The sequence below is a fragment of the Rhinolophus ferrumequinum genome, chromosome 22 (assembly GCF_004115265.2).
Source record: "Rhinolophus ferrumequinum isolate MPI-CBG mRhiFer1 chromosome 22, mRhiFer1_v1.p, whole genome shotgun sequence".
Lineage (NCBI taxonomy): Eukaryota > Metazoa > Chordata > Mammalia > Chiroptera > Rhinolophidae > Rhinolophus > Rhinolophus ferrumequinum.
In genome coordinates, this window is record NC_046305.1 from 52,490,891 (window position 1) to 52,612,786 (window position 121,896).

The 121,896-nt window shown below is 51.9% G+C and overlaps 12 protein-coding genes and 1 non-coding gene across 32 annotated transcripts; 5 read left to right on the forward strand and 8 right to left on the reverse strand.

The window, feature by feature from the left end:
• Positions 1–10,144: 10,144 nt before the first annotated feature.
• Positions 10,145–14,775, reverse strand: S100A5 (S100 calcium binding protein A5). 4 transcript variants are annotated; one of them, XM_033093265.1, is made up of 3 exons: positions 14,557–14,775; positions 12,059–12,210; positions 10,145–10,407 (listed from the first exon to the last, which is right to left on the reverse strand). In XM_033093265.1, the coding sequence occupies exons 2-3, from the start codon at positions 12,194–12,196 to the stop codon at positions 10,264–10,266; spliced, it is 282 nt and encodes a 93-aa protein (XP_032949156.1). In that variant the 5' UTR covers positions 12,197–12,210; positions 14,557–14,775; the 3' UTR covers positions 10,145–10,263. The 4 variants fall into 4 exon arrangements, with proteins under 4 accessions (XP_032949156.1, XP_032949155.1, XP_032949157.1 ...); XM_033093264.1 differs by lacking the exon at positions 14,557–14,775 and adding an exon at positions 13,348–13,416; XM_033093266.1 differs by lacking the exon at positions 14,557–14,775 and adding an exon at positions 12,577–12,819 and having other exon boundaries at positions 10,145–10,404.
• A 397-nt stretch (positions 14,776–15,172) lies between these two features.
• Positions 15,173–17,316, reverse strand: S100A4 (S100 calcium binding protein A4). Its single transcript, XM_033093055.1, has 3 exons — positions 17,160–17,316; positions 16,179–16,334; positions 15,173–15,469 (listed from the first exon to the last, which is right to left on the reverse strand). Exons 2-3 carry the CDS (start codon positions 16,317–16,319, stop codon positions 15,305–15,307), a joined length of 306 nt encoding a protein of 101 aa, XP_032948946.1. The 5' UTR covers positions 16,320–16,334; positions 17,160–17,316; the 3' UTR covers positions 15,173–15,304.
• Positions 17,317–18,452: 1,136 nt separating this feature from the next.
• Positions 18,453–20,333, reverse strand: S100A3 (S100 calcium binding protein A3). Its single transcript, XM_033093683.1, has 3 exons — positions 20,227–20,333; positions 19,387–19,532; positions 18,453–18,947 (listed from the first exon to the last, which is right to left on the reverse strand). Exons 2-3 carry the CDS (start codon positions 19,525–19,527, stop codon positions 18,783–18,785), a joined length of 306 nt encoding a protein of 101 aa, XP_032949574.1. The 5' UTR covers positions 19,528–19,532; positions 20,227–20,333; the 3' UTR covers positions 18,453–18,782.
• A 7,206-nt stretch (positions 20,334–27,539) lies between these two features.
• On the reverse strand, positions 27,540–34,136 carry S100A2 (S100 calcium binding protein A2). Of its 3 annotated transcripts, none has more exons than XM_033092125.1 (3): positions 34,044–34,136; positions 28,691–28,838; positions 27,540–27,793 (listed from the first exon to the last, which is right to left on the reverse strand). In XM_033092125.1, exons 2-3 carry the CDS (start codon positions 28,829–28,831, stop codon positions 27,641–27,643), a joined length of 294 nt encoding a protein of 97 aa, XP_032948016.1. In that variant the 5' UTR covers positions 28,832–28,838; positions 34,044–34,136; the 3' UTR covers positions 27,540–27,640. The 3 variants fall into 3 exon arrangements, with proteins under 3 accessions (XP_032948016.1, XP_032948015.1, XP_032948014.1); XM_033092124.1 differs by lacking the exon at positions 34,044–34,136 and adding an exon at positions 30,242–31,145 and having other exon boundaries at positions 28,691–28,936; XM_033092123.1 differs by lacking the exon at positions 34,044–34,136 and adding an exon at positions 30,242–30,635.
• Positions 34,137–48,278: 14,142 nt separating this feature from the next.
• On the reverse strand, positions 48,279–54,061 carry S100A16 (S100 calcium binding protein A16). Of its 2 annotated transcripts, none has more exons than XM_033094174.1 (3): positions 53,894–54,061; positions 49,307–49,483; positions 48,279–49,015 (listed from the first exon to the last, which is right to left on the reverse strand). In XM_033094174.1, exons 2-3 carry the CDS (start codon positions 49,457–49,459, stop codon positions 48,857–48,859), a joined length of 312 nt encoding a protein of 103 aa, XP_032950065.1. In that variant the 5' UTR covers positions 49,460–49,483; positions 53,894–54,061; the 3' UTR covers positions 48,279–48,856. The 2 variants fall into 2 exon arrangements, with proteins under 2 accessions (XP_032950065.1, XP_032950066.1); XM_033094175.1 differs by lacking the exon at positions 53,894–54,061 and adding an exon at positions 50,117–50,260.
• Positions 54,062–54,917: 856 nt separating this feature from the next.
• S100A14 (S100 calcium binding protein A14) lies at positions 54,918–57,010 on the reverse strand. Its single transcript, XM_033093826.1, has 4 exons — positions 56,960–57,010; positions 56,485–56,594; positions 55,908–56,054; positions 54,918–55,692 (listed from the first exon to the last, which is right to left on the reverse strand). The coding sequence occupies exons 2-4, from the start codon at positions 56,512–56,514 to the stop codon at positions 55,555–55,557; spliced, it is 315 nt and encodes a 104-aa protein (XP_032949717.1). The 5' UTR covers positions 56,515–56,594; positions 56,960–57,010; the 3' UTR covers positions 54,918–55,554.
• Positions 57,011–59,291: 2,281 nt separating this feature from the next.
• S100A13 (S100 calcium binding protein A13) lies at positions 59,292–68,983 on the reverse strand. 3 transcript variants are annotated; one of them, XM_033093823.1, is made up of 3 exons: positions 68,858–68,983; positions 67,752–67,934; positions 59,292–60,335 (listed from the first exon to the last, which is right to left on the reverse strand). In XM_033093823.1, exons 2-3 carry the CDS (start codon positions 67,902–67,904, stop codon positions 60,192–60,194), a joined length of 297 nt encoding a protein of 98 aa, XP_032949714.1. In that variant the 5' UTR covers positions 67,905–67,934; positions 68,858–68,983; the 3' UTR covers positions 59,292–60,191. The 3 variants fall into 3 exon arrangements, with proteins under 3 accessions (XP_032949714.1, XP_032949715.1, XP_032949713.1); XM_033093824.1 differs by lacking the exon at positions 68,858–68,983 and adding an exon at positions 68,327–68,504; XM_033093822.1 differs by lacking the exon at positions 68,858–68,983 and adding an exon at positions 68,090–68,254.
• A 1,501-nt stretch (positions 68,984–70,484) lies between these two features.
• S100A1 (S100 calcium binding protein A1) lies at positions 70,485–74,081 on the forward strand. Of its 2 annotated transcripts, none has more exons than XM_033092063.1 (3): positions 70,485–70,634; positions 72,611–72,763; positions 73,757–74,081. In XM_033092063.1, exons 2-3 carry the CDS (start codon positions 72,623–72,625, stop codon positions 73,898–73,900), a joined length of 285 nt encoding a protein of 94 aa, XP_032947954.1. In that variant the 5' UTR covers positions 70,485–70,634; positions 72,611–72,622; the 3' UTR covers positions 73,901–74,081. The 2 variants fall into 2 exon arrangements, with proteins under 2 accessions (XP_032947954.1, XP_032947955.1); XM_033092064.1 differs by having other exon boundaries at positions 70,506–70,634; positions 72,600–72,763.
• Positions 74,082–74,956: 875 nt separating this feature from the next.
• On the forward strand, positions 74,957–84,348 carry CHTOP (chromatin target of PRMT1). Of its 9 annotated transcripts, none has more exons than XM_033094134.1 (6): positions 74,957–75,321; positions 76,263–76,344; positions 77,677–77,830; positions 80,402–80,588; positions 81,408–81,545; positions 83,168–84,348. In XM_033094134.1, the coding sequence occupies exons 2-6, from the start codon at positions 76,280–76,282 to the stop codon at positions 83,371–83,373; spliced, it is 750 nt and encodes a 249-aa protein (XP_032950025.1). In that variant the 5' UTR covers positions 74,957–75,321; positions 76,263–76,279; the 3' UTR covers positions 83,374–84,348. The 9 variants fall into 9 exon arrangements, with proteins under 9 accessions (XP_032950025.1, XP_032950027.1, XP_032950026.1 ...); XM_033094136.1 differs by having other exon boundaries at positions 80,405–80,588; XM_033094135.1 differs by having other exon boundaries at positions 75,016–75,334.
• Positions 84,349–92,006: 7,658 nt separating this feature from the next.
• SNAPIN (SNAP associated protein) lies at positions 92,007–93,951 on the forward strand. Its single transcript, XM_033093739.1, has 4 exons — positions 92,007–92,252; positions 92,529–92,575; positions 92,811–92,929; positions 93,253–93,951. Exons 1-4 carry the CDS (start codon positions 92,110–92,112, stop codon positions 93,352–93,354), a joined length of 411 nt encoding a protein of 136 aa, XP_032949630.1. The 5' UTR covers positions 92,007–92,109; the 3' UTR covers positions 93,355–93,951.
• Positions 93,952–94,334: 383 nt separating this feature from the next.
• On the reverse strand, positions 94,335–100,962 carry ILF2 (interleukin enhancer binding factor 2). Of its 2 annotated transcripts, none has more exons than XM_033093737.1 (14): positions 100,859–100,962; positions 100,083–100,142; positions 99,844–99,886; positions 99,281–99,385; positions 98,321–98,398; positions 97,875–97,977; positions 97,193–97,258; positions 96,768–96,884; positions 96,237–96,315; positions 95,901–95,988; positions 95,479–95,540; positions 95,292–95,406; positions 94,998–95,088; positions 94,335–94,849 (listed from the first exon to the last, which is right to left on the reverse strand). In XM_033093737.1, the coding sequence occupies exons 1-14, from the start codon at positions 100,861–100,863 to the stop codon at positions 94,689–94,691; spliced, it is 1,173 nt and encodes a 390-aa protein (XP_032949628.1). In that variant the 5' UTR covers positions 100,864–100,962; the 3' UTR covers positions 94,335–94,688. The 2 variants fall into 2 exon arrangements, with proteins under 2 accessions (XP_032949628.1, XP_032949629.1); XM_033093738.1 differs by having other exon boundaries at positions 95,254–95,406.
• Positions 100,963–101,193: 231 nt separating this feature from the next.
• On the forward strand, positions 101,194–101,265 carry TRNAM-CAU (transfer RNA methionine (anticodon CAU)). Its single transcript has one exon. It is a non-coding gene; the product is annotated as a tRNA-Met (tRNA).
• Positions 101,266–105,603: 4,338 nt separating this feature from the next.
• On the forward strand, positions 105,604–119,021 carry NPR1 (natriuretic peptide receptor 1). 2 transcript variants are annotated; one of them, XM_033094073.1, is made up of 22 exons: positions 105,604–107,165; positions 107,852–108,051; positions 108,452–108,565; positions 108,946–109,081; positions 109,449–109,540; positions 110,276–110,411; positions 110,626–110,710; positions 111,497–111,617; positions 112,017–112,091; positions 112,232–112,309; positions 112,711–112,815; positions 113,058–113,132; positions 113,234–113,390; positions 113,670–113,825; positions 114,062–114,230; positions 114,890–115,036; positions 115,116–115,239; positions 115,365–115,433; positions 115,705–115,879; positions 116,079–116,177; positions 117,823–117,914; positions 118,066–119,021. In XM_033094073.1, the coding sequence occupies exons 1-22, from the start codon at positions 106,451–106,453 to the stop codon at positions 118,120–118,122; spliced, it is 3,177 nt and encodes a 1,058-aa protein (XP_032949964.1). In that variant the 5' UTR covers positions 105,604–106,450; the 3' UTR covers positions 118,123–119,021. The 2 variants fall into 2 exon arrangements, with proteins under 2 accessions (XP_032949964.1, XP_032949963.1); XM_033094072.1 differs by having other exon boundaries at positions 105,814–107,165; positions 113,061–113,132.
• The last annotated feature ends 2,875 nt before the right edge of the window (positions 119,022–121,896 follow it).

Here is a 121,896-nt window from a genome sequence, read left to right on the forward strand (position 1 = left end):
AAAGAATTTTTTTAAAAAAGAGGATATTTTAAGAGGCCTCTGGGATAACATCAAGCGTAACAACATTCATATCATTGGGGTCCAAAAGGAAAAAAGAGAGAAAACAAGGGGTTGAGAATCTATTTGAAGAAATAATGACTGAAAACTTTCCTAACCTGATAAAGGAAACAGATATACAAGCCAAAGAAGCACAGAGTTAAAAAAAAAAAACAAAAAAAAAACACCAAACCAGTATTACAAGGAATGTTAGAGGGACTTCTTTAAAGCGGGGAGGAGGGGGGAGGAAGATAAAAAATATGAATAATAAAATGGCAACGCTACATATCTATCAACAATTGCTTTCCGTGTAAGTGGATTAAATGCTCCAATCAAAAACATAGAGTGGCTGAATGGATAAGAAAACTCTTACATATCCTGCCTACAAGAGACTCACTTCAGATTGAAAGACACACACAGATGAAAATAAAGGGATGGAAAAAGTTATTTCATGGAAATAGAAAAGAAAAACAAAAAACCTGAGTAGCAATACTTATACCAGACAAAGGCTATATAACAAGAGACGAGGAAAGACCCAGTAATCCCACTTCCTGGTATTTATTTGAAGAAACCCAAAAAGCTACTTCAAGGGGACATGTACATCCATATGTCCACTGCATCATTGTTTACAGTGGCCAAGATATGGAGGCAGCCTGGATGTTTGTCAACAGAAGAATGGATAAAGAGGAGGTGGTACATATATACCGTGGAATATTGCTCAGCCAGGGGAGGGAATAGATTCTTGCCATGTGCAGCAGTATGGATGGACCCACAGGGTATTGTGCTGAGTGGAGTACGTCAGACAGTGAAAGACAGGTGCAATGTGTTTTTGCTTATATGTGGACTCTAAAACACAAAATAAACAAAACAGACTCATAAATACACAGAACATTTTGAGGGTTGCCAGATGGGAGGGGGATTGAGGTGGTGGGTGAAAAAGGTGAAGGGATTAAGAAGTACAAACTGATAGTTACAGCATAGTCGTGGGGACGTAAAGTAAAGCATAGGGAATATAGTCAATGATATGGTAATAACTATGTATGGTGCCAAGTGGGTACTAGACTAGTCGAGGGGATCACTTATTATATTATATAAATGTGTACCTATATGCTGTACACCTGAAGTTAATGTAAAATCATATTGAATGTCAACTGTGACTGAAAAATTAAAAAGGGAGGAAAAGATGAAGAGGAATAAAAGGTCCAAATTTCCAGGTATAAGACAAATAAGTCATGGGGATGTACTGTACAGCATGAGCAATAATAATGTGAGAACATGGTACAGAGTCAGACGGTTGCTGGACTTGTGGTGATCACTTCTTTAGGTGTATAAATGTTGAATAACTATGGTATACCCCTGAAACTAATATAATATTGTATGCTAACTATATTTTTAATACAAATCTTAAAAAAAAAAAAACTATTCACGGTACAAATGATTTTTACTTTTTTTGTTATTGTGCTTTACTTTGTATGTGTCCATCAGACTAACACATGTACCTAGGCTCTTAAACGTCAGCCTACCTCCTCCCATTAATCCTGACCCTGCACGGTGGTCTCTGTAATTATCCCTATTTCAGAGATGAGGCCATTGTGAGCGAATACGTGGCTTTCCCAAAAAACACACAACCAGGAAACGACAGAGCCAGGGTTCACGTCCAGGTCTGTCCTGGGATCTGGAGCCGGCCCCGTGGCTGCTCTCCTGCCTGCCCCCAGCCATCCGCCCATGTAGGCTGGGGGTACCCACACTCAGTCCTTTATCCCACAGCCCTCCACAGGGTAGAAGTGAGTTGACCCAGTCACTTGAAGAGATTTATTGAGCACCTGTTATGTGGCAGGCCCTGTGCTAAATAAAGATGCGGATGACGTGGTCCCTCCCGCTGAGGAGCTCACAGCTGGGATCAGGAGAGGGGGTGGAAGAAAGGGGAGTGGGGAGGGGACAGGCTTATAAACAGCCGGTTACACTAAGGTGTAATAACGACTAGGATAGAGGACTGTGGGGGGGGGGGGACGACGGGAGATAAAAGCAGGAAGCTCTTACCTGTGCCTGGGACCTGAGACATCACAAAGGAGGTGACATTTGAACCTGGAGTGGGTTTGCCATGAGACAGAAGACATTGCATGAACAAACCATGGAATAGACCTGGCAAGATCACACCAGGACCGGTGGTGCAGGCGAGCAGCACTCCTTTCCACCAGCAGAGGGCGACCTTATAAGGGCTCCAATCCCAGAAGGAGGCTGCACACCCATGACCTCATCCGAACATGCTTACCTCCCAAAGGCCCCAACCTACAATAAATTGACGCGGGGGCAGGGGTGGGGGTGGAAGTGAAGGGCGGGAGTGAGCATTCAGTCCATAGAAGCCAATATAGGAAGCTGTGCAACCAGCTTTATTTACCAGAAAGACACATCTGACAGCAGTGTGGAAGACGAACTAGAGCCAAGTCTAACTTAACTTTTTCCCTACACTGTGGGGCCGCCCATCACGAGGGCAGTGTTATTTGATCCTAAAGAGGAAGGGTGGGGTCTGGCTTCTGCTCCAGCCAGCTGCTGTCCAAACATCTGGCCATCTGGTTCTCCCAGGCAACCCATTGTCAACCCCGGACCGCTCAGGCCACTCCCATAGGCAAGACCAAGCTGAATGGGGAGCGAATGGTCAGCAGGGGGTGCCAAAGGACCAGTGTTTGGACTAGCACAGGGTTAGTGGGACCCTGCCACGTGTAGAAAGGAAAGCCATCCGGTGAGCTCCATCAGCCCCAGCCCGGTGCCCTGATCTGCAATGGAAGACAAAAAAGAAAGAGGGCGAATTTTTCCCCCCGAAATTTGGGGCAAGGAATGGGGAAACACACACACACATTTTTTTTTAAGGCTCTTCCCACTTTCTTGGAGAAGTTTCCACTACCAAACTTACTAATTTTCTGATTGGGTCTTGGATCACATCTACCTATTCCTAGACTTCACACCTCAGCTCTGAGCTTTGAACAGGACCAAGGAATGCATTAAAAAGTTTTGACTGGTTCCTGGAGGCAGTTCCCCCACAGCAGACTGCGAACATTTACTCTGTCCCCTGAGAAAGAAGAGCAGGCACAGGGGCTTCTTGCTTGGTTGAGAATCTGACTGTTTGCTCATGTCTGTTAAAGAATAGGTGATCACAATGCCTGTTTTCTACATTTCAGTATTCTGGTATAGTGTGTAATTTTCAGGTACCAAAATATTCTTATTTTCGTTGGCATAGCAACATCACTTCAGTATTTTTTAAAATCTGAATTCTTAACCATTTAAATATTGAGCTGTGCCTAAAGATTAAAGGTGACATTACATTTTCAAATCAAACAAAGTTTCCCTGACCTAGAAAGCATTCTTCTACACCTCCATAATCCAAAAAGACAAAGAAAATGCCAATCAACTCTCTACTGCAGGAACCATTTTTATTATCTCTGAGCAAGTGATGTATGGACATCTCAGCACTAAAGCTGGTACAAGTTCCTCTGCATGGTACTCTCTATCCACAAATGAAGTAATTAAGGAAACAGGAGCTATAGCTTACAATTGCAACAAGGCCCTGAAAAAATTCCGAAAGCATCTCAAAGTTATCAGACAAGAAATGGGGTTATTTGAAGATGGAGTGGGCTGCCCCTACCCTTGTCAGTCTAGGTGGAGAATTAGAGTGTTTCCAGCAGCTGGGAAACTGCCCACAAAAATGCATTCACAACACAAGAGAGCATCATTGATAAAGACTGCACTTTTTGTTGTTGTTCCCAACCTTCACATTTTGTTGTATTTATTTATTTAAATTTATTTTTCAATTACTGTTGACTTACAATATTATATTACTTTCAGGTGTACAGCATAGTGGTTAGACATTTATCTACCTTACGAAGTGATCACCGAATGATAAGTCTAGTCCCCACCTGACACCACACGTAGTTATTACTATATCATTCACTGTATTCCTTGTGCTGTACTTTGCATCCATCCCTATGACTATTTTGAAACTTCCAATTGGCACTTCTTAATCCCTTCCCCTTTTATACCCAGCCCCTTCAACCCCTCTCCCATATGATGACCACCAATTTGTTCGCTGTATCTACGAGTTTGTGCCTGTTTTGTTTGTTCGTTCATTTTGTTTTTTACGTTCCACATATAAGTGAAATAAGATTACGCTTTCTTTAAGATGCGTTTTTCATCTTCATTTTTTTCAGCTACCACTAGACCGCTTTAGTTCAAAATCCACTGGACCCTGTCAAACAGGGTAAAAGTTTTTTAATGATGCTGCCTAAGGCTGTCCATGCTGGGAAAGGCTTCTCTCGTTTCCTTCTAATGGGAAGTGTGAACTCTTATCGCTGTTGTGGAAAGTAATATAGCAATAGCTATTTAAATTAAATATGCATGTGCCCTTCAACTCAGCAGTTTCACTTCTGGGATACTGTACTAAAGAAATAAAAGCATCGGTCCTTAAGAATGTGTTCACAAAGATGCTTATTCAGCAATATTATTATTATAGTTTGTAGTGAACAAAAATGGGGGTGGGAAATGCCACCATTAGGGAAATAGGAAATGGTCAGCTAGACTGTGGTGCTTACATGCCATGGCGTAATATACAGCTGTTAAAAAGATTTAGCTCTCTACCAGTTGACTTGAAGGAATTTTCATGATACATTGCTAAATAGAGAAAAAATAAAATGAGAGAAGTACGTATCATGATCTAAGTTTTAGGATGCAATTACATCATACAAAAACATTTCTTACGTTCCATCCTGTGTGGAACTGTATTTCTACATAGTGGCGTGAGTATAAAGAGAGCTATGGAAGGATGCATTTTAGTTTATTGACACTGGTTGTTTGAGTGTGGTAAATACAACTGTAATTGAGTGAAAGCTTGAATCACAACACCTGATAAGTCAGAGGACAAGGAGTTGGGGCAAGGAAAGCGACTTTATTCAGAAAGCCGGCAAGCAGAGAAGATGGCAGACTAGCGTCCTAAAGAACCATCTTGGAGAAAGTATAGAATTCAGGCTTCTTGTATGTCAGGGGAAGGGAAAAATGGGAGAGGTTTAAGGTCAGGAGGTGATTAATGACCACAGGTGCCTGGAGGTCAGCAAGGGTCCGAGGGGGATGATGAAACTTCTTTGCTTTTGGTCAAGAAACTACAGCTGCCATAGTCTCAGTCACAGGTCCCTATAAATCTTTTGATAAACAGTCATTATTTTTGTACATACCTTCCTTGTCTCCTTGGGGAGGTAGTTTTGAGCAGGAAGGTTGTTTCCGGAATTCCTAGGCTACAGGTTAGAATCTTTTAACAAGTAACATATCTACGTGCAGGGCTAAGCAGAAGTTTCAAACTAACATGGCAGGCTCAAGCAAGATGGAGTCCAGAAGACGAAGTATTTTTTTTATTACACCTATCCTGCCATTATTTATTCTTTCATTCAACAAGTATGTACTCAGAGAGTGCCTTCTGTGTGCCAGGAACTCTCTTCATTGCCTTGGCTGCCATGATGGGTGAGATCTATTCTCTGCCCTGTGGGAATTCCTTATCCATAGCAATTCAGAGGAAGTCATTTCAGTTTACTTAGATACTTGCTTTTAATGGACTTCATAGCTGCAATAAGATATCTCATAAAAACACATGGCCCAACTGCCTAGCCCAGGAGTAAGGCTGTGAGCTGAAGAACTATAGTACATTACCATATTTCCCCAAAAATAAGACCTAGCTGACAATCAGCTGTAATGCGTCTTTTGGAGCAAAAATTAATATAAGACCCAGTATTATATTATATTTTATTATATTATATTATATTATATTATATTATATTATATTATAGACCGAGTCTTGTATTATAGTAAAATAAGACCAGGTTTTATATTACTTTTTGCTCCAAAAGATACATTAGAGCTGATTGTCTTGAGTCGGTCTTATTTTCAGGGAAACACGGTAGTGTTAGATGGGATGTTAGAGATGGTCTAGTACAGGCATATCTCATTTTATTGCATTTTTCACAAATTGAAGGTAAGACCCTCCACCAGCAAAAAGCTTACAACTTTCTGAAGGCTCAGATGATGGTTACCATTTTTTAGCAGTCAAGTATTTTTTAATTAAGGTATGTATATTGGTTTTTTAGACATAATGCTATTGCACACTTAATACACTACAGTCTACTACAGTGTAAATGTAACTTTTATATTCACTGGGAAACCAACGTTTGTGCGACTCGCTTTATTACAATATTCACTTTACTGCGGCGGTCTGGAACCAAACCCATATCTCCAAGGCCTGCCTGTAAGGTGTGTTAAAAGCTGTGTCCCCTGGAGGTACCCTAGGCGGGGCTGCTGAGAACAGTCATTTAATTTGTGTCTTGCACAAAAAGGCCCCGGCAGGGGAGCCAGTGGGGGATGAAATTCAGCAGGTGCTGAGCTTTCCAAGCTGCCACTTTGGTGCCTGGCTAGACAGAACAAGAATGGAATCTTTCCTCATGCTTCAACCTTCATAATATTAATAATTTTAGCAGCTTGGTTAACATGACTCCATTTTATATTCCCAATCTTCACTCTTTCCTCAGAGATCATATAATAGATGCTTATTTCTTGGTAATACTTTTAAATTTGTGGTTTTTAAAAAAATTTTATTATTGGTAAAAAAAATACATAACATAAAATTTACCTGATCTTAACCATTTTTAAGTGTACAGTTCAGTAGTGGTAAGTACATTCGCAGTGTGATGCAACCAGTCTCCAAAACTCTTCATTTTGCAGAACAGAAATTCTGTCCCAGTGTAGGTGTCGGAGTGACGCGATCGTAGGATTAACGTCAGTGATGCACACGAGAGAACAAGGAGCCATTCCCACTGTCCCACCTGCGGGCGAATTGGACTTCCGGGACCAACCTCAGGTGTGACGCCCCAGCTCACACCTGACCTTCTCCCTCTCCTCTAAGCCCAGACCCTGCTCCACCGAGTGAGCTCAAAGGGTTCACTTCCAACTTTACACAAATGCAATAAAAATGAGCAGTCTGGAGGCAAACGCAATAAAAATGAGCCATCTGTGCCCCTCGCCACACCCAGTCCCACCCTTCGACGGCTGCACTCGTCAGATTCCATTGTCAATGCTGCTTTCTCCCACCTCACCCCAAAAAAGCCTTTAAAATCACACCCTCAAAGCCAACAAAAGATTTGCCATTTGTTCCGGGTTTTGTTTTATTGCTTAAATCCATGCTTCTGTTCCTTTTCACTACTGTGGACACGCCTGGTTACTTCGCGCGGGGGCGAGGGGGGGGGGGGTCGGGTGCTGTGTCATTTGTTGATTCTCTTCAACCTCTTGGCAGGCCCACCCACCAGATCCCTGCAAAATAAGGTTTGACAGCCTTCCCAGAGCAGCCTTCTCCGAGGCCGTGGGTCTCTGCCCACAGAAATCACACCTCCCTCGTTGTGGGAAGATTTTCTCAGCCCTGAAAGTAGGGGAGGGGATGGGCAGGATTCAGATTCTATTTGTCGTGTGTCTTAGATGAAGTTGAGTTGCTTTATTTGAGGGTTCGTTGTCGGGAGCCAAAAGATTCCCCTGCTGACTTTCCTTTGGAGTCCAAGTTCTGTCTACCTCTTCACAGAAAAGGCCCCCCTGATGGCCAATGCCACCACCGTTGGCCCCTCCCCAGGGATTCAAGAAAACCAACCCCGACTCTCCCCCCAGCGTCCTGGTTTCTCCCCACACGAGGGCGCTCCCTCTGGCGCCCCGAGTGGCCCGCCAGTGCCGGGACCGAAAGGTACTTTCCCCGATGGAGTTGAATAAAGCCGAGGCTTGGCCATGGTTCTGCAGCCCAGGAGCTCCGGCCCTGGGTCCCTGCCTGTCGTCCAACCGTGCAAGCTTCTAAAAGGCAAGAGGTGGGAAGAGGGGGCCTGGGGCACAGCGCCCCCTGAGCAGCCCCTTCAGCTCCCCCTTGCTCAGGGACGGCTTGTCGCCCTCCCTGCCAGAGTACTTGTGGAAAGCGGACACGACGAGGCCATCGGCCTGATCCAAGGGGGCTGCCATGTCTGAGGGCTGGACTCCGAGCTGGGCCATAGGGGCTGGTCAGGGCCATGAGCAGCAGGGCCTTCTCACCCCCACACCCCAAGACCTCAGCCTCCGCTACCCCCCACTTCCTGGGACTACTCGGCGTGAAGCACCTGGCCTCAGGCACACGCAGGTGATACCAGGAGACAGCCCAGGACGTGAAGGAGAGAGAGAGGATAGACTCTAGGGCCAAGAGATCAGCGACCTGAAGGGGATCAGAGCTAAGGAGGAAGATTGGTTCAAAGATTCTAAGGACCAAGTAGGGCCACCGCTGAGAACGGTCCTCCGGGGGATCCAGGAGACGCTGGGAAGTATGGGGGGCCGGGGGGGGGGGGTGGAAGCTGCACACCAGCCCGACACGCACAGCCTCACGGGGGCCACACACAGCGGGCTGACGTCCCCAGGACACGCCCTCCCGCCCCCCAGACGAGCTCACTCCCGGAGCCGCCCCGCCGCACCGGAAGCCACCGCCTCGGGCCTGCGGGCGCGCCAGCCTCTCCCGCCGCCCAGGAGCCGCAGACCCGCCCCGTCTGGAGCCCGCACGGCCGGCCCGGGCGGCGGCTGCACAAACCCCAGGGACCGAGGGACGGCTGCGGGGGCCAGAGCTCACGCCCAGCTTCAGCGGAGCCGAAGGGAGCGGGGAGGGGATGCGTTGAGTGACCGGCCCGCCCACTCGCCTTATAGCGACAGGTGTCCGGACGAGGCGACAGCCCACCCCATGTGCCACACCTGCCCGGCGCCCCCCCCCCCCATGGTTCGCACAACACCTACCCGGTCCACTCCACTTTTCACGCCTCCTGCCCAGGGGCTGTCCCGCGTGGAGGAGGGGGGTGCCTAGAAGGGAGATGGGAGGGACCCAGTGGAGATCCCTGCTCAGTTTGCTTGCTGCTGTGCCACGTGACCCGCAGGGGCAACGAGGTGGAGGGCCAGAGCAGTGTGTGTACTTGTGTAGGCGGGCGAGAAGGGTGCCCCCCAGAGGGGGTTAGACTGAACCCTACATGAAGGTCCAGCAGCCATGGTCTACAGGATGTGATGTAAAGGACTTCTAGAACATCTATCCCCCAGTAAAAACAGATTCCTCCACCACCCCACTCCCTCCCCGGTCACCTGGAATTCCACCTGGAGCTTTCAGGTTAATGTGTGCTGGCCTCTGAGCCCAGCCCTGCCAGCATCATTAGTTATTTACCCTCCACTGAAAGGTGATCAGTGGGGTAGAGCTTGCTGCCCAGGGGAAACAGAGGAGAGGGAAGGGGGCTGTCGTGCAGGGTCTCTGCTCCCGCTCCGCACAAGAACACAGGATATGGTGAGGCCGAAAAGGAACAACAACGGAGCCACAGACAGGGGACCCACACCACTACCTCTCCACTGCGGCGGGTGGAGACACAAAAGCAAACACCCGCCAGTACCCCAAGGAGGGGTTTTCCTGCACCCGTTTCTCGCTGGCGGCCAGGGGAGACACAGGAAGTAGGATCAACACGATCCACTTCTCTGCCGACCAACCAACCTCGCCAGCATAGCCACGGCAGTTATATTAGTGGCTAATGGCTAACTGGTCACAGCTGATGGCCACCCAGCCACGTCGGATGGCCATCTGATTACAGCTGACGGCCATCTAAGAACCGAGCCAGCACCTTTCCACGTGAGGCCGAGAGCCTGGAAACTGCTCTCTGGGACTCTGTCCCCACAGGGGCCCCTCTTAGTGTTGTCAGGGTGGCCTCCTGTGAGCTAGCGACAAGTCAGACTGGCTTGACCACCACTGCCCTCAGGAAGCACACCCCAGCGCCCCCAATATCCTCACTCTCAAAGCTCCTTCCCCCTTAGCATTCTCTGCAGCTTAGCATGCTTGGGAGGCAAGCGAAAGCCTGGCCCCACTTCCTCATTTTCCAGAAGGGCAAAACTAAGCCTGGGGAAGCTCAGTGCCGCCCACAGTGAAGACAGACAGGAAGTGGAATGGGAGCCCAGGACCCTAACACCCAGAAGCCCTCAAACCTCACAAGGAGAAGCCCTGCCTGCCATGCTCTGCCCCACCCCCCAGCCAAAGTGGACAAAACATCTTGGAGTGGAAAATCTTTATTTCCTCTGCTGGAAGGGAAGGCTGACACCCAGTCCACCTGGGAGGCAGAGGACGGTACAGGGCCCCAGAGGGTCTGCGAGGAGCTGCAGAGGCCAGGCCGGGCAGGCCGGTCACTTGTGGTCCTCCAGGAAAAAGTCGTTGTAGGTCATGCACAGCGTCGTGAGGAGTACCGAGTACTCCTTGAAGTCGATCTCCTGGTCGCTGTTTTTGTCCAGGCTCTTCATCAGGTTATCAATGCTGCCCTCCTGCATCTTCTTGGAGGAGCCAGGTCGAGGGACAGGTCAGCCACCACTGTCCCTCCACTGCACGGGGCCACCCGTCCCCCGGGAAGGCAGCCCTGGGGCCATCCCCCACTGAGTCAGTGACACTGAGCATCTGGACCCCCCAGCTGCCCCCAAGCCACACCCAGCACAGGACCTGGCAGCAAGCAGGGGCTCAGTGACCTGACACCTGGATCTAAATAAGTTACACTAGGAAGGCAAGGCCAGCAGCCCCCCTTCCCCTCACCACGTTCCACCATCCAAACCAAAAATCTAGAGTTTATACGACACCTAATAGTAACAGCTCGGTGACGTGTGGCACTGAGCAGGACCCAAGTCTCCGACTTATTCTGTCTCTATAGGGGACAGTGGAGGATTGGCCCAGACAACACGTCTCTCCATGACTGCCGCATGTTGGAGCTAAGCCACCGCATCCTTCCCCTGCTAGGAGAGCTTGCAGGACAGCTGCATGGAGACGAGTGCCGGGCGCCCTACTGTTACCTCTGTCTGATGGGCTGCCCTCCTCAGCTCCACCAAGAGGATGGAGACGGGCCCTCGAGTGGAACAAGAAGAAAATACAGACATCTGCCCTCCTCTTTTCACTCCCCTCAGCTCCAGCTTTCCCACAGGAGACAGGACATGGGACATACAGAGATGGAAACAGCCTCTCTGTGACGTGATCCTTTTCCCCAGTCTGGGCTCCTGTGATAGCCAAACCCTCCCCAGGGCCTCGGACCCCTTATAATTAACCTGTACTGGACCCAGGGCCCTCCCTCTGCCCTCATTAACTCCAGGATGCAGAGAACCTGGCACAAAGGCCAGAGAGCAGGCCTGGTGATACCCACCTGCTTCAGTCCCCTGCCCACAGAGGCACACTCGGGGGAGCTTCCCTCTGGGGAGGCCTGCCAGGGTTCAGGATGTGACAGGAAAGGCACCCAGGCTGAATTTTAAAGGAAAGAGGGCCTTGCCTGGAATTTTAGCCCAACCTTTCATTAGTTAAGTGTCCTTAGACAGGTCGTACAACGTGTCTGAGCCTCAGATGTTTTTTTAACTATATAAATAATAAGGACCTCATAGATCAGCTCTCTCCCTCCACCTCCATCTACTCAGAATCAGTTCTGCCTCCTTCCGGCCCTGTGTTCACAAACTAGCAGAAGGATCCTTTCGGTTCCCGTGTCAGCACCAGCTGGGAGCCCCGTGGGGGCCCTGCCCTCGGCCAGCGCACAGGTCGACCTGCACCCCAGATCGCCTCGCCCCCCACGATGCCGCTCACAGGCTCTGCCACACTGCACAGGCCTGACCTCCACATCAAAGCTTCCTGGATCTTGTTCTCTGAACCCTCACACGGATTTCCTGCTTCTCAGTGAACCCAACTCACCCCCCCCAGCACAGTCTAGAGTTGTGTTGGCCTAGAATGTCCACCCTCTTCGTTTGGTCTCTGTTCCCTTCGGCCGACGGCTCCTGGCTGAGAATAGGGTACCCTGAGGGCAGGTGTGTGTTCCCTTGTTCTGGCTCTCTATGGAGGCAGGCTGGGTCTCCCATCTCCCACTGGGAACCCCTAACAGGGGATATCGGTGCTGCCTCTATTTTCCCCTGCCCCCCAACCCCCGTGGTGCCCATAGCGGGAGGAGGGACAGTCACGCACCTCCCCAAGACACAGCTCCTTCTTGATCAGCTCCTTTAGTTCCTTCCTGCTCAGGGTCAGTTTGCTGCCCTCTCTCCCGGAGTATTTGTGGAAAGTGGTGACCATAGTGGTCAGGGCCTTCTCTAGAGGGGTCTCCATGATGACGTTCCACTCTGGAGGGGGAAAGGAGGGGGCGGGTCACGTTTCCTGGGAAGCCAGACCTTCTGCTGCCCCCTCACTAGCCCAGCTCCCAGGCCCCTCCCTCAAGGACCAGAGACTGGGACCGATCCACCAAGTGAACCCAAATATGTCAGCACGGGCTCTAGTGAGACCCAAGGCACACTTGGAACAGCCAGAGCAGTGAAACTGACCACCCCCCAAAGGAGACCACACACTGTCCTGCTTCGGGGGTGTTAAAAAAGGGCTCTAATGGCAAAGGGATGATGAGATGACCTCCCCAAAAGAAGAACTAGTGGCAGACGATGGAGCAGAAAAGGAGCCAGGATTTCTCCCTGCCCCACCCAGCTCATTTTCCTCACCCTAGTCACCTTCCTTTGCCCGGCTGCCTGAATCTCCTGATATCAGGGATCGTCCCATTATAGAAGCGGGGGACAGGGCAAGGAGAGAGTCCAGAGATTGGAGGGGGCTGGGGCTGGATCTGGGAGGTGAGGTCTCAACAGGAAACAGGACAGAGGTGTTTGGACTTGTCCAGCTGGTCTCAGTCTCCCATTCAGGGAACTACACACACTAGCAGGGAGGGTGGGGGCCTCTGAAAATCTCCAGGATCATTTGAGAGCTGGATCCAGAGGTGGTGTAGAACGGAGCACAGCCACACCCACCCACGGGAAGTGGCAGCTGGAGCTCCCGTGACTCAGATGTGGAAACCACTTCCCCCTGAGGGAGGAAGGAGGCAACACCCAGGGAACTTGAGGGCTGCAGGTAAATCTGTACAGAGTCCAGAGCAAGCAGGAAGAAGCCAGTTCTTGAACCAGACCTGTCATTCACCTCCCACCTCCCAAAAAACTCAGCTTCTCCCCACCTCCAGGAGACTCAGCCAAGACCGCAGTAGACGCAGGGGCGTCTGCAACAGCGTCTTGGCTGGTTCTGATTCCCACCTTTCCCCCAAAACCCCTTCTCAGGAAAGGCTGATAGCCACAGTTCCAAATTCCCTGCCCTCCTCCCTGAGCACGTGCCCCACTCATCGAGCTGGGTCTTCCTTGGTGGAGGTCACCACGGCTTTTCACACCCTGGCCTCATCCCAGCTTGCCCCACCATATAGACAGGTAGGGAGCTTAGACAGAAGGACTCACCGAGGAAGAAATAAGCCAGGGAACCCAGGCAGCAGAAGTAGGCTCACTCCCACTGCTCTCTGCCTTTATTCCCTCTCTCCAGTCTCTGGGAAACCAGGGCAGGGGCAGGGCCAATGAGAAGAGGCCAGGGACACGAGGAGACCCAGGTCAGAGCCTCCTGGGACAGGACTGGGGACGAATCCAGTGGGGGAATGAGTGGGGGACGATGTTTCCTGCCAAGGGCATGGTCAAGGTCAAGGTCATTAGCTGGTCGGGAGCCTGAGGGTTTTAAAGGGCTTTCAAATGGTTTCTCCTAAACCTCAATCATCTTCCTGGGAAAGAATCGTCAGAGACCGTTGGAATGGAGGGCTGAGAGACAGGGATTGGGGCGGGGGTTAGGGAAGGAGAGGGCCTAGGGATGGGGTAGAGCTTGTGGACTGGGGAGAGCGGGTTCCAACGCAATAAGGAACCGGGTAGGGGTCAGGGATAGCTGCCTGGGACCCAGGAGAGACTCAGACAGTGTTCTACCACCAAGCAGCCCAAGTCTAAGAACAGGACCGAGTGAGGGGTCTAGGACCTACGGCTGCTGCGGCCCCACCCTAGTCTGCCTGGATCCTCCGCACTGCACTAGAGAGGCAGCCAGGACTGGTCGCCTAGCAACAGGAGTTCCCAGGTAGAGAGTGATGCAGGAGGCTCAGGCGAGCGCACGCCCATGGATGAGGAAAGAGAAGAGGGAGGAGGAACACTTTTTCCTGGACTAAAATTCCACCCAAGTCTCTGTAGTCACACTCTGACGGAGTATCTGAGTCACCTACCCAACTCTTCTGAAACTTGAGAGAACAACACATGTGATGAGAAGAAAAGGGCAAAGCTCCAACGGTCACGGGGACCCAACCCTCCTGCCTCTGGACCTGCCCTCTCTACTCAGCTCTTCCCAAAGGTCCCCATCCCACCCAGGCATGGCCTGGAAACCTACCCTCAGCGGTCCCCACTGCACACTGGGCTACTGGCTTTTAACCTAAGGAGAAGCAATCCCGTGCCTGGTATTTTCTTGAGGGTGGGGAATCTCAACTTTATTTCTGTGTCTGGAGTTTTGTCTCCAAAATTACAGTCGCCTCCCACCATCTCCCTCTCTCCCACCCCAGCCACTGTCCTCCACTCATCCCTTCCAAGGTCCTTTGTCCTTCTCTGAAAGAACATGATTAATAATTAAGAACAGATGTCACTCACCGCAGGGCCTTTGGGGCAGACCCGGGGGTTGGAGAAGGACACATTCTCAGGCTGCTGCAATGGCCTGGCCACCCCCACAGCGCCTCCCTGATCTGTGGGGACATCCCCCTGGGGTTGGGAGCCAAGGCGCTGGAGGGCGGTGGCAGGGCAGGGCCTGGGCTGTGGACGGCGGGACTGAGCCCTTCTCCACATTCCACACGGGCCTCGCTGCTCCCCGTGACTCAGCCCTTTTCCCCACCTCACCCCCAGGGCACCCAAACTCCTTTCCAAACCCCAACCAGGAGCAGATGTGATCTTCAATCCCACCGAGCCTCAGTTAGAGGTCCTGCCAGAGGCGAGGTGAGGGAGGTGGGAGGGGCGGGTGCTTTGGATAAGGTCCCACAGCTCGGGCGGTCCAAGCCTCTGGGGGCCCCCTTCCTGCCCCCGGTCTCTTCAGAGTCAATGCTGTCACACACACACACACACACACACACACACACACACACAGTCAGCCCACATCCCTCCCCCACCTTCACTAGTCTCCACAAAACTGCAGCCTACACCCAGAGTCCCGCACCCCCCCAAATCCCTCAGCTTCCACCCCACACCCCCACAGAGTCTCAGACCATCAGCCTCGTAGCTTCTAAGAATCTTTATTGACTTGCTCAGCATCGTACACATGTCTGAAGAAGCCCGAGTGAGGTTCTGTGCCCACTACCCCCAGGGTGGACCCCAGCTGGCAGGCCCCCCACTCGCATCTGGGGAGCCCTCATTTCTTCCGGGGTTGCTTATCAGGGAAGCCCTCGAAGAACTCATTGCACATCATGGCGATGCAGGACAGGAAGACACAGTACTCCTGGAAGTCGACCTCGTTGTCCCTGTTACTGTCCAGGTTGCTCATGAGCTTCTGGAAAGCGGCCTCATCCGTCCGTTTCTGCAGGGGGAGAGGTTACAGGTAGAAACCGGGAGTCTGGGGACAGAGCCAAAACTAGAGCAGGCTTCTTCCTGCAGACGGAGCTCAGGCAGGTGCAGCCACTCCTGGGGGGCCCAGCTTTGGAACTCCAGTCTTCAGGGCCAAGCTAGGGAGGGAGAGTACCTGGATGCAACTGGAAAAGGGGACCACATCTCTCCCCCGGGGGGACAATCGTCATGAAAGCAATATATGTCTAAGTTGCATAAAGTTTGATACAGATGGAGCTAGGATTGCTCAGGGGAAATAGGCGTGTGAGTGTCTCCGTAACTGTGCCTTCTTCACAGGTAAAAACCAAATAGAAACTCAAAAAATGGTTCTTTGCTGCAGTGATGGCAAGAGGTGGACCGCCCTGGTTCGTGGACCTCAGCTTTGCACGCTGACTACCTTGGGAAGTTCCTTAGCCCCTCAGAGCGTGAGTTGCCCTTCTGGTCGGTCGTGCCAAGCCCCTGGCCGACTGCCTGGTCCCTAACAGCTTGTTCGTTCTCAGCCCCCTTTTCTGCTGGGCGCCAGGAAATGAGTGACAGGTGCTCACCACGTCTCCACCCGCCTCCGTGACAGATGCCCGCGGCAATGACTGCCCTGCAGAAAGACTGGTGCCTCCCAGGGCCCTGTCCAGCCTCTGACGGGGACACACCACTGGGGGACATACTTCCAGGCAGTAGCCACTCACCCCCAAGAAGCTGGGCATCTCCCGGGTCAACAGGTCCTTTAGCTCCGACTTGTTGAGCTTGAACTTGTCACCCTCCTTGCCTGAGTATTTGTGGAAGGTGGACACCATCACGTCCAGGGCTTTCTCCAGAGGTTGTGCCATGGTGGTTGTCAGGATCTGGGGGTCACAGAGGCATCCTTATCTTCCCCACCCCACCCCAGCTATGCCCCACCCACTCCCATGCCACAGGGGGAGCTGGGAAAGGTGGGTCTCAGCTCCTGGTGGGGAGGGCGTGCACCATGGGAAATGCATGCTTCAGGCAGCAAACACTTCCTGGATTTCAGGCATGCAGGCCCTGGATTTCAGCATGCAAGCTCCCAGGGCGCACTCAGTCCTTTTGGTCCCACAGCTCAGCCCACAGCAGCCCGCCCAGCCCATTCTCCCCGCCCCCCCCCCCCCCCCCAATGCTGGGCGAGGCTGCTGGAGGCCTGCCCAGCATGGAAAAAACCCGGGGTCTAGCGTAGGGAGGGCAGGGTGAGGTGGCAGAGGCAGGGATGCAGGCGAGGGCCGGGGAGGCCAAGTTTGGGCTGGGCTGCTGGAGCTGGCCAGAGGCTGATGGGACACTGCCAGACAAAAGCCCACGGTTGCCTTCTGACTTCACTTTGCTTCCCACACCCGAGTGTGCACACACAGGCTTGTGCAGCCCAGCAAACACAAGCCAATGTGCGCACCCACGAGTCAAACATGCACCAGGACAACACTACAGCCACACAACATACTATAGAGAGCTTGAATCCAGCCAACCGCACGCGTCTTTCTTTTTGTTTCCGTTCTCCCTTGCTCATGCACGGGCGCGCACACATGCATCCCACCCCAGAGCTTCCACATCGGAACCGCACATCTGGACCCACTTAGCACATCTGGCCCCCACCAGCCTCCCCTTCTCCTGTCCCAGCCTCAGCCTGACACCCGATGCGTGCCAGTCATGCGACCACAACTCACCAGGTCGAGAGAGAGGAAACGCTGAGAAGAGAGGGTTGGGGAGACAGGAAGAATGGGGAGAGCCCAGCGGTTGGACCTATTTATACCCTGGGCAGGCCCTGCCCATGGCAGAGGATGGGGGAGAACGGGAGACAACCCTCTGCCCGGCCTGTGTGATGCATGCCAGGCCCCCCTCCCCGCCCCCCGCCCACCAGCCCAGCCTAGAAATGCAGCTCCCTGCCCCTGGCAGCCACAGACAATGGGCGAGCCCCAGTGGGCGCAGGCAGGGGCCTCAGCCCCACCCCTCCTCCCCCCAGTGTACACAGCTCAGCCTGAGTTTTAGGGAACTGGAGGAAGGGACAGTCTGTGCCTGGAGCATAGAAGACAGGGAGCAAGTGGTCCCACCCAGCAGCTAGGAAAGGGGGTCCAGGGGTGGTGGGTGACAGGTGGGAAATTGCCCTGAGGGAGGGGACCCCAAGCTCAGCGCTTGGCACAGCTGACACTGCCTTTCTCCCTTCCCCAAAGTGTTCTCTGCCATGTTGAGTGAGGCCCAGGGCAGGAGCTGGGGGGCTGGGAGAAGCAGGTATCCCCCAAAGGAGGCCCTGGGACCAAGCTTGCCAGTGATGAGACAGAGGTGGAGTGGGAAGTGGGAGGCAGGTGTGGGCCTCAGGGACGGTGTGAAGGTACTAAGAGCAGGCGGGGAGGGGCAGAGGTCAGGAACGGGAGTTTAGAGTTGTGCTGGGCGTCAGGAATGACGAACAGGGTGGGAAGTGAGGGGTGAAACGGCCCAAAATGGGGGATTCACCCCTTGGGTGGGGTATAAACTCAGGGATTGAGAGCAGGTCAGAAGTGGGGGTTAAGCTCCTCAGGCGGGGGTGGTTTCGGGCGTGGAGTCTGCCTCAAGGGCTCCTCTTCCCGCTCCAAGGCCAGGCACCCCTCCCCGGTGTGGGACAGCACCCTAATCAGACCTCAGGCGCCCTAATCCTATTAGTGCCACTCTGGGCGCCCACAGCCCGGGGCAGGGAACAACCCCGCCCCAGACCCAGGGCCCCACCCTCCGTTCAGATCATCCTGTCATGAGGACTGAGTTCCATCCCCAGGGAAGCTCCGGCTGCCCTCTGGCTCCCAAAGAGAGAGACACAGAGAGAGAGACAGAGAGAGCCCAACACGGTCTGTGTGGATCCCACCCCTCCTGCTGGACCCGTGACATCCTCCAGTGGAAAAGTCCAGAGAGGAGCCATGACCTCCGCAGGACTGCCCCCCGGCTGGCCTGTAAGAAGAACCAAAGCACACCGAGTGACACCAGGTCTTTATTGGGAGTTCAGCAGGCCCTTTCCCACCAGGGCCTCCTTCGTGCACATGCTCTGGGGGGCCTGGGCAGTCTCAAAGCGCCCCTGCCTCTCCCATCACACACCACAGCCGGGAGGCAGCGGGTGGCCGCTCTGCATGTCACTAGCTGTGATCCTGGGGACAGGTCCCTTCACAGGTCCCTGCCCCAGGCAACAGGGGTTAGGATATCAGGGGCAGACCTGGGAGATTCCACATGAGAAGGATGCAGAAGAGAGGGCAGGGGGTATGGGTGCCATGCCCAGGACCCCACAGGGCAGAGCTGGAGCAGGTCCCGGGCAGACCCTGCGGCAGAGGCTACTGGGGGCAGGGGGGCTCCGGGGAGCAGTCCTTGAAGTAGTCATGGCAGTAGGTGCAGAGGCAGGCCAGTGAGCGCACGTACTCCACGAAATCCACCTCGCCGTCCTTGTTGGCGTCCAGAACACTCATGAATTTACTGTAGTCACACTCCCGGAACTCCGTCTGTGTGGGGGAGGGGGCCACGGGGGGCAGGATGCCTCACACACGCTGCTTCCCTCCCCCTACTCCTGGGCGATCCCACCCATCCCAACCCACAGCCCTTCTGGGCCCAACCTGGCCGACCTGCTCTGATAACTCACCGTGCCGACCCCCGCCCCCCCCCATTCTCCTTCCCAGATTATTTGTGGAGCAACCCACTATGGCTGCTGAGGGCCTCCTGTGTGTTTCTTTACTGTACTCTCACTGCATCCTCCAGCAGCCCTGCAAAGCGGCACGTGTGATGAGGAAACGATTCCTGCCCTGTCACTTTCCTGCCTGGTGTCCTCGCCCCACGGTCTGGCCTCCCCCACTTCCTGCTGTCCTCTGCTCAGAGCGTGTCCCAGGCCTCTCTGTGCAGAGTCCAAGCGGTATTCCCCAGAGGCTGGGCACCCCAGGGGCTCACCGGGGTCCAGGTGGGCAGCTCCTTCTGCACCAGCTCCTTGAGCTCCGCCTGGCACAGCTTATGCTTGTCCCCGCAGCGCCCCGCATATTCCCGGAAGGTGCAAACGATGGCAGCCACCGCCTGCTCCAGAGGCCTGGCCATTCTCACTGTCACAGAACAAAGATGTGGCCCATAGCAGAGGCCCCGGTCACCGCCCTGTACCTCTGCCCTCCATGTTCCGGGCCTGTCCCAGACCTGTCTTCATTTCCACACAAGCCCGCCTCCTCTGAGCAGCCCTCCCTGACCACACCAGCACCTGCTAATCTATTTCTGTGCTGTGCCCCCATTGTTATTTTCCTGGACAGAGGTCTCATTTCCCCAACATCACTGCAAACCCCTCAGGGAGAGTGCCCTCCCCCGACCCCCCCACAGAGGATTCCCTGATTCTCTCCACCTTTTCTCATCCCCAGCACCCAGGAAGGACTCAGTCCCACTCTGCACCACGCCATGACAAGCAGCTCCCGACCCTGGAAGGCTCCTTCCTCTCAGGACCCCAGATCTCCTTCTGTAGGAACTCGTTCAACCCTTGCCCGCTCTCCCTGTTCTCAGGCCCTTGGAGGAGCCGGGCATTGTCAGGGAGGGTCGGGTCTGAGAGGAGCTCCCACCACCTCACCACCCTTCACCATCCCTCCTCCCCCGAACTCAGGGACTCATCATCCAAAGGAAATGCCCCCTGCCTCTCACTAGGTGTGCAGTCCCAGGTGAGCCATTTACTCCGACCTGGGTCTCAGGTGCGTTATCTGTAAAGTGGGGTCAGTCCCACCTCACAGGCCTAGTCGGGGAGCAAGCTCAGGCATTTACCAATCTGTGATCTGCCCCAGCTGAGCCCACCCTCCGGACCCCTGGGGGTCTTGAGACAGGAGGCTCAGCATTAGGGTACCCTGTTCTGTTAGAGGGGAAGCCCTTCATGGCACTGCCCCCCTCACCCCACTCCACCCCATTCCACTGGACCCTTGCATCGCCTTCTGGGAAGAGCCTCCAGCCTGGTGAAACCCGAAGGCAGCCAGGAAGACAAGTGTTGTTTTCATGTGAGCCCGGTGACTCACTCGGTTCCCCCAGGGGACAGGAGTCTTGTAACAAGGCAGCCAGGGCCAAGCCTCTCCCTCTAATGAGTCCCCCTCTGCTGGGCCCTGTACAGCAAATGGCCAGCACGGTTGTGGCTATGGAAAGGGGGAGGCGGGGGTGATGGGACCAAGCACCCCCCGGGGTCTGACTCTTTGTGCCGGCCCAGGATTGGAGCAGGCTGTCCACCTTCCCAGGACAGGAAAGGGCCCTGATCCCAGGGACTAAGCCTCACGGGTGCTCAGCTGCCCCTCTGGGCTCCTGCCAGCCTGCCTGGCGCCACCACTGCTGCTTTTCCAGAAGCTAGGTGCCTAGAAACCCGAGGGAATCTGTTGTTCCCCATGCAGCCTGGCCTGTCTCAACCCGTTGGAAGAAAGAAGGACGGAGGCAAGGGGAGTTGCAGGGGGTTCACTGAGGGTCTCACCAGTGCTTTTAGCCCATTGGCCCCTCCCCAGGGCCAGACCTCAGCCCTGCACGCCCCTAACCCAACCTTCCCGACAGCCCCTCACCGTACAAGAGAAGCTGTGACTTCCCTCACCCCATCAATCCCAGCTTTGGTCATCCCTCTGCCCCCGTGCCCACACCCGGGACCAGGGGACCCTCCCTGAACTGCCCGACCCCCAGTCCAGAGCAGGACCCAAGCAGTTGGCACTCACCCCTGGTGGTTGGCGGTTCAGCTGTAGGAGCCTAGAGACAGGGCAGCCCTATTTGTAGTCTCCCAGGGAAGGAAGAGGGCAATTATGGGGGGCCCAAGTAGGTCAAGCTGAGGGTGCCCCCGGGGGCTTCCCTGCCTCCTTCCCTGGCAGTCCCTATTACAGGCCCGGCCGCCCACCTATCCACGCACACATCAAAGACCCAGTCTGGGCATCAGACACTGCACCCCTTCATTCCCCCTCCGCCCTCCCCTAGAGCTGGGAACTGGGGACAGCCTCCTGCCTGTCCCCTTCTGTCGCTGGAGGAGACAGGCTGGGCTAGTCCATCAGATCCATTCCCTATCTCCTCACTCTGAACAGACACCCCGTAATACAATGTGGGAACACACTCTAGCCTGGCGTACATCTATGCCCCCAGAGAACCCCTGCGCCAGGGGTTCCCCTCTTGGAGCATCTGGTTAAGCCCTTCATTTACAGGTGAGAAGACGGAGGCCATGGGACACACCTGCCTGATCCCCAGATGTGTGTTTGGTAGCTGTGGGCTGCCAACTGCTCGCCTCCCTGGGAAGGGCAGCTGCGGGATGTGCTGGGGAAGAAAGAGTCTCCTTCTACCCTTCCAGGGTCTTGGGCTGGTCTCATACTCAAATTGACATACGACACATTAACAGAGTAACACATTTCATTCCCTACGTGGGGGGTGCTCCATAAGAATACGGGGCCCACAGGCAGTCAGGTGACAGGGGCTTATGTGCTCTTCTGAACTAAGGAGAAGGGGCTAGGGATCTGGGACTTCAAAAAGGAGGAAGACAATTCACATGGAGATGGAAAAGCAAATGTGGAAGGGTCAGGGAGGGACTCAGAGAGGACTCTGGCTCCAATCACAGCTGAGCCCCCCTTCAACACACCTACCCCCATTCTTTGTAGATCTCTCTGGGGATAGAGCTCTTCCTGGACCAGGCCCTTTACCTAAATTATTTCAGACAGTTAAAGGGGAGGTAAAAGTACTTTCTTAGGCTTTGGGGCCTCCATTGTCTTCAGCTCAAAATGATGTCCTGCCAGGGATGGCACGTGCTGGGGATCCTTCCGAATGCCCACGGATGACTTTGAGGCACAGGAGGAAGGTGTGTTTTGCTCCTAGGGGCGTTTGCGTCCGTCTAGGCTGAGTTCTCTGGCTACACTCCCCCCCGACCCCCTCCCACAGTGCTGTGCGTGGAGGTGGGCTGCAGACTCCTGCATGGGCTGCCTGGGACTAGAGCTCAGCCCCACTGTTCCTTGTGATCCCATGGGGTGGGGTGGGTTTCCTCAGCTTTGAACTGAAGCAAGTAGCCCTTTAGGGTCCCAGTATGATGGGGAGTGTCCCCCTTGTTGCCCACCTCGAGTGAGCCCTGGGCTTCGGCTCTGTGTTCTTCACTCCACAAACCGTCAAAGCCAAAGGTCATTTTGGCTCGGTTTGGCCAATGTCTTCCAGGCGCTATTAGCCCTGGTGCACTCCTCGCCTCCCGGAGTCTGCTTTACTGAGAGCTTGATCTTCCCACTCCTTCCTGCCTTGTCAGCATTCAATACTTTGAAAAAGATTTTTTTTTTTTTTTCAAATTCTATCCCGCATTTCTTGTTGTTGTTTTTAGCTGGAGCAGGCACAGACCACCGTATTACCAAAAATGGAAATCCCTTCTGAAGAGGTTCAGAACAGGCCTCCCCAAGATGTGTCACTTGGGCTGGTGAATTATTTTGAGCTGAAAGCAACCGAGACCCTGTGGGCCCACGAGAAACGTTTACCCCTCCCTTAAGCAACGTAAATGAGTTATAATGAGTTATCGCCAGAAAGTTCTTCTATGTGGCAGTGTAAACATCTAATTACTGAACACCTGCTCTTTTTATCGTCGCGCCTATGACCCTCCCTACCTCTAACGCCCCCAAGGCACCTTACCTCATCCTCCGCTCAGAACGTCATATGTGCCTCAGTTTAACTTTCTGCCTCTGAACCTCTCGTGTCGCTGGGATTCCCACACATACGTATGTAATTAAACTCGATTATTTTTCTCTTGTTAATCTGTCTCGTGTTGCTTTAATTATTAGACCAGCGGGGAGAAGCGAGGCGGGGAGAGCAAAGTTTTTTCCTCCCCTCACTTCATGTCACTTCTCCATTCCCTCCCTCACCCCTGAACCTGAGAGACCCCTCCTCATTTCACAGAGAGAGAAGCCAGGACCCAGAAGAGTGTGGGAAGGGCCGGAGGCGGTGAGCTCCTCGTAGACGCAGCCAGAGCAATAACACCTTGAGGTCACCCCAGGCCCCCAGTGCCCAGACCTCGCCTGTGCCACTTTCTCCTTGAAGACCCAGCCCCTCTGGGTGAGGAGAGCAAGCAACTGGGAGGGAAGGGCAGGCTGTGATTAGCCCTGTTTTATAGGCAAGGAATTAGGGGGAGTTGGGCACGGAAGTGAGGGCCAGAGTGGCCCCGCAATTAACTCGGTTCCAGGTCAAGCATTTATTCTCGTCTGTGATATCCCCGCTCCACCACCAGCCACCTCCCGGAAGCCAGTCATCCCCCAGCTCTGGCCCTCATTTTCCTCACCTGTCAATCATCGAGGGCAATAATGGAAACCACTTCACAGCATGGCGGTGGGGCTTAAATGAGCTAATCCATACAAAGCTCATAAATAAGGAGAGCCTGGCACATGATAAGGGCATCAATGTAAACTGAGAGGTGGGTACCTTGCCCAAGGTCACGTGACTCGTCAGTGGCAGGGCGAAGGGCCATTCGTTCTTTATAGAAACATTTAGAGACAACTGTCCACAGCATTGAGGGGGCAGCCGTAAACTAAACAAAGTCCCTGCTCCGTGGAAATGACAATCTAACGAAGCAAACAGACAATAACAAATACGTGTGTGATAGACTGTAAATAGACGGGTTGAAATGCCAGGGAGAACACTAAAGCAGGGATGAGGGAAGGAAAATGGTGGTGGGCCCAGGGATCTTTATATACGTGGTCAGGGCAGAGCCAGGCGAAGGGGGCAGGAGGGGGCAGGCAGAGAGGGAGGTCTGGGTACAGGCGCTTTGGGGACCGTCATGGAAAGAACCCTTCCTCGGACCCTCCCCCCTAGTTCCACGTCCCTCTTGCCACCTGACTTCGAGCACGTCCTTTGTCTTGTTTGGGCCTTAAATTTCTTGCCCTCCTAAATGGATTGGGAAGATTCCTACCTGAGGCTCGGATGTCAAAGTGCTCTGCGTCCCTTGCTGTTACTGTGGACGATGTCAGGGCAGGGGTCTCTGAGTCACTCAACAGTCATTCGCTGTCCCTTTAACAAAGGCAGCAGGGAGAAGTGAGGTGGAGGAGAGAAGCAAAATGACCTCACCAGGTCATTTTGTCCAGCCTTCTGCCACCACGCTGGCCAGGGGCAGAGCTGCAGCCTCCCTTCCCTTGCTTTCTGAATTCTTCCTGCCCCGGCATCCACCCTGAGACCCCTTCTGCAGTGGTTCCAAACGCACATCACACTAACCGCCCCTCCGAGGCCCAGACAGGGACCATCCTCCTCCTTCTGCACCCCCCATTGTCCACACTGCCCACTTAATTCTCTGCCCTCAGGTAGACACTTCGGAACTTTTGGTTCCACTCTGCCCAGCCCCCAATAGGCCAGCAAACCAGGACTCTGCCCTTCTGTTTCCATAGGAAACACGTTGGATTGTCCGCGGTACCAAGCCCCACGGTCCTCTCCCATGCACACAGACATTTCCTAGCAGGACCTACGGGGTAGGTGGACATGCTTTGGCATTTTTTTGATGTTACCAGGTGACCATCAAGGCCACAGCATTTGTTGTTACTGGCACCCAGTGTTTGATTTTTATTCCTCTTTTTTCAAATGATCCCATGAGAATCAAGACCTGGGTGTGTTCTATTTCCCTCTACTTTTATACCTCCTTTGGGATTTTCTATACCTGCGTATGTCAAGCTGAGGACGCTCTGGACCTTCCCCTCCTGGTCCCGACCCGAGACCTCTGTCTGCAGGTTGGGTATACCACTGTCCGATAGGGGGTCTTTCCCAGTCGTTGGGCTTCATCGGGGCTTAACGCGAACTGAGCTTTTTACTTCCACAGAACGCAAGCCACTACCCTCTGACCTTTCTTTCCCCTTTATTTTATTATGCTGTGGGCCACAGAAGCCACACTTGGGGATGACCCACTGATATGTTCATGGTCTGGTCCCAGGGGTGCTACAGTAGCACCTCTTTCTGAGCAGAGAAATGATTTAAAATTGGACCCGGTTTCCTTTGACTCACAGGTCCTGTGGCTGAAGGCATCAAAGATAGGAACCCTGCCTCCTCACCCCTGCCACAAGAAAATGCCCCTTTATTTATCCAGGTCCTGATCCTACAACCCTTCCCTAAGCTCACTGTACAGAGTTTGTTGGAGAAGCCCTGTCTGCACGTTTCCAGCAACTCCGAATGCTCTACTCCTTTCTTGAAGAAAGGATAAGAACACACTTGTGCTGTGCCCCGCCCTCCCTCACAACTCCTGCCTGTGTTTCTGTGGGTCCCTAACCCCCAGAACCACGCCGATGAGATGGACACACTGTCTGTAAACCCCTGGCTAACTTGTCATGATGCAGACTTCAGGGGGTTCTGTATAAAAGGCAAAATAAATGTTTCTGTTAACAACAACAAAAAGCGAGATGGAGCCCAATTCTCCTCGTCTAGAATCTGGGCCAGCTGGCCTTAGCGACTTGCATCACCAACAGAACGGGAATTCTGACATAAATCTGAAGAAGGCTTGCAGTTCTTCTCTGGGCCTCTTGGGACACTCACTTTGGGGACAGTCTCACTCAGTACCATGTTCTGAGAGGCCCCAGCCACATCGAGAGGGCACGTGTAGTCACGCCAGATGACAGTCCTGGCTAAGCTCCGAGGTGACAACCACCACCAATTGCCAGGTATATAGAGTGAGTGACCTTGGAAGTTGAATTCCCTGGAACTTGCAGATAACTCCAGCCCCAACTTCCATCTGCAACTACATCAACTGACCCCAGTTTACTCTCAGGACCTTGAGAGACGAGTAATCCACCAAATGTTGGGGTGGTTTGTTGTGCCGCAGAAGTTGACCAAACACCATCTCTGAGTCACTGAACTAAAGCTTGCGTACCCCTGACTCCTTCTTGCGTGAGGCGTTTAAATGCCAACTTATGTCCGCCACTGTAAGTCAGGTTTCCTGTAACATACAACTGTAAACATTCCTACCTGGTAAAGAATTTGGTAATTAGAAGTGGGATCCATCAAAAAACAACAGCAGCAACAAAAAAACCCTAAACATGTGAAATCAGCCAAATGGAGGAAAGAATAAAATATGAGGACCTAACCTTTGCATATTGGAAAGTTGGTGACCTTGCTATGGGATGGCAAAGCATTTGGTCAAACTATCATCTGATTATGCATAATATATGGCTGCCCAGAATACAACTTTAGGGGAAATGGTAGGAAAAATCAGAATGTCCTAGTAGCTTTCTGCTGAGACCAACAGGAGAGGAATACACTCTAATGAGAGCCAGCCAATCTTAAAGCAGACCTAGAAAAGAAATCTAGATTTGTTGAAAACACGGATGTCATGCGGGGTCTCTGGTCCTGCTTCTCGCACAAGAACACAGGACATGGTGAGGCCAAAAAGGAACACCCACAGAACCATAGGTAGGGGAGTCACACCACTATACTCTCACTGGCGGCTGGGTTGGAGACACAGGAAGCAGGAGCCATAGGATCCACAATCCACCGTCTGCTTCTCTGCCAACCAACCCACCAACTAACAACCCCCTTACTAACGCAGCCATGGCAGTTATATTAGTGGCTAATGGCTAACTGGTAACAGCTGATGGCCAACTAGTTACAGCTGATGGCCATCTAGTACCCGAGCCAGCACCTTTCCATGTGAGGCCGAGAGCCTGGAAACTGCTCTCCTTGCTCTGTCCTCACAAAGGACACTGCCTTTGGCCGGCAATCTGACAAGAAGTCCTAATACGAAGCTTTGCCGGTGGATAAGACAAACTTATGTCTCTTGAGCAGATCCTAGAACGGCCAGCTCTTCAGTGTTGAATGTCAAGGTCTTTCCTTTGTGCTGAGATTAGATCTTTCCTTCTTTGTTGGAATTTTCTCGTCTGATGAAATGACAGTGATGGTAGGTGGGATTTGCCTTTTTAAATAGCTTTACTTGTCAAAAAAAATGTTACTATAGCAAACAATCTGAATTTCCAAATTTTTACCAGTATTTGAAATCCCACAGTGACCTAAGGCACAGCTCTGGCTTTGGGGAGACCTCCAGAAGGAGAGTCCGGGCCCAGAAGGGGACTAGATCCAGGAAGCCGTCCGTTTCCAGCTCCCCAGCTGAGCCAGCCAGCCAGGGCATCACTGAGCAACTAAAATATTATCGACAAACAAAATCGTTTATTGAGTACAAAACTGACAGAGAGAGAAAGTCCTCCTGAGCCCAAGGGACCAAGGGCAGGGAGCGGAGAGCTCTGGATCAAGGTCGGTCGGGGGCGCCCTGGAAGAAGTCATTGCACATGACGGTGACAAGGGCCAGAAACACCGCGTACTCCTGGAAGTCCACCTGCTGGTCGCTGTTCTCATCCAGGTTGCCCATCAGCTTCTTCAGACCCTCCTCATCCACCTTCTCCTGAAAGCAAGAGAGAGTGGGGTCACCGCCAGGCCGCCCGCCACCCTATCTCTGCCTCCAACACTCACTCACTCAACGGTCAGAGCCCAGCTCCCCCTCCACACTGGGCAGCCTGGGAGCTACTAAGACGCCGCCCCGTGAGTGAGGGCAGACGGACACTTATTGGTGAAAGCCTCCAGCTGTCCCTGGTGAGAGTGGGGAGCATACCAGGCACCCCCTAAGCACAGGATCAGCTCTACTCCCCACAGGATTCCCGCGAGGTGGGCATCATAACCCCCATTTTGCTGATGAGGAAAAAAACTTTCTGGAGCCACCGCTCTCCATCACCAGCGAGGTGAATTCAGAAAAGGCAAACTCTTGTTAATAGTATTCAAAATGAAACCAACTTAGGAACGTTTAACCAAAAAAGAAAAAATTCCTTTAACGGAAAGAAGGATCTGCCTCCTATGTGCAAACCCCGAGACCTGATTTTGGGGTTATCCCAGAGTCGGTATGGGGAAGGTGAGGGGCAAATTGAGGGTTGACTGCGTTTCCCTGCAAAAGTCTCAGGGTACGTGTCTTAGCTGGGCTCTTCTCTCCCAACACACCTTAGTTTGGCCTAGAAATATAAAAAATGAGAGGGCGAAAGAGAGCTGTGTGATGTTGGGCCAATCACTTCCCCTCTCTGGGCTCTGGTTTGCTCAGCGCTCCAATGAGGGGATTGGACACATGGAGTCTGAGGGCGCTGAAAACACATCCATTCTCTGGAAAGCTACCGGGAACAGACAGTAACAGGGCTCTCGCAAGGGGCCCGCCCCACCCAGGCGTCTGCATCAGCACCCCAGAGGAGCGATTTCACCTGCACCTCCACACTCACACACCAGGCCCCTCCCTCCCGTCACACCGGGCCCCACTCACCCCTACAAAGCTGGGCAGTTCCTTGTGCAGAAGTTCCTTCATTTCCCCCTTACTCAGCTTGAACTTGTCACCCTCTTGGCCAGAGTACTTGTGGAAGGTGGCAACCATCGCAACCAACGCCTGCTCCAGAGGAGTGGACATCTTGGATCTGGGGCCAAAGGGGTGGCAGGTGATGGAGACGCCTCAGCCCAGCCTGCAGGGTGCACTTCTGCCCTCGTGCCCCAGAATGCCTCTCCAAAGCCCTGTCTGAATGGGCAGGCAGAGGTCGCATCTCCCTCAGAATGTGGCTCCCTGGGCAGGGGCCACACCTCCACCTCACACTCACACAGATGCTAAACCTTTTCCTGTGTTTGGAAGTCACCAAGGGCAGGGCCTCATGTGTCCTCTGACCACACTTGGGGCACAGCCCTGAGGGCACAGCTCTCCCTTTGAGTGTCTGTGGGAAGGGAAATGACAGGGTGACCAGGGTTCCTTTGGCTCCTTCCCAAGCCAGTGGGCCCTGTGCCAGCACTGGGGCAACAGGCCTCTCCATGGGCTCCTTGGTGGGGGCTCCCTGGGCTTTGTCTGTAACCATGGCAATAGCCTAGGGGTACGAGGTTCCCAGAGTCCTTTCCCTCCTCACCCCTCCTCACACAGCTCCTAAGGCCGGAGGGTGTCACTCTCCCATCTCACTGGAAGCTCCCTCAGGCAGGGGTGTTTCCTCTGACTAGCGGCTCTCAGGGGGTGAGGAATCTGTGTCCCCTCACAGTGGAGGCCCCTGAGCCGGGGGTGCTGTGTCTCTGAAGACAGGGTTTGGGTAGGGTGGGGGCAACGGAACACCCTCCCCACCAGGAAGGTTCCTGTTGGGTTTGGAATTGAAGAAATTAAATGTCCTGGGATCAGAACCTGGTGACATAAGGACAGACCTCGAGGGTCACCTTTTCCAAGGCCCTACCTCTGAGAATGCCCAGGCCAGCCCAGAAGGGTTATGCAGGTGCCAGGATGAGGCCAGAGTTGCTGGGGACAGGGGCAGGACAATCCCTGGGCCCACCCTGCCAGCCCTGCCTCCGCGGGGCGGGGTGGGGGGTGAGCAGACAGGAAGTGGCAATGGACCCACTGCTCAGGGCAGAGACCCAGCGGCCGGCACACTCAGAGCCCTGGCTGTGGGCCTTTAGAATCCAGGACTTTGCAAAAAACAAAAACCAACACCAAACAAACTCAGAATTCTCGTTAAAGCAACCCCACCAGCACCCACCCCCCACACACACACACACACCCTTCCTATTCCTAGGTCCAGACCCCCAACAAGAGCCTCTAGACTGAGACACCCACACTAAGACCCAAGAGAGGGCCTCAGAGTAACCCCTAAACTGAGACCTCACAGAGGAAGTGGGAAAAAAGCTTCAAAATGACACTTCACAGAAGCTCCCCCCAAATGGGAGAGACCCAGAGAGCCCCAGGCTGATCCACCAAGGAAGAGAAAACTATGGAAAGAAAAATCAGGACAAAGGGACACAGGCAGAGACCCATGAGGGTGTGCCCCACCCAGCCCCCCACAAGACAGGTACTCACCAGACCAGCAGGCAGGGAGACTCAGGAAGGAAAGGAACCGACCAGGTGCTCAGAATGGGGATTTATATGCCAGCACTAAGGGCCCTCAACTTGGCATTTTAAGGAGATCGAACCTGTCCGAACCTGAATCTGCCAAAGCCTGGCCTCCTGCCACCTCCACCCACTCCCGCCGGGCCCCCTCCCTCCAGAGACTGTCAGCTCTGCCAACAGCCAGAGGAGAGCTTTAGGCCAAAAGGCAGCCCCTGGGCCCACCCAGGCCACTGGGGGAGGGGGCTGTCACAGGGAAGGGGCAGCCTGGCCCCAGGGTGAGGGGAGGTAGCTGTTGTTTGTGGGGCCTGGAGACTCATGCCAGGCTTTGTTCTCATAACATGCCTGTGAGTCACGGCTGCAGGCACACAGGCGCGCACACGTGCGTGTGTGCGTGTGTGTGTGTGTGTGTGTGTGTGTGTGTTGCAGTCTGGGACTCCCTCAGAAAGCTGAGGGCCAGAGAAGGTTGGTGGGGGACATCAGGAAGAGGACAGCTTCATAGAGTGGGCGAAACAAAGTTACTTTTAATAGCTGCCACCAGAATACCTGTTAAGAGGTAATGAGAAAGTGGATGTGCTTGAAAGGACCTCGAAAGACGCACTCTGGGTAGGAAAGGGTGTGGAAGGAGAGAGAGAAGCAGTGAGAGATGGCCACGGCTTTGCTTACAGTTGCCATTGGGTGAGAAACAGTCTGTGTGGAGTGCAAGGAAACCTGGAGCTGAAAGGCAGAACAGAAACCTTGGGCCTGCTCTTCTCCAGCCTGGGAGATGGGTGACTGAGGAGGGGCTGGACAGCTTTCTATGCCAGGGGGCCAGGCCTGGGACAGAGGGCCAAGTGGCCCTCCTCTTCTCTCCCCCCACAGGCCCTCCCTATACCCAGAGACAGGTGAACACTGCCCATTCAGGAGCCAGGACCCAGGGAACAGGGTCTCAGGGCAAAGCAGGCTTCAAGCTGCCCCCCTCAGACCCCCCTGCCTGTTGCTCTTGGTCTATCCCCAACGCCATTTGGGCACCGCCCTTCCTGTGGGCTCAGCTCTCCTCCCCCTTCCAGATGTCCAGCAGCTTCTTCCCCTCCTCCAGCTTCCTTGAGTCCTAGGTGACTCACTGGTGGTGCAGGCCCAGATGCCCAGGCAGTGACTCAGCGGCACCGCCCTCCTCCCCCAGGGCCAGGACATCCGGGAAACCCCAATCCAGCCTAGGAGGAGACTGCTGGCATGGAGACCCTTCACGGGCCCACCCTGGGGTCCTCTGGATTTCAACACCTCAGAGAAGCTCAGACTGAGAACTAACTAGGATCAGATATGAAGCCAGGCTGGTCTCCTCCTGCAGGTCAGCGTGGGACTTGGGGGCCAGTAGAGCACCCATGAAGTCAGGCCTTGGGGCCCCAATGTCCTCTCCTACACCTTCGCACACCACCCAGGGTCCCTCCTCCCCAAGTCACTTGAATCCCTCATGCCACTGTCCTTCCCCCATCAAAACCTATTTCACATAGAGCTTGGAATAAAAATCCTTCACCCTGAGTGTAAGGACCAATGGCGTGGAAGGAATGAGTGAAGAAAACAAGATGAAGTCCTTACAGCTAAGCTGATTTAAAATGGAGTCTCTATAGTCAGCTGACAAAACCGGTTCAGACCAAAGAGGCTGAAGCATGAGGAACAGATTTTATTTTACTTTAACCAGCCTGAGGACTTAAGTTGTGCATCAGTGCCTAGAAATACAGAAATTCCTGCAGAGTACCCTCTGAAGGACTGAGGAAAGAATGTCCACGTGTCCAGACGGCCTGACATCCATTATCCAGACCACAGGACATCTGGAGGTTACCATCACAGACCAATCCAGAGGCTAAGAAGGCAGGATTGATTCTTCTCAAGAATGTACTTTTTCCTGTAAGAACGCTCAGCGTTTCTTTCTTCTCCGGAACACCCTGGGCATTGCCTAGTTGTGTTTTCAATTTGTAAATCCTAAGACCCTTGAACAAGTCTTTGTCATTTATTTCTAACGCAAGCCTCCGGACTCTTTGTGTTTGTCAACCGGTGCAATGCATTTTTTTCACAGCACTTCCTCCATTTTAACCCAACACTTTTAGCAGCTATCTCTGCTCTCAGAAACTGCAGTGGTGTCCCCCTGGCTTTTCCACAAAGGCCAGCGGTGAGGTGCACAGGCTCTGCTCCCCATCTTCTTTCCCATCTCCCCTGCATATACCCTGACCACCTCGCTCACTGTACCTTGAACATACGGACACTGCACATGATGTGGCCGAAACCCTTTGCTTTTGCTGACCCCTCTGCCCAGAATGTGCAGAGGGATGTTGTTGAAATCCCACCTGTCCTTCCAAGGCCAGTTAAATGCCTCCTGCTTCATGGAGCCTTCCCCAGGCCCAACCAGATTCCGTCTCTATCTGCCCTGTCCCACACAAAGCACTCCTTTTGTCCCTGTGTCCTTAGACCATTCTGCCCTAGGCTGAATCACTTGTGTACATGTCTTCTCTTGCCTTCAGCCCCGTGTGGTGAGCTCACCAGATGGCGACTGGATCTCATTCGTTTCTGCATGAGTAAAGGGTATCTCCCACGCCAGGCGCCAACCAATGTTTATGGTTACTGAATGGCAACGAGGGAGGCGGCCTTAGGGGTAGTATTTAGGAGGCAGGGGGCCTTCTCACACCCCCAAGTTATGCTACCGAGTCCCAGGAGTGTTCCCAAGTTCCACTCCTCTGGATCCCAGGAGTGGAACTGAGACATCAGGTTGGAAAACAGAGCTTCACTGAGCCACAAATCCCTGAGGAGTGACGGCAGGAAACATGTCACTCCAGGGACCCAGTGAGGAAGGGAGCTGAGCAAACTCCCCCATTGGGCAAAGAAGGAGACCGGAGGGAGAGACACAGAGGCAATCAGATGGAAACCGGGGGGAAAGGTCAGAGAAAAATAGTCACAGAAACAAAGGAAACGTGGGGGGAAATGGAATAAGATGTGAGAGAGGGAGGGGCTGCTGGTTGCTAAGGGCAACGTGTAGAGACCTGCCGGTAACCTAGGAACTGAGGCCGGAGGGTGCACATCAAGTGGCCATATGCCTGAGACTGGGGAAAGCACATTAATCTGCCACTAATTTGCTGTGTGATCTTGAGCAACAACGGCCCCCTCGGCAGAATAGGAGGGTTGGATAGGATCACCCCCCTAGAGCCCAATTCCCCTCTTCATTCTCCACTTCCCCATGAAGGCAGAGGAGCGGCACGCAGACAGGCAATGGGCACATCCTGGCAGTGACTCTGCCCATGCCCAGCCTAAGAAGAGAGGTCCTCGCTTTCTGTACACACACTCACACACACACACACACACACGCATGCACGCACGCACGCACGCACGCTTGCCAAAGGGTTTTCAACAGAGGCTGGGTTTTGCCCGCCTGATTCGTGCCCCCTGGTGGTTGAGACGTGTCATTACAGGCTGGTCTCTCCCTACTCTCTTCCTTTTCTCCTGTCGGGATTGGCCCGAACCCCCATGCCCGGCTCCTGACACACACAGGAGGAGGCAGTGCAGATTCACCTCCAAGAAGCCTTCCCACACCCACACCCTTCACAGCTGCCTCACATATAAGGTATTTCCTGGACAGTCCCTGCTGAGCAGCCCAGGTGGACTTCTATATGGAAGCCAGATGCCTGGAAGCTACCTTAAAAGCCCTAAAATAGGGGAGGAGGGAACTGGGTGGCAGAAGTTAGGGTCTGAACACTGCCCACCCACTCCCTTCCCCGGGGCAGTTAGGTGCAAAGAGAAATGCCCTCACCGTTCCGGCCTCAGGTGTAAGTCCGGCGTTCCCTCTGACTCACCACGTGACCTCAGGTGGGTTGCACCACACCTGAGAGCTGAGACTGTTTCACCAGAAGCATCCCTTTCATTATCCCTCTGCCCTCAGAAATGGACTCTGAAACATTTACTCATCACAAATTGCACTGAATAATTTAACTATCCCCTGATACCATGATCAGCACGAGAGTGTTTTCACAGTGGTCCAGGTCATTCTGGATTTGCCATGTGTCACGGGTTTGTGCATGTGACATTATGGAACACCTACAGTGTAGTAGGTGATTGCCATACCGTGTCCCTTTAATTTACACCATCCTACCCCACTTTACAAAGGAGGCCACTGAGGCTCAGGGAAGCTTGCCCAAGTTCATCCAATTAAGGAGGCATGACTTAAACACACGTAAACCTCCTTTACAAGCCCCAATCATTGAGAGCCCCTGAGAGCCCCAGCTTTCCGATTTCTACTCAGACCAGCCTGGGTGTCCCTGAGCATCCTCTCCCCACCCAGTCACTCTGTCATTTCTCAACCTGCCCAGTGCCCAGAAGCTCATGCCCTCCACCTGCTCTGATCTGACATCTTCAAGGATCCCCTTCCCTCTTGCCTCCAAATGCACGATGGCCTGGATTTAAAATAAGCTTAAAAGAAACCTTCCTCGGATCTCCCACCTCCCTTAGCCCTCGTCGTTGCCACAAGTAACACCACCATCCACCCAATGACCCAAACCAGAAATTTGGCCGTCCTGCTAGCCCCCTGCTTCCCCCTCACTGCCCTGCAGGTGTCGGGTCAGCGACCTACAGACCCCGCCGTCTGCATACCACTCAGCTCTGTCCACACTGCCTGCGATCTCGCAGCAGCACCTTGCCCCTGGACTCCTGCAAACACATCTGGACTCCCCTCCCACCCTGACCCCTTCTCAGCTCTGCCACCACGATGATCTCCTTAAAATTCAACCTGAGCACGTCATTCCCCAGGTGAAAACACTGAGTGAACCCCCATAACTTTCCGGAGAAGGCTACCTACCGCTCATGGCCCACGTTCCTAGGCACACAACTCCACGGATGCCTCCGAGCCTTGGCCTACGCCTTTCATTCTCTTGGAAAGCCCTTCCTCGGTTTGTCCCCCTGCCAATTTCCTAATCACCTTTTAAAGTCAGCTCATAGATCACCTCCTCCGTGCAGCATCCCTGAATCTACTTCCCAGACTCCCACACACTAGAACGCATGAGTGTGCGCATGCGCGCTCACAGCGAGGCGCCCGGCCGGGCCTTTGCAGCCCCTTCGCCCTGTAACAGCACCTTTCACGTTTAATTGTCGCTATTTAGTTATGTATCTTCCCCCCTAGACTGGGCTGCTGGGAAACAGACACTGAGTATTAATTCCTGTTATCCCTGATGTCTGACACAGAGCAGGTGTTTGGAGTGACCAGATGGGGGCACCAGTGCTGTCCCGCGTTGCCACCATCCTCTCTCCTTCCTTCAAGACCATATTTCCTGACACAGGCCCTAAATCCTCTACCCCACCCCTGAACCTTCGGAAAGCTGACTTGCTATATCCTATGGACCCAGCTCTCTCCGGAGGCACCAGAAGCTTCCTTCTTGCCAAAGGCAGCATTTGGGGAAGGGGCAATGTAACACCAGCCTCTTCAGAGGGAGCAGCCATCCCAGTGCTCTTTCCATCACTCCCTCCCCCCCTGAAGGAAGAGGTGTGGGGTCCTGCCCCTTCTAGGGTGCAGCTCCCTCTTTCCCAACCAGCCGGCCCCTCCCCCTCCTCACCTTCCAGGTGTCTCCCCGACCCTGAGGGGCAGGGTGCAGTTGGGCAGCTGCTTTCTGTGATGAGGTGGGGAAGGTCAGTTCCGGAAGCAGCAAGATTGGAATAGAAAGATCTTTCCGGCTTCACTTCCAAATTACATTCTCTGGTCCCCAGCTGAGATCTGGAAGTTTTCTCGGAACTCAAAGGGAGGGAGTGTGAAAAATCAGCACCCTGAGAAACTCCAATACTCAGGCCTCCTCCTCCTTGGCCCTTCCGTGGTCATCTAGACGGTTAACCAGGGTCGTTCTGTAGGGGATTTGGTCAGGAACAAACCATTCCTTGTGCCCTCAACGTCCAGCCACCCCCACCACCATTTGCGTCCTCAGAAAAGCAGGCTCACAGGAGCACAACCACTTCCCTGGGCCACCCCCTACACGACTGGAGCTCAGGTTTGGGGACTCGCCTCCACAACCCACAACTCCTCACAGAGAGTCGGTGTACAGAGGCCTGGCCCCTCTGCGCACTCCCAGCACACTCACACCTGGGTGTCAGCAAGACTCGGGTCTGAGGCTGGGCTCTGCCATCTGCCAGAATGGAGGGCGGAGGATGGAAAATGTCACTTGGTGAAACTGGTGCTAACAGCAGTCAACATAAAACGGAGTGATTAACAATCTTCCCAGAAACACCCAACGTGAGAGAGATGTCCTGATGTGTTCTGACAAACCCGGGAAGCTTTGCAACTCTCAGAAAGGGACTGAAGGCAGCTTCAGAAAAAGAAAGGTGACTCAGGAGAGTGAGCAGTGATTTTAAAAATTATAGGGTGTTGCTCAAGAGGAAGTGGTTTAAAGAGAGACATTTTAAGAGATCGGTGTGTAATATTAGGAAATGGTTAGAGCAGAGAAGTTAAGATGATTGATTCTGAGTTTGAAACTCGAGTCTACCATGTTCTGGTTCTATTAATCAAGATTTTTAGCTATAAGAGACAGAAGTTGAACGCAAGATCCCTGAAGTAAAAAAGGGGATGTGTTGTGTTACATAACTGGTAAGGTCACTTTGATAACTTGGAAGATTAATAAACCGTAGTTCTGGGGGCTGGAACGGGGACTCAACACCATCCATCCTTCCATCTTCCCCTCCATCCATCCATCATCCATCCATCCATCATCCATCTATCCATCAGCCATCCTCCCATTCATCATCCATCTTCACATCCATCTAGCTATCCATCTATCCTCCCATCTATCCATCCAGCCATCCCTTTATCCATCCATCCATCCATCCATCCATCCATCCATCCATCCATCCTTCTCTCATCATTATTTGTCTCTCTTTCGTGTTGGCTTCACTCTTACTGCACCAGGATTTCTCTACATAATGGAGAACATGTTCCAGCTTTGTGAACCCTGTGTCCATATCTCCTGGGAAGAGCCTTGATTGGCCCTGCTTGGTTCATGTACTCAGCCGTGGACCAATCCCTGTTTCCAGGGCATCAGGGTGCTATGATTGGCTAGTGTGGGTCATGTAGCCCACCCTACGGTCAAGGGTCTCTTACCAAAATAAGGAAGCAAGAAACTGCAGTCACTACTCTAGCCAAGTGACCTTACAAATGATACTTAATCTCCCTGTAAGTATCAGTTTCCTCTTCTGTAGCACGAGGATTACTATCGCCCACCTCAAAGATCAAATGAGATAACGCATGTAAAACACAGTTATGTTAAGCACTCACTGAATGTTATTAGATACAGCAACAGAAGAGGAAACCATGACACAGTTAGAGCCAATGACCTTGTTGGGGCTGTCTGACATGTCAGCAACATAAAACCACCATCAACCCCCACAAATCCACTAAAACCACAGACTATTGTCTCCTCCTGGTTTCCCTGTCAATATTTACTTGTCTTTTGAGCCCTTGTGTTGTCATCTGCTAAAGTCAGATGTCAGCAGTTTAAGAAAAAAATAAAAATTAAAAAAAAACCCTTCAAATTGAGAACAGTCTCTTCTTCATTTGCTTCATTCTATCTCCTCGCTTGGAAATTATCCCATTTTCCCCATTGTAGTAATTGACGAAACACCTAGGCCCAGCTTCAAAAGTAGTGGAATTTGGTGACTATCTAGCCTGATCTGGTTGAAGGCCTCCCCTTAGCCCATTTGACAGATAAGGAAATTGATTCCCTACATGGGGTAGATGTGCACATGATCGTCCCAGCTTACTCGTGCAACCCTTTAAGAACTGGGGGTGCCCAGTTACCCAGGCTGTCTAGTCACCAGCCAGCCTCTGGTTTGCATTTGGATTCTCAAAGGGACTTTCCTTCTGGCAAGAAACTGAGCTGATTTCCGGAATGTTTGGGTTCACCATGCAGTCATAAGAATAAACAAGAATTAGTCTCTCAGAACAAGAGCACCCCCAAGTGAAGTAACCAAGCATGACCTTCTGAGCCTGCCCAGCTTTTGGCCAAATAAACATCTTCTAAGAAGGAAAGAGGGCAGGAAACGGGTGACAGAGAAGAGACTAAAGTTTACTGAGTGTTTACTCTGTGTAGGCATTGTTTTAAGGACGCACAAACACTACCTGATTTAATCCTCCCACTCGCCCTATAACATGTGATTGATAGATCAGGAAACAGAAGCTCAAGGAATTAGTGTAGAGGGAGATTTGAACTCAGGTTGGGCTGGCTACAGGCACCACTCCTCAGTCATCTGCCACCCCTTCACCCAAAGTTCCCTCTCTGGCCACTTCCCTGGTTCGTCCTCCTCTCCCTGCTCCTGCAGGTGGGCCTCTCGTGAGTCTTCTACCCTTTTCTCCATCTCCTTTCTCACCTTCTGCGTCACAGCCTCATCACCCACTCAGTTAAGAGAACTCCTAAAATCAAAGGGTTTGAATCCACTCCACCAGCTCCATTTTCCCAGCCCCAAGCTCTCACTGCCCCCCCAGTCGTCCAAGCACCAAGATGGGCATCATCTCTGCCTTGCTCTGTAGACCCCCAGACCCAGCCAGGCAGCCTTGCCAGCCACACGTCCTCACCAAGTGCTGCTGAGTTTTCCTTGGAACCTCACCTACCAGACCCTTCCTCTCTGTACCCGTAGCCACCGCCTCACCCCCAGCTGTCCTGGGACAGCAACCTCCTGACCAGTCTCTTCCTGGACACCAGTTCTCCCTTCCTCATGCATTCGCATCCATTCTGTCACTCACTTGTTCAAAAACCTCCTGGATCTCTCTCCCGAGCACCTCATCCTTTAAACTCTTCAGTGTGGCTCTCAAGGACACAATTCTCCAGTTCATTTTTCATTCAGGTGCCCTGTAAATGTTTATTAGACATTGATACTGCACTAGACCCTGGGGATACATCAGCAAATAAAACAGATCCACTCTCTGCCCTGGTGGAGCAGGTAATCAAGCGGGGAAGACAGGAAATAAAGGTAGACTCGCAAGTTGTCGTAAGTGCTTTGCCTGAAAACCTCTGGGTGCAATGATTGAGAATCCCCACCTGGGTAGGGTGCTCAGGAAAGGACTTGCTAAGGCGGACACCTTTCACCTGAGACCTGAAGGATGAGGAGTTACCCACACAAGGAGTAGAGGATGAGCTTTCTAGGCAGTGGCCCAAAGACGGGAAGGAGTTTGGGGAGTGAACGAAGCACAAGAACAGTCTGCAGGGGCATGGATGGTAAAGGGCAAAATGGCACAAGATGAAACTGAAGCGGTCAGGACCGTCACATCATGCAGAGGCTCGTAGGCCAGCGTAAGGAGTCTGGGTTTTATTCTAAGTACACCAGGAAGCCATTGGAGTATTTTAAGTAATGGAATAATCTAATCTAATCTTAAAGATGCCACTGGGGAACTCTCAATGAAAGATGGTGGAGTAGAGAGCGTGATTTTTGCTTTGTTTCTCCACTTTGGAACCTCCCTGAGAATAATCAAACAAAATAAAATGTAGAGACGGGAAAAGACCATGTTTAATGAAACTGGTATAAATCCAAGCCACGAATCATGAAAGGTACCTGCCAAACATAACTATGTGTGGATCTAAGCAAGGGCATTACGTGAAAGACGTGCTCTCCAAACCCTTGGGTAGAACCTCCCCAAAAGGGGTACCCAATGTCTCTTTGATTTGAAGCAATAATATTTGAGGTTGAGAACAAGCTGAGAAGAGACCTCCCCGTGGAGATCAAGCTTGACACTTCAGGATAGCAGGAAAGGGGTAGTGGGAAGAAACCATGCTGCCATGATATCCCTATTGCCTTGTGATGTGGCCTCCCAGTAAGGGATGCCACCACAGTGAACTGCGGTGAAAGCAGGAGAGGAAGCAGGAAATATCAGACTGCATGCCACCAAGTTTTTCTGTGATGCAGCCCTATCTCCCAAATGCCCCAAATTGAGAGGACATGTGCCACTCCACACCCGCCCAGGTCCACCACATTCCCACCCTACTTTACAGCATGCCATCTTTCAGTCCATCACCAGCTCCACCTGAAGTCAAAAATAATCAGAAAACCACAATCTGAAAAACGGAAAAAAAAAATTCATTAATGTGATCTTTTTCAAATACAATTTTTTAAAAAGAGATAAAAGAGGGGAGGAATAAACATAAATAAATAAAAGAGATAAAAGATTCAAAGAAAAGATTATATAGAAAAGAAGGAAAAGAAGAAAGAATTAGAAGACTTCAGAAAAGACATTTAAAAAAAATTAAAACATTACATAAACGAAGGCCATATTTTAAAATACAATAAACACAATGGAAAACAAAATCAGGAACAAAGTGAATAGATTCAAGAAAATCCTAACTATGAAACAGAAAGGCATAACAAATCATTGTAGAAAGAACAAAAAATGTGGAAAACAAAAATCCAACCAATATATAACTGGTATTCCTGAAGAAAAGAACAAAGCAAATAGGATAAAATAATCTGAAATAAATCAGATTTGCCTTTGGATCTCAAGGGCACAACAAATTCTAAAGAGAAAAAAAAATGACCCAGAATTATCAAATTCGAGACATAGTCTGATGAAGTTATTGTATTAAAGAAAAGAAATAAGATTTCCATTTCCATCTGATCAAAACACGACAGTCAACTCTTTTTCATTCATAGCTCAGCTCACAAGAAAATAAAAGGAATCTTCAGATTGCCTCAAAGCAAAGGAGGAACTAAAAACCTAATAAGCACAAGTTAATGCCACAGCTGTCCACAGCTGTCCCTGGGAAAGGGTGGTCTCTAGTCTCAGAAAACAAGGGGCTTCAGTTTTTAAAGATCGTTGAGAAGAGATAAGTCTTTATATCTACAACTAGCTGGGAATTGGAAAGCCCCTTACATGGAGCAAAAATGCTCAAAGGCCAATTTCCTTAGTGAAAGAATAGACTAAAAGAAAAATCTGTCGCCAGCAAAATGAGATTACAAAGAAGTTTGTATATCTTGACCTGGGCTCTGAATAGCAAAAAATTATTTTCCTAGAGAAATTTTAAGCATGGCCTGCCTTCCTATGGATTTGAGGTTTTAATTTACATGACTGGCATGGTTCAGAAAATCCTAAAATAAGAAATTAACATAAAAGCGGTACGAAATTGGGAATAGCCCTGGGGTATTGGGAAAAGTAAAATGACTTTGAAGGCCCGTACCCTTAAACCAGATTAACCATATTCCCCAGGTAAAACTAAGATTGAAATTTGAAAAATTCCATAAAATAAGCAGTTTTGCAGAAAAATATATAATTTACCAATATTGATGAAGACAGAGAAAATTGGACGACCTATACCATTAAAGAAATGGATCAGTAGTATCAATCTGCATACAAAAATATGAAAATTAAAAATAAAACAAGGGGTGGCCGGTTAGCTGAGTTGGTTAGAGCGTGATAACACCAAGCTTGCCTGCTGGTTTAATCCCTGCACGGGCCACTGTGAGCTGCACCCTCCTTAAAAATAATAATAAATAAATAAACAAACAAACAAATAGACCCAAATGGTTTTTATGGGCAAGTTTACCAAATCAAGGCGGGCAGGGGGAAGTCTTATATAAAGTCTTATATAAACTTATATTTCCAGAGTCTAGAAAAAGAGGAAATACTGCCCAATTTATTTTTTGTGGCAGGTATAAAATAACATTTGTAGTAAAGACTGCTAGGGGTCTATTACCTATTCTCTCCTTATCTTTCATAGGAAAAGAACGCTTACTTGTAAGTTCAAGTAAAGGCCACACTCCCCAGCCTTTCTTGCAGCTAGGTGTAGCCACCTGGCTAAGCTCTGGCCAAACGAAGTAGACAGCAGTGATATATGCAACTTCTGATTCATGCCTTTAATGGCAGAGAACGTGCCACTCCCTCATCTTGCTGCTTAGATAATGGATGAGACATTGGGAACATACAAACTCGGTAAGGTCGAGCAGAACCTCCCACCAAAACCATCCATAACCCACCTACATCCAGATAGTAGATGCCAAATAACAAGATGGCGTCAGACTTCTCAACAGAAACACTCGATGCAAGAAGACTAACACTCTTCCAAAAAGTACTCAAATAAGAAGATTAATAAATCAGGATGATGCCTGAGGCATGGGGAGTAAAATGGGTTAAATAAGATAATAAAACTGATTCTTTTTAAAGGCCAAAGAAGAAGGGATTGAGAGAGAGAGGGAGAGGATGGGAATGGAATGATTGTTGAGAGAACAGTCTCCAGCTGCTGCACATTGTGTTTGCAGCTGGACTCTGTCAGCAGATAAGCTGAAAGCAAAAAGCTCTTCGCACAGGGTTTTATTATCGGCCTAAGGAAAAGTACTTAAAGGACGTGAGAGCTAGCCTTGGGTTGGGGACTTGCACAAAAGAAGAATCAACCTGAATTTTAAGAATTGTAAAATGATGAAATACGGGAGAGAGGAAAGGACAAGAATGAAGGGATATGGGGCTGTGAAAAAGCACTTTTCCTGTTAAGGGAAATATAAAATGACTGATAAACTTAGAAATTATTCAACGGATAACATGCAGTTAAGTTAAAGTAATCACAACATTTAAAAAATACAGAATGTGTAACTTAAAATGTAAGAAGAAAGTTGGTTCTTTGCAATGGAAAGCAACAAAAATAAAAAACAATAAAAAAAGACAGAGTATATGGGAAATTAAAATAAAATGGCAGAATTAGTCCTGATACAATAGTATTTGTAATGAAGATGAACAAAGTAACTTCATTTCTTAAAAGGCAAATGTTCCCAAATTGGGTCTAAATTTTTTTTTTCCAGCAATATGTTTCATGCGAGAGAAACACTTCAAAGAAAAACTCTTTTTAAAATATTACAAATAAAAGAATAGGAGAAAGTACACCGGGCAAATCTGAAGCATAAGAAATATCATGGAGGTAATTTTGATATTTGACAAAAGAGAACTCAAGATGAAAAATATAAGAGACAAAGTGAAACATAATATAAAAAAATGCAAACATCGTGAACATAAAAATACCAATAACATAGCCTTAAAATATATACAGCAAGAATTAACAAAACTTCTGGAAAAAATAAATAAATAAATTATGGTTAGAAATTTTAGCACACTCTTCTCACAAACTGATTGATCAAGGAGACAAAAATAAGCAGAGATATAAAACAGCTGAATGACATTATTGGCAAGTTCCAGCTGTTGGTAGATATAGAATTCTATGCCCAACAAAGAAAAAAATACACATTCTTTTCTAGCACATGTGAATCATGTAATATTAAATATGCTCTAGGACACAAAAGAAATCTCAGTAAATTCCAAAGAATCATTATTACACAGAAATAGCGAAACAAAACAAAAACCCCTGAAAACAGCCCTAATGTCTTTCAACAGGAATACAGACAAATTAGAGCATAGTCAAGCACTAAAATATGTATGATACAGTCACTAAAATGCGATGAACTCCGTCAATATGGATAAATCTCTTATTTTAAACAGAGAGGAAGTTGCAGGAGAATCTATGCAATATGACACCATTCATGTAAAGTGCAATACTAAATAATACACTGCTTAGGAATATGAGCATATGTGAACAAAATTATTACGTTTTTAATCAAGGGAGCCATAAACACATAATTCAGGATGGTGGCGATGGCTTGGAGAGAGCCAGTATAATATAGGATTGCACATGGAGGCCTGTAACTAAATCTGAAAGTTCTATTTGTTTTAAGTAATCTAAAGCAAATATTTAAAGTGTTCAAATTCAACAAAGCTTATGGTTGAATATTGTGCTGTTTTCTATACTTTTCTATTCTCTACACTTGAAATATTTCATCATTAAAATAGTAGGAAAAGAAAAAGTAAAAAACGAAGAGAGAGCATCCACGAAGAGAAAACAAGGCCGGGAAATCCGGTCAGCCTGAGATTTTTCCCATGGATCCTTGCAATGGAAGCCAACAGTGGAGCCATGTCTACAGGGCTCAGAGAGAAAGAATGCATGACCAGAGAATTGTATGCCCTGCCAAAGAGCAACAGTCTGAAGTTGAAAGAGCTCCAGAAATGTCTAAGCCAACAGCCCTTTGAAATCCAACCAAGCAGATGATGAATCAAATAAAAGAGGCAGGTATGAAGAAACCAGGCCAAAGGATTTGCGAGTGAGAACTGAATTCATAGAACTAAGACTGATCTTGCACTGGAAACCACGCTTACAAAACAGAATGCAAACACTGTGTACATGGACCTTTGAAAGTGAATTAATGTAACTATCAACAATTGGTAGATTGGGACGGGGAATGGGAGTCAAGTGTAAATGTACTATGATTCTCAGCCTTTGGGCACAATCCAAAGATTCTACCACGAATCTAACATTTATCTCTAACATTTATTCTAACATCTATCTCTAAAATCTTTTATAAATGAATATTTCTCATGATGACAAAAATGTATCCACAGTTCAGTAACTTGTTCATTTCCTCCGTGATATTTTTCTCTTTTGTTATCTACCAGTAAAACTTAAATAGCACTTTTTATTATAAAGAACGTGTATTATTGTCCTATTTTTATAACTTTTTTTCTGTAAGTCTGTCCCTTAGAAGTTATCCACCTGTTTGTGTGATCACTTGCTGTGATCTTCTCTAAACTGTGATAGACCCATAAAATCAGAAACTATATCTGTTTCTACTGTTTTTATTGCAGCATCTACTGTGAATGGCACCTACAAGGTACTATATTCTGAATGAATGAATGAATGGATGGATGGATGGATGGATGGATGGATGGATGGATGGATGGGTCTGCAGCAGAGGCAACCACAGCCACCACACAGGGTCTGGAAGGGGCACTCTTGACCCTCCATAGTTATTGGGGCTAAGACTCGGACAAGAGCCTCTGCCCTCTGGGCAGTCCCCACAGTTAGATGAGGGCTGAGTCAAAGGTCACCAGCAGTACGACCCTGGCTAGTCACATCACCTCTCTGGCCTCCGTGTCTTCACCTGTAACGTGCTGTTTGTCATTCCTGTTTCACAGGATTGTCAGGAGGACTAAATGAGACTTAAATGAGAAAGCATTTTTTTTAAACTTTTAACCTTGAACAAGCAGAAAGGATCGTATAGATTTTTAAAAGGAAGTACTAGGGATCTAAATAGAAAGAAAATCCAAAAGTACAGGAAGTACAAAGGCTGACACAGGTGGTTTAGTCACCCTAATGTGACTAAATAAGCCAGGTTCTCACACTACAGAATGACAAATCTGGCTACAAATGGGTTTGACAGGTGCAAGGTATCGGGCACCCACCATTCAGTGCCATGTGGTTTAGATACTAAGCCAGGCCAGCGTGAGACCCCAGGCACAGGGACCCTTTTCAGACCTGTGTGAGATCTGCTGCCCGTCCCTTCGTTCTCCCCTGCTCTGCTCAGGCTGTCTGGTCCCTGGAATCCAGGGTAAGGGAGGAAGGCTGCCCTTCTCTGCCCCACCCCGACCCCCCCTCCGCCCCCTGGCTCCCCAGGGAGCCTCAGGCTGAGCTGCCTGACCCTGCAGTGGCAGCTTTCGTCCCTCTGGGGCCTCTTTGGCGCTAGGCCCTGAAGCCCAAGCCTTGTCTGCTGTTAAGTTTCTCTGACCTCTACCCAAGTGCAGTGTCCTCCCTAGCTCTCTGGGCTTGAGCTTAGACCGCCTAGAAACAGGCCTCTAATGGGGGTCACACAACCTTTCATTTCCCGCCAGCCGTGCTGACGTCTTGGCACGTGGAATGCTGGAAATGCGGGGCTCCGGACACAGACCAGAGCGGTGAAGGGAGCACAGCCCCTTCTCTCAAAGAGGCAGGGAGCAGGTCCTGAGGAATAGGGCTGGGGTTGGCCCACCGACTCCCCACTCTGCTCCCCCTCTACCCCCCACCCCTTCTAAGAGGGGCTCAGTGTGGAGGACTGGAAAATGAGGAGCCAGTCATTGGAAGGGATGAGGCAGGAAGGAATTGCCTCCGGGATATCACATGGGATCCCTCACACCTTCCCCATGGGATCCCTCACACCTCCTCCATGGGATCTCTCACAGCTCCCCCATGGGATCCTTCATACCTCCTCCACCACGCCAAGGTCTGGGCACCTGGCCGCCATCCCTGTCCTATTCTGCAGGAGGTACTTTGGCTCTTTTCCTCCCCCCTTTGTCTGTCTGTCTGCCCCTCTTCTGGTTCCATTACAGGTGATCTCTTCCCTACTCCAAAGCTTTCCCAGGTGGCCTCACCCTTCACTCTGGGCGACTCTGGGGCTCTCTAAGGCAATGGTCTGTCTTCTTGGGGGTTGTTTCTGTCCTCCCTAAAGGAATTTTGGAAAAATAAAACAAAACTATGTACTGCCTCGCACGTATTTCAAGTTGGCAGCTAAGATGTTTGTGGTAAGTTTAAGTCATGGCAGAGGGTGTACTTTCTGAATTGCTTTTGCTATTGTGACATTTTTAAATAAAATCATTAAGACTGTTTTAAATGTGTGTTTGATGAAATGTAAACATCACAATGGTTTGATGCCCTCCGTCATCCATTTAAATGTATATAACATAAATATGGTAAAGGGAGGAAGAAACTTTCCTCCAACCTCAAGGTTCTTTTGGCTGATCTGGTAACCAAATAGACACGAGACAGATTAGTAAGATACAATAACCAAACTTAATATGCACGTAGGTATGGGAACCCCACATTCCTGCGAGAGTCAGAGGTCCCACATGCACCAAAGGTTCAGAGACAGAAAAGGAACGTGGGTATTTAAGACAGTCTGAGCTAGAGATGGGGTAAGAGGCCTCGGGGGCTTCAAACGGTCATTGCAGGTTGGTAAGAAGAGCAGATGCTTAGTCAGTAGAAGTTTGCCCTGCCCTACAGACACGCCGGAAGAGGTTTTCTGTGATAATTTCTTGTTATGGGCAAGACCTCTAATTCAAGTTCTTCTACGTAATTAAGGGAGGGGCAGATGTTTCTCTTGAGCTCACAGGGTGCAGGGTCTCTAGCTCAAAACAATCTGTAAACTACAGAGGCACCTGCTGAGATTCTGCTGAAGTGAAATAAACTAAGATGGACACTGTGTGATCCCACTTACATGAGGTGTCTAAAACAGTCAAACTCATAGAAACAGAAGTAGAATGGTTGCCAGGGACTGGGGGAGGGTAGTCGTGCAAGACGAAAACGTTCTAGGGCTCGGCTGTACAACGAACATAGTTAACCACACTGTAACGTACACTTAAAATGTGTAAAGAGAGTAAACTTGTGATGGTTTTTTTTTTTTTTTACCCCAGTTATAACATGCATCCCCCCTCCCCTAAGGATGAACGAGATCTTCACCATTCAGTCACTTTTAACTGGAGAAGGGGTGCTGTGAAGGAGGTGGGGGAGACCGGCCTGCTGCCTTAACCACACGCCTGTGCTGAGGCAGAGCAGTTTCAGAAGATCCAAATGGATTCCGGTAACTCTCTGTGCATCTTTTGAACAGTCTGCAACCTTGGGGGACACACTGCCCTGGGTTGGAAAGCAGGGGTGCAGAGCCCTGCAGGCTGGGCTTGCTGCCGTTCCTCTCCTTCCCAAGGAGCCCGTGCCATGCAAGAGTAGGGGAGAAACAGAGGAGCTGGCATTGTTCCCTCCAGCTGCTACCAGCTGTGCTTTCCTTTCCCTGCCCGGTTCCAACTCTGGCCTCCTACACTCCCCTCCTTGTACCCACTTTCCCATCCCATCACCCTCCCTGTGTGTTAGAATAATCTGTTGGTGACGACGACTCAGGGCCTCAGCATAACTCATGGCCCAAGACTGACCATCTGGGCCCCTCTCTCACAGAATTACACTGAGGCCTAAACGAGACACACTGTGTGCCTGGAAGCTGACTGAGTCTGAGTCTGGGCTAGGAGGGCCCGGAGACTTTTGGACTTTTGGACCAGGAGGTGGGGAGCTGCTGGCCCAGGGCCGACAGCACCTGCTGAGATCCAGGAATTCTACTTCTTTCTTTCTCTGCCCTCCGGTGTCTCTGCGAGAGGCCCCCTTGCTTCAGGGGCCCAGGGAAAAGACCAGCAAGCTCGAGGAGGTCACAGGGAGTGGAAAGGTTTTAATGAGCGTCACACAGGGGCTGGGTGAGGGACACAAATTGTAAATCCAGCCTTTACTGCCATGCTTCAGTGACTGAGCAGGAGGGAGGGGGCTCAACCCTGCTTAGCTGTTCCCAGACCCAGAGGCAGCCGAAGGGCAGCTCCTGGAAGTCTCTGCCGAGCACGGGCGCTGGGGTGGGAGGGGAGAGGTCTCTGCTGCTGCCGCCAGGAGCAGGAAAACATAGGGCGGCGAGCTGACCTCTGGAGGTCGGAGAAACTCAGAATCGGGCAGGCACATCAGCTATTGGAAGGGGGGGTAGACTGAGGAAATTCTTGGGGTCCCCAAACAGCACTGAGATCTCACAGGGGGCCCCCAGGGCCTGCTGGCTCCAGGGACTGAGACCCTTAGGGAGGCACCCCCAGACTGAGATGTTCACCAAGGGGCCCTGACATCACCCCCGCCCCCTGTTCAGCAAGGGTCAGGAGAAGGTCTGGAAGGAGAAGTGAGGGTGGGGCCTGGGGAGAGCAAGAGGGGCTGGGCATCGGGACAGTGCCCTGAAGGGACGGTGGCGGGTCCTCTAGCTGCTGCTCTGCTGCTCCTGCTGGCGGATGAGGTTGGCGATGGGACTGGTGATGCCGCCTATCAAGGTCCAGTACTCGTCGAAGCTGATGCGGCCGTCGTGGTTGGCGTCCAGATTCTGGATGAGCTTGTCAGCAGCCTTTCGGTTCCCGGTGTCCTGGGAGGAAGCAGCATCAGCAATGTCGAGAGCGGCAGCCCCACGGAGTCCCAGGCAGGACCCGGGCGGAGACCCAGGATCTGGTCTGGCAGCTGACGGGAGCCGAGTCCTCACTGGCTCCGGGCTGGGCCCCCCTCCCCTAACCCCCCAGGACAGCTGCCTGGGCCGGGTCGAGGCCCTATAATGTGTGGGGGGGGTAACTCTGAGAGGACAGAGGCCGCCCTGAGAGCACGAGCGCTTCGGGGCCTGGGAGACACAAGCCTGCGTGTGGGGGCCGTGTGGGGGCCGTACCGTCAGCATGTGGTTGAGCTCTTTCTGAAGCATCTTTCGGAAGCTGCTCTTACTGATCTTGTTCTTGACCAGGCTGTGCTTAGACACGTATTTGTAGAAGTTTTCCACCAGGATCACGACCGCCCTCTCCAGCTCCGTGTAGCAATCCTCCATCTCACTGCCTCACGCCCACGGGGCCTGGCTCCCACGAGAAGCCCACATGAGAAGAGACCCCACAGGCCAAAACTGCTCCCAGCCCCGCACCCCCTGGAGCCCCCCAGGCTGGAGGGAGGAGGCAAGGAAAGGGAGGCTCAGGGTGGGTGTGGGGGTGGCCCTGGAATGAGAGCTATGTGGCTCCTCTAATGCAGGTGTCCCCCAGCTCAACCGCCTTAACAGGTTCTCCAGGTCCTTCCCCAGCCCCAGGCACTGGGCTTGTCAGAGTCCCAGAGAGAGCAAGAGGCTCCCGTGGGAAGAGGAGAGTGAGTGCCCAGCCCCCCGCCCTCTGCACATCTGGCCCACCCAGGTCCCCGGCCCTGGGGACAAACAGCCAGGAACTATTAGGATGAGCCAGGGGGCTAGAGGGGCAGGAGCCATTGCCCCCACCAGGATTGGCTGAGATCCCAGCGCCAGGCAACAAAGCAGGAGGCAGAGGCCGAAGTCCTCCCAGTCCCTTCAGGCAGGCACCAGGGCAGTGAGGCCAGCGTCTCAGGACAATGCCCTATCCATTGACTATGACGTTCTGCGGGCCCCCAGCCACACTCCACTAGCCTCGCCTCCCTCATGCCCACCCGGAAATATACAGCAGGACCCCAGAACTCCTCACCCCATTACCTAAGGAGGAGCCAGGCCCGGTCTGCCCCAGCTGGAGACAGCCAGCCAGCCGGCCAGCCCAAGGCCACCGTCACCCCCTGGCCCCAGGACAAAGACACTCACATCCCAGCGGATACAGCCTTCTGAACAACAGGATATGAGGGGAGCAGGCGGATCCACTGTGAGTCACCGCCCATGCCCAGAGCCCCCCCAAGTGAACCCGGGCAAATGAACCTCCCCTCCCGCCCCCAAGCCCAGGAATGAGCTGCAGCCACCCTGCCCATCCGGGCCTGGCAAGGGAAGGTAGGCACAGCCGCCGTCCAGGCCCGTGCGTCCACAGCTCGATTTGGAAGGGAGGTGTGCTTCGCCAGGCCCTACTGCAGCCTCTGCCCTGCCCCCTGCGCTCTAACCGCCTCGTGGCTGTCCTCATCCCATGCCCGCTGCCTTGCCCTCTCCGCCTACTAAAGCCTGCCCTGACCCCTGCCCTCGGTGCCCTCCTCCCCTGGTTCAGATTCTCAGCCAGCATTGGCCGAGGCCCACTAACTGGTCTTCTTGGGTCTTGTCTCCCCAGACTCCAGACAGTCCTGGAAGTAAGGAGAGGGTTTATGACACAGCCATTGTGTTCTCTGAACTAAACAAGCAGAAAGACTCTAGGCCTTGGGACCATTTTTTTTTTTAAATCCTGACTGTACCACCTCCCTGCTTTTAATCTCTGCATCTCCCCTACCTTGCATGGCCCAGCCCAAAGCTTTGCTCGAAGTCGGTTTCTATTAATGCTCCACTTCCTGCCAGCCCTGCTGCCATGTATCCAAAGCCCCTGACCAGCCTTCGAAGATTTTTCTTTTGCAAAGCATTTTCTGAAGGAAGCATGAGACTAGGCCAGGATGCAGGAAGCGGGAGAGGCGAGCGGGAGAGGAGTCAGGCTGGGGCATTTCTGACGAAGAATCCTCACCTTCTCTCCCCTGGTCCGTGGCCAGAAAGATCAAGTACGGAACCAGGACCACAGGAAACCATATTCTTTTCCCATACTCTTTATTTATCAAGTGTGTAGCCGTGTGGTTCACTGTTTGTACGTCTGCGAGACGTTCATACAAACACTCTAACATTCTCAAATGAGGAGGGATAATTTCTCTTCTCAACCCCTGAACTGTCTGCTCTGCCGCCGTTGGGCGGGGAGTAGCCCAGGCCCATGACAGCCGTTCCTGGGAATTTGAAAGCTGAACCCATTTCAGCAAAGATTGTGCCAGTCTACTCTCAACCAAGCTTTGCAAGTGGGGAGAGAGTTCAGGGAATGCCCCCACCCTTAACCCTCCCCGCCCTTTTTCCCTGAGTGAAGAATTTTGTGGGAAATAGGAAGAGAAAAGGGAAAGAGAACAGTTTTGGGGGTGGTGTGCCATGTATGCCCCCTCCCAGGCCCACCCAACTCTCCCACCACCTGCCTTCTTGAAGTCTTGTTTCTCTGACCAGGGGAGCCTCCCGCCCTTCCTTGATACAATGCCCAGCCCCTATTTGGCCTCTGGTGGTCAAGCAGGTGAGCACCGAGGAGACAATCAGCTACCTGCTGTCAGGTGCGTGATCACCCCAGAGAGGTAGCTTCTACAGCTCAGGGTTTCCATTCCCAGGCCCCCCAATAGTCCGTCCCCCACCTTCTAGTCAAATAGACACCGCTAGAAACACACCTGGACAGGAGGTCAGAGTGGGATGGTCAGGTGTCCCTACCCTCTCCATCTCATCCTCCCTCCCCTGGGGCCAGGAGACAAGCTTTGCCACTATACCCATGCCACAGCCAGTTGCCTGCTCCTCCCACCAACCAGGCCGGAGGGTCCCCAAGCATGGGGTTTGTGGGGGGACAACGTGTTGTCCTCTCAAGAGGTAGGCCCTGCATTGACTTAGCCGTAGGTGAATTCTGGCCCGAGAGCTGGGGAAAGGCGCCTGACATGTACATTGGAGCCTTGCCAAAAAGTGGGACTGGGGGGACCCCTTGTTCTCCTAGGGGCCCTCTCACGGAGCCCTCAACCCTCCCCCAAAGCTCTCATTGGCTTCTCGTTGCCTGATTCATCATTGAGCATCCAAGAGGCCCCCAGACCCAGCCCGCCCACGGTTCCCACCTCAGCCCAGCTTGCTGACTTCTCCAAAAGCCCAAATTGCCCTGGTAACATGCACTTGGGTCTCAGCCACGCCAGCCCTGTCCTCCCAGCCCCAGTTTCTGGGCCCCACCCCTCCAAGTGCTTCCCAACCACCCCCTATCTCAACTCTCTCATCCACTTCAACCTGGAGCCCTGACTATCCAGCACACCCTCCAAAAATCACCTTCTCTTCCCACCTCCACACGTGCTTCCTGAGTCTTAAACTGTTTCCAAGTGTCGGGGTATGTCCCTGGGCTTTCCTAGCCCTCCTAGTCGCCGTCCTGTCTAGCGCCTAGCCCTCTCTCAAGCCTCAGTTTGGCATGCACTGGGTCCCTTCCATCTACCACACATTTGTTCACTGGTTTATTCACCACTCATTTGCTTACTCACTCATTCATTACCGCATGTGTTCAGTCCCCATTCATTCACTCATGCATTTCCTTCTTAACTCGCTTGTCCCAGCGGCCTTCAATATGCAGGGAAGGTGCAACCCGAGGTGGGCTGGCGATGCCACACTCCATCTGCAAGGCTGTTTCAAATGCATCTGTCGGCCTCCATAGCCCCTGTCTCTGCTCCGTCTGTGTCTCGTGCTCTTTTCCCCGTTCCAGAGGCAACTGACTCTCTCACACAAGAGGCCCTGCCTCACCCTTCCTGACCCTCACAAGACTCCTTATGTACACAGAGAGCGAGGAATTCTGCCATTCCTGATCCCCTCTGCTTGGGTAACCCATTTACTACCTTCCACCCCTTCTGTTTTCTGAGGATGTAGCTGGAGGATAAAGCTTGCTCCCCTGAAATTTTTTCCAGACCAGTGAAGTTGTCTGGAATTTTTTTCCAGACAAGGAGTTTGGTGTAGACACACATACTGCAGCCCCTGGCCTCCCCAACACCTAGAGACCTGTTTACTCGTGGATGGGAAAGTCTGAGCCCCACTTACCAGCACCCCGGTCCTCACCCCCACCCTGTAGGGCTGACAGGGAAGGCTTCTGTAGGGCAAATGCTCCACCAAACAAAGCCAGTCAAGCCAGAACCTGCCTGGGTCCTGGGGTACAGAGGAAGCTGCCCAGTCTCCTGGCCCCTCTCCCGGAGCTCCCAGGCTCCCCCGGGGTGTCATCCAGGTTCCTCTGGGTCCCATCCGCCCTCCCAGGGAAACAGCTCTCAGAGCACATGGCCTGCGTCCAGGGACCTCCCTGTGTCCTGAGGTGGAGAGAAGCCACCTCAGTGCCTGTCTTCCGGCTCTCAGGCTCCCTGTGTCCTCCCTAGCTCTTCCTGGACCCCGTCACCTCTCTCAGGACACAGCTCCCAGAGCCCAGCAAGGCCTGCGCCCAGGGTCTGACCACCCCCACCCGCCACCAGCACACATTTACCCTTTTTCTGTTTGGGGATCGGAGCAGCTGCGGGCAAAGTCCCTGACGGCCCTGCCCAGAGGCCCAGCCCCTGGAGAGGAGCCCAGGCAGCTGCTGGGCTGGGAGGGGGTCCCACCACCCCGTCCACTCCTCTGCAGGCCTCTCCCTCCCCCAATCCCACCAGAACTCTCCATTGGCAAACCGATCTTTGGGGAAAGTTAACAATTAAGGAAACCTTTCTACCCGGCCTCCGGCAGCCCCCTCACTGCCCCTTCCCCTGGCCTCTCAAGCCTGCGGGGCCTCTCCAACCGGCCTGGGGTGCTCACCTGCCTCCTCGGTCCACCTCCTCTCCAGCACGGCTCTGGGGCCTGGGCTCTGGCACCACCAAGCTGCAACCCCAGCTCAGCCCAGACAGGACTCCTCCCTTCAGTCCCCGTGTCCCACTCCCTCCTTCCTTGCCTGGCTGAGCTGGCTCGGTGGGGAGGTAGTGACTGAGCTCCCTCTTGACTTGGCCCTGGGGTTGGGCCCTTGTTAAAGGGATACACACCTTTTTTAACACCCCTCCGCCCCCACCCCAGAGGGAGTGGTAGAAGCTGGCACTCCCCCAACCCCACCCTTCTAGCCCCACAGGGCCTGACAGAACCTACCGGGTGGAGAAAGGAAGGGAAAGACAGTCACCTGCCCTTCTCACCTGGGTCACTGGGAGCTCAGTTTCAGGGACCCCAAACAGACAAGTTCAGTTAGCGTTCCAGGCCAGCCTGGCTGGCCACAAAACTTCCTTGCCCTTGGGATTTCAGGAGTAATGCCCAATTTCTGCTGGCTCGAGTCAGAAGGCGGACACCAGGGACCAGACTGGCCCCTGGGCTTCCATGTCCAGGCCAGCCCAGCAGGGGCGCTCCTGACCCCCCATCGCTGGGACCTGCCATGTGCAGCAATGGATCCTGTAGGGGAAGTGCTATTAACATCCCCATTTCACAGATGAGGAGACTGATTGAAGCATGCCCACGGTTCCAAAGGCACGAAGTGGCAGAGCTGGGATTCACACCAGGCCATCATCCATTTCCCTTGGCCTTCTTGAGCCATGCTCCAGCACACCTGGGTTCCCATCCTTTTCCCCAGGTGTGCACTCATGCCGTCTCCTGTCGGAGGGCCAGCCCACCGGTGAAGAGAAGCTTGTCCCTCCCAGAGGACCAGATCTGCCACCTTTTGAGCCTGGTACCATCCTCAACCCAAAGCCATGGGAAAAAGTAGGTCCCTATTCACTTGCACGGTTCTCAGGCCACCTGATAACTCTGCCATTCACCCCAAACCACCCCTCACCATGGGCACAGAGGGGAGGGTGTCAAGACATCTTTCACTTTTTGCATTGTTTTATTAATCAAATGATACAAAACCACCATCATTCTGTAAATGCCCAAGCACCCAGCTGGTCCTCTCACTCCCAAGGTCACACCCTCCTTAGCCTGTCCCACGGCCCCCCTGCTGTCTCACGTCCCCTGCCCTAGCCCAAGGACAGTCCTGGGAGGTGGCAGGGGCAGAGCTGAAGGCAGGAAGACATAGCACTGGACAGACAGCTGGTTAGGGTTGGGGCAGAGAGTAGAAGGGGTAGGGTCTCCGAGACCTTTTTTAATACCAAATATCCAGCCCTATCAAATCATTTCCCATAGCCCAGCTCCTCTCTGCCCCGGCCCCACTACCAAATGACGTGACCTTTCCACCTTCCTCACCCCTCCAGCGTCCCGGGCCCCAACCCGCCCCCTGAGCCTCCCCCTGGTGGGGCTTCCTGAACCCATTGGGTTCACAGAGCTCCCGAGGATGAAGCGCAGGGACCCTGGAAGGGCCACTATGCACCTGAACCTTGCAGAGGTGAGGCAGGTGTGGGCTGGGGAATAGTGATGATGGTGGAGAGAAGAGTTTTATTTCCAGGCCCCCAGTCTCTAAGGTCCCCTTTTCCCAACATCCCCCCAACAATTCCAGGGGAAGATTTTCAGCTCCCCCGGGTGGGACACTCCAGCTTCACGCTCTTGGCTGCTTCTCCAATCAGCTCCCAGAAGCTCCCGAACTGCAGTGTCGAGTCGTTGCAGTTGCCCAGGTTGGCAAGTCTCTCTTCCAGCCCACAGTTGCTCTGCGAGGAGGGACGACACCACAGCTCAGCAAGACCTTCCAATCCTCCCACCCCGCCCTGCCCAGGGGCAGGGAGCAGGACCTGAGCCTGGCTGGCAGTGGGAGAGGAAGGGCCAGGAGTCGCTAGTGCCAGGGTCTGTGGCCCTGTGAGAGGGGTCTTGGAGCACTTGCTTGGGAAACCAGGTTGTGCCTAGGGCAGGGTCACCCCCTCAGTACCTGCATGAGGTGGGGCAGCTGCTGGGTGACCAGGTCCCGTAGCTCGGAGGGGGTCAGCGTCTCCTTCCCTCCCTCCACCGAGTACTGGTGGAAGTTCTTGATGAGGGTCTCAATGGCCCTCTCCACGTCACTGAATTCCTGGGCATCCTGAGGACAAGGGACATCACCCAAGTCAGGGAGGCTCCACCCCGCCCTGCGACAGCCTGCTTCCCCAGGGGCCTGGCCAGACCAACAGGGCGGAAGACAGCTGCAAGACACACGGGCTCCCGCCCACTCCAAAGCCCAGACTCCAGCCGCCTCAGCCCGCTGGCCTCTGCCCGGAGCCACAGGTTAGGCAAGGCTTTCTCCCTGCCAGCCCTGGCCTCCCCTCCCCAGGCAAGGCAGGTCTTAGCACGTGGCCCAGGCAGCTCTTCCTGGGAGGGCTCCATCGGCATCACCCTGCGTGGAAGGGGGTTCTGGTCTCATAGGCAGGGTCTGGAGGACAGGCCAAGGCCAAGGTAAGGAGGCTGAAGTCAATGGGGGAAGACGATGCTCAGGGTGGAGGAGAGGAGTGTGGGAAGGGAATGAATGGGCCCACCTCGGCATTGGCTGACCGACACTGTCCCATGATGCCCGGTGTGCTTGGTCCTTTGGTGACTTGTGGTGTCCTACAGCCTGCCCAGGAGGAGCCGATGGTTCATGATCTGCCTAGAGGAGCCGGAAGGCCAAGGTAAGGGGAAAGTTCAGCATTTCTTTCTCAACCCCCCATTTGGCTCCACCCCAGATATTCTGGCCTTATCCGGGGGATCAGGGCCGACTCCACACAAGGCCCCATCCCCACCCAGGCTCCAGGACCTGAAGTCACAACCCCCAGGCCAACCCACTCAGAGGGAGTCTCTTGGGCCTCACCTTAGCTTCACTCTTCGACCTCCTCCAACCACCCACTACATACACGCCAGCCTCCAGGGCCTGGCCCCCCAGCCCTTTCCCTGGCAGACTAGGCTAGGAAAGGCTAAGCGTGCCCCCTGAACAGGGGGCAGCCCACTTGGGTGAAAAGCCCTGGGTCTCCTTACCTGCTGGCAGCTGCTGAGACAAGACAGGAGGAGCCAGCTCACCTGAGCTCAGCTCTTATACCTGGGGGAAGGGAGGGGAGACAGCGGGCTGGGCCTCATCCCTAAGCCACCCCTGCTATTGCAGCCGCCTGGGCTGTGAGCCAGCTGTGTAGGCCCCACCCTCCATTGGCCAGAGCTCCGCAGCCCGCCCCCACCCCTACACGGGAGAAGGGAGCTGTGGAGGGCTGGGTCTGGGATGACCCTGGCTCCAGCCCAGCCTGCAGAGTTGAGAGGACAGAGAGGGAAGGCGAGGTGGGGAAGGGAGAAAGGGAGGGCTGTGGGGTCAAGCTAGAGGAATTGCAGGGCAGGGAAGTGGAGGGGCCCTGAGTCAGCAACCAGAAAGAAGCAGAAGCTGATCAAGGCAGGGTTTGTGGCACAGGGTATGAGGGACATGTGTGTCGGTCGAGAGAGGTCCCCAGGGATCTCTCTCTCTGTAGTTTGATGTGTCACACACACACTCCTTCCACCAAGGCCAACTGGGATAGTGACAATCAAGCCTGCCCAGATCTCACCGGGGGGGTGGGGGGGGTGGGGAGGGGAGGGGGGCCTGAGCAGGACGACCTGCTGCAGGGGCCAGGCTGGGCGCTGTCCTGGCTTCCCCTCGGCTCCCCTCAACCAGAGTACACATGTGCGAGCCCAGAGAGTTGTCTGGCAGCTAATGACCTCTCCAAACTGGTCGGGCTGCCTGCTCCTTCCTCCCTCAGAGCCCCATGGCTTCCCTAACCCAGCCAGTCCACAGGACGACATATCCCAGGGAGCAGGTCCAGCAGCCCCACCCCACCGGCCCTCCTCACTTGATGGGAACGAGGAAGGGAGAAGGACAGGGGGTCAGGGCAAGGCCGGGCGGGCGTGGGGCTCCTCGGCTCCTTTTCTAATCTCTGAGACCAGGGCATACCTCCTGTAAAAAATCACATAAATGGAGCCACTTCAAAACCGATTGGGAGCCGCCTTCCCAGAGGAACTGCCTTGTTTGTCTGACTCCTCGAACCCTCATAATGTTAAAACTGGGCAGAATAACCTTTGGACTGGGCCTAAAGCAGCACGTATTGTATCACAAACACTGTTTGCAAAGATAACAAGAAAGCAGCCTTGACTAGACTGAAAATTGAAGGCGTTCCTTAGAATTGGCATTCCTGTGTTAGCTTCTCCGCACCTATGGAAATCCCTTCTCGGCTTATAACACCCATCAAAATTCTTTCCTTCCAGTCATGTAATTATTCCCCTTTCCTTTCTCTTAAATACCCTTTGCCTTCACCCCCATCAGAACACTGGGTTTCTGCCTAAGTCGGTGCTTCCAGAAGAGCTATTCTTTGGATCTCCACTAAAGGCTTGTGGCCTCTCACTTTGTCCTTCTATTTCGAGGTGACACCTCCCAATGCCCCTCTCCGAGTCTCCTTCTCGGGCGCTCCTGCACTTGTGGTCTCAACGAGAGGCATCTGTGAGTGTCTCAAGAAAGGGTCCTTCCAAGAGTATCTCATTCAGAGAGTCCTCTGACAGATCTCAGTCTGAGGGCTTCTCCAAAAGCGCCTCAGCCTGGGGTCCCTGTGTGGCCTCTCAAACGAGGACCCTTTCAAGGGGTGAGGTGGGGAGCTTGTCTCAGCCTAAACGTTCCTGGGGAGTAACAGCTGCCCAAATGCACCCCTGCTGGTAGGCAGTGCCAGCCCCTGGAAGGCAGCACCCACTGGGCTGGGGCTGCCCTGCCCCTGCTCCCTCTGGTGGCGGGCAGTGCACACTACATGCCCCTCAGGCCGAGGCCAGGGACAGCTCCCCCAAGGCGCTCCAATGTTGTTTCCTGCAGCACTTCCACCACCCTCACCCCAGTCCTGGAACCTGTGTCCATCCTCCTCTTCACCCCTGCACCGCAGGGAGGGCGGGGAGGAGGGTTCCGTGTCACCAGCGCCCATCCAGAGAGGATGCCAGCTCATCAGAGGCTTTGGAATTTCAACCCAGTCCTACCTGTTCCTGTCTTTGTGACTTCACCTGCCTAAAATATGTTCCCTCCTCTTTAATACGGGACTTAAAAATAGAACCTACCTCGAAGGGCTGTGAGAATTAACTAAGATAATGCAAGAAAATGTTGAGCACCGTGCCTGGCACATAGCAAGCCCTCAACGTGGCTCGCCGCGACCATTATCATCCGACAACACAAACCCCAGGGGCCGGAGAAGTGGGAGCCAAGACCGTGCCCCGAGTCCCAGGAGGCACCTCACCTGCCCCAGAGATCTGTCTCTACCTTTCATATATTCATTCATCAACCATTTCATTTGTCGAAGAAAGGACATGCAGCCTAAGAAAAAGTCTTATAAGAGTTTATTTGAGCCAAACTGATGACAGTCACCAGGAAGCAAAAACCCAACAGATTAGGAAAATGCTCCCAAGATTAGCAGTTTTGCCACTTATTTCATACATTAGAATCAAAGGAGACGGAGGGGGTTACATGGAATCCATGGGTGGCAGATTAGGGAGACGGGAGAAAGCAAAGGGGGACCTCTGGGATTGGATAAAAAGTAAAAGGGAGAGACACACAGTTCTTTTACATTGTGGGCGCAGGACAGACGATAACATTTACAGCACATGCAGATGGCATGTAGGGCCACAAGATAACAACAAGGGCCTCTGGTCTGTGGTCTGGTGCCTGCGGTTTTGCCCTGAGCGGTCTGGAAAAGGGGATGACTCTGACATTTCAAAGGTATGTTATCTTAGATGCAAAAAGGCATTAGACAGGCTCACTTAAGGTAAAGACTGACCTTTGTCCAGGAAGCTACAGCCTCAGACGGGACTACCTGCCATGGCCCACTTTTAGTTAGGAGTTTTTACACTGAGACCGTCCTGTGTGGTTACTCTTGGTCTGTGTGTTTGTAGGGCCCGCCACGCAGGCCTCTCTCTCCTTGTCAGGTTTAGTCTGTGGCCCTTTTTTCATCCACAATTTATTGAGCACCTACCTTATACAAGACCAAGTGCTAGATGCTGCAGAATATTTGAAGATGAACAACACTTGTGGTCCTCGAAGAGCTCGTAATTTTTGGACCCACTCTCAGGTCAGGGCAGAGCTTTCCCACCCGCTAGTCTCAAGAGAAGAAATCGAGGTGGGGTGGGATTAAGAAACATGCGTGTTTCAAGGATGAGGCTGTATTTGGGGAGAGTGGCGCCCTGCCCTGCCCTGCCCCGCCCGCCCCATCCTGGCCTGCTGGCTTTACTTCTTCCGGATCTCCAGGGCCTTCTCTTTCCTGATCTCCTTGGCCAGCTCCCCAATCAGTCTCCAGTACTCGTTGAACTTGAGCTTTGAGTCCTGATTCACATCTAAGCTCTTCATCTTTTCATCTAAGGAGCCCACATCCTGAGGAGACACCAAAGGGAAGGGTAGGGTTAGACACAAGGCTTCTTGAGACAGGGAGACAGGGAAGAACTGCCAGTCTCCATTCCTTTCCCTCAGAGAACACGAGGACCTGTCCCACACCTTCAGGACGAGGCTGCAGCCCCAACACAGTGCGGCCGTGGTACCCAACTCCAAGGGACAACAAACAGCACAGGGAGGAGGGGAACCCGATTCGTAGTGTTTGCCATGTGTAAATACTCGTGGGTGTAAATACTCCCACCAAGGCGGATTATGAATCACAAACATGTCACTGAACGCAGAGCTGGAAGAGATGAAAATGATAGGCCCTCACCTGCACGTAAGCACAGGTGGGCTCCAGCACACCACTGCGCCAGCCCTGGGGTTTGCCCAACAACACTTGGAGGCACGGACCCACTCCGACCACGCTCAGCGCTTTTTCAGACCACCCTCCTCCTTCAAAAGCAGAAGTTCACAGCACTTGGCTATTCGTTTGCATAACCCTGATGTCTTCTCATTTTTCCGGCTGGATCACCAGCCTGGTAGATCCAGGGAATGGCAAAGACACGAGGTATTTAGTTTTCTAGGGGTCCCTTGATGAAGTCTCTCACACAGGCCTGTGAAATCAAAGGATACTGTAGGCTGGACCGTCATGATCAAAGGATTTGTTGCCAGATAAACAAGCACAACCAAAAAGTTGACTGTTGAACAATGCAGAGATGTCAAACCAGGGAAGGGAGCATCAGGCACAGCTTGATGCCAAAATTTGAATCAACATTTGGATGAAGGCAGAGAAGACTTGCCAAGTCTGTAATTCAGAAGAGCTAAAGAAGAACTTTTTTAAAGCTGCAATCATGCTTTATTGTAGAATCCTGTAAGCATTGCCAGTGGCGGCAAAGGTGCCCAGTGTAGCATAGTATTGGGAGAGAGAAAACTTACAATTAGTCAAAAGAAAGAAATAAAAGGTACAAGTATTAGGAAAGAAGAGGCACATTAATCTTCTATTAGCAAGTATATTGTTGTGTACCTAGAAAAAAAACAAAAAGAGGACAATGGCTAACATTTCGACAAGTGTAAGCACTTAGGGACGCTGACTGGTCCAAGCATTAAGCCTGGGACACAGTACACGCTGGGCTTCACTTAATGTTCAGAATCTGCTGGATTGAAAGGTTCCATGAGCGCAGGGACGGTGTCCATCTGGGTCGCCACTATAATGCCACTGCCGGGGAGAAGGTCCAGCACGGTCACCACTGTCACCCAAAGCCTAGGACAGCTTGTTCACCACTGTCCAGTTCACCACAAGCTTTGGGTCCAGCTTGTTCACCACTGTCACCCAAAGCCTAGGACAGCATCAGGACAGGAAGAGTAGGTGCTCAATAAATATGGATTGAATAAATGCAAGACCAGTTCAACAACAGAGGTATTGTTACGGGTCCATTTCACAGATGAGAAATTGAGACTCTCAAAGATTAAGTTACTAACTAGGGATGACAAGTTAGAGCCTGCACTTGAACCTATATTGTCTGACTCAGAGCTTATGCTCTTAATCACTATTCTGTATTTCTTCCCTCTCCAAAAAAAAAAAAAACCTAGTAGAAATGATACAGTGTCTGGTTACAATATCAATACACAAAAACCAATGCCTTTTAGGTATATGAGCACTAATCAATTAGAGACCATAAGAAGAAAGATCCCATTTAAAATAGTAAAAAAGAAAATAAAGCACTGAGGCATAAATGTAGAAATCTATTAAGCTTTTATGAAGAAAACTGAACTGAAGGATATATGCAATATTATGATTTATAAGAAATATATATTTGGTCATTCAGACGACCAACATATAATTCTTATATATATAGACAGAGGGTGCCAAAAAAATGTATATACATTTTAAGAAAGGAAAAATACTGTATTAAAATTGTAATACTCGATATATCTTGATAACAAAAGATGAATACAAGTCATGCGTATATATTTTTTTGGCACCCCTGGTATATGTGGTCTTTTGGAATTTCCTAAGTGTTGAGAGTGATGATGAAGATATCTTTTGTTATGCTATTGAGGCAAGCTCTCCATATTGGAAATTGGCTCCCAGACCACTTATTTAAAAAAAAAAAAAAAAAAAAAACCTTGAAGAAATAAGAAAACATACTTTGTTTTTTCAGAGAGAGAGAAAGGCTCAAGAGTGTAAAGATGTCAATTTTCCCTAAAATAAATTTGCATGATCCCAATTAACAATCTACAGGATTCTTTTTAACATGATTAAATGTTACTAACATTCTTTGTGAAAAATTAACATGTGAAATCCACCAGTGAAATTCTGAAAAGTAAGAATAATGAGAAAGAAACAACCCTACAAGTATTAAAGCATATTATGAAACAATGGTAAATGAGGTTGTTACTAAATAAACAATAAACAGATGAATGAAACAGAATAAAGAGACCCAAAATACACATGGGAATTGAATAAATACTCAAGGTGGTATTTCACATCAGTAGGAAAATTTTAACAATGAAATCAATTCTGGGTTTCTTTGGTTTTGTTTTTTTTAATATGTTAAATTGAGCAAGACCTTTCTAAGCATGGCATAAAACACAGAAGCCATTCAGGAAAAGTTTGGTAATTTGACTACATAAAATTTTTTTATATTCTGTGTGGTAAAAACTACCAAAAAACAAAGTCAAAGGACAAAGGCAAATTAGGGGAAAATATTTGCAACACACATAATAGACAAAAGCTAATTTCTTTATTCTATAAAGAGCTATAATAAATCAATATGAAAAAGAAAAACTCTTTGATAAAAGAAATAAACAAGCAGTTCACAGAGAAAGCAATATACATGTCCATCAAAAATATTTTTTAGGGCAGCCAGTTGGCTCAGTTGGTTAGACCACTGTGCTCATAACACCAAGGTCGCTGGTTCGATTCCCACATGGGCCACTGTGAGCTGCACCCTTCACAACTAGATTGAAAATAACTTGATTTGGAGCTGATGGGTCCTGGAAAAACACACTGTTCCCCAATATTCCCCAATAAATAAATAAATAAATATATATATATATATATATATATATATATATATATATGCTCTATTTCACTAAGAACTAGCATAACTCAGAAAAAGTATCATTTTAACATATTAGATTGGCAAGAATTAAAAGCTTGATAAGACCCAGTTTGGGCAAGGACGTGGGAAAACAGATATTCACATGCACTGTTGGTGGCCATAAAATGTGGTACAACCCTGTTGGGAGGCAAATTAGTAACATTTATAAAATTAAAAATATACACGCCTTTTGAGGCAGTATTTCATCTCTCAGGCATTTAACCTATGTAGATAGCTTCCCTCAAGTTTGTAAAGATATGTAAACAAGGATGTTTGCAAAAGGGGGAAAATGGGCATAAGAGAAAACTCCGTCAATAGAGGGTAGGCTACATAAATGTGTGTTAACCTATCTTGGAATACAGTGCTTCATTTTTTTTTTTTAATGGGAAAATATCCTATATGCTCTGTAAGGGGGAGCAGAGTCGGCCACCTCAAAATGTGCCTTTTTAGGGATATTGATTATTTTAAGCTGGTTATTTTTAAGAAACAAAAGACCGAGGAAAAACCTTTGACTATTCCCCTACATGCCTCAAAGATTTTAGATGGAGGTCCTGCTCCAGGAAGGGAGCTGTCATCATAGATAACTATAGTTTAATATGAATTAGTGTGTGGTAGACAGGGAGGAACCAAGCAAGGCCCATTGGGTAAAATTCCTCTGTGTCCCATGGTTAGAGATGGCCCAGCAAACATTTATTTACCAAACATTTACTTTTCTAGCTCCATGTTAACTGCTTTCCTTCCCACTGAAGTCCCAAACTGCAACCCCCACTTTCTCTTCAGCTCAAGATGGCACCTGAGCTTTACTGCCCGATTTGTCCTTGGGCCCCATAATCTTATGGAACCCCCCGTATGTACATACGTAACTAAATCTGGTCATTTTTCTCCTGTTAATCTGTCTCATGTCAATGTGATTATTAGAACAACCAAAAGAACTAAGAGAGGGAAATGGGAAATTTTCCCCTCCCAACAACTGTTACATTTTTAAAAAACTATTTATAGAACAGTAGGCAAAATGCATTTATTTATTCATTCTCTCACTCAACAATTTATGCTTTTCTTAAAACTTTTTTACTCTCTCACTCACTCTTCAATATTTTATTGAGCACCTATTAGGAGTCAGACACTGCTCTAAGTAGAGGTAAAAGAGTGATCAGACTCCTTTCCTCACAGGAGTTACATTCTTGGTAACATATACGTATATAGTGGAGGTCAAGTTGTGATTGAGGTGTTCTGAAAGAAAATAAAGTAAGGTAAAGGAATAGAGCACAGGGAGGTGATATTTGTATTCAGTAGTGAAGGCCATGCAAAGGATTTGCCATTTGAGCAAAAAGTTGAGTTACATGAGGAATAAGCCTAGCAAATACCTAGACGAGGGGCAGGGGTGAGCATTCTGGACCCGGAGAGGAAAAGTGGAGACAGTCAGTATAAATAACTCCTATGCTTTTGAGAAGTTTTGCTACAAAAGGGAAGCAGAGATATAAGGCATAGCTGGAGGGAGTTACAGGGTCAAGGGAGTTTTTCTTTTTTTTTCTTTTCTTTTTCTCCTTGTTTTTTTTTTTAAAGATGGGAGATATTACAGCATATTTGGAAACTGACCAGAACAATCCAGTACAAAGGGAAATTTTGATGATGCAAGAGAGGGGGGAAGAACTAAAAGGGTTAAAGTCTTTAAGTAGGTGAGAAGGGATGAGATCCAGGGCACCAGTGAAGGGTATGGCCTTGGGAGCAGACAGGGATGAAAGGCAGGGTATGTGTTGGTGGATCTGGGTGAAGGAGCACATAGAAGCTTCCTGATTACTCTTACTTCCTTCTCAGTGAGAGGGATGTGGAAAGAGGTACTAGAGTTTGAGGAGAAAGGAAAAGTTGTGAAATAATCATCTGAAAGAGCTGGTAAATGAATCGACCAGGGAAATGTAGAATTGGCAGACATCGCTGAGGGGTTTGTGATTATAGATTTAAAGTGCGACAAATGAACACGGCGGTGCCTTATTCTCCAGCCAGATTCAGCTCTAGAAGTGGAGGTACAGAATGGTGCATTCAACCAACAAGTTACTGGAGGTGAAATGTTGGCTTTAAGCTGGGTTGGGATTGTGCCAAAAGACAAGGACAGAAAGAAACAGAATCAAGGGAGTTGTGGGAGTGGTTATAATGAATGATGAGCCTTAGAACCCAGGTAAGTAAGAGGTGAAATGAGAACACAAGACATAAAGATAGAAGATGGAAAAAATAATAGGGAGTCAAGAAAATGCTGGAGTGGAGGAGCTAGAAACAGGTGAGGGAAGCAGAGTTGGCACCCCAAAATATGCCTTTTGGGATGGATATTGAGTACTCTAAGCTGGTTATTTTCAAGAAACGAGACTCAGGAAAAACCTTTGGCCTTCCCTCTACCTGCCTAGAAGAATTTAGACAGAGGACCTGCTTCAGGAAGGGAGCTGTCATCACAGATAACCATAGCTTAATATGAACTAGTGTGTGATAGCGAAAAAATGAGCAAGGCCCATTGGGTAAAAGTCCCCTCTGTGTCCCATGTGAAAGCTGGCCCAGCAGACATTCATTTGCTCTTCCATCTCTGTGGGAACGGCCTTCCTGCCCTTTTAGGTTCCAAACCACTCCCACCACCTTCGCCTTAGCTCCAGAATGGTATGTAAGCCTCAACCGCCCAGTGTCCTTGGGACCCATCTTCTTATGGAACCCCTGTGTGTACATACTTAATAAGTGTGGGTATTTTCTCCTGTCAATCCGTCTCTCGTCAATTTGATTATTATTCCAGCCTGAACTTAGAAAGGTAGGAGGAAAATTCATTTTTACCTTTTCACTCCCCTACAGAGGAACAGAACTGGAATGACATGGAAGACAGAGAAAAGGAAGTTAGAAATTGAGATCTTGGAAGAGGTGCGTTATTTTGGTAATACCAAGATCTGAAGCATGAGCAGAGGAGTGGAATCCTGAGATGCAGGGCGACAATCTTTGGAAGTGATGAGCTCAAGAAATTGAAAGGCCCAGGTGTTGGCTGAGCTGTCTCTGTGGAATGCTGAGGATAATGACAGCAGCAGTGATGAGAAGGAAAACAGTTAGCCAGGAACTGAAGAGCTATAAGGAAGGCAGGTGGTACCTGAGCTTCCAAGGAGCTGGGCATCTTAGGAAGAAGAAAAAAACTAAGATCCGGAAGCAGCACTGAAACGCAGAGGTCACTTCCTGCATTTCAACACACAGAGGAAGATAAACCAGCCACTATATTTTAATATTACTATTAGTTTCAGGTGTACAAAACAATGAAATAGTTAGACATTTGCACCCCTTACAAAGTGATAACCCCCCAATTTACTATCTGTCTGCCATCGTATACAGCTGTTACAATTCCATCGACTATTCCCTCTGCTGTACCCCACATCCCGTGACTATACATACATATATATGTTTAATTATAGTTGACATTCAATATTATTCAAAACCAGTCACTATTTGGCAAGGCTACTGGGAGTGCTGTACCTCCAGGAGAGAGCCTGGCGTTTCCTGTGAGGAGAGGATGGGAAAAGTCAGGGAAGCCTAAGGAGGAGGGGATTTTGCTGATGAAAGACTATGAGTTTCAAAAAAAAAAAAAAAAACTGTGAGTTTCAGAGACACTTGTTTTTTGTTTTTAAACCCATCTTCACACACTTTTATGTGCCTGTGAATTTTCAGGAAGGATGTAAAAGAAACTGTTAGCCGCCTGGGATGATGCCCAACCCAAAGTGGATAAAATTTAAATCCCTACTCCGTCCCCTGAGGAGAGACGGGGGGACCCAGCCAGGCGCATTGAGGGGATTCCCAGAGAGGGTGGGAAGTAACCACGGATCACTTACAGGTCCCTCCCACCCTGAGATCCTGACTCCATAAATGTGGCTCTGTTTTTATTTTTAACAAATCCCTTCCCACAGCGGGGCCTCAGTTTCCTTATGTGTGAAATGAGGAATGTGGATATGTTTTCTCTCGGCCTCCGTCTAGCTCTGACGGTCCGGGAAGCCAGCTCTGGGTCCAGTCCTCTGTGAGGCAAATGAGATCAGAGAGGCACAGCGCAGACACAGGAACCCTGCAGCATTATCTGATGCAGCACAAAGCCCCATAACACTTCCCCTCACACGGACACTGTTACCGAGACGCACACACACACACTTGGCAAGAACGCCCAGAACCACTTACACATGCAGCCACCCACACCTTTCTCCACAACACATCTGTGGTCACATTATCGTGCCCAGCAATATCACGTCACGTACACAATGTCCCACAGCCACTGTCTCCTAAAATCTCGGGCCCAGAGGCCCCCACCTACCTTGAGCAGGTGAGGCAACTGTTGAGTGGCCAGTTCCTTAAACTCATTGATGCTGAGGCTGCCTTTACGGCCCTCCCGTCCTGCAAAGGTGAAGAAGGTGGTGACCACTGTCTCGATGGCCGTCTCCAGCTCAGTCAGTGGCTCTGCTGCCATTAGGGTGGAGCTGATGTCCTCACGGGCTGACTGGTGGGAGGGAGAGGGGAGGAGAGAAAGGGAGACTCAGGACAGGCCAGAGTGCCCCTGCCCTGGGTTGCTATCTCTGGCTTCTGCCTGGAGAAGGCAGAGGCTTTATGGAGAAGGAACAAGCGGACAGGGATGAAGCTTGGGGCAGGGAGTACCTCAGTGCAGGTGACGGAAGGAGTGTTCATTCCAGAAACCCCTTCCTCTCTAGATCTCACAATCTAGGGGTCCTTTTGAAATGCCTATGTCTTAGGGACCCCTCTGTGATGGTCCCTCAGTCTGGAGACCCCTCTGTCCGGGAGGAGGTTTTCAATCTGAGGGTCCCGTTAGGAAGCCTCTCAGTCTCCTGGCCCCTCTGTAGGGTTCAGCCACAGGGCCCTTGCTTGGAATCTCACCGAGCCTCAAAAGGTCAGGAGGTTGTTTGTCTCCAAAGCTTGTTTGTGTGGGGACCTGGGTCTCCACCCGCCTGCTCCTCCCAGGAGAGCAGCCCTGGTCTGGCAAAGGCCCAGCCGTGGTCAAGGCTGGCTCTGTCTGACAGATCCAGCCTCCCGGTGGTCCTTCTCCGCTTCCCTCCCCGCAGGGCCGGTGCTGAGCCCAGGATCCTGCAGACCTCCCGCCCCTGTCTCCCCGAGCCAGGGGTCCTGGTTGGGCCTTGCTGACAGCCGGCACTCGGCACCCAGAAAGGGCTTGGTCCCGGCACACACAGCCCCAGGGGACAGGCTGGAGGAAAGGGACATGCCAACTCATCCTCCGTTTTCTGCCTCCCCCCACCACACCCCCACCTTACTCCCCCGGGGACTGCGGTCTGATCTCCCCAAGCTACTTTCTGAATCCCAGTCTGAGCTGGCTCCAGGGGCGGGACCTGGGAGTCCAGGGAGGAAAAGGGCTCCCCGGGTTCCCCCCAGAATTAGGGGGACACGACTCACCAGGGGAAGTCACAGAGACGGGGTGCAACACGAGGTTGCCGCGGGGCTGAGGTTTATAAGCGCTGGGCGGAGAGGCCAGGGCCCCTCCCAAGCTCGGAGGTTTCAAGTTTCCTGGTTGATTGTGGAGGGAGGAGACGTCCAATCACGCCTGGCGCCCCCCTCCCGCCCAGCTCCCAGCGCCCAGAAACCCGCCTGGGACCCCAGCCCCTCAGCCCAGCCCACAGGTGCCCCCACTTGGTCGGGAGGTGAGGGTGGGGATCTGCCTGAAGCTGCCAGATTCCACTCAGCCAGGGCCGAGGGTCCTATCCCCCCCAATATGGGGAGCCTCTGCCCCACCACACCCCAACATGTAATCAGGAGTGTGTATGTTGGGAGCGGGGGTGGGGGAGCGGGGGTGGGGGGGAGGGGGGCCCTGCGGGAGGTGACTGCAGATTGATTGAAAGAACCAACTGCAGGAGCTCACTCAGGACTGAGAAGCCCAAGCTAAGAAACACCACATCGCTGAACGAGATCTCTCAAAGGACCCTGAAGCCCAAGACCCCTTCAGAGGATCCCAAACCAAGACCCCGCAAATACGGGAATCAGACCGAGACCCCTGTTGACATAGAAATTTCCAAACCTGTAGAGCATTTTTATGAGTTTAACTGAACCAAACTGATGACAATCACCTGGAGGAGGCAAAATCTCAACGGATTGAGAAAATGTTCCCGAGAATGGCTTTTTTGCAGCTGATTTCATACATTAGAATCCAAGGAGGAGACGGAGGGGGTTACATGGAATCCATGGGCAGTAGATTAGGGAGCCGGGAGAAGGCAAAGGGGGCGGGGACCTCTGGGATTGGATAAAAAGTAAAAGGGAGAGACACACAGTTCTTTCACATTGTGGGTGCAGGATAGTTAGTAACATTTACAGCACATGGAGATGGCATGTGTGTGTGTGTGTGGGAAGGACAAGGTAACAGTGAAGGGTTCTATGGTCTGTGCTCTCTGTAGGAGGTTGTGCCCTGGGGGTATGGAAAAGGAGATTACTCTGACATTTTAAAGTAATGTCAGTAACTATGTTATCTTAGATACAAAAAGGAAATAGTCAGGCTCCCTTAAGGTAAAGATTAACCTCTATCAAGAAAGCTACAGGCCTAGGATGGGACTACCTGCCATGACAAGCTTTTAGTTAGGAATTTTGATGTTCCGACCATCCTGTGTGGTTACTCCCTGTCTCTGAGTTTGTACAGCCTGCCATGCAGCCTCCCCTGAGCGTGTCGGGTTCAGTCTGTGGCCCCTTTTTTATCTACCTCCCCATCGAGGGTACCCTGGATTGAAATCCCTCAGTGGGGTCTCACACTGAAACTTCGGAGGGTGACTCCCAAGATCGAATTATTCACGGAGAGCTCCCAGCGGCCTCCAGCCCTCCCTGCCTAGCTGGCCACAACCGGGTACTGCGGGGGTAAGGGGTGTCTCAGTGCCCTTCCCAGGACCTTTCCCACCTCCCTTCCTCCAGGGCCTGCCTGTTGGGGCCCAGCAGTAGGGGGGAGGCAACCGAGGCTGGAGAAGAGGACACAGGGCAGCTTGTTCCAGCCCAGGAGACAGAGGGCGCCTCTGTCCACTCCTGGCCCCTTGCCCCACTGGGTGTCTATCTGTGAAGGGGTGGAGCCAGTGGGGAGGGGGGTCAGCGGGGGAAGGACGGCTGAAGACAGGTCTCCACACACAGCTCTGGGAGCCACATTTGCAGCCTCGTCTGTCTGTCCAGAACCTGCTCCCACCTCAGGCCCAGGCTGACAGTGAGTATGCCACCCCATCCTGCCCTGGCCAGCCTGGGGGAAAAGGGACTTCAGCGGGGCTCCAAGAATCTGGGGACGATGGCATTGTGGTATACTGAGGGTTGGGATGAGTTCGAGTGACAGCAGTATGGGATTTGGGGGAGACAGGGTTTAGAAAGTGGTGAGGGGAGACAAGTGAAGGTCAAAGAGAGATCTAGAAACTCAGAGAATGAGGAAGCCAATGAGGAGCCCAGCCACCAAGCTTCCAGATCAGGCTCTCCTACCACGAAGCCCTCCAGTGCCCTCTCAAGCCTCCCTCAATCTCCCAGGAGCTGGGGAGGGGTCCCAGCGCTTGGCTCACTTCCGGTGGGATAAGCTGGAGAGGACAAATGGAGCAGCTGCTCTGCCTCCCCCACCCAGCCTTGCCAAGAGCTCAGGGCCCAGGGACGTCTGGTAGAGCATGGGCCATGTGACATCAGGAAGAGGGGCACTCGGGTGTGGTACCCACTCCCAACTCTCCCTTTCTCCTCCTCCCCTTTCTTGGCCCAGACCTCCAGACTCCTCTTTTCCTCTTTCTTTCCTCTTTGTTTTCCCACCCGCCCCCTCCCTGCCGAGGTCCTCTCAGGATTGCCCCCACATGAAATGCTTGGCTGCTGGCGAGCTCCAGGCAACCCCCAGGTGCCCGTCCTGGATGGGGCCGGTAACTGAGCCACCAGGCCCCTCCCTCTCAGGCCCCTTATCCCCTCCATCAGCCCCGGCTTGGGTTCCATCTCCCCCATGTCTCTGTGACAACCACGTCTCATGTCCGGAGTTCAGGTGACACTCACAAGGGCCCCATTGAAGAGCTGGGATGTCATCTGATCAGGGCCCATTGTCCAGCCCCTCAGGCCTAGGGAAGGATGGGGACACCTGATCTAAGACACCTGAGCTGCCCCCTGAGGCCGTGGTCGGGCTGAATGTCCCAAGACAGAGAGAAAGAGGCCCCCTGGCTTGGCAGTCCCCTCTCCTCAACAGACCCCTCCATTTTTCTCCCCCTGTCTCCCAGCCCCTTGAACTCAGAGGACCTAATGCACTCGGCCCTTTATCTCCCCCAATACATACCAACCCCGTTCTCCCTGCTGCCACTGTCCCCACTCCAACCAGACTGGGCCTGGAGGGTGGGAGTAGCTACTAGCAGTGACAAGTCCTCATGGGTCTCCTCTTCCCCTCCCTAGAAGCTCTGGCTCCAGGGAAAAGTCTCAGACATTCCTGTCCCTTCCCACCACCACCCCATGGAAGGGCTAACTCTGTGGAAAAGTAAGAGGAACCAAGCTAGAGACATACCCCCGGGAAGTGCCATGCTCAGGAGAGAACAGAGTTGAGGGACCAAAAGATGCCCCATCTGCTGACAGGAAGCTCAGAGGCAATGAGACTTCCTTCCCACGACCCTTGGGCCGCCCACTCAGGCTGCCACCCTCTCCATCAGGCTGACCAAGGGCACCAGACTGACTCCTTGCCAGGAGTGGGCAACAGAGTCAAGTCTGTAGACAGGAGCCCAGCCCACCACCTCCAACCGCAGAGCTTGGCTATGCTAGGCAGGCAAGGTTCAGGGTAAAAATAGAGCCAGAGGAAGCCTGGCTGGGTCCTGTGACCACCCCTGCCTGCCTGCCTGCCTGCCACACCCTCGTCAGTATCTGTGCAGCCAGCCAGGAGACACTGCAGGGTCCACGCAGGCCTCTAGAGCCAGCCCTGCTCCAGCTGTTCCCCCTCCATGCCCCAAACTCTGACTCCCTCTGGCGGGGGTTTGGATGGAGGGACACACAGAACAGGTCTGGACTTAGATCTGTTTGGGTTCCCCTACATTTTAGGGTCCCACTGAGAGGTACATTGTGATGGAGCTCCAATCTCATGGCTATTTGGGCTGTGGGACCAGGACCAGGCCTGAGGGCTCCCTTCACCCCAACCCCAGATATCCTGAGCATGGTCCCCTGCTCACTTCCATGGTGGGGGGTGCATAGGTGAGCTTCGAGATGGGGTCTGAGCTGGAGACGGCGATGGAAACTCTCATCAACGTGTTCCACACCCACTCGGGCAAGGAAGGGGACAAGTATAAGCTGAGCAAGAAGGAGCTGAAAGAGCTGCTGCAGACGGAGCTCTCCGGCTTCCTGGATGTGAGTACAGGGTGGGGGGATTGGGTGGAGCGGGCAAGGGCTGGGGGGCACCGGGGGCCCCTCCCTGCCCTTTCCCCAGCTCACCCCAGCTCAGCCCAACCATCTCCTTCCCGTCCCAGGCTTCTCTCCTGGGTTTTTCCAGGCTCCCCTACTCCTGGTTCAAGCCAAAATGCCCCGAGTTAGTGATCATCTGTCAAGGACCAGGACCTGCGTAGATACAGCCATAACAAGGCTCACAGTCTGGAAAGGGAAGATTGACCCTTGAAAGTAAATTTTGGACACCAGGAAGCACACAGAGCCTTAACAGAGGTGCCAGGAAGGATTCTGGGAGAACATTAACCTGACTGAAGTGGGATGGCTTCTCCACAGAGGCGACACTTGAGCCATAGGTTTCCAATGGAAGATGCTTAGGATGAAAGTAGACATTTTGGGTGGAGGCGTTTGCGTGAATAAAAGCACGGCAGAAAGAAGAGTATGGAGCACACTCAGTAGTTTCGACTGCAGGGAAGGATGCAGAAAAACAGGCTGAAGGAGAAGCCTTCAGCTTCTGAGGTTTTATTAGACCTGGGCTCAAGCTTGGGCGCAGCCACGCTCACTCTAGCTGTGTGACTTTGGACACATTATTTAACCACCAACTGTCTCTTTGTTTCTTCTCTAGAACGGGAATAATGCAACCTACTTCATGCTATTTGTGTTAGAATTAAACGAGACAGTGCTTATAAAGCTCCTAGTGTAGCGCTTGTCCATTGTAGGCGCTCAACATATGATAAATGGGTGTTTCTAACTCTGCCTCGTTGAGGGGCTTACTGTATAGGCAGCAGGAGGCCGCAGTGTTTGTCAGTTTCGAGGAAGGCAGCAGAAGAGTCCCCTAATTAGATGTAGCACTCCCTCTTGCTCAGCTCTGCCTCCTGCTCCCCAATCAATCACCCCCCCCTTGGCTCTAACTGGGCGCCATCCATCTCCATACACCTCCCCGTCCATCTCCCTTCACAGGCCCAGAAGGATGCAGATGCGGTGGATAAGGTGATGAAGGAGCTGGATGAGAACGGAGACGGGGAGGTCGACTTCCAGGAGTACGTGGTGCTGGTGGCTGCCCTCACGGTGGCCTGTAACAACTTCTTCTGGGAGAACAGCTGAGCAGACAGCCCCAGTGGGCAGCGCCCTTCCCCTCTACCCTGCCACCCCTGCCCGTGTACTCTGCTTCCCCCTCACCCCGCGCCCCGCTCCCCACAGTCCCACCCTTGCCTACCCTCCAACAAGGGCGCAAGAGTCGTGGGCCAGGCCTGCAACTCTTTCATTAAAGGCTCCTCTCTCGCCAGTCTGTTGTCCTTCCTTTGGGCTCCGGAACGGGGGTGTGATCCCTCCCCATCTGCCTTATTCGGGGTTGGCTCTTATTTGGAGAGAGGTCAAAGGACCATTACATCTTCCTACTGGAGGAATATTCAAGGCCCGGGAAGGCAGGGGTTCAAGATACCAGCTGCAAGTGCAGGAGACATTAGCTCCGCAGCTGCAAAGCCAGACAAAGAATTTCCCTTCAACCTTCAAAGCCTATTTCGAGGATCTGCCATGTGCCAGATATGGAGTAGGCACCGGGGATACAACGGTGAACAAACCAAACAGACCCTTGTCCTCACGTCCCGTGAGGACGCCAGACCATTAAACACGCGCACATACTGGAGGGGAAACGAAAGAACCCTGATGGGGGCGCACGGGGTGGAGGAAGGGCTGATGATGTATTCGTTCATTCATTCTTCAGCCATTTTCGCCTTTTATTGTGTACGCAAGCATTAGAAAAGTCCCATGTATGTCTTCATCAACATCCACATGGATGGCAGAGGGGGAGGGACAACGTGGGAGGGGCAACAGGCACGCAAAGGTTGTCACCAAATAAGGCTTTAACAAGTCCCAGGTAGAACATTTTGGACGGTCTGCCTTAGACTGGGGGTCGGGCAGGCGCGCGAGGAAACACGAGCATGTGTTGCCTCCGCACCGAACGCGCTCGGAGCGGCCCTCAAGGTTACCGGCAACCGCGTCTGGAACGTAAAGCCCCGCAGGACCCCACTGCGCGGCCGTTGGCCACGCCCCTTCGTGGGCAGAGCACCGCGGGCTCTGGAAGGGGCGACGGCTAAAGCCCCGCCTTCTCCCTAAGGCTCCTCCCCGACCCCCGCGCAGGCGTAACCCAAATCTCCCCGCCCACTAGCTGTGCGTGGGCCTGTCGCCTGACGTAATTGCGTCGACGCCATTTTAGCCGGGCCCACTCCGCACTGGGCGTGGCGGCCATTTTGTTTGGACTCGGAGCGGGAGTTGGCGGCAGCGGCTTGCGGTGGCACAGCCGGAAGGCAGGGCAGGGCAGGCCGGGCGCGCAGGCGGACCACCGAGCAGACAGCCGGCCGACAATAACGAACTAACCTAGCAACCTACCGCTTACGCATCTAACCAACCGCCCACCAAGCGAACCCGAGCCCCTCCGCCGTCAACTCAGGTTCGGCCGGCCCCCGGCCCGCCTGCCGCAGCCGTGGTGGCAGCCCCGGGAGGAGCACTGGCGTCCTTTTCCTGCGGTACGTCGCTGCGGTGAGAAGGAGGGGAAGGTCTCGGGGAGCGGAGCGGAGCGGAAGGGGCCGGCGGACGCGAACCGGGTGGGAGGTGGGAGCAGGTGGGGTGCTGGCGTGGGGAGGCCCCGGGGAGGGGGCGGAGCCGCGGGGAGGCACGCGGGGGCGGGCCTGAGCTGGAACCTCGTGGCGGGATCGCTGGAAAAGAAAGGTTGGGGTTTGGTAGCGCTGAGAAGCAAAACGGTTTGGCCGGTTGAGCAAAGTTGGCCGTCTTGCCAGGGCTTTGAGCTGGTGGGGAGAGGAAAAAAGGAGAAACGCAGGACTTGGGGGATCGTGGGAAAGGAGCGGCGGCTTCAGGGTTAAATCTTGTAGCGCGCTCTCTGGGAGCTAAGTCCCGGGTGAATGCCCAATTAGGAAACCTTCCCTGCGCCCTCTGGCAGGTCCCCAGCCCCTTGCTAAGGCCCCTACTTGATTTTGATATTAGGTATGCCCGTTATCGTTTCTCTAGATCAATGGTTCCCGATTTTGGCTGCACAGGAGAAGCACGTAGGTAGCCTTTTTTTTTCCGCTTCCAATTTGTGACCCACAGACCTCACCACTAGAGATTGTGGTTCAATTGGTTTGGGCCCAGGATTCTAAATGTTTCTAAAAGCTCCTTGCAGCCAAGGTTGAGAAGGACCACGCGAGATGAAGAGCCAAACTCTTCCACTTCCTTTAGCTAGGTCTGCCATTTTGGAGGCTTTGGCTGATACTTGCTGTCCTGTGGAGTCTTTGAGGGTGGTGGTTTGAGGTCGTTTACAAATTTAAGCCCCTGGAAGGCGTTGGAGTGTGCTCTTAAATAGCTGTTGATACAGGCCTTTTTCAGGCGCTGTTGCTTTGGGCCTTTGGCCTTTGCAGAAGTGAGGTCGTTGGTATTGCGATGTGCTCATTCTGCCTATTGTCCTTTGTAGATTACCGGGATTTGAAGATGGCTGCACCGTCAGCGCCGAAAGTTGTGCTAAAAAGCACCACCAAGATGTCTCTAAATGAGCGGTGAGGCAGCCAACAGCAACTTCAGCTCGTTCATAAGAAAACATTACTTAAATTGGCCCTGGGGTCCAATGCACAAAAGCCGGTTTTTAAACTAAATACCAACAGAAGGCTACAGACCTCTGTTCTTAGTTGCATCTTATGTGGTACACAAAGCAAATTGGGCGGTTGTTTCAAAACCCCTTATCAGTAGATTTTTATATTAAGCTGTCTGAAATATTTGTCTGGTGGGATGTATTTTAAAAAGACTCCTCACACCCTCCCTTTTCTTCACATTTTTAACGTTGACACAGGGATGGTGCAGCTCAGTAGCACGGTACCCAGGCTGCAGCCTGCAGCCAGCTTGCTGCCCCGTCCAAGGCCAGCAGTGTTGTGTCTGGCCTGTAAGAGGCAGGTAGCAAGCCGTGAATATGTCCAAAGGCCCTTGAACGCCATTCTTGGGTCTTGTAAGAGGCACTTGCTTTTGCTCCATTTCACCTTCTTTGCATTCTGCTTTGAGTTTGTTTTGTTTTGGATTCTTTTACAGTTAAGTGTTTTCTCTTCCATGCCATTAAACTTACCCTTACAGGAATAATAGAAGAGTGTCTTCACGAGCTCTTAAACAATTGACCAAATCTAACTTTTCAGAAGTAAACACTTGAAATTAGAAAAAGTAATCGTTTGAGACTAAGAAAATGAAGGTATTAAAAGGCAGCTTCTGTCTCTGAGAGCTTTGTTTGTTGAGTGCCTTTGACCAGTGATGTGTTAAGTTGATATTCGACCACAAAAAGATTTACTTAAATGTTTATGTTTTCCTTTTCTGAAGCATATGTGCTTGGCCTTCTCTCCTGGGGAATGATACACTAATTCTGCACGTTCACATGTTACCGAGTGAACAAACAGGAGAATGTGGTGTGCTCATGCGATTTACGAGCGCCGTATTCCCGTGGGCTTCCGAGGTGCTCCTGGCCTGTGTATTGGCCCTTAAAATGCACCCTCAGGTCTCCCAGGGTTTTGGCTTTCTTCGTTTGTCTTTGAAACTCCATCTTGTGTCTCATGTTGTCATCATATCTGCTTATTGCGTGTTTTTCATACCTTCCACCTCTCCCAGCCGTCACCTGAGCCCTCGTTATCACTTGATTGAATGTGCTGCACTTAGCTGCAGTTCTCAGTTTCTGATTCTTGCAAGTTTGTGGAAGCAGAGGAGTCTTTAACCCACATCAGCCTTGATCTAAGTACCACTTTACTTAAAAGTTCGTGGGATCTGGAGCTCCTGGTCTAGCAAGCCATGAAAATGCCAATAAATGTTTTGTAATAAAGCTTTTATTTAAACATCCATTTTGTTCGACCTTGAAGCTTTACTAATATGCTGAAGAACAAACAGCCGATGCCAGTGAATATTCGGGCTTCGATGCAGCAACAGCAGCAGCTAGCCAGTGCCAGAAACAGAAGACTGGCCCAGCAGATGGAGAATAGACCCTCTGTCCAGGCAGCATTAAAACTTAAGCAGGTGAGAGGATGGGTCATACCACTCCAGAAGCAGCTGGTGATCTCTGGCAGGCAGTTCCCTGAGCCTGTCAGGACCTGATGGATGGTTCCAAGGTGGCTCAGGGCAAAAGCTGAAACTTCTCTGGGGGAGAGAAGTTCAGAGAACTCCCATTTGGCAGGTACCAATGAGTAACTTTTTGTTGTCTTTCTCTTTTAGGGGGTTTGCCATCAGTGTGGCCTGTTTCTATGTTATCAATGAGTGTTAATCTCTTGTTTTTCTGATCCTTCGCCCATAAAGTAAATTCGCTGGCTCTTTCCACAAAGAAATTCTGGTTTCTGTTTTAAATGATCTTCAAAAAAAAAAAAATCCTTTATTCCCTGTTAAATGACTTACAAATTAGAGAATTAATTTTATTCTTTGTCCCCTAGTCTAGGGAGTCTGAATGAATGGCCTTATCAGTGGTTTTCAATGCTAAAATAAGTAAGGTGACCCTCATCTCCACAGCACCTCAAGTTTTGTCAGTAAAGTAGAGCAAGAGCACTGAGTAATTAATTGAAGAGTTAGTGGGTTCTCTTTCAAATTTCCGTTAAGAGAGAATTCTATTCAGACCTGAAATAAAACCTGCTCTTTATTATTCATAGACTTTATATGCAAGTCCGGACAGTGGCTGTGGAAGGATATGTCCACGCTGTGGCTGGGCGTCTGGAGGGCGGTGCCATGCAACTGTAAGGACTTGACCTGGTAGCACTGCATGGCTGTGCATCAATTCAGCAGTTAAATATAACCCCACCCCCACCCTGAACCACTGGGCTCACTGACCAAAAATAAACACCGTCTTCTGCTTCAGCTTCCTTAAGCCTTTGAGTGACTGCATTTGTCCCTGAGTTAGGAAAGCAGTGAAAGGCACCGCCATTTTCCAAAAGTAAATATAAGAAATTGCTGAAGATGTCTGAGAAATCATTCCAAAGGACGTTTCATTTCAACAAGAAGCTTTAAATACGTGCTGTGCAAAAAGTAGCTTGCAGAGCAGCGCCATCCAGTGTAACCTGCTACAATGGTGGAAGGGTTCTGTATCTGTGCTCTCTAATATGTTAGCCACTGGCCACATGGGACTTGAGATCACTCAAAACCTGGCCAGTGTAACGGAACTCTTCTTTATTTTTAACTTGTCATTTGAAGAGCCACGTGTGGCTAGTGGCTGGCCACTAGCAGATACAGCGTAGCTCTAGAGAGGAAACTGGATGGTATAGTGGGCATCCTTAAGCTTCCTGTCAGTGTTAGAGGCCAGGCCAGTATTGGTGGCAAGTAAGGATTGGGAAGGGAGAACTTCTAAGCACTGTACATAGTCCCCTTAGAGCATCGATCTTGGGAGAATATATAGTCAGGATACTGAACACAAGTGACATGTAGAATGAAGTCCTGACCTCATAATTGTATGCTATCGGGAGGGATGTGACAGGCTTTTCTGATTGGTTGCACCAACACGCTGGGTGTCATCACGTTCTGAGCCTGCCCCCTGATTGGAAGCAGTTTATGATCCTGTGCTACAAAACTAATGGTAACTTAATATGGTTGCAAAAGAAGTCCTTAGCAGTCACTTAAACGGGAGAAGCCTCAGGATACACAGAATGGATTTTCACTCATATCGACTGATGGCTTTATAGGAAAAACAGGTTTGCTGAGACCTTGATTGTGTTCAAGGCTGCAGTCACCTTTTCCTTTGAAGGAATTGGATTCTTTGGGACTTGGTCTTTATAGTTTCTCTTTTGAGGGACAGATTATTGGAAAATCCCTGTCCTCGAGTGTGGCCCTGAGTTTTGTGATTATAGCTCACCTGTCTTAATTCTGTTGCAAGTTTGGCTGGCTGTATGGAAATACATTGGAGTTATATGTTTATTTTAAATTAAAGGACATTATACTGGCTTAATGGAGCCCTTTGCAAGGGTAGACATAGAATTATGGCTGTTTATGAAATGTAAGGAAAGGAGGTTTGACTTTCTTGTGTTTATTTACATCTTAAGGTAAAAAGTGGACCATCTGGAGATAGATACTCAGAGGAAAAATGGAACACACTGGCCTCTTTGAGCAATCAAATCTTGTTCTTAAGTCACAAGAATTCAGATGAACTTTTACTTTAAATTTTGCCCAGAGTGATGAACTTCCTATGGTGGTTGAGTAAGCCATTGAAGACAGTGGTAGTCCTTGGGCAGGTATGGATCGAGGCGTGTCATTGTCAACCTGTGGTTCAAAAAACAACCGAGTCCAGGATGTGAAATACACAGTGTTCTTACTAAAATCGAGTTCCCAGTAGTGGTGTGTGACTTCTGTAGCCAAACTAGTGAGGGAATTTATGGTGACGCCAATTTCATGGGACCGCACTCAAGCTTCTTAGAAGCTCTGGATCAGAATTCTGCTTTTATGCCATGTTCTGAGGCGAAGGCTCGCTTCCAGTTTAGGATCCTATGACACCTGCAGCAAGTTTATCTGCCTCCACGCAGACATCTCACTTGCTTCTTTTTCTCTGCACTTTGAGATGCCAAATCCTGCTGGATTGCTTTTTTGATCTCAATCCCCCAACACCTTTTCTTCCAGAAGAGCTTAAAGCAACGCCTGGGTAAGAGTAACATCCAGGCACGGTTAGGCCGGCCCATAGGGGCCCTGGCCAGGGGAGCGATCGGAGGACGAGGCCTGCCCATAATCCAGAGAGGCTTGCCCAGAGGAGGACTCCGTGGGGGACGTGCCACGAGAACCCTGCTGAGGGGCGGGATGTCGCTCCGAGGTCAGTGCTCTGTGCCTGGTCATTGCCAGGTGCCACCCCTTTCCTTTTCTCTCGGGCTGCTTATGGACACATTTGTTTAACATCTTTAAGCCTGGACTTGTAAAATATATTGATAACTTTGGAAATCACATGTTTTAATAGTGCTGCATGTCTTTTATCGACACCATTCCTTTTCTGATAATGTGCAATGGTGAAAGGCTGTATGACCTGCATAACAACAGGTAATTCATGTCATCTGCATTCCATGTGAAAACACCCTGCTGCTGCTTGGATCAAAGCACATTCAAGTTCTAGAAATGAGTCAAACCTAAGAAACTTGGCTTATTGGCCTGTATCTTAACCAGTCATCTCTTTTCCTGGTGCTAGTGAAATACCGTTACATCTGTTTTAAAAAAAAAAAAAAAAAGACAAGTTGGCCCATAGCACGTAGCTCTGTTACATTCGGGGCACTGTTACACTGTTACCCTGTATAGCTCTTGTCCCTTACAAGAATGTATCAAGAGCAGGAACCATATCATTTGTTTTAAGTCTACCACAATGTTGGGCACCTATCTGATTGTTGAATGGATACTTATTAAATGTATGCATTTACTAATTACCTTAACTCCCAGCTTCTTCCAAAAAGATTTGCATCAGACTTACTGAATTGATTGAATAAAGAGCCATCTTGATCTGTTCATACCCAGTGTGCAGCTTGCCCCACCCAACCTAAAAGTTACCTGAATTAACTCATTTAACCCTCACCGCCTTCCTTTGGTTAGAATCTACTTTGTCTCTCTTGGATTTACCTGCATATACATTGTATGCCTCCTCTCCAAGGTCAAAACCTGCTCCGAGGTGGACGAGCCGTAGCTCCCCGAATGGGCTTAAGAAGAGGTGGTGTCCGAGGTCGTGGAGGTCCTGGGAGAGGGGGCCTAGGGCGTGGAGCTATGGGTCGTGGAGGAATCGGTGGTAGAGGTTAGTCAGCCACCAACTTCAGAGAAGAGCCTCCCCCTTATTTCTCTCCCTTCAAAACTCAGAGCCACCTTTCTGCACAGCTTCAAATCACAGGCAGGCTTATTTGTTTGTCTTGTTTTGTTTTTTTGAAACTGGCTTAATTCCTAAATTCACGTGCTGGTAGTGCAAAAGTCTGTCGTGGGTTTTCCAATAACTAGTCAGGTACATGTTACAGAGCCAGGTTTTATGCAGTCATCTTCCAGGCGCTTGTGAATTGAAATTGTACTGTTAACATGACAGTGGTCAGTTGGCATTTGACCACTCTCTGTCCCTCCCCCCACCACACACCCCCCACCCCATAACTCAAAGCCCCACTTTGAGTCTAAGAATCGAGAAGAAGGAGATGTACACAAGTGAAGCCATCAGGGGATGGTGAGACTGGGAGCTGGGTATTGACTTTGAAACCAAGTAAATGCCAGGTAAAGTTTGTGTCCGTGGAGCCCCAGAGGTGACTGGTGAAGGCAGAAAGCAAGATGCTGCCGAGTCAGTTCACTGACTGACTTGCTGACAAACTTACCTTTGAGACTTAATGGTATTTGTCTGGTGAACTCAGGATCCTCTGGAAGAGGTTAATGGTGTTGCTGCCGTTAAAACGCCAAATCTGGGAATTTTCTGGCTGAGCGCTTAGTGGGAAACTCCCAGCAACACCTGTCCAAGACAAAGAAAACTTATTCTCTCAGCCCCTGTGTATATTGGCTTGTTCCTTTTCAAGTGTGTGGTGGGTCTTCCATAATTTATGACCTTGAAGTTGCCCAGGGATAACAACTGTTAGGAAAGGACATTGGATAACCGAGAGCTTGTTTTCTTCTCTCCCCTTATATGTTCCTTGCCTTACTGAGTGAAGTACAAGCTAGTTTGGGTTTCAGGATGAAATAGTATGTTTCCAAATTATCTTGACTTGGTTTCTGAGAGACAACACGTGGGGGGGAGGGTCTAAAGTCGCTTTTCAGAAAGCTGGGTGTTTTCTTAAGTGAATTGAAACCACCTCTCAGATCACCACGATTGTTACACAGTAACTAGAATCAGAAATGGAAGTGGCTGGGATTACTGAATGTTTTTCCCCATCTGCCTGCATTGTCCCTGTGTCAGAGTAACTCCTGACGTGGGGTCAGCTCACGAGGTCATTAGGTTTGCTAAGTTGGAGGGGAGGGGAGCTAATTTTCCAAAAGACTCTCCAGTAAAACTTCATTTGAAAACTGTCTCGCTTCACGTCCCTGTTGCTCTGTGCCCTTCTTGTCTCCTCCCTATCTTACTAAGTGGGGTCATCCGTGATGTACTTTATGAATTTATAATGGGTCTCAAACATCAGATAATTTGTTTTAGGAAAGATGGAGATTTTTTTAAATGTCCGTTTCCCTTTGTTGATAGAATAAAATTGAAGTAGCATCTAGAGATGAGCATAAAACGAGGGATTCATTGTGTGCTTTTCATGTGTTGCTCGCTGCCCCGTGTTTCCTGTTTTTCCAGATTTCTCCTCTCTGCCCTGCCCTCAGCCTCTCTCAGCTAGGCCCCACTGCTCTGAGGGGCATTTGCTAGAGCACCCATTAAACCTACTGGTAACTGTCTTTTTTTCCTTGGGCCAGGTCGGGGTATGATAGGTCGGGGAAGAGGGGGCTTTGGAGGACGTGGACGTGGACGTGGACGAGGGAGAGGTGGCCTTGCCCGCCCTGTACTGACGAAGGAGCAGCTGGACAACCAGTTGGATGCATACATGTCGAAAACGAAAGGACACCTGGATGCCGAGTTGGACGCCTACATGGCACAGACAGATCCTGAAGCCAATGATTGAAGCCTGTCTGCCATCCTGCGAGAGACTCTTGTTCAAGTGACCAGGCTGTACATAACCTCCAGGTGACCCGACTGACGCTGGAAGGACCTACCACAACAGGCTGTGGACTTGCTGCCACCAGTTTGTGCGTTCAGTGTGTTCCTTTTACATTTTGATACTATGTTGTATGAAACCCTTTTTCCCCCAGACTTGGATTGTTTTATTGTTTGGGGGTTTTGTTTGTTTGTTTGTTTGTTTTTCCCTTCACCCACACTTCTTTTTGAATCTGAGTATGTCAGCCTTGTGGCTAGGACACCCTTTTCTCCGCTCTGCTTCCCCTCACCTGTCATTGTTCTGACATTCTAACATTTCCGGAAAAGTCCCAGAAAGAGCCCGTCAGGGTTCCTCCCTAATACCCCGGTTCCGTGAGCCACACTTCTGTTGTACCTACATCGCAGACTAGGCCTCTGGGAAGTGTTCAGAAAATGGAGTTCAGAAATGCCTCCTGCCCTGTGCATATTGTAGTCAAGTAGGAACGTTGACCTGGTTCCAGGGCCATGCGACAGGTCACGTGAAAGCAGCTGTGATTGGACTGACATGGCGACCGTGTCCATTGACAGCAGTGACGTGCGCTGGGTTGGGCGTGTGCACTTTTCCTGCCCTAGAATAATACTGCTCGCTTGTCTCGTCTTTGCATGGTGTCCTAGGGGGTACTGTTGGGTTGGATGAACACCTGCGCTGGGGGAAACGTCATCGGTGAAGGGATGGGGGTGGGAGAACGATGGCAGATGCCTCCGGGCGGGCTCAGGAGAGACCCATGCGAATACTGTTCCCCTTCGTGCTGCTCTCAGACCAGTCTTGGGTTTCCCCGTACGTTGGCTTTGTTTGACCCTGTTTCTCTTGAAGGTTTAAGTTCAGCCATATTCTGTCAGCTGTTCCAATTTCAGTGGAATCTTGTATTTCTGGTTTATTATAACAAGAAAGCGTTCTCTCAAATCCAGCCAGGACTTTCTCTTTATTTCTTGGGCTCTTTGAAACGCTGTCGCCATTATAACAATATCTTGATAGACCCCTCGTAGACCTGGATCCCTTTCATGGGTTGTGTTAAAATTCAGAGCAGGGAGGATGGTGTCCTTGAGTAAGACTTGCAGAAAAACGAACCCCACAGTCATGTGCCAGCCCGTTGGGCCCCTAGAAGCTCAGGGTCCTGGACCCTAGCAGTGGCTTCCCTTTTCCCCTCTGCTGTTAAAGGGAAAAGAAGAAGCTTGCCACCTCCAACCAAGCCAGTTGCCGTTGAGCTAGCTAGCTGCCTGACCCTGAGCTGTGGGGAGGTCGTGTGTCGGGCAGGCTGGTGTGAGCGTCCTGAACTCGCCTCCTGCCTGGGAATGCAGGCTGCTGTGCTTACCGTGGGATTGTGCAGCAAGAGCTTTGCTTGGTCCCGTAGGAGGGAGAGCCTGAAAGGCCGTGTGGGGTAGAGGCCGCAACCAAGCTGACCCGGCTTCTGTGTGTGTCGGGACTGTAATTACCTCCTCCTACGAGAACGGGCTGTGCGGGTGCAGGGGTGCAGCCCCGGCAGGTGTTTATAACCTTTCATTAGAAGGAATTTTGAAAGGTATTTTTGTGTGGGCAACGCCAGTTGTGAAGGTATCTTAAGCAGCCCCAGACTCCTGTGAGGGAGGCAGTGGGCAGGCGCCCCGTGCGACCTCACGCCCCCTGCACGACTGCCTTACGTCAGGCATCCAGCGCTTCCAGAAAACCTTTGGCAAGAGATGGAGCTGCAGGGTGATTGCGTTCTTTAGCCTCTTACAGCGCACGCCTGGGGTGACCCATCCCTGGGGTCTCCCTCCAGCCCTTTCCCCTCCCTCAAGGCACCTAATGAGTATGTTCCCCCAAATATAACTTACCTTTTTACCTAGCACTAGCCTTTTGTATCTGGTGGCTTTGGGGCCACCCCAGCTAGATCCTCTGTAAGAAAAGGAGTGACCTAACTGGTCTTGGGGGAAGGGGCCACCCAGCCATAGGAGTCTGGTCTGTCTGATTTGAAGATCGCCCTACACTTGGTAAGATTCCAGGAGGGGGTCTGGAAAAGGTGGGGGCACTGTCTGGCACTGATGCCTCCCTCCTAGCACCACCTCTCCGTCCACTGGTGGAATTCTGTGGGGGATTTGTTTCAGGACACCTTCCACCCCCAAGGCTAAGGAAGAGAAGCTGGGGCCAGAATCCGGGGCTCCTTTGAGAAGGACTTCCCAAGATGCTGGGTGTGCGTTAGCTGTTCTCTGCTAGGGCAGCCTCTTCCAGCTCAGGGGCCCCCTGCCCGGGTGCGTCCGGTCCCACCCCCTCCTCTTATGCCCGCGGGTGGCTGTCCAAAAGGACTTGCCCCGTGTCCTCTACACCTGTGCCTTGCACTAACTCCACTGGCAATGTCGTGAGCTCAGACCAAGTTGGGGCTGCAGTTTCTGGAATCTGAATCTACTATGAAAATGCTGAGGCACCTGCTGATGAGGGCACCTTGAGGCATCCGGTGGGTTGGGGGTTGGGGGGACCTAGTGGAGCCGGGCGTGCGGTGGCCACTGGAGTCGGAGCGCCCTTCCCGTTCTCCCCCCGTTCTCCTGCCTCACGTTAGAATCCATTCCCGGCAGTGGGAACGAGCAGGCGCCCTCCAGCCCCACTGCTCACTGCAGTTCCAGCATCCGAGGCTGGTGTGTCCCGGGTGGAGTGGGAAAGGAGAGTGGCCTGGCTCCTGGGTCAGCCGTCATCTGCGCAGGGCTTGATGTACAGGCACCAACAAGGCGTTGTTAGAAGGGCACTGGGAGCATAGAGAAGGGACTGATAAATGGGCCTCGAAAGTCAAAGGAAAGCCTAACAGAAGGCAGAAGAATACCCCAAGTGGAGGCATAGCAAATAGAAAAGTACCCAGGCCTAAAAGAGGTTGTATGGACACCCGGGAAAAGTGGGTGAGTGTTGAGGGGAGACAGTCCCAGGAATATTCTGGGAACTGTGATGGTGGCAGTGGCCCCCAGTCATAGGCCTCTTACCTTACAGAGCTGGCAAGCCAGCCGGCCTGGGCAGTGGAGGCTTCAGGAGGCAAGAGTGAGGCTAGGGAACAGAAAACGGAGTCACTTTAACCAAGCTGCTGAAATTATCAACATGATGACGGGAGAGGCCTAAGGAAAGACTCCGTTGTTCTGGCCAGCCTGGGAACTTGAACTTTTATGAACTGCCTGGATAGACACGTGGGCCTCCAGGTAGCCCTCTGGTGACCCCATAGACTCGGGCTTGCAGACCACTTGGCATCCATTATCCACCCCTCCTAGTGCCCACCTTGCAGACCGCCTGACGCCAGTCTGATTGACAGCCATCCTGCACCAATCCTAGGGCTAAGAATGCAGGACTGGGCATTCTCAGGAAGGTACTTTTTTACTCAACAACTTTTGCCTAGCTGTGTGCCCAGTTTGCAAATTCTAAGACCCTTTAGTAAGTATTTATTTCTAGCAAAGCCTCAAGTTTGACCACTCGATTCTCCATTTAGGCTTGATTTCTTTATCCTTTAGTGTAAGGTGATTATCAGCTTAAGATCTAAACAGGTCTGTGGTGTGATAAATGGTTTATGACACATCTATATTTGGTCTTCAACCCTGTTCCTTGCTCCTAAAACCTTTGGAATGTCGTGATCAAGGGGATGATGGTGGTGTCCTTGTGTTAATGAGGTAACCTAAGGATGAGGGCTGGGTGCCAGTGACGCCAACTAGGTGATGACAGGGTTGGAATTGACAGTCCCACCCCCACACCTCTGGGGAGGGGGCAGGGGCTAGAGATGGAGTTATGGCGAGGTGCTTTTGGACTCCTCCTAAAGATGGGGGCTGCTTACCAGGAGAACCAGCCTTGCAAGTAAAGAGTTGGGACTTCGAGTCCCAACCTCCAGGGAAGGGAGGGGATGGAGGTTGAGTTCAGTCGCCCATGTTCAATGATTTATTTGTCAGCCGTGCCTGTGTAATGAAGCCTCTATCAAAACCCAAGTGGACAGGCTGGAAGAGCTTCCGGTGGGTGAACGCATGGACATTTGGGGAGAGGAGCGCCGCTGGACATGGCATGACAGCTCTGTGCCCTGTCCCCATTCTTTCCCTGTGCACTTCTGTCTGGCTGCTCCTGAGTTATATCCTGTTACAATAAACTGGTCATCTAGTGAGTAAAACGTTTGTCTCACTTCTGTGAGCTGCTCTAGCAAATGAATGAAACCAAGGAGGGGGTCGTGGGAACCTCTGACAGCCAGTAGGTCAGATGCACAGGTAACAACCTGGACTTTGACCTGGCATCTGAAATGGGGTGAGGGGGTGTCTTACAGGGCGGAACCCTCGCCCAGTAGGATCTGCTGCTCCTGCCTGGTGGGCTCCCGGTAAATAAAGTCAGAAGTGAGTTGCGTTCTCAGACTTGCAGCTGGTGTCTGAGATTTGCTTGTTGGAGGTGTTGGGGAAAAAACTGGCCAGAGTGGATTCACTTTTGCGAAGTCACATCACCAAACCACAATTTAATACCTAATTGCAGTTTCAGCTTCTCCCAGGGGTGGAAGTTTAAACCAGTCAGTCTGGAATTCGCTGGTCCACACTAGTGAGAGAATCTGCCTGTTGAGACCCCCTACCTTCCCCTAAGGGAAGGTGACCTTGCCTGAAATAATCCACTCTTAACCTTTCCTGTCCCACCGTCTTTCTGTCTATAAAACCCTCCATTTTGTACAAGCCCTGGAAGCACCGTTCTAGCTTAGTTGCTAGATGGAGTGCTGCTCAACTCATTAGACTTATGAATCAATAAAGCCAGTTAGATCTTCACATTTACTTGGTTGAATTTGGGACTTTAACCAAAAACACAGGGAAAGCCAGCTCAGCAAATAGAGAAGATGGGGAAGCCTAGACAAGAAAGAGAAAAGAGGCGGACGGCCTCAGCCACTTCACACTTCCAGTGCTGCCCAGGCCAGGACCCCACCCACCCTCAGCCTCTGCTCCCTTGCTGACCAGAGACTGCCGATGGCGGAGGTGGAGAGTACCAATTGCTAAACTGGCTGGAATCTCAGGCCTCCCACCTGCCAACCCTCCCCCCTCCCTCCACTACTACTGCCCCCTTCATCTCTGCCACTAAAACACTGTAGGGCTCCCCAAAGTTCAGACCTCCCAGAAAGCAGGTTGGACCAGGAAATCCATGTCCCTCACCTGGACCTGACAGACCCTAAGAAGTCTCTCAGATCCTCCGCCCCAGTTAGAGCCATTACCAGATATCCATTCTGTGTCCCCCCACCCACCACCACGAAAAGGACCCTCTGCCCCACCCAGGCTCCTCATTGGGTGTAAGGTGCAGCTAGCCTGCCGGGCAGAGGGCACTGTGTGGCTGTACTGTCTGAGCCAGAACAGCTGTTCCTACGGTTTCCTCCTGGACCTACCCAGGGACCCACCTTCAGGTCACCAGCGAGGAGCGGGCAGGGCAACCTAAGCACCACCCAGGGGGTGAGGAGAGGGGAGTTCTTATGACCTGCATCTCCTTCAGCCTTTCTGGAAAAGCCAAGGACTAGAGGGCCACTGAAATGTGATACAGGTGCAAGCAGGGAGGAGGGAGGGGCGTTTTGCACTGAATACCTTGTGTCATGATGCCTAGAATTTGATAAGTGTTTAGAGAATGAATAATTGAAGCAGCACTGGCCTGCAACCTGTTATCAAACCTCAGGGTTTCTGTAAGACCCTTGCCCAGTCTCTCTCACAGAGTGGTCCAAGGAACCAAGGAGAGTCCCTTTCAGCACTCACTTTCTCTGAGCAAGGTTATTACGTAATCTGACTGGTATTCTAGAATGCAGACTGACCTGGAGAGGAGAGACTGGAAGCAAGATCAATCAGGAGGCTGTTGCGATGCCTCCATGAGAGAGAAGAGCTAACGCAAGGTGATAAGAATAGGAGTGAAAAGAATAAAAACAGAACAGAGTAATGTTCCTCAGAGAACTAGCCTTCGAAGTAGGATTACCAGATAAAATGCTTATACCAAAAAATGGTTTATCTGAAATTCAAATTCCAGGGTTTTTTGTTTTCTAAATCTGACAACCCGATTTCAAAGACGTACCTGAAAGGGAGGACTGTGGCCTAACTTGGGGGCCATCAGCTTCCTTTCCCAGCCCAGGCCATCCCTCATTCTTTCTCGCTAACACAGGCCTCAAGGACTTGGCCCTTTTTCTTCCAACGCTGTCACCGCCTTCAATCCCCTGGGCTACCTCTTCTAAAGGTCTGTGAAGCTGGCTGCAGTTGCCCAGCTACCAGCTTCCTTGCTTACTCCCAACGTAAGCTCCCAGCCTCTCCTGAGAGTTTCACCTCTAATCACTTGAAAGACACAGGGAAACAAACACAATAAACAACTGTACAAGGCTTTAAAAGTTACCACAGTTGGGGTTTACAGCTGACCACCACTCTTCCAGTGATTTCAACATCTTTATTCCTGAGGATGAAGCTCAAGGCTAAACACTCTAGTGCCCATTTATCTTGTCAACCAATGGTCGCTGGCTCCAATTCAAAGCCAACAGGGATCTCCAATTTGGGGTGCCAACAGCTCGGTGGCACAGTGTGGCTACAGAACAGCTCAATTACAAGACAGCATGACTGTGGAATAGTATGATGGCTGCAAGGTGGCTCTTGGGCCCTTGGGCAAGGCGCCTCTTCTGCTGGACAGCTCTGCTCTGCTCTAATGAGATGTCTTTGGTGTTTCAGCTCATAGCAGGCAAACAGAGTCTCCAGTTCTCTGTGGCAAGGGAGAGTTCCCAAGCCAAAGCGGAGCTGACATTTATATAGAGAGAAGTCCCCACTCCTGGTCCCTGATTGGTCTGTCCTGATGCAAATGAAGACTCCAAATTCACACAGTTCTATTGGTCCAAAAGGCATTGTCCTGATTGGTCAGAAGAGAGCTGCTCTGATTAGTCAGTAAAGATGCTGATTGAGGTGGGGAGGAGATAGCTGCACAGTTCTGACTGGACAGGAAAAATCTCAGTCCTATTGGTTGAAATATAATTCCAGCAATTCTTTTATAAGGGCTGGTTCAGAAGGCAGGAACACAGTGCAGGCAGGTAGTTTAGTGCAAGCTTCTACCTAAAGCATAACTTTATCATTGGTTGCTGGACTCCAGATTTGAGCCCAGTTAGCCACAGTAGGTTTCTTCTTTGTCGGGGTCAGCAATCTCTGTGGACCCCTTTGCCCTCCAGGGGCATTTCTGCATGCACAGAATTGTGAGCCACTGGAACACAGAGGACTGTGCCTGTGCCCCTTGCTGATAATTCAACAAGCGATGTAAACTTACTCAAAAGCCATAAAAATGAAACAAAACTAAGGAAACTTTTTGAAGGAAGAAAAAGTGAAAATACATGCAGGTTGAAACATTTTTGTTTTTACTGTGGCAAAATACACAACAAAATTTACCTGTTTAACCATTTTTAAGTGTAAGTATGGCATTACGTAAATTCATTTTCTTGCACACCCATCACCACTACTCACCCCACACTGAAACTACGCTTTAAACAGTAACTCCCCATTCCCGTCACCACAGCCTCTGGCAACACTGATCTGATAAGAGATACAACCATATTTCATCTCCATAAATTTAACTACTCTAGGTACCTCATAGAAGTGAACTCAAAATTTATTTGTCCTTTTGTGTCTGGCTTATTTCACTTAGCGTAACGTTTTCAAGGTTAATCCATATTGCAACAAGTAGCAAAATTTCATTCCTTTTTAAGGCTAAAATTCATGCAGTTTTGTACACATTTTAGTGCCATTAAAAATTTAGAAATATAAAACTATACTATGAATATAATCTGGTTCTCTCATGAAGTTTACATAGGAAGGCTATGGCCAGCCCGGTGGCTCAGGCGGTTAGAGCTCTGTGCTCCTAACTCCGAAGGCTGCCGGTTCGATTCCCACATGGGCCAGTGGGCTCTCAACCACAAGGTTGCCTGTTCAATTCCTCAAGTCCCGCAAGGGATGGTGGGCTCCACCCCCTGCAACTAAGATTGAACACGGCACGTTGAGCTGAGCTGCCTCCTGGATGGCTCAGTTTTGGTTGGAGCGCGGGCTCTCAACCACAAGGTTGCCGGTTCAATTCGAGTCCCGCAAGGGATGGTGGGCTGCGCCCCCTGAAACTAAGATTGAACACGGCCCCTTGAGCTGAGCTGCTGCTGAGCTCCCAGATGGCTCAGTTGGTTGGAGCGTGTCCTCTCAACCACAAGGTTGCCAGTTCAATTCCTTGAGTCCCACAGGGGATGGTGGGCTGCGCCCCCTGCAACTAGCAACGGCAACTGGACCTGGAGCTGAGCTGCGCACTACGCAACTAAAATTGAAAGGACAACAACTTGATTTGGAAAAAAGTCCTGGAAGTACACACTGTTCCCCAATAAAGTCCTGTTCCCCTTCCCCAATAAAACCTTTAAAAAAAAAAATTTGTTTTTCACCTTTGGAGAAAACAAAAGTACCCTCTCCACAAAACGGTTCCTTCCCCCAGCTGCTTAAGTCCGGATATTCAAATCCCTCCACTTCAAGGCCTATGAAGAACTACAACTCCCGGAAGCCCTGAGGCCCCAGGCCCTTCTCCCCGCCCTGCCCGCTCCAGAGACTCCATTTCCCAGAAGCCCCAGAGCCTGTGTCGGAGCCGGCATTTCCCGGGCGCCCCCTCGCGGGGCACTTCAGCGGGGCTTCTGTTCCCGGCGGCCCTCGCGGCAGGTTCCGGGCGTAAGGGCAGTTCGTGATGGCCGGGTCTGGTTCCGCCGCTGTGTCCGGGGCTGGAACCCCGGTGGCAGGGCCCGCAGGCCGCGACCTCTTCGCCGAGGGGCTCCTGGAGTTCCTGCGACCGGCTGTGCAGCAGCTAGATTCTCACGTCCACGCCGTCAGGTGCCCGAAAAGGAAGATTGGGGCGGGGCCACTCCTCGATTTGGTTTAGTAGGGGCGGGGAAGGGGAGGGGCTAAGGTGGGTTCCTGCGGGCGTTCTGACGGGACTAAGAATACATTTGGGAAACTGATTGGAGGCTGGGCGGAAGGTGGAAGCCGCGGGGTGGGGCGTGGGTTGGGGGCGTGAGGCTGGCTCTTCTCGGCCCTGGGAAACACGTAGGGAAACAGGTTTCTTGAGTTCTCATTGGCTGACCGTCTAGGCCTTGCACCTCTTTGCAGAGAGAGCCAGGTGGAGCTCCGGGAACAGATTGATAACCTAGCTACCGGTAAGCATCTCCGTATACGCGGAATCGTCCATCTCACGTTCAGGACCTTGTGTTTTGCCATCCCGGGCTGGGTTTCTGTCACTTCCTTCCAGCACAGCGCTGCTGGCAGACTCAAGTTTCTAGTGACTGGCCCATATAGGTGCAAGAGTGTTTTCCATCCCATTAACTAGCCTGCTTTGCCAAAGAACAGCACATGAGCCAGTAGGTGTTAGTTGTCCCTTACTTCCATCCCCAGAACTGTGCCGTATCAATGAGGATCAGAAAGTGGCCCTGGATCTCGACCCGTATGTGAAGAAGCTACTTAATGCCCGGCGACGGGTTGTCTTGGTCAACAACATTCTACAGAATGCCCAGGTAAAAGAATTTCCTACCAACAGTGTGATTGTTTGCTCTGCTTTGTAAGTTGTCAATTTTCAAGGGGTGTCTTGAAGTCCCCAACATAATGAAAGTCGTAATTTTTTAAGTCTTGGGGAAAAGGAGTTGTCAACTTAGTGTCTGCCATAATAGTACTCCAGATTCTCAATACCCCGTTGACCATGCCGTCATTTACATTCTTACATACCTTAGAAGACCTACGTGGAGATGGAACAAACCTACGATGTTTTCCAGCACCTCGGTGACAGTGAACTCCAAAGCCTTTCACAGAGCAGTTATTGAGTCCAAATCTTGTCTTGTAGGAACGCCTGAGGCGGCTAAACCACAGTGTTGCCAAGGAAACAGCCCGAAGGAGGGCAATGCTGGATTCAGGAGTTTATCCCCCTGGTTCCCCAAGCAAGTAAGAGACCAGAAGTGGGCCGATGGCCTCAGGATAGCACAAGTACTATTTCCTGGCTGCCTCGGTACCTCCAGGACACCCTGCAAACCTTGGAACATCGAAAGGCAGTCCTGTGGTTTGTGTTTGAAGCACTTAGGGTCTTACCCCTTTATGTAGGGATCCAAAGAAACGTGTGCACAGGACTCGGGATCCCAAAGGATTTGTTACAGCTCTTTCTTCCAAGAATGAGCTGAGGCCTCTACGTTTGAGTTTTTTAAAGCTACGTATTCAAGGTCCACCTCTACCTTCTTCAAGCCTAGTTAACCAGGGAGGGGCTTTCTGTTACATGGCTTTGTTGGGGCTTGGGCAGCGTGTCCTCTGCGATCTCATTTTCCTGTCTACTCTGAGGATTTGGAGGGTAGACAGTCAACGTGAATGACCCATCTACCCTATTTTGTTGGTTTCACTGGCTTGAATACAGTAGCAGTCTTGCTAGAACCATTTAATTCAATAAATGCTTGAGCAGTATTACAGTATTCTAGTCGACTCTGGTATAACGGAAAGTTTCCAAGATTTTTTTTATACTTTAATTCAAATACAACTTCAAATTGTCACCTAGTGTTTACAGTGAAGACTCAAGTTATTATTTTTCCCCCCTTTCGCCTCCCCCCTCCACTCCGGTTCAAGCCGTTGTCAGTCTAGTTGTGTAGCACACAGCTCCTTAGCCCGTGCTGGTACTCTGAGCCTTGCGCTCTCCCCCAGCTGAGGCAGCCAGTCGTCAGTCCCCCGCTCACAGCAGCTGCCACTCACTGCAGCCCAGCTCCAGGGAGAGGTGTTCACAATCTTAGCTGTGGAGGGTGCAGCTCACTGGCCCACATGGGATTTGAACCGGTGATCTCGGCGTTAGGAGCACAGCACTCCAAACACCTGAGCCACGGGGTTGGCCCTCGAGTGTCATTTTCAGTAAAGAGTACAGAAAGTAAAAAAGGCCAGATGCCACGGAAAAACCAGAGCCCTACTAGGAAGTACTTTAATAATTTTTCTTAGGAAAAAAAAAATTCAGACATGAACAGTTCACAACATTTCAACAACAAGTACTGGTTGAGGGTTCCAGGAGCTCGGGATTCTACAGTATTCGGAGGAAAAGTTGGTATCCTGCTTCACTATGGATGGGAGACTTCTGGCTGCTGAGCCAGTATCAGAACGCAGTGGGGTGACACTTCCTTCCATAGTATTTACTTTCATTTTCCTTCCTGTTTCCCTTATCCCTCGGAAATGCCACCATATAAAGCCCAGTAGCAGTTAGCTTAGGCTCCAGTCTTCCCCTTGGGTAAGAAAGGGGCTGAAGAGAAGGGAAGGTCACTCCTGAGTCTCCATGCTTTCCTCCTCCTCCCCTTGAGGTGGTTCTTCTGTGTTCTCTTCCTCTTCCTCTCCTTCTTTCTTCTCTGGTGGCTTCTCATAAGCCTTTTCTGAAGGTGTCACTATCACCCCATCCCAAGTAGATATTTCAGAAGCAAGATCTAGAAGAGAAAAAAAGGTGATTTCAGACAAGCAGCCCAGCGTACAAGTCACGATGTAGACAGGAGAAATACGAAGCCATCTGACTAGTGCAGAGCTGCTTGGTAGGCCCGAGTACCCTACAGAGCCCGACCCACAGCGGTCACTCACAGCTGGCATCACCCTCCTGGCCAAGGATCTTCCTAAAGCCACCATGCGAGAGGATTCGGACCAGAGTCTGAGCTGTGTAGCAGACCATGTCCTGAAGGAGAGCAAAGCGAGGGTAAGTAAGGAGAATTGAAATACTTCATTTGAACAACATTTTCACGAAAACAGAGATGAAGACAACTTTTAATTTCAAGACCAAAATATGTGAGAACCCCCAGATCCTGGACCCCTGAAGAGCACATTCCCTTTGCCTTCTGACCAGGAGCACCATACAGCACTTGAGAGTTGTCCCAGTACCTGCTGTTCCAGAGTCATGACTGTGTGTACCCGGAAGTTGCCGCTCTCACAGGGGTCCGTGATGCCCATGGACCCTGGCAGGAACAGGCCTGCAGCCAGGATCTGCAGGCAACGCCTGAAACAGACGGAGGTAGTGAAGGACACACATGACAGCTACCACCCAGCCCCGAGCCCCAAGACGCTGTACCTGTAGGCCACGTTCAGGGCCAGAGGCTGCCTGGTGGGGTTGTTCATCACAGCGTAGTGCCCCTGGAAGAGAGCAGATCTGTCGGTGCGCACAGAGTGGCAACCGATCATTAAACAAACAAAAAGCTCAACATCAGGAGGAAAACGTTACGAAGGGCTAGCCGAGTGACTGTTCTTCCAGCCCGTTCTCTCCATCATCACACTGATGAAACGGCAGCGCTAAGGAAAAAGGCAAAGGGGCAGTAATGCCTACTCAAGTAATACTCAAACCACCCAGGGAGGTGGTGACACTCCATCTCGTCTGGATTACTCATACCCCCAGGAGACTTCTTTTAAGCTTCACCAAACTGCAGATTCTGGGAGCCGTCAGAGGAACGACTGACAGAGGGGTGATCAGGAACTCCCACGGCCTCCGTTACTTACGAGCAGGTCAAGGATCCAGGGTGTGAGGGGCTCAAAGCCAGGAAAACGGATCCTCAGGTCCTTCAGCAGCCTGATGAGAACTTTCACTCTGCAGGTTAAGAGGCCCAGCAGTGGAAAAGAATTTGGTCAGAATCTTCCACACCTGAGCGCCAGGGCTGAAGCTATTTCATGCTCTCTCCTTTCTCTCCATTTAAATTTGCTTACTTAAGGTGAGAACCAAAATCCAGACAGAAGACTGGAGCCAAAAAAGGGCTGTCACAGGAAGTGTGAGGGTACCCTGCTATTCACGGCGGTTAGAAGGGTTAGGTTACCTTAAATAGGGAGGGAGGGACTCACGTGGACTGAGAAGCATTTTCCTCAAACCAGCGGGCATGTCGGATGGCTGCTAAGGCACTCTGCAACACCTTGATGTCCACTGGAAGAGAAGCACAACAGGCCACGATGAGACACTTACTGTTATTATGAAGCAAGCAATTCAACCCCCCTGCCGCAGTTCAGTATCTCGGAAAAAGGGCAGGATCACCTAATTCCTCAAACCTCCCCGTGTTCTCAGATCAGCACGTCACTTGTCCGAAACTCACTCCTCCCCCAAACCACCTCTAGAAGCATACAAGATCCACGATTTTCGCCCAAAGCCTGCGCCCTCCATAAATATTTCCTCAATCCTTTTGAAATCCTCAAACTGCTTTCCTAGCCATCCTGTCTTTGACAATTTCACTAGCAAGCTGGCAAAGCTGTCTCTGAATGACGGGGAGACAGCAGGTTTCACGTGCTGTAGCAACAAGCTAAGTAAACTCAACAGCAACTTTATACTATGTTTTGAATTTCCCCCAAATTTCCCAGCAATGGAAAAAAAAAAGGACTAACAATGGAGTTCTGGGTCCAGTTTTCGGAGATTGGGTGGCACTGTTGTAATGAGAATCTTCACCGTAGCATCAGAAGAACTAATCTCAAAGCCAGTTTCATTGGTCAGCATGGTCAAAACTGAAAACGAAAAACCAAAAGCTCTAACTCTCCCATTTCCATTAGATGTCCAAAGGTAAATCCAGGCTGGGGATACAGAGAGGTTTTTAAAAAGCAGCATGAGTCCAGGGTGAGGATTTAGAACGGAGTTTGAAAAGTAAGGCAGATAATTCTGAATGCTGGAGATCGCTGCCAGAACGTCCCCAACGGAAAACTTCATCCACTCTTCCTTCTAGCCTGACCTGACTTTGTTAAGAGTGTACTTACATTAATAATTACAGACCTGGCTCCTATGGCTACTAAATACATGTTCAGCAACAAACTCAAACCTTCAGAAGGATCCTGTGCTCTTAGGCTTTCCACGACTTTGTTCCCTAGGGCAGCAACAGCTTCCACTAGGAGAGAAAAAGAGGTAACAAACATCATAATTATTACACAGACTTTCTATGTCTCTTTAAGCTACTCGGCACTCTGATTTCTGCCCCATCTTCAAGGCTGGAGTAAGGGCAAGCAACAGAAACGGGGAGCTAGCCTGGACAGAGGAATTGGGAGGCTCGGCACGGAACACCTCCTGCCGTGCCCATACCCCTTTTCTACAGCAGGGTGGCACTAATGCCATTTTGAGCTGGATCATTCTTTCTTTGGGGGTGAGGGGTAGGGTCAACCTTGTGCCCTGCAGGACGCCTAGCAGCATCTCTGGCCTCTACCCTTTGATGCCAGTCGTCCCCAAAACGTCTCCATACACTGCCAAATGTTCCCGGTGGGGGGAGGTGGAGTGGAAGGTGGCAGCATAATGACCCCCAGTTGGGAAACACGGCCTGATAGTAACTGGCCATACATTCTTTCAGACACACACTCCAGAGTTTGTCCCTTATTACCCCCATACATTAAAAAAAGAAGTTTCCCATTTGTCTTCCAGCCTTTCTCAAAAGAAATTGGGGCTTTAGAGACCCCTCTGCCTCAAGCCCGACCACTGTGTCTGTTCCCGTGGCCAGAGAGAGGCCCACTCACACGTCGGCAGGATCTTTAGGATGACCACCAGGTCAGCCACGTTGTGTCCCGTAGTCATTGTTCCCTTTTTATATGAGCCCACCTGTCGGACTTCTTCAATTTGCTGTTGGAAGAAGGATTTCAGGGGGAAAAAAAGAAGTGAAAAGACTGCCTTCTTCCTTTGCAAACTCAACTACAACACAGCATTTTATCACCCAGACTTAGAAGTTGCAGAGGTCAAGTCATATCCCAAAAACCACATGAAAAGCCTGATACATCATGGCTAGCTGATAACAATGATGTAAGTCTTGTCCCAAGATCAGTTCCACAAAGGAATTCCATTGTATTTTCCCATTTTAGACTTGGCTTTGGGTAATAGATAATAGAAGAATTAAGAGACAGGAGCCAATGAAATTTCCATACTACCACGGCTGCCCTACAACTAGACTAGGTCATCAGAAACTCACCACTTCAAACGTCCCTGGAGCCACAATCAAGTTGTCAATCACATTGTTTATTTTTGTCACCAGAGAAAGGATAGAGGCCTGAAAACAGCAGGAAACAAAAATAAGCTACGGTGAAAAATTACAAGCAACTTCTCAGTTTGAATATTCCTCTTAATCCTTTCCATACAAGCTGAGTCAATTCCCACATAGTGCTTTAAAAACACTCTGACCCTCTGGCCTTGAGCATTCCAGAAGAGAACTGTTTGATCTCATAGATTCCCCAATAAAAATATGAACACATCTGTAAATATTTATATATTCATCTGGCACTCTCCCTCCACCCACAATGAGAAGGAGAACAATCAGTTGCTCCCCCCTTATCCAGTTTTGCGTTATGTGGTTTGTTACCCACAGTCAACTGTTGTCCAAAGATATTAAACGGAAAATTCCACAAACAATTCATAAGTTTTAAATGGCGCGCTGTGAATCATCCCTTCGTCCAGCATATCCACACTATATTCGCTCCCGGCCAGTAGCCCTCTCCATAGTAGCCTAAGGCCACGCCAGTGCCTCAGTCGTTCACCATTCATCTTACTTCATCATGTATGCGTGTATCATCTCGCATCATCACAAGAAGAATAAGAACAGTACAATAAGGTATTTTGAAATATCACATTCACATAACTTTTATTATGGTATATTATAACTGTTCTATTATTGTTAATCCCTTACTGTGCCTCATTTATAAATTACATTTTAGCACAGGTGCGTATGTATAGGAAAAAAGATGGTGTACATAGAGTCCGGTACTATCCATGGTTTCAGGCCGCCAGTGGGGTCTTGGACGTTATCTCCACTGTAAGAGGGGACCGCTGTGAACTCTCTGTGGAGTGTGGGCTCTGATCACAGTAACCTCACCAGTATTATTCACTTCTCTGGCTTTCTTAGTGAAATCTCAGGAAGGAAGCCAAAAGAATATACCTGTTCAGCAGAATTAGGAGCAAGGTCCTGATTCCTCTTCAACAAAGCCTCACTGAAGGAAGTTTCATCAGGCGCTGGCTTGACCCGGGGGAAGGCCATTTCACACTAAATCAGAAACAAAGAACTATGTACTATCTCTCAAAACCAAGAGGAGAGGTTGTTTTTCTGTTGCTACAATAGAATAAAAATAGAAAATTCTACAACACTTGTTTTTACTCCTTAAGATGTTCAAACAAGGATCCAAGCTGGAGGGAATAACCATAATCGAAGCTGTCACTACTTTTATAATAACAGATAGGCCAGAGATACAATTAACATTCAGACTACAGTCACGTCACTGGCAACAGTAGCCACAGATCTGACCCACCCTGCTTACACTGTTTTTGCATGTAAGCAACACACAGCTGACTCAAAACCCCAACTCCATTCCCTAATCCTTTTTCCTACTGCAACCACCATTTGACTTCATTTACAGGGAGATGCTGGGCTCCAGGAAACCACAAGTGAAGAGTGTGCAGGCTCCATTTCTATGGCAACGGGTGAACAGGGGCTATGGTACTCACCAAGTAGAAATCAAATGGGATGTGTGGCACAAATGGCCTGAACCTAAAACAAGAAAAACCACCCAAATTAGGAACCACAGAAATCAAGCGACTTAGCATGATGGGTCCAACTCCTTTGGCTTTGTTTCTGAACCACACAGCAGGATCGCACCAAAGCAGGTATTAGGCCCCTCCAAACTCCTGTTTAGGTGACTGTCGTAGACAGTAACCAGAGCAAAGAGGTTAAAGCTGGCACTCACCCTCCTCCTGGGCCTCCTCTGGAGCCAAAGCGCCCACCTCGACCTCGGCCTCTGTCACCCCTAGAATACACGAAAATAGACTCGAACGTGGTTTCGGCCTCGTTAAAAATATCACTCCACCATACCCCCGGTCATACAATTTCAAGTCAGCCTGCCGCCATCGCCCTGAACTTTCCCTTGGGAGCCGAGAATCCCCGCTCCGCGGCTGGCGCCCGCCTCACGTCTCCCGGTCCCGACGGCCAGCCTCACCCCCGCGCCCTCGTTCTGGATAATGTAGTCACAACTACACCAAACGACGGCGGGGCTCCCACATCGACCCCTGTAAGAAATACCCCATAATTCCCGGGACGCGCCAACCCTAATACTTCTGAGACTCGAGGGACTGCTCATTGAGTCATTAACGTCGCGAAACGTTCATCGGGCATATGCAGCCGGGCACTTGGCAGTGAGGATGGAGGAGCACGCTCCAGCCTCCTCAGCCTAGATGGGGGGAAGCGCGGTGCTCCTCCCGGGATCGGAGGACACCCCCTCCCCTAAACCCCGCAGACAGGCGTCAAACCCGCCTCCCCACTCCTGGGCCCCACCCCCATCCCAGGCCCAGGTTTCCCCGCCTCCGCGGCCTCCGACCTCCCACTCGCCCCGACCCCGAGTTCTCAGGTTTTAGGGCAGCCCCCAGACACGTGGTCCTTCCAGGTCCTCCGACTCCTTTCGGTCCCCCTCCCCAAACTTTTCGGTCAAACACCCCACACATTCCCAGAGGAATCCCGTGCCCTTACCTCATGGCGTCCTAAACCCCGAACAATGGAGACCACTCCAACCGCCCCTTGCCTCGGAGAAACCGATAACTGGAGAGGCGGCTTGCCGGCGTGTCCCAACAAACTCCGGCGTGATTGGCTCCCGCCTTAATCCTCCGCTTATGCCTATTGGTTTACTCTGGCAAGCCTGCTTAGGAACCAATAAAAAACGCCTGTGTGTCAGGAAGTAGCCAATAAGAATAGACTTGATAAATGACAATTTTTCTTACCAGACACTAGATGGCGTTATATAAAGATGTGAGCGAGGCCACGCAGAACACTTTCTATAGGAGTGATGAGTAGCTGAGATTCCAGATAGCAGAGTGGCGCAGCGGAAGCGTGCTGGGCCCATAACCCAGAGGTCGATGGATCGAAACCATCCTCTGCTATCGGATGTTTTTTTCCTCCCTCATATACCGTACAAGTTTTAACTTCAGTAAGTGTAAACACCACTTTCTATTTTTTTCTGCCTCTAAAAAGCAGCCTGGAGAAGCTGTTTTTACCATTAGCAAGTGAAATGGGGGGGAATAGGAAAGGAATTAGGCAACAATGAACACTAACGCAGAAGCGGATTTAAGAAAAGGGGGCAGTATATTGACTGAATCAGAGCGGGGAAAACACTGATGGTGAGGGACTAGAAGCAAAACTGAGGCAGCTTTGGAAACAGGTCTCAGAAAAAGAGCAGGGAAGTAGTAAGGACAGAAGGGCCAGACCCATCCCCGTTGCCCAGTTTCCCCCATCTCTCTTCTTCCCTCTCTACAAACTGACGGATTTCACCCTTTTAGGAGGTTTTAACAGCCACATATACGTATATACTGTATTTGCATTTAAATCAATCATATTACTATGTGCGTTGTCCCTCCTGTAATCTTTCTCTTCCCTACTTGCCTCCTTCTTTTGCACTATTACCTCCCAGTCTCTGTTAATTGAAAGTTACACACTCTTTTTCTACTCTTTTAGTTGGTTACCCTAAAAATTACAACGTGCATCCTTAATTTAGCAAAGTCTAATTTTATGTAATACTTTTACCGTCTTCGTGAGAAATGCAGGAATAATTTAATTCTATTTACCACCATTACTCCCTCCAGAATTATATACTATCGCTGTTGTGTAATTCTTTTAAGTACTTTATTGATGTATAATTTACTACAACAAAATGCACAGATCTTAAGCCTACAGCTCGAGAAACTTTGAGTGATGTAGCCCGTCCATGTAACCACCACCAGATCAACATAAAGAAATTTTTATCCCTTCAGAAAGTTGGTTCATACCCCTTTGCCCCGCCCACAGAGACAATCACTGTTCCGATTTCTATTATCATAGATGAGTTTTGTCTGTTCTGGACCTTCATTTAAATAGACTCAGAGTGTTTGTACTCTTTTCTGCCTCGCTTCTTTTGCTTGACACGTTTCAAGATTCTTCCAGGGTTTTGCATTTATCAGCAATTAATTTTTTTGTTTATGAGTAGCATAAATACACCATAGTTTGTTTGTCCTTTCTCCTCTTGATGAATTCAGGACCTCCAACTGGCTGAGACACAGGCAAACACATTTGGGTTGTTTCCAGTTTGAGGCCATTATGAATAAAGCTGCTATGAACATTTGTGTACAAGATTCTTGTGGTCAGATGCATTCCACATCTTGGTAGGTGTAAGATATATGTGCACAGAATTTAAATTATATATTTTCAATCTCACAAGGCATTAACGCTTATTAGTTAAATTTGTGGTCCTTTAGATTTACCGTTGTTAACGTTCTTGATTCTTTCCTGCAACTCCAACCATTCACCATTCATCTGGACTGATCCTTCTGCTGGAGAATAAGTACCCCTCTGCTGGTAGCTAATTTTCTTGGTTGTGGTTTGTCTGAACGTCTTTGTGTCACCTTTGTTTTTGAAGGACATTTTTTCTCTGGGTATCGGTTTCTAGATGGGACTAATTTTCTTTCAGCACATTTACAATATTCTTTTACTGTCTATGGCTTCCATTTTTACTGTGAAAAAAACGTTGTCAATCTAATGGCTGCACCTTTGAGGGTACTCAATACGTTTTACTATTTTAAAGGCTTTATTTTTTATTTAATTTCCCGCACTTTCACTCCGATGGATCTAAATAGGGAATTGTTTTTCATCTTATTTGAGGTTTGTTGAACTTGAATCTGTGGCTTGATGTAGTTCACTCACTTTTTAAGTTTCTCAGCCATTATCTGTTTACATATGACTTCTATCCTATTATTTCCCTCTGTCCTGGGCTCCAAATAAAGGTGTTTCAGACTTTCTCATGCTATCCTCTATGCCTCTAACTCTCTCGTATGTTTTTCATGCCTTTTTATCCACGCTTCATTCTGGGTAATTTCTTCTGTCCTTCCTTCTGATTCATTACTTGATCCTCAGTGGAGTCTAACTTGCTGTGAAACCCATCAATTGGTTCTGAATTTTGGTTTTTGAATATTTTGGAGCTGGATTTTCTACCTACTCTTAGGTTTTCCCTAGGAATGCAGCCTTCCAGGAACCTAACCCCAAATAGTACAGTGGTTTACCAGGGTTCTCACCCTTAGGGACATTTGGACTCCAACTTTTGTCTCACTTGCCCCACACAGCCTTTTTTCCGCCACCGATGCGGACCAGCAAATGACCCCAGGGTAAAAGCAGTCCCACTGCTGGTCTCACCTCTCTATTTTCCTGTCCTTTTCTGCTCTCACACCAATAATTCCTCACTGTTTTACTAGTGCTTTGATTTTTAAAAGATTTCATCCAACATTTTAGTTGTCTTCAGCTCAGGGATTAGACACATTATTTGGTCCACTATTGCTGATGGAGGAGCTCAATTACTAAATTAGATTTCTAGTCCAGTCTTTTCTTCTGAGCTCCAGCTCCACTAATTCAAGGACCTATTGGACACCTCCACCTGGGTATCTACAGGCACCTCAAACCCCATAAACTGAAATTATTATAATCTCCCCAAAACCTGCTTCTTCAGCTTTTCAACGAATGGGTCGATGTCACCTAGACTTCAGTTATTTGTATACTGTCTTCTCTTCCTGAAGTCCAGTTGATCTAGTTACAAAACATCTCCCTATAGTCAATAATACAGTCTTATGCGTTTAGACATTTAAGAGGGTAGACCTCATGTTAAGTGTTCTTCACACGCACGCACACACACACACACACACACACACACACAAAGACACAAGGAAACTTTTGGAAGTGGTGGGTATGTTTATTACCTAGACACTGTGGTGATGGTTTCATGGGTGTGTAAATATGTCCAAACTCCTCAAATTGTATATACATTAAATATGTACAGTTTATTGTGTTATTATATCTCAATAAAACTGTTTTCTTTAAAAAAAAAAATATATATATATATATATATCCCAATCTCCTACTCCTATCTACGTCTATGGAATCTGGAGCCCCACTAACAGAAAGAACAAAGACATCTCCTCCCAGGTAATTCCAACATCTTACATCCTACATCAGGGTTGTAAACATAAACTGCAGCCAGTAATGACAATGAGTAAACAGGGTGGCTAAGAACCGTGAGAAACTAAACATCTCAAGGAGGTAAGGGGTACTTGGTTCCAGCTGACGATTCAGGGAGAGATGCAGGACCTACCTTACCAGCTCTGCAATATTCCAAGACAAGCCAGAACTCCAAATATTCATGTACCATATGCTGGCTTTTAAGCGTGGGCAACTAAATTAAATATGAATATATATGTATATATATGTATGTATATATGTATATGTGTGTGTGTGTGTGTATATATATATATGAGAATGCAAGACAAACAACACATGCCCGCCATCTGAAGTTGGTCCATGGGCTACCGTTTGCTCTAGACCATAATTATATTCAAAATTCTCCTAATATTCCATATATAGAAAACGTACTTCAGTATTCTGCTCTCTCTACACAAAATACCTTTCTCATTTTTCTACCCTTGTTTAATTATTTCTCTTTAGAGGTTTTCCTGGCTCCGATGCAGGCAAAATAATGCTCACCTGGGCCTCTATGCAATGTATCCCATCTCTCTGTTTTGGTGCTTAACGATATTACATTATGGCTATTTATCCCAAATAGAGCTCCTCAAAGGTACGACTACATATATTTCTCTCTTTTGCCCTCAGCATCTAGCTGGTGCTTAACCCGTACGAGGTCCCCTGGAACTGTTTGCAAAACCAAGGAAGTTTGGGGACCTTGGGTCCTGCCCAGGCGCAGGTTTGGAGAGGTTGGCGGCAAAATACTGTCAATGACGCCTGTTGACCGTTAGAGGGCAGACGGATTCCACAGCGGTCCCGCCCTGCGGCCCAGCGGTCAAGTGCCCCCAAAACTTCTCCCCAAATTACGCCTCTCCTGGTCATTTTCAACACCATCTCCCACCGCCACCACGAACCCCATTTTAACAATCCTTCTCAACACAAAACACGCACACAGTCACATTGCCGGAGCGGCCCTGAGGTCACACCTCTTCCCCCCTCCAGCCACCTTCAAGCTCTCCCTCCCTTGCCCACAACCATTTGGGAACTAAAGAGTTAACTTCATCCTTCCACCGGGTCCTTTTTCTCCGCGGATGCGCTCCCTGGGGCAGGCGGGGTGGGGTGGGGCGATCCTAGATGGACTGGATCCCTGGGTCCCAGGGCTCCCCTACTTGAACGTCTTTTCCAGAAACCCGTCACCCTCCTGTCCCACCCCCATGCACACACCTCCACACACTCACACCTTGTCCTGCCGAGAGATCCCAAACCAACAGTCTTTCTCTCTTCCCCCGACGGAACCAGGTGAGAAAGGACAAGATGTGGGCGCAAGACGCCCCCGGTGGCTCCCAAACTCTTCTCTTTTCAGTCCTCCTTCCCATCCCGGCGGGGGGCCCCGGTCGGCGAGGGCCGCCTCTCTGAGGGGGGCAGACACTGGGCGGCCCAGGAGCGGGGAGAGAGTCTCAGGGGGCAGCGCGCGGGCTGTGGGCAGGGGAGAGCCCGCCACTTGGGGGCAGGAAGGAAAGAGTTAAAGATCCGGGATTGGCTCTGCTGTCACCGTTTCTGGGAGGGGAAGCGGCCGGGAGGGAGGGTTCGGAGCTTGGCTCGGGTCCTCCCCAGTTCCCCCCGGGCCGCCGGAGACTTGGGCCGGCCGGACGCCGCTTCTGGCTCACTCGCTGGGGCAGCGCTCCCGCACTCGCGACGCTCACTCCCCTTTCCCTCCCTCGCGCCCTCTCCCACCTTCTCCCCGGAGCGCGAGCGAGCGCTCTCTCCTTCTCCCTCCTAACACACGCACACGCACACGTTCTCGCTCACTCGGGTCCCCTGGGCTGCCGCGCTCCCCTCCCCGCGCCCACCTGCTCCGCAGAGCCCTCGGCGCACCCCGCCCGCGCGCGCCCAGCCGGGGTCCGCCCGCCCTCCCTCCCGCTGGCCGCTGGCGCTCCGGGCCGTGACCGTCGCAGCTGGAGTGGACAGCGGGTTCCCGGGTGGGCGCCCCCGCCCCGCTCCGCCCCCCTCCCACCGGGGCGCGCCCTGAGCCCGAGCGCACGGCGGAGGCCATGGTGGGAGCGCCTGCCTGCCCCGGCGCCCGCTGAGGCCATGCCGCACCCCGGGGAGCCCACCGGCGCCCGCCGGCGCCTGCCGCTGCTTCTGCCGCCGCTGCTGTTACTGCTCCCGGGCAGCCACGCGGGCAACCTGACGGTGGCCGTGCTGCTGCCGCTGGTCAACACTTCGTATCCGTGGTCGTGGGCGCGCGTGGGCCCGGCCGTGGAACTGGCCCTGGCCGGGGTGAAGGCTCGGCCCGACTTGCTGCCGGGCTGGACGGTCCGCACGGTGCTGGGCAGCAGCGAGGACGCGCGGGGCGTCTGCTCCGACACCGCCGCGCCGCTCACCGCCGTGGATCTCAAGTTTGAGCACCAGCCGGCGGTGTTCCTGGGCCCCGGCTGCGTGTACGCCGCCGCCCCGGTCGGGCGCTTCACCGCGCACTGGCGGGTGCCGCTGCTGACGGCCGGCGCCCCGGCGCAGGGCTTCGGGGCCAAGGACGAGTACGCGCTCACCACCCGCGCCGGGCCCACCTACGCCAAGCTGGGCGACTGCGTGGCGACGCTGCACCGACGGCTGGGCTGGGAGCACCGGGCGCTCGTGCTCTACGGCTACCGGCCGGGCGACGACCAGCCCTGCTTCTTCGTCGTGGAGGGGCTGTTCTTGCGCCTCCGCAGCCACCTCAACATCACGGTGGAACACATGGAGTTCGCCGAGAGCGACCTCGACCACTACGCCAAGCTGCTGCAGACCGTGCAGCGCAAGGGCCGAGGTGACAGCGCCCCCGGGGCCGCCGCTTCGCCCCAGCGCCTCCAACCCTCTCTTCTCCCGCCTGCCGCCTCCTCCTCCTCCTCGCGGCTCCTCACTCGGGTCTCAGCCTCCTCGGCCCGTTCCACCTCTGAGTGGCTGTTTCCCTCTCTTTCTCCAGTGCCCTCTTCTCGTTCCCACGCTCCTGTCTCTCTTCACCTCCCCTACTGTCCCACCTCCTGCCCACCGGTTCTTCCGGAGTTAACGGGAGCGGGGGAATGCCTGCTGCCACCCTGGCACTTAGTAGGTCCCGGCTTAGTTCCCGTCCCTTTTTTCTCGCCCACTTTCTGTCTCTTCCCAACGGCCTCCTCCCCTCCTCCATCTCTTCCTCCCCTTACTCCCACACACCCGCTTCTCCGCAGTCCCCTCTCCAGCTGGCCCTCCTCTCCCTCCTCCACCCCTCCCGACCCCACCATCCCCACCTTCGGCTCTGCTGTTCCCACTGTCCCGATCTCTGCTCCTTCTCGCCTCCCACCTCCGCCTCCCACCCATCGCCATCTTTCTCCTGCCACAGCCTGGACTGAGGCAGAAGTTCCACTGAACTACCCCAGGGTCTCAGGACGTCCCCCTGGAAGCCCCAGCTTCTCTACCGGAAGAGTCCCCCTGCCCCGGGGCCCTAGGCGGCTGTCTGACTGCCCTCTTCCTCCCCAGTTATCTACGTCTGCAGCTCCCCAGATGCCTTCAGAACCCTGATGCTCATGGCGGTGGAAGCCGGCCTGAGGGGGGGCGACTACGTTTTCTTCCACCTGGACCTCTTCGGGCAAAGCCTGCGAGGTGCACATGGCCGTGACCCCCACAGGCCTTGGGAGAGAGGGGATGGGCAGGATGTCAGAGCCCACCAGGCCTTTCAGGTGAGTGTCCAGGTGGGAAGCGAGGCTGTGGGTCTCCCGGCTGGTGGCACGTAGTGTCAGGGCAGTGGGTGCCTCAGTGTCTAAAAGGATCCCAAAAAAAGAGGTTCTTGACGCTCCAGGGAGTTGGATGACGAAGGGCAGGGGCCCGGGGACTCAGAGCCAGGAGGCGGAAAAGAGTTGGGAATGGCCTTGAGGTGGAAGGAGGTGCAAGTCCCGCAGACTGACAGGACTCGGGGCAGCCGTCCCATTGGATTTCCTGCTTTAGGGCAGGCGTCACCTCACGGGGCGGGCGTAGGGTCCAGTGTGACCTTGAGCTAAGCCGAGATGCAGCTCTGGGAGGTGGGTCCTGGGAGAACAGGTCAGCCCCCAGCTCACCCGTCCCCACTGACCCCTTCCTCAGGCTGCCAAAATCATTACGTATAAAGAGCCAGACAATCCTGAGTACGTGCACTTCCTGCAGCAGCTAAAGCATGTGGCCCGGGAGCAGTTTAACTTCACCGTGGAGGACGGCCTGGTAGGAGGGAGTTCTGGGACCCTGCAGTGGACCTCCAGCCCCTTCTCCATGGCCCTCTGCCATCCCAGTACTCCCAGGGTTCCCTTCCCATTGTTTCCCTACCTCTCCTGATAATGGGGGGGGGGGGTGGTTCACAAGTTATTCAACCTCTGAATCTCACGTCCTCATCAGTAAAATGGGGGTGCTTTGTCCTGTCTACCTGCCTCACGCCATTCAGAAGCGGTGGCAAAGGCGGAGGCATCTCATTAGGAGCAAAATCCATCAGGCAGTTTCTCCCATCCTCTTCCTCCCGGCTTCCAGCACCGCCATTCCCTTCCCCACGGCGCCCACTCTGTGCCCGTCACGTGTCCCACCCCAGCCAGGCTCTGTTCGCCCTGCAGGAGAACATCATCCCAGCATCCTTCCACGACGGGCTCCTGCTCTATATCCACGCAGTGACGGAGACTCTGGCACATGGGGGAACGGTCACCGATGGGGACGGAATCACACAGCGGATGTGGAACCGGAGCTTCCAAGGTCAGGGCCTAGAGGTGACAAGAATGGGCCGCCTGGGGATGCCCCAAGCAGGAGGCCATGAGGAGCCTCTTGTCCTGGCGCACAGGACTCGCCCACGGCCCACGCCAGTCCTTTCCTCTCTTCTACAAGGAACCACCACGGCTTCCCTTAGGCCCTCCTGCCCTCCCTTCTCCCGAGCTCCCTCGAGAAGTCCTTGGAAGTGTCCAACCCCCATCGTTCCTGCTGCTGAAGTGTCTGTCCCTTTTATTATCATTCCATATGGAATGGGCAAGGCAGCCAGGATCAAGGGATGGAGATGAGCTGGGGGGTTGTCCCTGAACTTCCTTCCACTCCCTCAAAACACAGCCACCTTCCTCCATGCCTCCAGGTGTGACAGGATACCTGAAAATAGACAGCAATGGAGACCGGGAGACCGACTTCTCCCTCTGGGATATGGACCCGGGGACTGCCACCTTCAGGGTAAGGCTGTGCCCCAGAAGGCAGTGCTCCCCCACAGCCTGGGCCTCTGTCTGTTCTGTGCTCACCCTATTGTGCTTGGTCACTTATCTTACGGAGACCCCTGGATAAAAGAGACCCACTCCTGTCTGGGGGACCAACCAGACGATAGGGTCTAACAGGCAGTATCCTTAGGGAACCCCATGACTGAGGAAAGCACAGCTCAGCCTCAGGCAGTCCTAAGTGTCTCCTAAGGTAGGCAGGACGCATCCCAGCAGAGACAGGGCAACCGAGAGCCGAGATGGACGCACATTGTGCGTCTAAGTGCAATCACGAACAGGAAGCAGCTGAGCACAGGCGCCAAGGAGCAGGTGATCCAGGGAAGGCTTCCTGGAGGAGGGGTATTAGGCCCCGGGAATGTGGACGGAGAACACTGCCTTTTCCTGTTTTCTATCCACTTCAGCCTAAGAGTATACACTCCCTGAGGGCAGGGCTGGGTTCTATATGGAGTTTTCTCCATGTGGACTTTTTTTCCCCTTGAGGAGTTTTCAAGTTTTCCCACTCTGATGACATGGGGCACGGGTGTGGGGTCTGTACCCACTCACAGCAGGGGCTTGGTGAATAGTTGACAGCCCACATGTCGGCCCTGGAAGCAGAGACGGGTAGGTGGGACAGGTAGGAGGCAGGACTGCTCCACTGGACAGGAGGCCCCCCCCCAACAGGCCTTGCCTGCCCACCACTGCTGCCCTCCTCCCACAGGTCGTTCTGAACTACAATGGGGCTTCTCAAGAGCTGGAGGCTGTGTCAGGGCGGACACTGAACTGGCCCCTGGGGTACCCGCCTCCTGACATCCCCAAATGCGGCTTTGACAACGAGCATCCAGACTGCAACCAAGGTGCCTGCCCCCTGCCGTCCAGGCCTCCATCCCGCCGTGGGGCGTCAGATGGGTTCTCCTGTCCCATACTGAGAATCTTCCAGAGAGACTCCCTCCTCCTGCCCTTGTCTTCCCTTTGTCCATCATCCTAGTTCGCTGGTTGACTGTGAGAAGGTTCTTCCTCCTGCTGTCTAACCAAAATGTCTCTTGCTGCAACTCGAACTCTCTCCCACAGCCCACTTTTCCGTCCTCGAGGCCCTGGCTTTGGTGGGCAGCGTCTCCCTGCTCAGCGTCCTCACTGTCTCCATCTTCATCTACAGGTGAGCCTTCGGGTGAGGGTGAGTGAGGCTGGGACACCTGGAGAACCAACAGCAGGGAAGGGAAAAGGGGGGAGGGGACAGCTGAGGCAAGGCCAAGGGAGATGGGGGAAAGAGCCTCAAAACCTTAGGAACCAGGGAAGGGAGGAGGAGGAAACGGGGCGTGGGGACCAGAGAAGGAGCAGCGCGCTTGGGGGAGTAGCATCACGGGGTGTGGATTGTGGCACTGGGCTGGCTCATCCTCCCTTCCTACTTCTGCCAACTGAGTGGGAGCAATGGTTCATTCAAAGCCTTTGGGACTGGGCCCGTTAGCTGAGCAGGATGGTGAGCCCTCCAGGGAGATAAAGAAGCCTGTTCCTGCCTTCCAGTGGAGCTGAAACGAAAGTGCAGAAGTTACCGCCACAGGGAAGGAAGGAGGGAGGGGAGAAAAATCAGGGCTGGTCGAGTGTAGACTACGTGCAGGCACCTCCACACACAGCAGTTCTTTTCTTATAAGTGTATTCTTATAACAATGCTTTAAAATAAATACCGAGGTCCCCAGTTTCCAAATGAGGACATTGGACATGAAGACATGAGACTCAGAGAAATGAAGTAACTACCCCAAGGTCCCAGGGAGGCAGGATTTCCCCCAAGCCACCTGACTCTCAGCGCAGGGGACAGTCCCCCATCTGCAGTGGGGCTGTCTCAGCACAAGCAGTGGTCCCAGGGTTCCGAGAAGGGGCTGCGGGCACAGCTCCCCTGGCCTGGTCAGGGGCTCAGACCCGCTCAGACGTAGGTTTCATGCCCCAGGAAGATGCAGCTGGAGAAGGAACTGGCCTCGGAGCTGTGGCGGGTGCGTTGGGAGGACTTGCAGCCTACCAGCCTGGAGAGACACCTGCGGAGTGCGGGCAGCCGGCTGACCTTGAGTGGGGTAAGGACACTGGTGTTGGGGGGAATAGGGGAGAGCTGGGGACGGGGGAGGGGGCAGTGCCTGCCCGGGAGGGCTGAGAGCAGGGAGCAGGGTTCTAGTCCCAGCTCTGCCTTCACTTGCTGCATGACCTTGGGAGAGTCACAGCCCTTCTCTGAGCCGACCTCAGATAATGGGTACATCTACAGGGCCTCCCTTGGGGCTTTTTCAAAGGTTGAAGACAGTATATGAGAAAATACATTTAAAATAACAACAAAAAGTAAATGAGAGGGTTTCATGGTGTGGAATGAAAGGCAGGATGACAGAGAAGGCAGGTAGTGAGGACCAGAGCTCAGGCCAGCAGGAGGGAGAGCTGGGCTCACATGGGGCCCCTGGCTGACCGTCCCTCCTGCTCTCCTTCAGAGAGGCTCCAATTATGGCTCCCTGCTCACCACGGAGGGCCAGTTCCAGGTCTTCGCCAAGACAGCGTATTATAAGGTGGGCATGGGGACCTGGGCAGGTGTGTTCTGACAGGACTGGAGAGGATCCGGGAGTCGGGGGTGGGGGGTCAGGAGCAGCTGGAGGCCCCTGGGCACTGGGCCATCTCCTCACAGTGACCGGCTCCATTCCTTGTCCAGGGCAACCTCGTGGCTGTGAAACGTGTGAACCGTAAACGCATTGAGCTGACAAGAAAAGTCCTCTTTGAACTGAAGCATGTAATGTGGGGGACTGAGGCAGTGGCCTGCCGAGGGGACCTGGGACACAGAGGGTTGGCCACCAGCACTGGTCACCCTGGGATGGGCCCTTGCATATTGTGGGTGGGAGGAGGGGCGCACAGGTGAGGGAGGGAGGGCTGGAGATATATCCTGCAGGACGGTCCTCCAGGGTCCATCCTCGATGCCCCCGGCGATGGAGGGCTTAGGAGGCAGACGGAGCAGGGAACAATTCTGGGGGAAGGTGGGCTAAAGGGCGTGGGTGGGAATCACCAGGAAAGGTCCCAGAATGCTGTGGAGAATGACTAGGGAATAAGGAGAGTGCGGGGGTCCTGGAGGGAGGGGGACCACTCGGTGGGTAGGGAGGTCTCTGCCGGGCTCCTGACGCTGGCTCCCACCTGCAGATGCGGGATGTGCAGAATGAACACCTGACCAGGTTTGTGGGTGCCTGCACCGATCCCCCCAACATCTGTATCCTCACAGAGTACTGTCCCCGTGGGAGCCTGCAGGTGAGGGGACAAAGGGGTGTGAGGAAACCTGCCTGGGTCTAGCCCTGACTCTGACCCTGCCTGGCTGTCTGACCCAGGCAAGCCTCTCCCTCTTCCTGACCTTTGTTTGGCCTGTGTGGGGGGAGCGCAGTGGCTTTAGAGTAAATCCAAAGCTTTGTCCTGGTCTGCCGGTTTCTGGCAGTAGGACCCCTGCACTCCTCCTCGGGGGACTGCAGGGCACATGTCTGACTCTCAGCGCCCAGCAGGACATTCTGGAGAATGAAAGCATCACTCTGGACTGGATGTTCCGGTATTCCCTAACCAATGACATCGTCAAGGTATGTCCAGGAGAGCCGTGCGTGTGGCGGAGGCGTGCTTCTCCTCCGGCCGGAATCGGAGGGACCTCTCATGGCCAACCCCCTGACTCCCACACCCCCAGGGTATGCTGTTTCTACACAACGGGGCCATTTGCTCCCATGGGAACCTCAAGTCATCCAACTGCGTGGTAGATGGGCGCTTCGTACTCAAGATCACCGACTACGGGCTGGAGAGCTTCAGGAACCCTGAGCCAGAGCAAGGACACACCCTCTATGCCAGTGAGCCCAGACCCACTCTGCCCCCAACCCTGCCCCCAGCCCAGCCCAGCCGGGAGACCAATCCATGCCTGGCCTCTGCGGGCTTGGGAGCACCTTTCCTGACTCAGTTTATTCATCAGTAGAATGGGGACGCAGACGAAGGGGTCTCCAGGCCTCTTGCAGCTCTAGCACTCAGTGTGGTTGTCTCCAGTTCTGTGCCCGTCACATCTTCTAGCCACATCCTTGTATCCCTTTAGCTCTGGGGCCTTCACCCTGTGACTCCTGACCTCTGACCCGCAGAAAAGCTGTGGACAGCCCCTGAGCTCCTTCGGATGGCCTCGCCCCCTGCCCGGGGCTCCCAGGCTGGTGACGTGTACAGCTTTGGGATCATCCTTCAGGAGATTGCCCTGAGGTGTGGCGTCTTCCACGTGGAAGGTTTGGACCTCAGCCCCAAAGGTGAGAGGGCCACGTTGTCCCCTAGCCGCACCACAGTCTCAACTAACCGCAGCCCCAGAGAGTGGGACCCATGGAAATGCCACACCTTCCTTGTGGGAAGCTCAGCCACCACCCAGGGCTCCATTGCCACCAGGGGTCCTGACACGTGACTGGCCCAGTTCCCTGCAGGGCCCGCCTGCCCCGGGCTGGTCCTGGGCTGCCCACACTGGCTCTCAGCCCCTCTCCCCACCCCACAGAGATCATCGAGCGCGTGACTCGGGGTGAGCAGCCCCCCTTCCGGCCCTCCATGGCCTTGCAGAGCCACCTGGAGGACCTGGGCCACCTGATGCAGTGGTGCTGGGCTGAGGACCCGCAGGAGCGGCCGCCCTTCCAGCAGATCCGCCTGGTGCTGCGCAAGTTTAACAGGTCACTGGAGCCCCCCCCAGCCACCTCTGCCCCTCCACCACCGCATGCCCCCCCTTAAGTCTCATGTGGCAGTGGCAGAGGGAGCCACTGACAGTCCCCCTTACACAGCCTACTGCAGCCACCAGGCTCACAGTCCCCTTTGGGAATAGCATGCCACCCAGATGTCCCCGCAGCCCCTACATCGCATAACCCTCTCCTCCACCAACCCTGCCACCCCACACCCCTCCTGCCCAGCCCCCCACGACTTCAGTGGTGTGCAGTCACTGGGGCCTCCTCCCCTCCCGCCTCTCTGCCTCCCACAGGGGCTCCCCCTCTTTGCGCTCCCACCCCATGTGTCCCCCTGAGGCCCAGGGCCCCCACAACCCCGCCAGCCTCCCTCCGCTGTGCTCAGTTGATCCCTGTCCCTTTGAGCCTCCCCCTAACTCACCATGTTCAACCAAGTTGAACCAAATGACCAGTATGCTGGAAGCTTCGGGCTTCACACTGATGTCTCAGAGGCGAACCCAACTTTCCTGCTACCCTTTCCCCTGCCACCCCACCCTGCTGTGCCCCCAACACGACCTTCTCTAGGGTCCCCAGGGCAGCTGGGGGGGCTGACCTTCCACCGGGGTGCGTGGGGTGCGCTGCTCGTCTCACCCCCCCCTCCGCCTCCCCCCCAGGGAGAACAGCAGCAACATCCTGGACAACCTGCTGTCGCGCATGGAGCAGTACGCCAACAACCTGGAAGAGCTGGTGGAGGAGCGCACCCAGGCTTACCTGGAGGAGAAGCGCAAGGCCGAGGCCCTGCTCTACCAGATTCTGCCTCAGTGAGTGCGGCTGCCCCTGCCCGGCCTGCCTCATGCCCCCTGCGGGCCCCACCTCACCCTCTGACCCCTGACCCCTCAGCTCAGTGGCTGAGCAGCTGAAGCGCGGGGAGACGGTCCAGGCCGAAGCCTTTGACAGTGTTACTATCTACTTCAGTGACATTGTGGGCTTCACAGCCCTGTCGGCGGAGAGCACGCCCATGCAGGTGAGTCAGGGCGCGGCCGCAGGTGAAGATCAGGCAGGTGTGCTCGGCTTAGCATCGCCACTTTTCCCACCCAAGCCCAGGGGGGGTCCCTGACTCCCTGCCCCTTTGGCTCTCTTCCCTTCCAGGTGGTGACCCTACTCAATGACCTGTACACTTGCTTTGACGCTGTTATAGACAATTTCGACGTGTACAAGGTGAGGATGGGAATGGGGATGAAACGGGACAGACAGACTCCAGGACAGGGTCAGACAAAGGTGCAGGGCAGAATGACATAGAATCTTTAGGAAAGGAGGCCAAGGGACAGGGACAGAAACCGTGTCAAGGGAGACCGAGCAGGCAGAGAAACCGCGCAGGGGATGGGAGGTGAGGAGAGACAGCGGCAGGCGGGTGGGGGGACAGAATGACAGTGCACAGGTGTTGGGGGCGGTACAGGGAACACAGTTCCAGCTCTCGCCGCCCTCGCAGGTGGAGACGATCGGCGACGCCTACATGGTGGTGTCGGGGCTCCCCGTGCGGAACGGGCGGCTGCACGCCCGCGAGGTGGCCCGCATGGCCCTGGCGCTGCTGGACGCGGTGCGCTCGTTCCGCATCCGCCACCGGCCGCAGGAGCAGCTGCGCCTGCGCGTTGGCATCCACACAGGTGCGGCGCCGACGGCGCGGGGAGGGGCTCGGGAAGGCTGGAGCTGGGGGGCGGAGGCTCGGTGCCTCCCACCGGCCTCAGGTCCCACCTCCCGCCTCTCCTGGAGGGTCCTAGTCCCGCCCTGCGGCCACCCTCCATCCTTCCACCTGCCTCCGTTAGTACCGTCCCACCCCTCGCTGACGGGCTTCCGCCCCTCCAGGACCTGTGTGTGCCGGTGTGGTAGGGCTGAAGATGCCCCGTTACTGTCTCTTTGGGGACACAGTCAACACCGCCTCGAGAATGGAGTCTAATGGGGAAGGTATGGTGGCCGCTCCCTAGACGGCATGGGAGGGCACGGTAGCCGGAGCCCAAAGCTCCCAAAGCCCCTTTGTGTCTGTCCAGCCCCTGTCCCAGCTCCTAGCCCTCTCCCCTCCCAGGCTCCTGCTCCTAAGCGTTCAACCTTGGCAGATCACCTTGAATCTAATCATTCACTCAGACCCTAGCTGCCTTCTCTTGACAAATGTTTGCAAAGTCTTCCCAAGCCAATGTTCACCAGTTCCCAGCAGGAAGTCCACTTTTTGGGCCCCTGTGCTCCTCTTGGCTGTGGAAAGAGGGCTCAGAGCAGCCCCCTTGGGCGTGACTCTCAGCTCTATGGCTGACCCAGCTGGGTGTCAATTTGCTGCACCTCCCTGAGCCTCACCTGTAAAAGGGAAACAAACAAAGTGTCTATCTCACTACTGTGAGAAAGCCAAATAATATGAGGAGCACATACTTTTCATTCAAGTTGTCTGCGCCTCTGTCGTGTATCTGCAAAGTGGTGCCTGTCTCAGGTTGTGAAAAACCTAGCACAGCCCCTGGCACACAGTAGGGACTTAAACACTTGCTCCCACCTCTTCCCTTGGCCTTGCTTCCTGTTGATCTCCCGCCCTTCTGCTGTGTTCAACACAATTCAATCCAGTAAACATTTATTGAGCTACTACCAAAAGCCAGGCCCTGGGGCACAAAAGCATCCTAGACCCACAGTTAGCTGAGCGGCCATGCAAGCCTCATGGCGGGAGAAGGGCTCTGGTTCAGCAGATTCCCTGGGCACTGTTTGGGGCCATCGGGGTAGGAGAAAACCCCTCACTGAGGTCCAGTCCTCAAGGAGCACGTTCTCAGAAGTGGTTCAATGACAGAGCAAGGCCACTGTGCTGCAGACCCCAGGAGTGGTGGGGACGAGGAGAGGGAGGTCAGTGGAGGGGTGTGGGGCCACCTGGTCAGGAATCAAGGGGACTGGGTCCAAGATCCGCAGCCTGGGCAGATCTCCCCCCCACCGCCCCGCTCCCAAGGCCAGAAAATGAGGGCAGTGAGTTAAGTTACAGTGACAGCCACCACTGATGGAATGCTTTCCGCGTGCCAGACTGAGATGGGCACTGTCGCTATCAGCATTCTACAGACTAGAAAAACCAGGCACAGAGAGGGTACGTGACTGCCCTACGCCCGTGTCCAAGCTGGGGTTCGTACTAGGCAGAGCAGGATCCAGTCTGAGCCCCTCACCACTATGCCACACTGTCTGTCTAGAGCCTGGTGACACGCTCTCAAATGCTGTCCAACAGAACTTCCCGCAGTGATGGGAGTATCTGGTCATCTGTGCTGTCCAGTGTGGTAGCCTCTGTCACAGGAGGCTATTGATCGCTTGCAATATGGTCGTGTCACTGAGGCACCAGATTTTTAACTGTACTTAGTTTGAATTCATGTAAGTTGAAATAGCTCTACCAGGATGGAGGGCACAGCTTTCGAGCTCTAAGGGAGGGGCTAGTATGGTCAAATACCATGTGGAGGGGGTTGGACTCTGAATTAGGAGGCTTCCTGGGCCAAAAGGAAGAAGGGAGAGCATTTTTCTACCCCCCCAGTCCCAGATTTCCCCTGCTCCCTTCTCTTCCTTTCTTCCCTCACCTTCCTTTCTTCTTCCCTATCCTACTCAGCCCTGAAGATCCACTTGTCTTCTGAGACCAAGGCCGTCCTGGAAGAGTTTGGTGAATTCGAGCTGGAGCTTCGAGGGGATGTAGAAATGAAGGTACAGAAGGAAGCCCCTGCCCTCACCACCTAGGGGCTCCAGAGGGGGTTACCTTCCCCCCGGCCCCTCCTCAAGCAGCCAACCCCAATCCCATCATTTGGGAAAGGGGGCGTCCTGCTCCCATCCCAACTTCCTCTTCTTTTCCTTCCAGGGCAAAGGCAGAGTTCGCACCTACTGGCTCCTGGGGGAGCGGGACAACAGCACCTGAAGCTGACCGCGTCCCCTCCTGGCCTCCCGCACCTCTCTTCCCTGTGCCAGAGGTGCCAGAGAGGTGCCAGGCCTCCGCCTCACCCCCAGCAGCCCCCCATTGCCAAAGATTCGGGGAAGTGGTTTGAGCAGGTCAGGTGGGCTGACCTCAGTGGACACACCACCTGTTACCTCTGAAAGAGGCCTGGGGTGGGGGAGACGAGGCACGCAGGACTGGGGCACACGTGTAGGCCCACGAACCCGCTGTCTGCCCTGACTCGGCCCGACTGGGGTGTGGAGGCCTGGATCCTCTTGCCGCTCCCTGGACCCTCCTCCCTCAGCCCTGCTATACTGTGACTTTATGGGGAGGGGGACCAACCACCTTAGGGGGAATAGGAAAGGGGAGTAGAGGTGAATCTGGGGGGGAGGGAGTCCACATCTGGCTTGGCCCCCATGGGCACAACACCCCCCTATGTCCCCCCACCCAACACTGGATACAGTGCTCATGGGAGAGGGTGCCCTGGAGGGGCCGCAGGCCTGTATGCCTTGCATCTCCTGTGAACGGAGATCATTAAAATCTTTATTCCAGTGACAGTGTCTCTTCTGGAGGGAGAGAGGGTTGCCAGGAGATACAGCCATGGTGTCCACCCTCTACGTCAGATAAGACGGTTTCTCAAGCTGAGAAAGCGGTACCTGAAAAGGCTGCAATTCCCATTCAACCCCAGGACCCAGTGCCACAGCCTAGGAGTCACCCCAGCAGCGCCGGCACTTTTGGGCTAAGGACCCATTTCCACCCTTAAGAGCTAACTGAGGGCCCCAAAGAGCTTTTGTTTATGGGTTGTATCTATCGACACAGACCACATTACAAATTAAAACAAGCCCGATTAACTCATTTAAAGTAACTATTGATATAATAAACCTATCACGTGTACATAACCTTTTCCTGCTTTATCAAGGATATTCTTAAGAGAAACTGGCTTTTTTTTTTGACTGCCAGTCTGTGGTAGTGAAGATTACAGTGACTAGTCTGGTCTGCTGCCTTGATTTATGTTAAGATACCAGCAGTTTTACCCCCATTGCTTTCGTACCCTCAGTGCAAATAAGGCAAATCACGTATTAGTAGGAGGATGAAAAGCGTTTTGATCTCACCCATCCTGAGAGGGTCTTGGGGACCCCCAGGGTCTGTGGCCCCACTTTGAGGACGGCTGTATTACCCAATGCCTGGCATACAACAGGAAGGGAGTGTGGACCGAATGGAGAGTTCTGGCACCTCCCATCCCAGGAGGTCTGGGAGCCAAGAAGGCAGAATGAGGGTGGGAACATATGGATCCCTTTTCACCTCAGTTGAAATTTGGGGATTGTCCGCACACCCCTCCATTCCCATGCCAGTGGGGACAAATGGGAGTGATCTTTGCAAAATGACTCTCAGCCAGCCGGGCAAAGGGCCCTCCTGTCCCTGCTCCAGCGGCCCACCCCACCCCCTTCCTGAGCAGGCAGGCAGGAATGCAGAGGGGGAGAGGTGGCTACAGCTTCACCTCCCCCATGGGGAAAGAAAGTGCCAGACATTTCTTCAGTGCCATCCATCAAGTGCAGACAAGCCCCTCCTCCCACCTCCCCAAGCCTCTTCCTGGAGTCCACACCCAGTAGGACCTGGAGGTAGGAATGGGCGGCTGGGAGGCCTGCCTTCTGGGCAGTACTCCCTGGTACACAAGAGGTGGTCTGGGGTGAAGGAAGGATATCGATCGATCGCTCTTGTCCAGTGACCCTTCCTGGTGTTCTATGCTCCCTGTCCCTCGTTTTTGGCCTCAGTCAGATTTGATTTATTGAGAAAGGGAGCTGGCCTGGTCAAGTCCTCGCCCTGCTCAGCGGAATAGCACTCGGTAGGCCCAAGGCAGGGATGGTTGCCCTGGTAACCACAGCACACTCAACTTCCTGGGGGACCCTGGTGGCCATGTTGACTCCCAGACCCCAGTTCCTCCTCCCAAGGCTAGTAGACCCCAGGAGAGAGTGGGTGTGCCAAAGTGAACGGAGGGGTCTAACGAGTTGGATGGTGCTGGGGGCTGGCCTGGCCAGAGACTGGGGCTTTGGGGAGGGGAGGCCCGAAGTGGGGAAGGGGGGCGGGAGCTTCAGTGAGACAATTGCAGGAAACTGCGGGCCAGATCCTTCCGGGGCAGCCCGGCTCCATCGCGGAGCCTGGGGTGGGGGGTGGGGGGTGGGAAAGCGCGTTGGGCCCGGGGCTTGAGGAGAGGCCTTCGGACTGGATGATTGAGCAGCTGGAGAACTTTCACTGGACCTGAGGAGGTTTCCTTCCGGAGGAAGGCCCCTGAAGCCAGGAAGAACTGGGAAAGCCATTACTGCGGGGTGGCGGGGTGCGAGGGTAGCCATCGCGCCTGCCCTCCAAGTCGGGGAGACGGATTTGCGCCAGGAACCGCCGCCCACGTGGGAGGGGCAGTCTGGCCTCGCAGTTTCCCGGACGCTGTCCTGCTTCGTAGGTCTGGGAGGCATGGGGGGGGGTCAACGGGGGTTTCCCTGGAGTAGGATTAAGAATAATAACAACAGTCATCGTTGGCATTCGATGGTGCCTTGAAGTTGACAAAGGCTTTCACATACGTTATCTCATCAGCCCACGTGACACCCTTGGAGGTGGGGGCAGGCGGGCAGCTGAGGGTAGGAGGGCCCAGCTGAGGCCCAGCTGCGGGTCGGAGGGCCCACTGTGGACCTTGTGTGGAGGGAACCCCAGCCCACCCAGCCTCGCACAAGACGGGGCCTGGAAAAAGAGCAGCCGGAAGAAGACAACTATCCTCTCCCTCACCCCCTCTTTTTTCTACGTCAAGACCTTGGATAATTTATTTATTATAGCAGTACATTTAGTAATAATTTTTAAAAAATGATTTATTCCTTTCAAGACAGATCCGTGGAATCGAATTAGCAGCGGGGGCCAGTTTTGCAGCCCGAAAGTCATTTTTTAATTAAATTCAGGAGCTGTAAAAATATAAAAATAAATAAATGAACCATAAAAACAATACCTAATGCTGTCCAGGGAGATTTAATCTTGTTGAGTTGGAAGGCAAGTAGGGTTACAGACGAGGTGTTTATCGCCAAGATGAAGGGTTAGGATGCTGATGAATCTGGTGGCGCACAAAGCAGAGGCAAGGATGCTGGGAAGGGGAAGCCACAGGAAGAGGAGAGGTGGGGAGGCAGGAACCCACTTGGCTGTGCTGCTAACCCCAGCTTTAGTGAGGGGCTCCAAATAGGAAACACCCGCACCCACCCAGGTCCCTATTACACACTGCACCACCCGTGAGTGGCTGGGCTGGTTGCCCTTTAAAAACACCCATAGCAAAGATTCCACAGTCAAGTACATCTGCTAATCCCTGCGGCAGCCCTTCTGAACTTGATGCAACTATCCACTATTACTCTCTGGCTTGGGCTTTCAAATGTGGCCTACACATGGCATACCTTGGCTGCTGATATGTCCCACGATCAAGGTCAGCTTGTCCTGCCTCAGCCCACCCGAGTCCCAGCAGGCCGGAGCCAGGCCAGGGTACCACAGAGATCTCTGTGTTCAGAACTGGAGCAGTTGCAAACCTCTATCAAGTGAGAGGTGGTGTGATGTTGGTTTAGAGGCTAACTCTGGAGACAGCCTGCCTGGATGCAAATCTCAGCTGTGCCCTTCATAATCCACGTAAGCTTGGGCAAATCCCTCCACTTCTCTAGGCCTCAGTTTTCTGCTCTGTAACACGGGAATGATCAGAAGACCTACCTCAGAGGGGCGCGCTGAGGATTACATGAGTTA

Bases quoted from the DNA above. Each gene is read 5' to 3' on its own strand.
- S100A5 (XM_033093265.1), bottom strand. From the start codon at position 12,196: ATGGAGACCCCTCTAGAGAAGGCCCTGACCACTATGGTCACCACTTTC. The intron at 10,408-12,058 runs GTGCGTGACTGT...GGCTCCTCCAAG, and splicing joins AGGAGCTGTGTCTTGGGGAG to AAGATGCAGGAGGGCAGCAT.
- S100A4 (XM_033093055.1), bottom strand. From the start codon at position 16,319: ATGGCACAACCTCTGGAGAAAGCCCTGGACGTGATGGTGTCCACCTTC. The intron at 15,470-16,178 runs GTGAGTGGCTAC...CTCCCCCTGCAG, and splicing joins AGATGCCCAGCTTCTTGGGG to AAACGGACGGATGAGGCCGC.
- S100A3 (XM_033093683.1), bottom strand. From the start codon at position 19,527: ATGGCCAGGCCTCTGGAGCAGGCGGTGGCTGCCATCGTTTGCACCTTC. The intron at 18,948-19,386 runs GTGAGCCCCTGG...TCCCCCACACAG, and splicing joins AGCTGCCCACCTGGACCCCG to ACGGAGTTCCGGGAGTGTGA.
- S100A2 (XM_033092125.1), bottom strand. From the start codon at position 28,831: ATGTCCACTCCTCTGGAGCAGGCGTTGGTTGCGATGGTTGCCACCTTC. The intron at 27,794-28,690 runs GTGAGTGGGGCC...TCTTGCTTTCAG, and splicing joins AACTGCCCAGCTTTGTAGGG to GAGAAGGTGGATGAGGAGGG.
- S100A16 (XM_033094174.1), bottom strand. From the start codon at position 49,459: ATGGAGGATTGCTACACGGAGCTGGAGAGGGCGGTCGTGATCCTGGTG. The intron at 49,016-49,306 runs GTACGGCCCCCA...GCTTCCTCCCAG, and splicing joins AGCTCAACCACATGCTGACG to GACACCGGGAACCGAAAGGC.
- S100A14 (XM_033093826.1), bottom strand. From the start codon at position 56,514: ATGGGACAGTGTCGGTCAGCCAATGCCGAG. The intron at 56,055-56,484 runs GTGGGCCCATTC...CCTTGTCCTCAG, and splicing joins GTCGGTCAGCCAATGCCGAG to GATGCCCAGGAATTCAGTGA. The intron at 55,693-55,907 runs GTACTGAGGGGG...CCCTCCTCGCAG, and splicing joins AGCTGCCCCACCTCATGCAG to AGCAACTGTGGGCTGGAAGA.
- S100A13 (XM_033093822.1), bottom strand. From the start codon at position 68,119: ATGAACACTCCTTCCGTCACCTGCACTGAG. The intron at 67,935-68,089 runs GTACTCCCTGCC...CCCTCCCACCAG, and splicing joins CTTCCGTCACCTGCACTGAG to TCAGCCCGTGAGGACATCAG. The intron at 60,336-67,751 runs GTAGGTGGGGGC...GTGTCTCCTCAG, and splicing joins AGTTGCCTCACCTGCTCAAG to GATGTGGGCTCCTTAGATGA.
- S100A1 (XM_033092063.1), top strand. From the start codon at position 72,623: ATGGGGTCTGAGCTGGAGACGGCGATGGAAACTCTCATCAACGTGTTC. The intron at 72,764-73,756 runs GTGAGTACAGGG...CTCCCTTCACAG, and splicing joins AGCTCTCCGGCTTCCTGGAT to GCCCAGAAGGATGCAGATGC.
- CHTOP (XM_033094134.1), top strand. From the start codon at position 76,280: ATGGCTGCACCGTCAGCGCCGAAAGTTGTGCTAAAAAGCACCACCAAG. The intron at 80,589-81,407 runs GTCAGTGCTCTG...CTCCTCTCCAAG, and splicing joins GGGCGGGATGTCGCTCCGAG to GTCAAAACCTGCTCCGAGGT. The intron at 81,546-83,167 runs GTTAGTCAGCCA...TCCTTGGGCCAG, and splicing joins TGGAGGAATCGGTGGTAGAG to GTCGGGGTATGATAGGTCGG.
- SNAPIN (XM_033093739.1), top strand. From the start codon at position 92,110: ATGGCCGGGTCTGGTTCCGCCGCTGTGTCCGGGGCTGGAACCCCGGTG. The intron at 92,253-92,528 runs GTGCCCGAAAAG...ACCTCTTTGCAG, and splicing joins TCTCACGTCCACGCCGTCAG to AGAGAGCCAGGTGGAGCTCC. The intron at 92,930-93,252 runs GTAAAAGAATTT...CTTGTCTTGTAG, and splicing joins ACATTCTACAGAATGCCCAG to GAACGCCTGAGGCGGCTAAA.
- ILF2 (XM_033093737.1), bottom strand. The intron at 98,399-99,280 runs GTATATTCTTTT...TGCTGTTTTCAG, and splicing joins CTCCTAATTCTGCTGAACAG to GCCTCTATCCTTTCTCTGGT. The intron at 97,978-98,320 runs GTGAGTTTCTGA...TTCTTCCAACAG, and splicing joins CTCCAGGGACGTTTGAAGTG to CAAATTGAAGAAGTCCGACA.
- NPR1 (XM_033094073.1), top strand. From the start codon at position 106,451: ATGCCGCACCCCGGGGAGCCCACCGGCGCCCGCCGGCGCCTGCCGCTG. The intron at 112,816-113,057 runs GTGAGGGGACAA...CTCAGCGCCCAG, and splicing joins GTCCCCGTGGGAGCCTGCAG to CAGGACATTCTGGAGAATGA. The intron at 113,391-113,669 runs GTGAGCCCAGAC...TCTGACCCGCAG, and splicing joins AGGACACACCCTCTATGCCA to AAAAGCTGTGGACAGCCCCT.